At 45.5% G+C, this 144,179-nt stretch overlaps 5 protein-coding genes and 1 long non-coding RNA gene across 10 annotated transcripts in view; 4 read left to right on the top strand and 2 right to left on the bottom strand.

The window, feature by feature from the left end:
- The window catches only part of LOC115208594 (WD repeat domain phosphoinositide-interacting protein 1), a 27,719-nt gene extending 8,317 nt beyond the window's left edge, over window positions 1-19,402 (top strand). Inside the window, exons 3-14 of the mRNA XM_029776779.1 lie at window positions 1,127-1,293; window positions 4,730-4,826; window positions 4,949-5,046; window positions 5,964-6,056; window positions 7,447-7,517; window positions 11,281-11,388; window positions 12,782-12,860; window positions 13,052-13,137; window positions 13,488-13,595; window positions 14,103-14,242; window positions 14,448-14,548; window positions 19,212-19,402. Coding sequence (XP_029632639.1) covers window positions 1,127-1,293; window positions 4,730-4,826; window positions 4,949-5,046; window positions 5,964-6,056; window positions 7,447-7,517; window positions 11,281-11,388; window positions 12,782-12,860; window positions 13,052-13,137; window positions 13,488-13,595; window positions 14,103-14,242; window positions 14,448-14,548; window positions 19,212-19,262 — 1,199 coding nt within the window. The 3' untranslated portion in view covers window positions 19,263-19,402. The remainder of the gene's footprint in view (window positions 1-1,126; window positions 1,294-4,729; window positions 4,827-4,948; window positions 5,047-5,963; window positions 6,057-7,446; window positions 7,518-11,280; window positions 11,389-12,781; window positions 12,861-13,051; window positions 13,138-13,487; window positions 13,596-14,102; window positions 14,243-14,447; window positions 14,549-19,211) is intronic.
- A 540-nt stretch (window positions 19,403-19,942) lies between these two features.
- On the top strand, window positions 19,943-21,209 carry LOC115208602 (uncharacterized). The gene is made up of 2 exons (XR_003881204.1): window positions 19,943-20,709; window positions 20,784-21,209. It is a non-coding gene; the product is annotated as an uncharacterized LOC115208602 (long non-coding RNA).
- A 1,309-nt stretch (window positions 21,210-22,518) lies between these two features.
- LOC115208573 (monocarboxylate transporter 7) lies at window positions 22,519-51,710 on the top strand. Of its 4 annotated transcripts, none has more exons than XM_029776747.1 (7): window positions 22,519-22,556; window positions 43,801-44,054; window positions 47,013-47,156; window positions 48,126-48,254; window positions 48,605-49,534; window positions 50,709-51,030; window positions 51,077-51,710. In XM_029776747.1, exons 1-6 carry the CDS (start codon window positions 22,534-22,536, stop codon window positions 50,990-50,992), a joined length of 1,764 nt encoding a protein of 587 aa, XP_029632607.1. In that variant the 5' UTR covers window positions 22,519-22,533; the 3' UTR covers window positions 50,993-51,030; window positions 51,077-51,710. The 4 variants fall into 4 exon arrangements, with proteins under 4 accessions (XP_029632607.1, XP_029632617.1, XP_029632598.1 ...); XM_029776757.1 differs by having other exon boundaries at window positions 50,709-51,041; XM_029776738.1 differs by having other exon boundaries at window positions 50,709-51,710.
- A 23,882-nt stretch (window positions 51,711-75,592) lies between these two features.
- On the bottom strand, window positions 75,593-114,667 carry LOC115208564 (guanine nucleotide-binding protein subunit alpha-13-like). The gene is made up of 5 exons (XM_029776727.1): window positions 114,320-114,667; window positions 98,582-98,808; window positions 80,609-80,659; window positions 77,430-77,630; window positions 75,593-77,195 (listed from the first exon to the last, which is right to left on the bottom strand). The coding sequence occupies exons 1-5, from the start codon at window positions 114,600-114,602 to the stop codon at window positions 76,824-76,826; spliced, it is 1,134 nt and encodes a 377-aa protein (XP_029632587.1). The 5' UTR covers window positions 114,603-114,667; the 3' UTR covers window positions 75,593-76,823.
- A 1,489-nt stretch (window positions 114,668-116,156) lies between these two features.
- Window positions 116,157-139,942, top strand: LOC115208553 (regulator of G-protein signaling 9). Of its 2 annotated transcripts, none has more exons than XM_029776714.1 (17): window positions 116,157-116,409; window positions 117,331-117,427; window positions 118,440-118,490; window positions 118,704-118,810; window positions 120,870-120,921; window positions 124,821-124,879; window positions 125,225-125,301; window positions 125,762-125,843; window positions 128,528-128,590; window positions 134,174-134,203; window positions 134,537-134,598; window positions 134,961-135,074; window positions 135,238-135,353; window positions 135,914-136,001; window positions 136,127-136,265; window positions 138,416-138,498; window positions 139,528-139,942. In XM_029776714.1, exons 1-17 carry the CDS (start codon window positions 116,344-116,346, stop codon window positions 139,685-139,687), a joined length of 1,446 nt encoding a protein of 481 aa, XP_029632574.1. In that variant the 5' UTR covers window positions 116,157-116,343; the 3' UTR covers window positions 139,688-139,942. The 2 variants fall into 2 exon arrangements, with proteins under 2 accessions (XP_029632574.1, XP_029632565.1); XM_029776705.1 differs by having other exon boundaries at window positions 116,157-116,424.
- Window positions 139,943-142,365: 2,423 nt separating this feature from the next.
- The window catches only part of LOC115199939 (conserved oligomeric Golgi complex subunit 1-like), a 23,920-nt gene continuing 22,106 nt past the window's right edge, over window positions 142,366-144,179 (bottom strand). Inside the window, exon 16 of the mRNA XM_029762544.1 lies at window positions 142,366-142,725. Within this exon, the coding sequence (XP_029618404.1) occupies window positions 142,585-142,725 (141 nt within the window). The 3' untranslated portion in view covers window positions 142,366-142,584. The remainder of the gene's footprint in view (window positions 142,726-144,179) is intronic.

Here is a 144,179-nt window from a genome sequence, read left to right as displayed (position 1 = left end):
ACTAATACCAGGCTACCCCAGCCCCCCAAGACACTAATAACAGGCTACCTTAGCCCCACCAGGACACTAATATCAGGCTACCCCAGCCCCCCAGGACACTAATACCAGGCTACCTCAGCCCCCCAGGAGAATAATACCAGGCTACATCAGCCCCCCAGGAGACTAATACCAGGCTACCTCAGCCCCCAGGAGACTAATACCAGGCTACCCCAGCCCCCCAGGACACTAATACCAGGCTACCCCAGCCCCCCAAGACACTAATACCAGGCTACCTCAGCCCCCCTGGACACTAATAACAGGCTACCTTAGACCCCCAGGACACTAATACCAGGCTACCCCAGCCCCCCAAGACACTAATACCAGGCTACCTCAGCCCCCCAGGACACTAATACCAGGCTACCTCAGCCCCCCAGGACACTAATACCAGGCTACCTCAGCCCCCACCAGGACACTAATACCAGGCTACCTCAGACCCCCAGGACACTAATACCAGGCTACCTCAGCCCCCACCAGGACACTAATACCAGGCGACCTCAGCCCCCCAGGACACTAATACCAGGCTACCTCAGACCCCCAGGACACTAATACCAGGCTACCTCAGACCCCACCAGGACACTAATACCAGGCTACCCCAGCCCCCCAAGACACTAATACCAGGCTACCCCAGCCCCCACCAGGACACTAATACCAGGCTACCTCAGCCCCCACCAGGACACTAATACCAGGCTACCTCAGCCCCCAAGACACTAATACCAGACTACCTCAGACCCCCAGGACACTAATACCAGGCTACCTCAGACCCCCAGGACACTAATACCAGGCTACCTCAGACCCCCAGGACACTAATACCAGGCTACCTCAGCCCCCACCAGGACACTAATACCAGGCTACCTCAGCCCCCACCAGGACACTAATACCAGGCTACCTCAGCCCCCACCAGGACACTAATACCAGGCTACCTCAGCCCCCACCAGGACACTAATACCAGGCTACCTCAGCCCCCCAGGACACTAATACCAGGCTACCTCAGCCCCCACCAGGACACTAATACCAGGCTACCCCAGCCCCCAGGACACTCATGCCCATACCATGCTTACCCCTGTGTTCCCCTGCTCTCCCCCATCAGAGACCCCAGATGTGTACATCGTTGAGCGGTTGTTCTCCAGCAGTCTGGTGGTGGTGGTCAGTCTCTCCATACCCAGACGGATGAACGTCTACCACTTCAAGAAGGGAACAGAGATCTGCAACTACAGCTACAGTAACAACATCCTCTCTGTCAGACTCAACAGACAGGTAACAGAACTACAGTAACGTCCTCTCTGTCAGACTCAACAGACAGGTAACAGAACTACAGTAACGTCCTCTCTGTCAGACTCAACAGACAGGTAACAGAACTACAGTAACATCCTCTCTGTCAGACTCAACAGACAGGTACCAGAACTACAGTAACGTCCTCTCTGTCAGACTCAACAGACAGGTACCAGAACTACAGTAACGTCCTCTCTGTCAGACTCAACAGACAGGTAACAGAACTACAGTAACATCCTCTCTGTCAGACTCAACAGACAGGTAACAGAACTACAGTAACATCCTCTCTGTCAGACTCAACAGACAGGTAACAGAACTACAGTAACATCCTCTCTGTCAGACTCAACAGACAGGTAACAGAACTACAGTAACATCCTCTCTGTCAGACTCAACAGACAGGTACCAGAACTACAGTAACATCCTCTCTGTCAGACTCAACAGACAGGTAACAGAACTACAGTAACATCCTCTCTGTCAGACTCAACAGACAGGTAACAGAACTACAGTAACATCCTCTCTGTCAGACTCAACAGACAGGTAACAGAACTACAGTAACATCCTCTCTGTCAGACTCAACAGACAGGTAACAGAACTACAGTAACATCCTCTCTGTCAGACTCAACAGACAGGTAACAGAACTACAGTAACATCCTCTCTGTCAGACTCAACAGACAGGTAACAGAACTACAGTAACATCCTCTCTGTCAGGCTCAACAGACAGGTAACAGAACTACAGTAACATCCTCTCTGTCAGACTCAACAGACAGGTACCAGAACTACAGTAACATCCTCTCTGTCAGACTCAACAGACAGGTAACAGAACTACAGTAACATCCTCTCTGTCAGACTCAACAGACAGGTAACAGAACTACAGTAACATCCTCTCTGTCAGGCTCAACAGACAGGTAACAGAACTACAGTAACATCCTCTCTGTCAGACTCAACAGACAGGTACCAGAACTACAGTAACATCCTCTCTGTCAGACTCAACAGACAGGTAACAGAACTACAGTAACATCCTCTCTGTCAGACTCAACAGACAGGTACCAGAACTACAGTAACATCCTCTCTGTCAGACTCAACAGACAGGTAACAGAACTACAGTAACATCCTCTCTGTCAGACTCAACAGACAGGTAACAGAACTACAGTAACATCCTCTCTGTCAGACTCAACAGACAGGTAACAGAACTACAGTAACATCCTCTCTGTCAGACTCAACAGACAGGTAACAGAACTACAGTAACATCCTCTCTGTCAGACTCAACAGACAGGTAACAGAACTACAGTAACATCCTCTCTGTCAGACTCAACAGACAGGTAACAGAACTACAGTAACATCCTCTCTGTCAGACTCAACAGACAGGTACCAGAACTACAGTAACATCCTCTCTGTCAGACTCAACAGACAGGTAACAGAACTACAGTAACATCCTCTCTGTCAGACTCAACAGACAGGTAACAGAACTACAGTAACATCCTCTCTGTCAGACTCAACAGACAGGTAACAGAACTACAGTAACATCCTCTCTGTCAGACTCAACAGACAGGTACCAGAACTACAGTAACATCCTCTCTGTCAGACTCAACAGACAGGTACCAGAACTACAGTAACATCCTCTCTGTCAGACTCAACAGACAGGTAACAGAACTACAGTAACATCCTCTCTGTCAGACTCAACAGACAGGTAACAGAACTACAGTAACATCCTCTCTGTCAGACTCAACAGACAGGTACCAGAACTACAGTAACATCCTCTCTGTCAGACTCAACAGACAGGTAACAGAACTACAGTAACATCCTCTCTGTCAGACTCAACAGACAGGTACCAGAACTACAGTAACATCCTCTCTGTCAGACTCAACAGACAGGTAACAGAACTACAGTAACATCCTCTCTGTCAGACTCAACAGACAGGTAACAGAACTACAGTAACGTCCTCTCTGTCAGACTCAACAGACAGGTAACAGAACTACAGTAACGTCCTCTCTGTCAGACTCAACAGACAGCTACAGTACACACAGGGGATGGATATAGATTGGACACATGCATACATACATACATACATACATACATACATACATACATACATACATACATACATACATACATACATACATACATACATACATGGACAGTTGAACACACACTCTCAGCCACAGTCAGGCAGGCAGGCAGTCGGGCAGGCAGGCAGGCAGGCAGGCAGGCAGGCAGGCAGGCAGGCAGACAGACAGGCAGGCAGACAGACAGACAGGTGTATTTGGAACAGTGAAGGTGTTTTACACTTCCCAGAGATGTAATATAATATCCATTGAACCAACTGTCAACTCAAGTTCCTGTTGAAACGTTGTTGTTCAGTAAGAGACATACATATAGAGACCATGTAGAGATGTTGTTGTTCAGTAAGAGACATACATATAGAGACGTTGTTGTTCAGTAAGAGACATACACATAGAGACCATGTAGAGATGTTGTTGTTCAGTAAGAGACATACATATAGAGACCATGTAGAGATGTTGTTGTTCAGTAAGAGACATACATATAGAGACCATGTAGAGATGTTGTTGTTCAGTAAGAGACATACATATAGAGACCATGTAGAGATGTTGTTGTTCAGTAAGAGACATACATATAGAGACCATGTAGAGATGTTGTTCAGTAAGAGACATACACATAGAGACCATGTAGAGATGTTGTTGTTCAGTAAGAGACATACATATAGAGACGTTGTTGTTCAGTAAGAGACATACATATAGAGACCATGTAGAGATGTTGTTGTTCAGTAAGAGACATACATATAGAGACCATGTAGAGATGTTGTTGTTCAGTAAGAGACATACACATAGAGACCATGTAGAGATGTTGTTGTTCAGTAAGAGACATACATATAGAGACCATGTAGAGATGTTGTTGTTCAGTAAGAGACATACATATAGAGACCATGTAGAGATGTTGTTGTTCAGTAAGAGACATACATATAGAGACCATGTAGAGATGTTGTTGTTCAGTAAGAGACATACATATAGAGACGTTGTTGTTAGCAGCTATTGATTTTGAACACTTTATTAGGACATGGTGACAGGATAACCTGCCAGGAAATGATCAGCGCAATTCACATACTAACAGTCACCTCTCTCTCCCTCTCTTCCTCTCCCTCTCGTCCTCTTCCTCTCCCTCGCTCTCCCTCTCCCCCTCTCCCCCTCTCCCTCTCTTCCTCTCTTCCTCTTCCTCTCCCTCTCTTCCTCTCCCTCTCTTCCCCTCCCTCCCTCCCTCCCTCTCTCTCCCCCTCCCTCTCTCTCCCCCCCTCCCCCTCCCTCTCTCTCTCCCTCCCTCCCCTCTCTCTCTCTCCCCTCTCTCTCTCTCTCTCTCTCTCTCTCTCTCATCTCTCTCTCTCTCTCTCTCTCTCCCTCTCTCCCTGTAGAGGTTGGTGGTGTGTTTGGAGGAGTCAGTGTACATCCACAACATCAAAGACATGAAGCTGCTGAAGACCCTTCTCAACACGCCCTCCAACCCCTCAGGTAAACACAGTGTACAGAACAGTGTTTCCCAAACCAGTGGGTCTGCTGCTCTATGGGTTTCTGATGGGAAAAGCAGCAGCTGTCTTTCTGTGGACTGAAAGGAACATGGTTGTTCTGTTCAGGTCTGTGTGCTCTGTCCATCAACCATTCCAACTCGTACCTGGCCTACCCAGGCAGCTCCACCATCGGAGAGATCATAGTTTATGATGCCAACAACCTGGTAAGGCCTACTGCTAATATACTACTACTGTACTACTACTGTACTACTACTATACTACTGCTACTATACTACTATACTGCTACTGTACTACCACTATACTACTGCTACTATACTACTACTGTACTACTACTATACTACTGTACTACTACTATACTACTGCTACTACACTACTGTACTGCTACTGTACTACTACTATACTACTACTACTATACTACTATACTACTACTACTATACTACTGTACTACTGCTATACTACTACTACTATACTACTGTACTACTACTATACTACTACTACTATACTACTGTACTACTGCTATACTACTACTACTACTATACTACTGTACTACTACTATACTACTACTACTACTATACTACTGTACTACTACTATACTACTGCTACTATACTACTGTACTACAACTATACTACTGCTACTATACTACTGTACTACTACTGTACTACTGTACTGCTACTGTACTACTACTATACTACTGTACTGCTTCTATACTACTGCACTGCTACAAAACTACTATACTATTGTACTGCTACTGTACTACTACTATAATACTGCACTGCTGCTATACTACTACTGTATTACTGTACTACTATACTACTACTGTACTACTATACTACTTTACTGCTACTGTACTACTACTGTACTGCTACTGTACTGTGCTCTATAGCTTGGTTGTCAGTACTACTGTAGCTGCTACATTGAAGTGATGTTCAGACATTGCAGTCAAGTCGTTATATATGGCAGTAGTACCATGTTTCTGTTTTATGACTCAGTGGTATAATTGTGTTGCAGTCCCATGTAAAGCAGTCAATCATTCTCTCTCTCTCTCTCTCTCTCTCTCTCTCTCTCTCTCTCTCTCTCTCTCTCTCTCTCTCTCTCTCTCTCTCTCTCTCTCTCTCTCAGAGCACTGTGACAATGATCCCGGCCCATGACAGTCCCCTGGCTGCTCTCACCTTCAACTCGTCAGGCACCAAGCTGGCCAGCGCCTCGGAGAGGGTAAGCACTACCAGGACAGCTGCCCCTAGTGACGGGAGGCCAGAGCTGCTTTTTGACAACTTACCTGGATATTGCAGTTAGGCCCTGGCTATGTCCACAACATTCAGTACTATTGCAGTTAGGCCCTGGCTATGTCCACAACATTCAGTACTATTGCAGTTAGGCCCTGGCTATGTCCACAACATTCAGTACTTGACTAGTAATAGATGTATTCTGCTACAGCACATAGTGTATTATAAGCCCATGTGGGCGGGGCATCCTGAAGAGACACTATAATAATAAAATAAAGATTACTTTATTTAGCTAGACAGCCCTCTATGTAGACAGCCCTCTATGTAGACAGCCCTCTATGTAGACAGCCCTCTATGTAGACAGCCCTCTATGTAGACAGCCCTCTATGTAGACAGCCCTCTATGTAGACAGCCCTCTATGTAGACAGCCCTCTATGTAGACAGCCCTCTATGTAGACAGCCCTCTATGTAGACAGCCCTCTATGTAGACAGCCCTCTATGTAGACAGCCCTCTATTTAGACAGCCCTCTATGTAGACAGCCCTCTATGTAGACAGCCCTCTATTTAGACAGCCCTCTATGTAGACAGCCCTCTATGTAGACAGCCCTCTATTTAGACAGCCCTCTATTTAGACAGCCCTCTATTTAGACAGCCCTCTATGTAGACAGCCCTCTATGTAGACAGCCCTCTATGTAGACAGCCCTCTATTTAGACAGCCCTCTATGTAGACAGCCCTCTATTTAGACAGCCCTCTATTTAGACAGCCCTCTATGTAGACAGCCCTCTATTTAGACAGCCCTCTATGTAGACAGCCCTCTATGTAGACAGCCCTCTATGTAGACAGCCCTCTATTTAGACAGCCATGACTGTGAGGGACTGACTCTCTGTCTCCCTCTATTTAGACAGTCCTGACTGTGAGGGACTGGCTCTCTGTCTCCCTCTATTTAGACAGCCCTGACTGTGAGGGACTGACTCTCTGTCTCCCTCTATTTAGACAGTCCTGACTGTGAGGGACTGACTCTCTGTCTCCCTCTATTTAGACAGCCCTGACTGTGAGGGACTGACTCTCTGTCTCCCTCTATTTAGACAGTCCTGACTGTGAGGGACTGACTCTCTGTCTCCCTCTATTTAGACAGTCCTGACTGTGAGGGACTGACTCTCTGTCTCCCTCTATTTAGACAGTCCTGACTGTGAGGGACTGACTCTCTTTCTCCCTCCCTCTATTTAGACAGTCCTGACTGTGAGGGACTGACTCTCTGTCTCCCTCCCTCTATTTAGACAGTCCTGACTGTGAGGGACTGACTCTCTTTCTTTCTCCCTCCCTTCTTCATATCTCTCTCCCTCCCTCCCTCCCTCCCTCCCTCCCGCTGTCTCTCCAGGGTACTGTAATCCGTGTGTTCTCCATCCCAGAGGGACAGCGTCTGTTTGAGTTCCGCAGAGGGATGAAGAGGTCAGAGTTCACACAATACAACATAAACTGTATAAACACACTTTACTACACAACATAGTCCTGTTCTTTACAGCAGATGTAGACTAACAGAACACATAAAACACACCTAATGAACAGGACTAACAGAACACATAAAACACACCTAATGAACAGGACTAACAGAACACATAAAACACACCTAATGAACAGGACTAACAGAACACATAAAACACGCTTCATGAACAGGACTAACAGAACACATAAAACACGCTTCATGAACAGGACTAACAGAACACATAAAACACACCTAATGAACAGGACTAACAGAACACATAAAACACACCTAATGAACAGGACTAACAGAACACATAAAGCACACCTTTAAAACACACCTTATGAACAGGACTAACAGAACACATAAAACACACCTAATGAACAGGACTAACAGAACACATAAAACACACTTCATGAACAGGACTAACAGAACACATAAAACACACCTTATGAACAGGACTAACAGAACACATAAAACACACCTAATGAACAGGACTAACAGAACACATAAAACACGCTTCATGAACAGGACTAACAGAACACATAAAACACACCTAATGAACAGGACTAACAGAACACATAAAACACACTTCATGAACAGGACTAACAGAACACATAAAACACACCTTATGAACAGGACTAACAGAACACATAAAACACACCTAATGAACAGGACTAACAGAACACATAAAACACACCTTTAAAACACACCTAATGAACAGGACTAACAGAACACATAAAACACACCTTATGAACAGGACTAACAGAACACATAAAACACACCTTATGAACAGGACTAACAGAACACATAAAACACACCTAATGAACAGGACTAACAGAACACAAACACACCTAATGAACAGGACTAACAGAACAAATAAAACACACCGAATGAACAGGACTAACAGAACACATAAAACACACCTAATGAACAGGACTAACAGAACACATAAAACACACCTAATGAACAGGACTAACAGAACACATAAAGCACACCTAATGAACAGGACTAACAGAATACATAAAGCACACCTTTAAAACACACCTTATGAACAGGACTAACAGAATACATAAAACACACCTAATGAACAGGACTAACAGAACACATAAAGCACACCTAATGAACAGGACTAACAGAATACATAAAGCACACCTTTAAAACACACCTTATGAACAGGACTAACAGAACACATAAAACACACTTCATGAACAGGACTAACAGAACGCATAAAACACACCTAATGAACAGGATTAACAGAACACATAAAACACACCTAATGAACAGGACTAACAGAACGCATAAAACACACCTAATGAACAGGACTAACAGAACACATAAAACACACCTTATGAACAGGACTAACAGAACACATAAAACACACCTTATGAACAGGACTAACAGAACACATAAAACACACCTTATGAACAGGACTAACAGAACACATAAAACACACCTAATGAACAGGACTAACAGAACACATAAAACACACCTAATGAACAGGACTAACAGAACACATAAAACACACCTGATGAACAAGCAACGTAAAACCCACTAGAATAATCCAGTGATTTAGCTGATCTCATGCTGGTACCAGACGGCAGCACATTTCCTCGTCAAGGTTCTCTGTTCCCGCCCCAATGAAATAACCTGGTTCGAATCCAGGCTCACAGCCGGCCGTGATTGGGAGTCCCATAGGGCGACGCACAATTGGCCCAGCGTCGTCCGGGTTAAAGAAAATGTTTTGTGGGAAACCATAAGGCTGATGAATGTAAAATACTAGTAGAAGCAGTCTGTGTATACAGTATAACAATACAGTGGTAGTAGGCATTCGAACTTTAAATAATGTCCCATTTGAAAAAGCTTTACTAGATTACCTTTTCATATCATTCAAATGTGAGATTATTTAATCTAATCACGATTGGCTTGGTTTAGTTACACATTCCAAATATGGACAGGGGAGGAATATTTCACCCCCAAATATGGACAGGGGAGGGATATTTCACCCCCAAATATGGACAGGGGAGGGATATTTCACCCCCAAATATGGACAGGGGAGGAATATTTCACCCCCAAATATGGACAGGGGAGGGATATTTCACCCCCAAATATGGACAGGGGAGGGATATTTTACCCCCAAATATGGACAGGGGAGGAATATTTCACCCCCAAATATGGACAGGGGAGGGATATTTCACCCCCAAATATGGACAGGGGAGGGATATTTCACCCCCAAATATGGACAGGGGAGGAATATTTCACCCCCAAATATGGACAGGGGAGGGATATTTCACCCCCAAATATGGACAGGGGAGGGATATTTCACCCCCAAATATGGACAGGGGAGGGATATTTCACCCCCAAATATGGACAGGGGAGGGATATTTCACCCCCAAATATGGACAGGGGAGGGATATTTCACCCCCCAAATATGGACAGGGGAGGGATATTTCACCCCCAAATATGGACAGGGGAGGGATATTTCACCCCCAAATATGGGCAGGGCAGGGATATTTCACCCCCAAATATGGACAGGGGAGGGATATTTCACCCCCAAATATGGACAGGGGAGGGATATTTCACCCCCAAATATGGACAGGGGAGGGATATTTCACCCCCAAATATGGGCAGGGCAGGGATATTTCACCCCCAAATATGGACAGGGGAGGGATATTTCACCCCCAAATATGGACAGGGGAGGGATATTTCACCCCCAAATATGGACAGGGGAGGGATATTTCACCCCCAAATATGGACAGGGGAGGGATATTTCACCCCCAAATATGGACAGGGGAGGGATATTTCACCCCCAAATATGGACAGGGGAGGGATATTTTACCCCCAAATATGGACAGGGGAGGGATATTTCACCCCCAAATATGGACAGGGGAGGGATATTTCACCCCCAAATATGGACAGGGGAGGGATATTTCACCCCCAAATATGGACAGGGGAGGGATATTTCACCCCCAAATATGGACAGGGGAGGGATATTTTACCCCCAAATATGGACAGGGGAGGGATATTTCACCCCCAAATATGGACAGGGGAGGGATATTTCACCCCCAAATATGGTCAGGATAGGGATATTTCACCCCCAAATATGGACAGGGGAGGAATATTTCAACCCCAATCTTGATAAGAAATGACCATACTTTTTAAGACAAGTTGTAATTAATGTTTTACATAAATTGGAAATGAAAACTGTGTTAGAGCAAGCTACATCAACATGAGTTTTCCATTTATAAAATATGTAGATTACCACCTAGTGGTAAACAAGGAAATACTTTCTTCAGTGATACGGATTGATTGTCAAATAGTTAAATCTACTCTTGATCAGCTGTAAAAGCAGGTTTCATTTACACCGATGATAACACCAACCTGAGAATGTTGACCTCAAACAGCACTATAATTAACACTGACAACACTGTACCCATAGATGTCATGTCCAGGTTGGGGAGACAAGCATATATCTGGAATGTAGCGTAGTAGACTCACATTATGACAACATTAGAACAGACTGAAGACAGGTTTATAATGACACATCTCTCATTATGACAATGTGTGATAGAACAGGCAAAGGAAAGGCCCGCTGAGATGTTTCAAACGCTTCTTTCATAGCTAGATAACCTAATTTGTGTAATTAAGTTGTGTAATTAAGTTCTTACTAACAGTATGAGTGTAGAAGAGACTTATAATAACTTGTGTGTGTGTGTGTGTGTGTGTCTGCAGGTACGTCAGTATCAGTTCCCTGTCCTTCAGTCCTGACGCCCAGTTCCTCTGTGCCTCCAGCAACACTGAGACCGTACACATCTTCAAACTGGAACAGCACGGACCCAGGTACACACACACACCACACACACACACACCACACACACATAGGAGTCACCCCCAACCCGGCAAGCCTACATACATCTCTCTCTACCCCCCTATCTCTCTCTATCCCCCTATCTCTCTCTCTCTCTATCCCCCCTATCTCTCTCTATCCCCCCTATCTCTCTCTATCCCCCCTATCTCTCTCTATCCCCCCTATCTCTCTCTACCCCCCTTATCTCTCTCTACCCCCCTTATCTCTCTCTACCCCCCCTCTCTCTCTAACCCCCCTCTCTCTATCCCCCCTATCTCTCTCTCTCTATCCCCCTCTCTCTCTCTCTATCCCCCTCTCTCTCTCTATCCCCCTATCTCTCTCTCTCTCTACCCCCCCCTCTCTCTCTAACCCCCCTCTCTCTATCCCCCCTATCTCTCTCTCTATCCCCCTCTCTCTCTCTATCCCCCCCTCTCTCTCTCTATCCCCCCTATCTCTCTCTCTCTCTCTCTCTCTATCCCCCCTATCTCTCTCTCTATCCCCCTATCTCTCTCTCTATCCCCCCTCTCTCTCTCTATCCCCCCTCTCTCTCTCTATCCCCCTCTCTATCCCCCTATCTCTCTCTCTCTATCCCCCCTCTCTCTCTCTCTCTCTCTCTATCCCCCTCTCTCTATCCCCCTCTCTCTCTATCCCCCCTCTCTCTCTCTATCCCCCTCTCTCTCTCTATCCCCCTCTCTCTCTCTCTCTCTCTCTCTCTCTCTATCCCCCTATCTCTCTCTCTCTCTACCCCCCTCTCTCTATCCCCCCTCTCTCTCTCTATCCCCCCTCTCTCTCTCTACCCCCCCCTCTCTCTCTCTATCCCCCCTCTCTCACACACTCTTTCTCTCTCCCTGTCTCTCTCTGTGTATCTCCCTGTCTCTCTAACCCTGTATCTCCCTGTCTGTCTCTGTGTATCTCCCTGTCTCTCTCTCTGTATCTCCCTGTCTCTCTAACCCTGTCTCTCTAACCCTGTCTCTCTAACCCTGTATCTCCCTGTCTCTCTAACCCTGTATCTCCCTGTCTGTCTCTGTGCATCTCCCTGTCTCTCTCTATGTATCTCCCTGTCTCTCTAACCCTGTCTCTCTCTGTGCATCTCCCTGTCTCTCTCTATGTATCTCCCTGTCTCTCTAACCCTGTCTCTCTCTCTGTGCATCTCCCTGTCTCTCTAACCCTGTCTCTCTAACCCTGTCTCTCTCTGTGCATCTCCCTGTCTCTCTCTCTGTATCTCCCTGTCTCTCTAACCCTGTCTCTCTCTGTGTATCTCTCTAACCCTGTATCTCTCTCTATGTATCTCCCTGTCTCTCTAACCCTGTCTCTCTCTCTGTGCATCTCCCTGTCTCTCTAACCCTGTCTCTCTCTCTGTGCATCTCCCTGTCTCTCTCTGTGTAGTGGAGAGGAGGAGTGTCCTACCTGGGGATCCTACGTAGGGAAGATGTTCTCTGCAGCCAGCAGCTACCTCCCAGCCCAGGTGTCTGTCTTATTGGCCTTTTCTTTCTTGTTCCCTGCATGTTTATATATTATGGTTCTTCTAATTCAATACTATTTCAAATATTTGTTTACTTGCTGTACTGAGAGGAGATCTTGTAAGTAGCATGACATTGTACTGTATACACTAGGCTGTATCCTGTCATATGACAATACACTTTGATTGCATTTGAGGTGTCTGGAGTGATGAGTCAGGAAAGAGCCTTTGCCACTGTACGCCTCCTAGTGGCCGGGCAGAGGAACGTCTGTACCCTCGCCACGTGAGTCTCCCTGTGTGTGTGTGTTTTTGTGTTTAGGGATTACGGGTGTATGATGTGTGTGTACTGTATAGGGAGTTGGTGTGGGTTTTTTGTCTCATTAGGTTTTGGTCTTCTATTTGTTATACACAGTACTACACAGTAGTAGACAGTAATACACAGTAGTACACAGTAGTAGACAGTAGTACACAGTAGTAGACAGTAGTAGACTGAATTACACAGTTTAAAATACTATATCGTAGATCATCCTGACCTGATCCTAGAGTAATGGCCATAAATGATAGTGTTGTATGTTCTATTCCACTGGGTGTGAGGGTGTCATGGCTGGCTGTGTCCCTGTGTCTGTCTGTCAGGATCCAGAAGCTTCCTCGTCTGCTGGTGGCCTCCTCCGACGGACAGCTGTTCATCTATAACGTCGACCCTCAGGATGGAGGAGAGTGTGTCCTGGCTCAGAAACACAGGTGAGAGGTCATCTCAGGTCAGAGGTCAATCGAGGTCAGAAGCCCTTAAAGCTGCTTTGCTAATCAAACAAACTGCTGAAAGTGACATCTGGAAAACCATCATCTGCAACCTATTCAATACCAGACCTAGTATTTCTGTTGTCATCTGCAACTTATTAAATACCAGACCAGTATTTATGCTTTATTGGCATGGGAAACATACATTTACATTGCCAAAGCAAGTGAAATAGATAATAAACAAAAATGAAATAAACAAGAAAAAATGTACAGTAAACATTACACTCACAAGTTTCAAAGGAATAAATACATTTCAAATGTCATATTATGTCTATATACAGTGTTGTAATGATGTTCAAATAGTTAAAGTACAAAAGGGAAAATAAATAAACATAAATATGGGTTGTATTTACAATGGTGTTTGTTCTTCACTGGTTGCCCTTTTCTTGTGGCAACTGGTCACACATCTTGCTGCTCTCTCTTGCTGATTTTCTCTCCCCCCCCCCTCAGATTGTTTGGTGAGGATGAGGACAAGGAGGAGGGGGTGGAGTCAGAAGGGTCAGAGGTCACGGTGCCCGTCCAGGCATGTCCATCATACGCCGCCACTGTTGCCATACCAACCACTGGTCCAGTCACTACCACGCTTACAGGTGTGTGTGTGTGTGTGTGTGTGTGTGTGTGTGTGTGTGTGTGTGTGTGTGTGTGTGTGTGTGTGTGTGTGTGTGTGTGTGTGTGTGTGTGTGTGTGTGTGTGTGTGTGTGTGTGTGTGTGTGTGAGAGAGAGAGAGATTTGTGTTGTATCTGAAAGGGTGTGTGTGTATAACTTTACCTGTAACCTCTCTCCTCTCCACCCCAGGTTACTCTGAGGATGGTGGGGCTAAGAAGGGCGAGGTGATCCCAGAACATGAGTTTGCCGCTGGTCCCGTCTGTCTGGATGATGAGAACGAGTTTCCTCCAGTGAGCAACCAGCAACTCTCCTAGCCTGGTCCTATACAGAAACAGTAGTCATGCTAACTCTCCTAGCCTGGTCCTATACAGAAACAGTAGTCATGCTAACTCTCCTAGCCTGGTCCTATACAGAAACAGTAGTCATGCTAACTCTCCTAGCCTGGTCCTATACAGAAACAGTAGTCATGCTAACTCTCCTAGCCTGGTCCTATACAGAAACAGTAGTCATGCTAACTCTCCTAGCCTGGTCCTATACAGAAACAGTAGTCATGCTAACTCTCCTAGCCTGGTCCTATACAGAAACAGTAGTCATGCTAACTCTCCTAGCCTGGTCCTATACAGAAACAGTAGTCATGCTAACTCTCCTAGCCTGGTCCTATACAGAAACAGTAGTCATGCTAACTCTCCTAGCCTGGTCCTATACAGAAACAGTAGTCATGCTAACTCTCCTAGCCTGGTCCTATACAGAAACAGTAGTCATGCTAACTCTCCTAGCCTGGTCCTATACAGAAACAGTAGCCTGGCTAGCTAGCCAGAGACTGAGAGAAGCAGAGTTTGGCCAAAGTGAGATATTTCAACCTGGAATAGCATTAGACAAAAGCAAAGGGTGCAACTCTACCCTGCTGCCTTCAGAAACTAAAGGACATCCTCTCATTTGTGGTGAGCAGCAGTAGTGCTTCTGGGATACTGAGTCTGGAAGGGCATAAGTAGGATCAGAGGAGCACATGTACAGAGTTGACCCTACTGTCTTTATATTCCACTCAGGTGCTAACCGGGTTCCATTTAGAAACATAGGAACTATAGTACTAGCCTAGTCCCCTTCCTTATCCCCTACCCTCCTACAAACTAGTCCCCTTCCTTATCCCCTACCCTCCTACAAACTAGTCCCCTTCCTTAACCCCTACCCTCCTACAAACTAGTCCCCTTCCTTATCCCCTACCCTCCTACAAACTAGTCCCCTTCCTTATCCCCTACCCTCCTACAAACTAGTCCCCTTCCTTAACCCCTACCCTCCTACAAACTAGTCCCCTTCCTTATCCCCTACCCTCCTACAAACTAGTCCCCTTCCTTAACCCCTACCCTCCTACAAACTAGTCCCCTTCCTTAACCCCTACCCTCCTACAAACTAGTCCCCTTCCTTATCCCCTACCCTCCTACAAACTAGTCCCCTTCCTTAACCCCTACCCTCCTACAAACTAGTCCCCTTCCTTAACCCCTACCCTCCTACAAACTAGTCCCCTTCCTTAACCCCTACCCTCCTACAAACTAGTCCCCTTCCTTAACCCCTACTCTCCTACAGACTAGTCCCCTTCCTTAACCCCTACCCTCCTACAAACTAGTCCCCTTCCTTAACCCCTACCCTCCTACAAACTAGTCCCCTTCCTTATCCCCTACCCTCCTACAAACTAGTCCCCTTCCTTAATCCCTACCCTCCTACAAACTAGTCCCCTTCCTTAACCCCTACTCTCCTACAGACTAGTCCCCTTCCTTAACCCCTACCCTCCTACAAACTAGTCCCCTTCCTTAACCCCTACTCTCCTACAGACTAGTCCCCTTCCTTAACCCCTACCCTCCTACAAACTAGTCCCCTTCCTTAACCCCTACCCTCTCACAAACTAGTCACCTTCCTTAACCCCTACCCTCCCACAAACTAGTCCCATTCCCCTCCTATAAACTAGTCCCCTTCCCTACCCCTTATAACATCGGCCCAGTTAGCAAGGCCTCCACACTAACTCCTACAAAACAATGGGTTTAAATCCTACAGTATACACTGAGTGAACAAAACATTAGGAACACCTTCCTAATATTGAGTTTAACCCGTCTCCTCTCCTTCATCTACACTGATTGAAGAGGATTCAACAAGTGACATCAATAAGGGATCATAGCTTTCACCCCCGATTCACCAGGTCAGTCTGCGTCATGGAAAGAGCAGGTGTTCTTAATGTTTTGTGCAGTCAGTATATATACAGTAGGTTTTATAAGAAGGTTTGTTTTAATGCTGAGGGTTGCAATGGGTTTCACTCTGTGAACACCGGTATTACTTTAATACATCATTTCTCTGGAATAGCTATTTTGGCTTATATGTGATTTTATAAGTGTTACCTTCTTAATTTGACGTGTATAATGAATCAAATGGGGGTTTGAAAGAACCGTTCAGATGTATAGGCCGGGATTAAATTAGATCCTGGGTGATGGGCAGGAAATGTTCCCGCGTTCGCGGGGATTCCATTTACGGTAAACGCTGCATATGTCGACTCAATCGGATATTGCCTTTTAAAAGTCGCAATGCCGATAACCCGAGATCAGATTGAATCCTTGTTGCATGTGACCAGTTCTGTTGGTGTAATTGTTATATTAATCCACAAGGGGGTGCTGTTGTCCCCGTGTGCGTTCCCATTGCTCAGTGCAACCTGTAAGCAAGTAGAAGTCGCTCCTAAGCACTGATCTAGGATCAGCATACTCCTGGCCAGTCCTGACCTTTACTATATGAAGGTTAAGCGCAGTACTGGTCCTAGATCAGTGCATAAAGAGAAGATTATATGTTGCTTTATTGGCCACTATTGGGTATAGAGAGAGCCCATGATTCTCTGTGTCAGCCTTTTTCAAATCTCTCCTCAGGGACGTTTCACAATGTTGTTGTAGCCCTGAACTGGCGCCTGATTATAGTAGTCAAGTGCTCGTTGACCGGTTGTAGCGTCAGGTGTGCTAGTTCTGGAACAGTTCAAATACATGGACAGGCTGGGGGTTGCCGAGGAGAGGTTGGAATAATACATGGACAGGCTGGGGAGGAGAGGTTGTAATAGTACATGGACAGGCTGGGGAGGAGAGGTTGTAATAGTACATGGACAGGCTGGGGAGGAGAGGTTGTAATAGTACATGGACAGGCTGGGGGTTGCCGAGGAGAGGTTGGAATAATACATGGACAGGCTGGGGAGGAGAGGTTGTAATAGTACATGGACAGGCTGGGGAGGAGAGGTTGTAATAGTACATGGACAGGCTGGGGAGGAGAGGTTGGAATAATACATGGACAGGCTGGGGAGGAGAGGTTGGAATAATACATGGACAGGCTGGGGAGGAGAGGTTGGAATAATACATGGACAGGCTGGGGAGGAGAGGTTGGAATAATACATGGACAGGCTGGGGAGGAGAGGTTGGAATAGTACATGGACAGGTTGGGGAGGAGAGGTTGTAATAATACATGGACAGGCTGGGGAGGAGAGGTTGTAATAGTACATGGACAGGCTGGGGAGGAGAGGTTGTAATAGTACATGGACAGGCTGGGGAGGAGAGGTTGTAATAGTATATGGACAGGCTGGGGGGGAGAGGTTGTAATAGTACATGGACAGGTTGGGGAGGAGAGGTTGTAATAGTACATGGACAGGCTGGGGAGGAGAGGTTGTAATAGTACATGGACAGGCTGGGGAGGAGAGGTTGTAATAGTACATGGACAGGCTGGGGAGGAGAGGTTGTAATAGTACATGGACAGGCTGGGGAGGAGAGGTTGTAATAGTACATGGACAGGTTGGGGAGGAGAGGTTGTAATAGTACATGGACAGGCTGGGGAGGAGAGGTTGTAATAGTACATGGACAGGCTGGGGAGGAGAGGTTGTAATAGTACATGGACAGGCTGGGGAGGAGAGGTTGTAATAGTACATGGACAGGCTGGGGAGGAGAGGTTGTAATAGTACATGGACAGGCTGGGGAGGAGAGGTTGGAATAATACATGGACAGGTTGGGGAGGAGAGGTTGGAATAATACATGGACAGGCTGGGGAGGAGAGGTTGGAATAATACATGGACAGGCTGGGGAGGAGAGGTTGTAATAGTACATGGACAGGCTGGGGAGGAGAGGTTGGAATAATACATGGACAGGCTGGGGAGGAGAGGTTGGAATAATACATGGACAGGCTGGGGAGGAGAGGTTGGAATAATACATGGACAGGCTGGGGGTTGCCGAGGAGAGGTTGTAATAGTACATGGACAGGCTGGGGAGGAGAGGTTGGGGAAAGGCTGCCTATGTAATGCCCTACTAGGTTATATGTCCTATTGAAATGAAGGTTACCCTGTAGTTCTGTCACATTCTCTGAGAAGGGAAGCCGTGATACATGTCCACCTGACCAAACTACAATAATGATGTTGTTTTTAAACTTCTTGGCATGACTGTGTGTTTTACAACGAATAACGAAGTCTGTTTGTACACCTCTGTCTAGTCTGTCCCATGTGTCTGGTCCTAGAAAAACCTTATCTAATCACAGGATTTATCTTAGTTAGTGGAGTGTTTTCTAAAACATTTTTTTCCCCCTTGATGTTGATATTGGTAAAGGTGGACGTGTTATCTTTAGTCTGTCTCTCAGGGTCGGGGTCAATTCCATTTCAATTCAGTCAGTTCAGGAATTACATTTGAATTGACTGAGGTTCGCGTCCCAAATGTCACCCTATTCCCTATATAGTGCACTACTTTTGACCCTGGTCGTTCACCATATAGGAAATAGGGCTCTGGTTTAAAAGTAGTGCACTACAGGGAATAGGATACCATTTGGGACGTAGCCTGAAATGACATGGAAGGAACCTTAACCCTGTTGTCTCTATTATAACAAGACTATGACCAAAACCATTCAACCTGACCCCTGACCCCTGACCCCTGACCCCGGTCTGTTTTGGTGTTTTGGTAGATAAATTGGTGCCGCGACGGAACTCGAGGTGGCCAGGGGCGTCGTCTGTGAGGGTAGAACGAAGGAAGGAAGGACGGACAGACAGACAGACAGGTGTCTGTTGTACACGTTAGAACACACTAACACCTGGTCTGGAACCACAGGACTTCCAGGAGAGCCGTTACATGACCCAGGACAAAATAAACGAGAGGGAAAAAAGACTCTCATTTTAGGGTGCTAAGTTATTTTTTGAATTAAGTGATTTAAAAAAATATATAATTATGATTTCTAATTGGGAGGGGGAGGCCAGGACTGGGTGTTTGTGACCCGGTGTGTTGGGGTGTGTTACAGTCCTGGGTCAAATATATAATGTCAAACACCGCTATATCCTAAAAGGTACCCTATTCCCTAAATAGTGCACTACTTTTGACCGGGACCATAGGGCTCTGATCCCTATTTAGTGCACTACTTTTGACCGGGACCATAGGGCTCTGATCCCTATTTAGTGCACTACTTTTGACCGGGACCATAGGGCTCTGATCCCTATTTAGTGCACTACTTTTGACCGGGACCATAGGGCTCTGATCAAATGTAATGCACTATATAGGCAATATAGTGCAATTTGGTACACAGTCCAGGGCTGTGCTTAGTTTAGTTCAGTGGTTCCCAAACCCAGGGGTACTAGGAGGGGGTACTAGAGGGGGTACTAGAGGGGGTACTAGAGGGGGTACTAGGAGGGGGTACTAGAGGGGGTACTAGAGGGGGTACTAGAGAAGACTCATGAGACCATAGGCCTACTGGTCAAAATGCACATGAGGGGGTACTTCAGGGGTACTCTGGGCAGAGCCAAATTTAGTTGGTGGTACACTAACCCGGAAAACAAAAGGTCGGGAACCAGCGGTTTCCTGTATAATGGAACCAATGAAACCGATTTGAGTATTCCCAAGAGGACAAACTCCAAACTAAATCAAGGTCACAAAGGCTCCGTCCCAGAAGGCACCTTGGAAGAGAAGTGGAAGTACCAGAGACCATGTGTGTGATCTGTCTCTGGTGTGTTAAGACTCTACTGTACCAGGTGGAAGTGTAGTGGAAGTACCAGAGACCATGTGTGTGATCTGTCTCTGGTGTGTTAAGACTCTACTGTACCAGGTGGAAGTGTAGTGGAAGTACCAGAGACCATGTGTGTGATCTGTCTCTGGTGTGTTAAGACTCTACTGTACCAGGTGGAAGTGTAGTGGAAGTACCAGAGACCATGTGTGTGATCTGTCTCTGGTGTGTTAAGACTCTACTGTACCAGGTGGAAGTGTAGTGGAAGTACCAGAGACCATGTGTGTGATCTGTCTCTGGTGTGTTAAGACTCTACTGTACCAGGTGGAAGTGTAGTGGAAGTACCAGAGACCATGTGTGTGATCTGTCTCTGGTGTGTTAAGACTCTACTGTACCAGGTGGAAGTGTAGTGGAAGTGCCAGAGACCATGTGTGTGATCTGTCTCTGGTGTGTTAAGACTCTACTGTACCAGGTGGAAGTGTAGTGGAAGTGCCAGAGACCATGTGTGTGATCTGTCTCTGGTGTGTTAAGACTCTACTGTACCAGGTGCATGACTGACATGTCGCAAATATAACCACGGTTTTTATAGCTACATACATTACTTGACAAAAAATATTTTATAGTAGAATAATTAAATTGTTTAATTATAGCGTCGTCATAACTTTGTATTATGTTTGTTATTATTTTTTATTATTATTAACATTATGGTATTTAATCATAAAGGAGATTAACAGTTTTTATTATGATGTTTATTTTGTTTTAATTCTGTGTATTTGGATGTATTGATACTTGTTAAATGTTTACATGTACCCGTATTGGACACGATCCAGCAGGTCGTTTTGTATGTGCGGCCCGATGATATCATTTGTAAAAGTGCGAAGTTTTGCGGATTGCACAAGACCAAAAAATAAAATACACAGAAACAAACAAATAAAGAAGTAGACTGAAGTAGGAATGGAATTATGCAAATCACCTGACTTGTTGAGTGGTTATTTATCTTTAATAAGGGAGGGAGGGAGGGAGGGGAGGGGAGGGGGAGGGAGGGAGGGAGGGGAGGGAGGGGGAGGGGAGGGAGGGGAGGGGGGGGGAGGGGAGGGGGAGGGGAGGGAGGGGAGGGGGGGGGAGGGGGAGGGGGGAGGGGAGGGGGGGGGGAGGGGGAGGGGGGGAGGGAGGGGGGGGGAAGGGGGAGGGAGGGGAGGGGAGGGGAGGGAGGGGAGAGGGGAGGGGGAGGGAGGGAGGGGAGGGGGAGGGGAGGGAGGGAGGGAGGGGAGGGGAGGGGAGAGGGAGAGGGGAGGGGAGGGGAGGGGAGGGAGGGAGGGAGGGAGAGGGAGGGAGGGGAGGGAGGGAGGGAGGGGGAGGGAGGGGAGGGGGAGGGAGGGGGGGAGGGAGTGGAAAGGGAGGGGAGGGGAGAGAGAGAGAGAGGGGGGGGGGGAGGGAGGAAAGGGAGGGGAGGGGAGAGAGAGAGAGAGAGAGAGAGAGAGGGGGGGGGGGGGAGGAAAGGGAGGGGAGGGGAGGGGAGAGAGAGAGAGAGAGAGGGAGGGAGGGAGGGAGGGAGGGAGGGGAGGAAGGAAGGAAGGAACGTTTTGGACAGATGTTATATTATTAGGCCACTGAGTCCACACACAGCCTTGGATGTAGTATCCAATCTATCCTTGTATAGAATTTGCCACAGAACTAAGATCAGCTTACCCAAACCTTAACCATTAGAGGGACAAACATTACCTTAAATCAGCATCTATGGTCATCTAAGGCTGTGTTTACACAGGCAGCCAAATTCAGATTTTTTTTAAACTAATTGGTATTTTGATCAATCACATCAGATCTTTTCAGAACAGATATTTTCAGAGCTTATCTGATTGGTCAAAAGACCAATTAGTGACAGAAAAATATCAGAATTAAGCTATGTAGAAAAGGCCTTCATATTTAGTCTTTCTGTAACTCCCAATCACGGCCAGTTGTGATACAGCCTGGAATCGAACCAGGATCTGTAGTGACGCCTCTAGCACTGAGATGCAGTGCCTTAGACCGCTGCGCCACTCGGGAGCAGCAGTGTGTGGTTGATGGTGGTGAGGTGACAGGCCAATTAAGACAGCATCCATACTGCTCTAGCCGGCAGCCTTGTTGTGATTTCAAATCCTTAAGAGTCAGTTGATGCATCTATCTCAGTAACATAATTAAAAAATCCCCATCCCAATCCGTCAGTTTAAACTTCAGATATCAGTTGTTGTTTTTTGCAGGGGCTGCGTCTCAATCCATCACATCAGCCAATGACGACCTTCCGCATCTGCAGTGGAAGATGGCTGAGCTACAACGGTGTCGGTAAGACCATGAGACATCCCCAAAATCGGTCATCTCACAAAAACATCTGTAGCTTCCAAACTAATATGACCCCACTATGGAAAGGGGAGACTCTCCCAAACATGATGGTGTTCTCCGTTTGACTCTACGACCCCCCACAAGTGTCACGGGACTTGTCTGAAGGTAAACCCATACAAACACATAGAAGAAAGGAGGAAGTTTGGTGCCAACAAAAAATAAGGGGTTAAATATGTGTAAAAAAAAACACAAAAAATATTATGAGGGATTATGGACAAAATCCTGGAATCCTCCAACCAGGATTTCTAGAAAACCATGTGAATTTGGGTCAAATTACTGGAATTTTGCAACCCGATAAGGATAGGCCTTAGGTTAATAATGACCTGACTGTTGACTCATCAGTGTTGCACTGCACATGCCACTGAGTCTGTTGAGAGAGAGAAGAGCGAGAGAGAGAAAGAGAGGAACAGAGAGAGAGTAAGAGAGTGAGAGAGACTGTTGACTCATTAGTGTTATACGTGCCTCACACGAGCCACTGCCTCTTCCTTCTAAATAGTCCAGAGAGAGAGAGAGAGAGACTGTAGACTACTTTATCACTGACCTCAACACAGAGACTCACAGAGCGTTCACAGTCAGCCCACTGACACCCCTATCAGACCACAGCAAAATCACAGTCTACTTGAACAGAGCAATACTTAATCATGAGGCATCAAAGCCAAAGGAACTGAGTAACATTAAGAAGTTCTATAGATGGAAGGAATGTAGTGTGGAAACCTACCAAAAAACAATTAGGCAACAACACATTCAATCCCTTTTAGACAACTTCCTGGACAAAACGTTTCACTGTAATAGTGAAGGTGTAAACTTGGCAGTAGAAAACCTAAACAGTATATTTGACCTCTCAGCTTCCCTATCAAATATAAACATTTCAAACAGACAACCTAAGAAAATGAACAACAATGACAAATGGTTTGATAAAGAATGCAAAAACCTAAGAAAGAAATGGAGAAACCTGTCCAACCAAAAACATAGAGACCCAGAAAACCTGAGCCTTCACTATGGTGAATCACTAAAACAATACAGAAATACACTACGGAGAAAGAAGGAACAGCACGTCAGAAATCAGCTCAATGTAACTGAAGAATTCATAGAATCCAAACGCTTCTGGGAAAATGGGAAAACACTAAACAACCAACACAAAGAATTATAGAGTTATCTATCCAAAATGGAGATGTATAAACCACTTCTCCAATCTTTTTGGCTCTATAACAAAGAACAAACAGCAAAAACATATACAGTTGAAGTCGGAAGTTTACATACACTTTAGCCAAATATATTTAAACTCAGTTTTTCACAATTCCTGACATTTAATTCCATAAAGAATTCCCTATTTTAGGTCAGTTAGGATCACCACTTTATTTTAAGAATGTGAAATGTCAGAATAATAGTAGAGAGAATTATTTATTTCAGCTTTTATTTCATTCATCACATTCCCAGTGGGTCAGAAGTTTACATACACTCAATTAGTATTTGGTAGCGTTGCCTTTAAATTGTTTAACTTGGGTCAAACGTTTCAGGTAGCCTTCCACAAGCTTCCCAGAATAAGTTGGGTGAATATTGGCCCATTCCTCCTGACAGAGCTGGTGTAACTGAGTCAGGTTTGTAGGCCTCTCTGCTCGCACACGCTTTTTCAGTTCTGCCCACAAATTTTCTATGGGATTGAGGTCAGGGCTTTGTGATGGCCTCTCCAATACCTTGACTTTGTTGTCCTTAAGCTATTTTGCTACAACTTTGGAAGTATGCTTGGGGTCATTGTCCATTTGGAAGACCCATTTGCGACCAAGCTTTAACTTCCTGACTAATGTTTTGAGATTTTGCTTCAATATATCCACATAATTGTCCTGCCTCATGTTGCCATCTATTTTGTGAAGTGCACCAGTCCCTCCTGCAGCAAAGCACCCCCACAACATGATGCTGCAACCCCCATGCTTCCCGGTTGGGATGGTGTTCTTCGGCTTGCAAGCCTCCCCCTTTTTCCTCCAAACATAACGATGGTCATTATGGCCAAACAGTTCTATTTTTGTTTCATCAGACCAGAGGACTTTTCTCCAAAAAGTACGATCTTTGTCCCCATGTGCAGTTGCAAACCGTAGTCTTGCTTTTTAATGGCGGTTTTGGAGCAGTGGCTTCTTCCTTGCTGAGCGGCCTTTCAGGTTATGTCGATATAGGACTCGTTTTACTGTGGATATAGATACTTTTGTACCTGTTTCCTCCAGCATCTTCATAAGGTCCTTTGCTGTTGTTCTGGGATTGATTTGCACTTTTCACACCAAAGTACGTTCATCTCTAGGAGACAGAACGTGTCTCCTTCCTGAGTGGTATGACGGCTGCGTGGTCCCATGGTGTTTATACTTGCGTACTATTGTTTGTACAGATGAACATGGTACCTTCAGACGTTTGGAAATTGCTCCCAAGGATGAACCAGACTTGTGGAGGTCTACAATTTTTTTCTGAGGTCTTGTCTGATTTCTTTTGATTTTCCCATGATGTCAAGCAAAGAGGCACTGAGTTTGAAGGTAGGCCTTGAAATACATCCACAGTTACACCTCCAATTGACTCAAATGATGTCAATTAGCCTACCAGAAGCTTCTAAAGCCATGACATCATTTTCTGGAATTTTCCAAGCTGTTTAAAGGCACAGTCAACTTAGTGTATGTAAACTTCTGACCCACTGAAATTGTGATACAGTGAATTATAAGTGAAATAATCTGTCTGTAAACAATCGTTGGAAAAATTACTTGTAGATGTCCTAACCGACTTGCCAAAACTATAGTGTGTTAACAAGAAACCAAAACAAGAAACCAAAACAAAGGCAAAGTCTTCTCATGCTTTGTTGATTTAAAAAAAAGCTTTTGACCCAATTTGGCATGAGGGTCTGCTATACGGTACAGAGTTCATGTGTGGGGGCACTGGTGTAGAGGTAATTGAGGTAATATGTACATGTAGGTAGAGTTATTAAAGTGACTATACATAGATAATAACAGAGAGTAGCAGCAGCGTAGAAGGGGAAGCAATGCAAATAGTCTGAGTAGCCATTTGATTAGACGTTCAGGAGTCTTATGGCTTTGGAGTAGAAGCTGTTAAGAAGTCTCTTGGACCTAGACTTGGCGCTCCGATAGCGCTTGCCGTGCAGTAGCAGAGAGAACAGTCTATGACTAAGGTTGCTGGAGTCTTTGACAATTTTTAGGGCCTTCCTCGGACACCGCCTGGTATAGAGGTCCTGGATGGCAGGAAGCTTGGCCCCGGTGATGCACTGGGCTGTACGCACTACCCTCTGCAGTACTTGCGGTTGGAGGCTGAGCAGTTGCCATACCAGGCAGTGATGCAAACCGTCAGGATGCTCTCGATGGTGCAGCTGTAAAACCTTTTGAGGATCTAAGGACCCATGCCAAATCATTTCAGTCTCCTGAGGGGAATAGGTTTTGTCGTGCTCTCTTCACAACTGTCGTGGTGTGCTTGGACCATATTAGTTTGTTGGTGATGTGGACACCAAGGAACTTGAAGCTCTCAACCTGCTCCACTACAGCCCAGTCGATGAGAATGGGGGCGTGCTCGGTCTTCCTTTTCCTGTTGTCCACAATCATCTCCTTTGTATTGATCACGTTGAGGGAGAGGTTGTTGTCCTGGCACCACACGGTCAGGTCTCTGACCTCCTCCCCACCTGGGGGCGGCCTGTCAGGAAGTCCAGGATCCAGTTCCAGAGGGAGGTGTTTAGTTCCAGGGTCCTTAGCTTAGTGATGAACACACGTAACTCCCTGGACCAGAGCTAGAGCTTTCAATATGAACACACGTAACTCCATGGACCAGAACTAAGGCTTTCAATATGAACAAACGTAGCTCCATGGACCAGAGCTAGAGCTTTCAATATGAACACACGTAACTCCCTGGACCAGAGCTAGAGCTTTCAATATGAACACGCGTAGCTCCCTGGACCAGAGCTAGGGCTTTCAATATGAACAAACGTAGCTCCATGGACCAGAGCTAGGGCTTTCAATATGAACACACGTAACTCCCTGGACCAGAGCTAGAGCTTTCAATATGAACACGCGTAGCTCCCTGGACCAGAGCTAGAGCTTTCAATATGAACACTCGTAGCTCCCTGGACCAGAGCTAGGGCTTTCAATATGAACACACGTAGCTCCCTGGACCAGAGCTAGAGCTTTCAATATGAACACACGTAACTCCCTGGACCAGAGCTAGAGCTTTCAATATGAACACACGTAACTCCATGGACCAGAGCTAGGGCTTTCAATATGAACAAACGTAACTCCATGGACCAGAGCTAGGGCTTTCAATATGAACACGCGTAGCTCCATGGACCAGAGCTAGGGCTTTCAATATGAACACACGTAACTCCCTGGACCAGAGCTAGAGCTTTCAATATGAACACACGTAACTCCATTGACCAGAGCTAGGGCTTTCAATATGAACAAACGTAGCTCCATGGACCAGAGCTAGAGCTTTCAATATGAACACACGTAACTCCCTGGACCAGAGCTAGAGCTTTCAATATGAACACACGTAGCTCCCTGGACCAGAGCTAGGGCTTTCAATATGAACACACGTAACTCCCTGGACCAGAGCTAGAGCTTTCAATATGAACACACGTAACTCCATTGACCAGAGCTAGGGCTTTCAATATGAACAAACGTAGCTCCATGGACCAGAGCTAGAGCTTTCAATATGAACACACGTAACTCCCTGGACCAGAGCTAGAGCTTTCAATATGAACACACGTAGCTCCCTGGACCAGAGCTAAGGCTTTCAATATGAACACACGTAACTCCCTGGACCAGAGCTAGGGCTTTCAATATGAACACACGTAACTCCATGGACCAGAGCTATGGCTTTCAATTTGAACACAGATTTATAGAACAAAAGTTACTGGGTCATGATCAATAAAAAAAAATCTAAAAAATAGCGGAATTGTTTAAATATTGCAACGATCTCAAATTTCAGCAGCTTGAATGAGATGATCACTTGGCTGCATGAGAGATAGGGCTCCAGGAGAAGAGCTTGAGTTACATCTGTATCACCATGGCCGCTCCCCATTGATTATCTCAGGCTGATAGATGATTGCCAAGAGAACACAGTCCATTACCAGATGATATCTCTGAAGGTTGCTGTTCTGCTCATTCTACCACCATCTCTACCGTCCCCTCTCAGAGTAAACACAGACTCAACCATGGCAAAACCAACACAGAAATCAACGTCTGTATCAAGCGTAGGAGTCATAGAGCTGGTCTAGGATCAGGTCCCCCCTGTCCATGTAATCTAAAAGGACCAGTATTCAGTCATAGAGCTGGTCTAGGATCAGGTCCCCTCTGTCCATGTAATCTAAAAGGACCAGTATTCAGTCATAGAGCTGGTCTAGGATCAGGTCCCTCCTGTCCATGTAATCTAAAAGGACCAGTATTCAGTCATAGAGCTGGTCTAGGATCAGGTCCCTCCTGTCCATGTAATCTAAAAGGACCAGTATTCAGTCATAGAGCTGATCTAGGATCAGGTCCCACCTGTCCATGTAATCTAAAAGGACCAGTATTCAGTCATAGAGCTGGTCTAGGATCAGGTCCCACCTGTCCATGTAATCTAAAAGGACCAGTATTCAGTCATAGAGCTGGTCTAGGATCAGGTCCCACCTGTCCATGTAATCTAAAAGGACCAGTATTCAGTCATAGAGCTGGTCTAGGATCAGGTCCTCCTGTCCATGTAATCTAAAAGGACCAGTATTCAGTCATAGAGCTGGTCTAGGATCAGGTCCCACCTGTCCATGTAATGTAAAAGGAGCAGTATTCAGTCATAGAGCTGGTCTAGGATCAGGTCCCACCTGTCCATGTAATCTAAAAGGACCAGTATTCAGTCATAGAGCTGGTCTAGGATCAGGTCCCACCTGTCCATGTAATCTCATGCATTATGATCTCAAAACTGATCTTAGATCAACACTCCTTCTCTGAGATGCCTGATACACACGGCCCAGATATTCACTAATAAATGACGTAGTAAAATGTTAATTAGTTACACAGTAATAAGCTATGAATCATGTGTTAGTTTCTATGGGATTCATTAAAACAAGCATCACTAGGGATGATTTGATACAGTGCAGTGCAGTGTGGCTGGTTAGTTTCTTTGGGATTCATTAAAACAAGCATCACTAGGGATGATTTGATACAGTGCAGTGCAGTGCAGTGTGGTTGGTTAGTGTCTTTGGGATTCATTAAAACAAGCATCACTAGGGATGATTTGATACAGTGCAGTGCAGTGTGGCTGGTTAATTTCTTTGGGATTCATTAAAACAAGCATCACTAGGGATGATTTGATACAGTGCAGTGCAGTGCAGTGTGGTTGGTTAGTGTCTTTGGGATTCATTAAAACAAGCATCACTAGGGATGATTTGATACAGTGCAGTGCAGTGTGGCTGGTTAATTTCTTTGGGATTCATTAAAACAAGCATCACTAGGGATGATTTGATACAGTGCAGTGCAGTGCAGTGTGGCTGGTTAGTTTCTTTGGGATTCATTAAAACAAGCATCACTAGGGATGATTTGATACAGTGCAGTGCAGTGTGGTTGGTTAGTGTCTTTGGGATTCATTAAAACAAGCATCACTAGGGATGATTTGATACAGTGCAGTGCAGTGCAGTGTGGCTGGTTAGTGTCTTTGGGATTCATTAAAACAAGCATCACTAGGGATGATTTGATACAGTGCAGTGCAGTGCAGTGTGGCTGGTTAGTGTCTTTGGGATTCATGTCTTGAAGTCATTCTTTGAAGTAAGTTGCTACCACATTCCTGTAATACCGGAAGAGGAAACAGTATAAAACTGCTTAAACAAGGGGTAAAGAACATGACGTGGCATAATGATCCAGACAAACATCATGATCTGTCCAAACGTCCACTCTGTCTGCTTTACAGGCTGGGGTCAGGCTCAGACCATGTCAACAAAATAACCACTTCTAAACACAGGACATGCACCATGTTACATACATGGTATGACTCTCTCTCTGTGTGTGTGTGTGTGTGTGTGTGTGTGTGTGTGTGTGTGTGTGTGTGTGTGTGTGTGTGTGTGTGTGTGTGTGTGTGTGTGTGTGTGTGTGTGTGTGTGTGTGGTTAAAGGTCAGGAGTAAGTTTCACATTTATATTTTCCTAATTTAGCAGGTGTATGTACCACAGAGACTTGACCCTGGATTATCCCAAATGGCACCCTATTCCCTATAGTACACTACTTTTGCCTAGAGCCATATGGACCCTGGTCAAAAGTAGTGCACTACATAGGCAATAGGGTGCGATTTGGGACAAAACCTTGGCCTTAAATTCTTGTCCTTAATAAGTAAAGACTTATCCGATATGCAAATGATTTGCCAGCCAGGCCTGACCATCCCACAAGATGTCTCTCTGGACTGCTGCCATGTCATCATCAAGGCAGTTATCATGGATGGACAGGTAAAGATATAGACTTAGAATTGCAGGGTTAGGGATACTCTCACATTTCCACTGGGGATTTACCCCGGTGCTTGACTTAGAAGCCTCAGACTTTTGTGTTTTCACCTCCACGGCCTGGCTTCACAGACTCACTGGGCCATGGTCTCTGTGGACCTGCTTTGACCTGGGGACAACGGGTGGGGGTGGGGGGACAACGGGACTTCGCTAGTTTACTCCTTCCTGCTCGCTCCACATCCTTAGTGTCAACCTCGGTAATAGAAACACACTGCTCAAAAAAAGAACACTAGAGCTAACATAATCACTGGAGTGACTCTAATGCTGCTATGGAAGAAAAAAGCTATTGGATGCCCAGGTACAGGGTTAAAAGTAGCCTTGGGTGCCCAGGCTTTTTCTACCGAAGGTGGGGGGAAGGCCTGGGACAGTGGCTAGGTTAAAGGTAGAGCCAGCAATATGACGTACACTGTTAAAAGGACGGGTTTTGTAACACCAAAACACCAGCTTGAAGGAGACCAAACCTTAACTTTGCTGGAGTATTGAAACACATCATACTGAGATGTTCTGAAACATGACACAGTGTGTTGTAACACCAACATCAAGTGTTGCGTAACACCTTCCCACTGAGAGGGAGGACTACTGGAAACGGTTGAAAACACTATTATGGTGTTTCAAGATCTGTTTAGTGCAGAATTAGATCCCCGAAAACACAGCATGGTAGCAACACAACATGACAACATCACAACACAACATGGTGGCAGAACAAAACACGATACAAACATTGGGCACAGACAACACCACAAAGGGCAAGAAGGTAGAGACAACAATACATCACACAAAGCAGCCCCAACTGTCAGTAAGTGTCCATGACTGAGTCTTTGAATTAAGATGTTTGAGTGGTTTTTGCAGCTCATTCCAGTCGCTAGCTCTCTAAAAAGCGTCTAAACACTTTGATGGTGTTTCCTGTCTAGTGTTAGATACCTTCTTCTGGGGGATTTTAGTTGATTAGTGTATCTGATTATTTGCCAGTTTAAATCCCTTTTGACAGGCATTGTTGAGCACAGAGCTCAATCCACCAACAGTAACTGGAGGTTTCACAGCGTCGCAGGATAGTGTATTTACATGTACCATTAACCGTTGGAAATGTGGGAAAGGGTGATCTCATCATCAAACTTCATTCTGCCTGAAGGTTGTGATGTCCCTTCCTCATGATCAGTAACACCTCATGATACAAGCTGCTTCATACTCATATATTTTTATTTATTCAAACATGCAAACAAAGTCTAAACATTTGGAATTACCCACAATCCTCTAAAAACAGAACCACATGGCAAGATAGGAAGTGCAAGGAGTTTAAAACCTTACTTCTAAATAGTGTAAGGCCCAACGCTGGAGATGAGAAGCAGGTACAGGGAGTGAACCATTTAATACAGACGGACATGCAACGGAACAGGGCCAGTGTCTTGACATAAACGCGACACGTCAAACAATTCTACTACAGGGATCAACACAGAGGAGCAGACATATATGCAGGGACAATCAACAAAGTGAGGGATTCCAGGTGAGTCCACTGAGCGCAGCTGCGCGTAATGATGGTAACAGGTGCGTATGATGACAGGTAGCCCGGGAGCGCCAGGGAGGGGGAGCAGGGGTGACAATTAGTTCAATCACAAAATGTTCTCCATTTTTGGTTATCCTCATATAAAATATACTTCCATTTTGAGAAACATATATTAACTTGGATTTATTCTAAAAACGAATGTTGGTCAAATGAAATTAAATCATTGAAATGACTTGCATTCATTTTTATAAAGTACATGTTGGTTATTTATTGAGTCAATTTCAATTCACCACAGAAACGTTTTTTAAAAGTGTGGCTGTGTGGTTGATTGTGTAAAATTCCGAGGAAATTTCAATGAAATGTACCATCTTACTGCCCCAGAAGTGGTGGGTCCAATTTCCGCTTCTGCCTGTCCCACTTTCACTCCTTTTCCGTCTCCTGTTTCTAGTCGGTCTAAATAAAGCAATGAAAAAATGTGGAATTCCATAAACAATATTGTCCATAGGCCCTTATCAACAATCAATATTTAGGATATAATCCATTTGGATTTGTTAACCATGTGATCGTATAAGAGACACAGGTGTTTTGATGCTGCCTTTTACATACACGGAAAACCCCTAAACGTCTTTTCACAACACTCTCTTAAAAACACCAATATTCAGATGAAATAACCACTTTGGGTGTTTAAGACAAGTCAGAGCACGTAAATTCTGTTTGACAACAGTTTCAGTGTATCATAACACTTACATTGGGTTTGCATTCAAACACCCTCCAAACAACAGGGCCCGTACGCACAAAGCGTCACAGAGTAAAACAAATGGTCGTAAGTGCTGAGAATAGAGACATTTTACTCTTATGGTTAAAAATAAAAGCTATGCATGAAGCCTCTTTAATCATGACTCCACTAAAGTCAGCAGATATTTAGGACACCTCATGAGCTGTCCTAACTAGTTAAGAGGAACCAGCAGGTATCTGGATAATAGAAACATGAGCTGTCCTAACTAGTTAAGAGGAACCAGCAGGTATCTGGATAATAACCTCATGAGCTGTCCTAACCAGTTAAGAGGAACCAGCAGGTATCTGGATAATAGAAACATGAGCTGTCCTAACCAGTTAAGAGGAACCAGCAGGTATCTGGATAATAACCTCATGAGCTGTCCTAACCAGTTAAGAGGTACCAGCAGGTATCTGGATAATAACCTCATGAGCTGTCCTAACCAGTTAAGAGGTACCAGCAGGTATCTGGATAATAGAAACATGAGCTGTCCTAACCAGTTAAGAGTTACCAGCAGGTATCTGGATAATAACCTCATGAGCTGTCCTAACCAGTTAAGAGGTACCAGCAGGTATCTGGATAATAACCTCATGAGCTGTCCTAACCAGTTAAGAGGTACCAGCAGGTATCTGGATAATAACCTCATGAGCTGTCCTAACCAGTTAAGAGGCACCAGCAGGTATCTGGATAATAGAAACATGAGCTGTCCTAACTAGTTAAGAGGAACCAGCAGGTATCTGGATAATAGAAACATGAGCTGTCCTAACCAGTTAAGAGGTACCAGCAGGTATCTGGATAATAGAAACATGAGCTGTCCTAACTAGTTAAGAGGAACCAGCAGGTATCTGGATAATAACCTCATGAGCTGTCCTAACCAGTTAAGAGGAACCAGCAGGTATCTGGATAATAGAAACATGAGCTGTCCTAACCAGTTAAGAGGAACCAGCAGGTATCTGGATAATAACCTCATGAGCTGTCCTAACCAGTTAAGAGGTACCAGCAGGTATCTGGATAATAACCTCATGAGCTGTCCTAACCAGTTAAGAGGTACCAGCAGGTATCTGGATAATAGAAACATGAGCTGTCCTAACCAGTTAAGAGTTACCAGCAGGTATCTGGATAATAACCTCATGAGCTGTCCTAACCAGTTAAGAGGTACCAGCAGGTATCTGGATAATAACCTCATGAGCTGTCCTAACCAGTTAAGAGGTACCAGCAGGTATCTGGATAATAACCTCATGAGCTGTCCTAACCAGTTAAGAGGCACCAGCAGGTATCTGGATAATAGAAACATGAGCTGTCCTAACTAGTTAAGAGGAACCAGCAGGTATCTGGATAATAGAAACATGAGCTGTCCTAACCAGTTAAGAGGTACCAGCAGGTATCTGGATAATAGAAACATGAGCTGTCCTAACCAGTTAAGAGGAACCAGCAGGTATCTGGATAATAGAAACATGAGCTGTCCTAACCAGTTAAGAGGTACCAGCAGGTATCTGGATAATAGAAACATGAGCTGTCCTAACCAGTTAAGAGGTACCAGCAGGTATCTGGATAATAACCTCATGAGCTGTCCTAACCAGTTAAGAGGAACCAGCAGGTATCTGGATAATAGAAACATGAGCTGTCCTAACCAGTTAAGAGGTACCAGCAGGTATCTGGATAATAACCTCATGAGCTGTCCTAACCAGTTAAGAGGAACCAGCAGGTATCTGGATAATAACCTCATGAGCTGTCCTAACCAGTTAAGAGGTACCAGCAGGTATCTGGATAATAACCTCATGAGCTGTCCTAACCAGTTAAGAGGTACCAGCAGGTATCTGGATAATAACCTCATGAGCTGTCCTAACCAGTTAAGAGGTACCAGCAGGTATCTGGATAATAGAAACATGAGCTGTCCTAACCAGTTAAGAGGTACCAGCAGGTATCTGGATAATAACCTCATGAGCTGTCCTAACCAGTTAAGAGGTACCAGCAGGTATCTGGATAATAACCTCATGAGCTGTCCTAACCAGTTAAGAGGTACCAGCAGGTATCTGGATAATAGCCTCATGAGCTGTCCTAACCAGTTAAGAGGTACCAGCAGGTATCTGGATAATAGCCTCATGAGCTGTCCTAACCAGTTAAGAGGAACCAGCAGGTATCTGGATAATAACCTCATGAGCTGTCCTAACCAGTTAAGAGGAACCAGCAGGTATCTGGATAATAGAAACATGAGCTGTCCTAACCAGTTAAGAGTTACCAGCAGGTATCTGGATAATAACCTCATGAGCTGTCCTAACCAGTTAAGAGGAACCAGCAGGTATCTGGATAATAACCTCATGAGCTGTCCTAACCAGTTAAGAGGAACCAGCAGGTATCTGGATAATAGAAACATGAGCTGTCCTAACCAGTTAAGAGTTACCAGCAGGTATCTGGATAATAACCTCATGAGCTGTCCTAACCAGTTAAGAGGAACCAGCAGGTATCTGGATAATAACCTCATGAGCTGTCCTAACCAGTTAAGAGGTACCAGCAGGTATCTGGATAATAGCCTCATGAGCTGTCCTAACCAGTTAAGAGGAACCAGCAGGTATCTGGATAATAACCTCATGAGCTGTCCTAACCAGTTAAGAGGTACCAGCAGGTATCTGGATAATAACCTCATGAGCTGTCCTAACTAGTTAAGAGGTACCAGCAGGTATCTGGATAATAGCCTCATGAGCTGTCCTAACCAGTTAAGAGGTACCAGCAGGTATCTGGATAATAACCTCATGAGCTGTCCTAACTAGTTAAGAGGTACCAGCAGGTATCTGGATAATAACCTCATGAGCTGTCCTAACCAGTTAAGAGGTACCAGCAGGTATCTGGATAATAACCTCATGAGCTGTCCTAACCAGTTAAGAGGTACCAGCAGGTATCTGGATAATAGAAACATGAGCTGTCCTAACCAGTTAAGAGGTACCAGCAGGTATCTGGATAATAACCTCATGAGCTGTCCTAACCAGTTAAGAGGTACCAGCAGGTATCTGGATAATAGCCCCATGAGCTGTCCTAACCAGTTAAGAGGTACCAGCAGGTATCTGGATAATAACCTCATGAGCTGTCCTAACCAGTTAAGAGGTACCAGCAGGTATCTGGATAATAACCCCATGAGCTGTCCTAACCAGTTAAGAGGTACCAGCAGGTATCTGGATAATAACCTCATGAGCTGTCCTAACCAGTTAAGAGGTACCAGCAGGTATCTGGATAATAGAAACATGAGCTGTCCTAACCAGTTAAGAGGTACCAGCAGGTATCTGGATAATAACCCCATGAGCTGTCCTAACCAGTTAAGAGGAACCAGCAGGTATCTGGATAATAACCTCATGAGCTGTCCTAACCAGTTAAGAGGTACCAGCAGGTATCTGGATAATAACCTCATGAGCTGTCCTAACCAGTTAAGAGGTACCAGCAGGTATCTGGATAATAGAAACATGAGCTGTCCTAACCAGTTAAGAGTTACCAGCAGGTATCTGGATAATAGAAACATGAGCTGTCCTAACCAGTTAAGAGGTACCAGCAGGTATCTGGATAATAACCTCATGAGCTGTCCTAACCAGTTAAGAGGTACCAGCAGGTATCTGGATAATAACCTCATGAGCTGTCCTAACCAGTTAAGAGGTACCAGCAGGTATCTGGATAATAGCCCCATGAGCTGTCCTAACCAGTTAAGAGGAACCAGCAGGTATCTGGATAATAGCCTCATGAGCTGTCCTAACCAGTTAAGAGGTACCAGCAGGTATCTGGATAATAACCTCATGAGCTGTCCTAACCAGTTAAGAGTTACCAGCAGGTATCTGGATAATAGCCTCATGAGCTGTCCTAACCAGTTAAGAGTTACCAGCAGGTATCTGGATAATAACCTCATGAGCTGTCCTAACTAGTTAAGAGGTACCAGCAGGTATCTGGATAATAACCTCATGAGCTGTCCTAACCAGTTAAGAGGAACCAGCAGGTATCTGGATAATAGCCCCATGAGCTGTCCTAACCAGTTAAGAGGTACCAGCAGGTATCTGGATAATAACCTCATGAGCTGTCCTAACCAGTTAAGAGGTACCAGCAGGTACCTGGATAATAACCTCATGAGCTGTCCTAACCAGTTAAGAGGAACCAGCAGGTATCTGGATAATAGAAACATGAGCTGTCCTAACCAGTTAAGAGGTACCAGCAGGTATCTGGATAATAACCTCATGAGCTGTCCTAACCAGTTAAGAGGTACCAGCAGGTATCTGGATAATAACCTCATGAGCTGTCCTAACCAGTTAAGAGTTACCAGCAGGTATCTGGATAATAGAAACATGAGCTGTCCTAACCAGTTAAGAGGAACCAGCAGGTATCTGGATAATAGAAACATGAGCTGTCCTAACCAGTTAAGAGTTACCAGCAGGTATCTGGATAATAGAAACATGAGCTGTCCTAACCAGTTAAGAGGTACCAGCAGGTATCTGGATAATAACCTCATGAGCTGTCCTAACCAGTTAAGAGGAACCAGCAGGTATCTGGATAATAGAAACATGAGCTGTCCTAACCAGTTAAGAGGTACCAGCAGGTATCTGGATAATAGAAACATGAGCTGTCCTAACCAGTTAAGAGGAACCAGCAGGTATCTGGATAATAGAAAACAATGCAGCGAGTCAGTGGTCCCTGCGCCCCATTGCAATTGCTTTGGAGTGGTTAAAAACACTGTTTTGATATTTCTGTTGTAATATTGTCAGGCGTGTGCGTACTGGTGGTGAAGTCAGGTGCAGGAGAGCAGAGAATTGTGAACAGGCACACACTTTATTACGGCAGGAGAGATATACAGAAGGACGCAGCTGCGTCCAAAACCTCCTCCAGCCAACAAGGCAAAGTGTATAGCGCGCACATGTCACGCAACATAAATGTACAGCAATAAGCTCCGTGAAAACACACGGAAAATAACAAACGCTTAGCCCAGTGCGTAAAACACAAATCATTTCACACAAAGACATGAGGGGGGAACAGAGGAATAAATACAATTAGTGTGATTGGGGAATGCAAACCAGGTGTGAATGGAACAAGACAAAACCAATGGAGAATTGAATAATGGAGCGGCGATGGTTAGAAAGCCGGGGACGTCGGCCGCCGCCCGAACAAGGAGAGGAGCCGACTTCGGCGGAAGTCGTGACAAATATGATCAATCCATAAATCATCAAGACCTACCTAGGCTTTATCTTTTGCGCTTTTGACAATTATTTCACATGAGGCCTATTTCACACGACATGCCTAAATATATACTCACAACCACGAGGCTAATAAAGAAACACGTTTTTATTTCGTTTATTTAATGACCTACATCATGTTATTTCAATGTATCCCTTTGGAGCGCAACATCACGTTGTTAAAAAAAAATATGTCTAAATTGAAGACATCTTATGTACCATTTGATTGTGTTCGATTTAAATTATAGGCCTTTCAAACGTTGTATGCAACATTATCGGTAAGTGACTTAATTGATCCCTACTGTATCAAAAGCGATTTAGAGTTGTTAAACAGGTGAGAGACGAGTGTGTTGACATAACGGTATAATCAAAAAACAATCAGAATTGTTAAAAATTTTTAAAAAAAAGGTTATGCATCCCAACATATTAGGCAATAAATAAGAGTAGGCAAAGCGATCTTGTCAGGCGAAAATGATATCACAGTTTTACCATTACAACATTTGATGTACATTCACTGTCCTTGTCTGAAGCGCGCTGTAGTTAACAGCTGGCGATGCCTCATTACCATCGGTTATTCCCCATCATTTGCAACAATGTCAACGAGCGTCTTCACTATCTTTCCTTTGCGGTACCTCAAACTGTCGTGATTACCAGCGGAGATCAACTTTTATAAATTGATTTTGTCTCCGAGTTCGTCGAGGCAGTGTCTTAACGTCATCCTTAATTAAACCTACTATGAGCTGGGAGTTTGTTGTTGTTGTCGTAAAACAGGTTTAACGAGATTCCTAGGACGTTGAGATTCTTTGTAGATCGGGTACCAGACCTTAGGTTAGATGCACTATTTTTCATGGTTTCATTACCCAATCATTGTGTTTAGAGTATTTCTATTGTAGATGTACAAAGTGAAAGCATAGTGGTTGAATTTCCGCAACAACTAAGAGCGTTGAAGCGCGAGGGTTAACTTCTCCGCTGTTTGGGTCGCATAGCCACCACGCTATGGGGGATGAAGCCAACCCTTCTCAGCTGTTTGGGTCGCATAGCCACCACGCTATGGGGGATGAAGCCAACCCTTCTCCGCTGTTTGGGTCGCATAGCCACCACGCTATGGGGGATGAAGCCAACCCTTCTCAGCTGTTTGGGTCGCATAGCCACCACGCTATGGGGGATGAAGCCAACCCTTCTCCGCTGTTTGGGTCGCATAGCCACCACGCTATGGGGGATGAAGCCAACCCTTCTCAGCTGTTTGGGTCGCATAGCCACCACGCTATGGGGGATGAAGCCAACCCTTCTCCGCTGTTTGGGTCGCATAGCCACCACGCTATGGGGGATGAAGCCAACCCTTCTCCGCTGTTTGGGTCGCATAGCCACCACGCTATGGGGGATGAAGCCAACCCTTCTCCGCTGTTTGGGTCGCATAGCCACCACGCTATGGGGGATGAAGCCAACCCTTCTCAGCTGTTTGGGTCGCATAGCCACCACGCTATGGGGGATGAAGCCAACCCTTCTCCGCTGTTTGGGTCGCATAGCCACCACGCTATGGGGGATGAAGCCAACCCGTGCAGTTTGCTGTGTGTAACCGTGTGATTGTGAAGTCTTGCATGTTGTTCATCGCAATATCAGCGGTGTTGCTGGTGCAACGTCTTTTCCCCTGACTACTTGTAGGGCGAGGGAGGTAATGGTTAGGTCAGCGGAGACAAGTGCATTGATCACTGTCACATTTTTCCTGAGGATGTATTTTAAAACGTATACATTCTATAAACATTTAACAAGACTGGGTCAACAAAAGAGGACATAGACACAGAATGTCCATGTCCTCCCTGGTATATGATGCCATTGCTAATACTGACTCAAATCACACAATCACTAGTCTATTTTACAGTACATCGGAATTTGAGGATTCCCACATTAAATACAGTATGTTTGGAATGAACCTAGCCTAGAGAACTAGGCTATAGACTACACAGTGGACTTTTAGCGATAGTCTATAATCTATCCTGGTTGTGGCTCACTGCAACGTCATCTGAGGACAAGACAAAGGTCGTCACTAGTTACCACAACCACAGAGTCATAAACCCCGCCTATTCCTACAATGTATCTTCTTAAAAACCTAACCCTAATCTTAACCCAAACATTAACCACACAGCTAACGTTATGCCCAACCTAATCCTAAATGAAGACCAAAAATGGCTGTGGTGACTAGTGACAAGCTAAGAATGGGGTCTCTAACCTATAATACTGGGGTGGGGCCTATGAAGACCCACTACCTACATTCACACAGGACGGAACATCTATACACGTGTCTTGTTGGAGAATTACCCTCATCCCTAGCTATTTCATATCGATTTCTGTTAGCAAAACACCGGTTAGATAAGGTTGTTATTGCGATGTTAAATGTTGTATAAGTGAGTGTTGTTGGCTCAGAACTGGAATAAACCTGTTCCACCCAGACAGGGGGTCTCTGGCCACATGTGCGCTCCTGGAAAGGCTATTTCATCAGTCCTCCGAAGAGCGCGCTCTCGACAAAAACCCCAGAGTAGGCTACGTCACTGGAGTGAAGGCGCTACCAAAACAGGCATAGACTACCAGTAAAAATACATACAACCGCTATTCATTCATTTGCCTAAAATGTAAAGGGAATGTATGCGTGTTACTCTGTTTTTTTATTCATACAATAATAAGAGAGATATGGATACAATTTATTTGTCTTCAATTTCAATTTAAGGGGTTTTATTGACATTGGAAACATATGTTGACATTGCCAAAGCAAGTGAAATAGATACTAGTATTATAATATACATCCAGTAGGCTACTTTTGTCCACGTAGGCGTAGGACCTACAGACTACTTCACAGATCTAATGGTATTGAAGTGTGATGACGCTCAGTGTCATGGAAGCATAACGCAGGGCTGCGCGCTCTTGAGAAAAAGGCTACAGCAGTATTTGCGCGCCCCCGCTTGAAGACCGGCTCGAGCCGGTAGGCTATAAAGAGCTGACAGACCGGTAAGGAAATAAGGAAACGGTTGATTTACTTAACAGAAGACACAGATGTGTTTTAGGCCTTGAAGAAAGAGAGGACAGATACAGTAACCAGGGAAACATAATCATCTATGATTCTCCTTGTGGATCGGACAAGAGGACATTTTTACATCAGGCTTAAAAAGATGTTGCTTTAGTCCTGAACATCTATTCGTCTGGTCGGAAGCGGAAGAGACAGATCTGGTAGACTAACGTTATAGGGAGAACATAGAAATAACATACCGATAAACTAGCTGCTCATTTTGCCATTAAAACCTGTTCATTATATTCGACAGTCGACTATTTTGTGTCGATCACTCTTCCGATTAGACTGATCGTCGCTCTGTTGGTAAGTATTTTATATTTCAACGTGAACTCTATGTGAACAACTCACTCACCCTATGTGAACAACTCACCCTATGTGAACAACTCACTCACCCTATGTGAACAACTCACTCACCCTATGTGAACAACTCACTCACCCTATGTGAACAACTCACCCTATGTGAACAACTCACTCACCCTATGTGAACAACTCACTTACCCTATGTGAACAACTCACTCACCCTGTGTGAACAACTCACTCACCCTATGTGAACAACTCACTCACCCTATGTGAACAACTCACTCACCCTATGTGAACAACTCACTCACCCTATGTGAACAACTCACTCACCCTATGTGAACAACTCACTCACCCTATGTGAACAACTCACCCTATGTGAACAACTCACTCACCCTATGTGAACAACTCACTCACCCTATGTGAACAACTCACTCACCCTATGTGAACAACTCACTCACCCTATGTGAACAACTCACTCACCCTATGTGAACAACTCACTCAGCTGCCAAGCAAGCTGTGATGCTCACTGCTTAGTGTAGCTCCGAGGCCAGGGCGTTGCTTAGTGATGACTTACCAGTAGTAGCCTAGGGGTTTTCAAACTGGGGTCCGTGACCCCCTATGGGTCTGCGGAGGTACTGCAGGGCTTCCGGTTGTTTTTTTTTAATAAATATTTTTGGGGATTTTTTTGTGTGAAAAATAATTACTTTATGAATATCGCTAGCTGCAACAGAATACCATAGTGGATACCATTTGTATGTCTTTGCGTCCAGTATGAAGGAAGTTATAGGTGGTTGTATGAGCCAATGCTAACTGAGCCAATGCTAACTAGCGTTAGCACAATCCTGGAAGACTACAGGAACATTTAGAGTGCTAGCTGTTACTGTTCATCTGACTCTGGGGAGGTAGTTAAAGGGCTTCATTGTCAAAATCTCGAACTATCCCTTTAATATGGAGGAAATTACACGAATTGGAGCTAATTACAGGGTTTTTTCTGTATAGAAAAGTCTTAGGTGGGCCATCCAAATGGTAATTTTCGGGATGAAAAAAAAGTTTGTGTCAACTTAAACGACTTAAACCAGATAGAAAACACGCAGAAAATATATTGTCCTATCTATCTATCTATCTATCTATCTATCTATCTATCTATCTATCTATCTATCTATCTATCTATCTATCTATCTATCTATCTATCTATCTATCTATCTATCTATATATATATATATATATATATATATATATATATATATATAAGAACAGAGAGAGATTGAATCAGAGTTCTCTCTATAGATTTCTAACTTAAACAAACAAAAGATGTATGAGAACACCCTAAGTCTCACCAGCCCACTATATGCTCGTGTGTCTTTCTTCTGGCTGTGTTCCTTTATACGTGCCAGGTCTGGAGGCTAGGGTTATTGTGTGTGTGTGTGTGTGTGTGTACACCTGTATTTGCCCTGCATGCCAGTGTCTCTCTCTCTCTCTCTCTCTACCCCTCTCTCCCTTTCCCTCTAAGTGCATACATACATACATACATACATACATACATACATACATACATACATACATACATACATACATACATACATACATACATACATACATACATACGCTGAGTCTACAAAACATTAAGAACACCTTCCTAATATTGAGTTTAACCTGTCTCCTCCCCTTCATCTACACTGATTGAAGTGGATTTAACAGGTGACATCAATAAGGGATCAAATCTTTCACCTGGATTCACCTGGTCAGTCTATGTCATGGAAAGAGCAGGTGTTCTTAATGTTTTTTACACTCAATATACACACACACACTATTTTCTACATTGTAGAATAATAGTGAAGACATAAAATCTATGAAATAACACATATGGAATCATGTAGTAACCAAAAAAGTGTTAAATCATCATAGATTTAGATTCTTCAAAGTAGCCACCCTTTGCCTTGATGACAGCGTTGCACACTCTTTGCATTCTCTTAACCAGCTTCATGAAGTAGTTACCTTGAAGGCTTTTCCAACAGTCTTGAAGGAGTTCCCACATATGCTGAGCACTTGTTGGCAGCTTTTCTTTCACTCTGCGGTCCAACTCATCCCAAACCATCTCAATTGGGTTGAGGTCGGGTGATTGTGGAGGCCAGGTCATCTGATGCAGCACTCCATCACTCTCCTTTTTGGTCAAATAGCCCTTACACAGCCTGGAGATGTGTTGGGTCATTGTCCTGTTGAAAAACAAATGATAATCCTGTTAAGTGCAAACCAGATGGGATGGCGTATCGCTGCAGAATGCTGTGGTAGCCATGCTGGTTAAGTGTGCCTTGAATTCTAATTAAATCACAGACCGTGTCACCAGCACCCTCACACCATCACACCTCCTCCTCCATGCTTCACGGTGGGAACCACACATGCAGAGATCATCCGTTCACTTGCTCTGCGTCTCACAAAGACGAGGCGGTTGGAACCAAAAATCAAACATTTGGACTCATCAGACCAAAGGACAGATTCCACCAGTCTAATGTCCATTGCTTGTGTTTATTGGCCCAAGAAAGTCTCTTCTTCTTATTGGTGTCCTTTAGTAGTGGTTTCTTTGCAGCAATTCGACCATGAAGGACTGATTCACGCAGTCTCCTCTGAACAGTTGATGTTGAGATGTGTCTGTTTTCTGAGGTGAAGTTAATTGCCGATTTCTGAGGCTGGTAACTCTAATGAACTTATCCTCTGCAGCAGAGGTAACTCTGGGTCTTCCTTTCCTGTGGCGGTCCTCATGAGAGCCAGTTTCATCATAGCGCTTGACTACACTTGAAGAAACTTTAAAAGTTCTTGAAAAACGTTAAAAGTTCCCTGATTGACACTCTGTCCCTCTCTCCCAGGTGCTCAGACCCAGCCATGCGGGGGTTAAAGTCAGCGGTGCGGGGGTGCGGGGGTCCATGTGTGTACGAGGCGGTGCCAGACGGAGGCTGGGGCTGGGCGGTGGCCGTGGCCTTCTTCTTCGTTGAGGTGTTTACTTACGGGACCATCAAGTCTCTGGGGGTGTTCCTCGAGGACCTCATGACAGAGTTTGGGGAGAGCAACAGCAGAGTATCCTGGGTCATCGCAATCTGCGTCTTCATCCTCACATTCACAGGTGGGTCAGAGAGAGCATCTTCATCTTCACAGGTGGGTCAGAGAGAGCATCTTCAGCTTCACAGGTGGGTCAGAGAGCCTCTTAATCATCCTCACCTTCACAGGTGGTTCAGAGAGAGCCTCTTAATCATCCTCAGCTTCACAGGTGGTTCAGAGAGACCCTCTTAATCATCCTCACCTTCACAGGTGGTTCAGAGAGAGCCTCTTAATCATCCTCACCTTCACAGGTGGTTCAGAGAGAGCTTCTTAATCATCCTCACCTTCACAGGTGGTTCATAGAGAGCCTCTTAGTCATCCTCACCTTCACAGGTGTTTCAGAGAGAGCCTCTTAATCATCCTCACCTTCACAGGTGGTTCAGAGAGAGCTTCTTAATCATCCTCACCTTCACAGGTGGTTCATAGAGAGCCTCTTAGTCATCCTCACCTTCACAGGTGTTTCAGAGAGAGCCTCTTAATTATCCTCACCTTCACAGGTGGTTCAGAGAGAGCCTCTTAATCATCCTCACCTTCACAGGTGGTTCAGAGAGAGCTTCTTAATCATCCTCACCTTCACAGGTGGTTCAGAGAGAGCCTCTTAGTCATCCTCACCTTCACAGGTGTTTCAGAGAGAGCCACTTAATTATCCTCACCTTCACAGGTGGTTCAGAGAGAGCCTCTTAATCATCCTCACCTTCACAGGTGGTTCAGAGAGAGCCTCTTAGTCATCCTTACCTTCACAGGTGTTTCAGAGAGAGCCTCTTAATTATCCTCACCTTCACAGGTGGTTCAGAGAGAGCCTCTTAATCATCCTCACCTTCACAGGTGGTTCAGAGAGAGCTTCTTAATCATCCTCACCTTCACAGGTGGTTCAGAGAGAGCCTCTTAATCATCCTCACCTTCACAGGTGGTTCAGAAAGAGCCTCAATCATCCTCACCTTCACAGGTGGTGCAGAGAGAGCCTCTTAATCATCCTCACCTTCACAGGTGGTTCAGAGAGAGCCTCTTAGTCATCCTCACCTTCACAGGTGGTTCAGAGAGAGCCTCTTAATCATCCTCACCTTCACAGGTGGTTCAGAGAGAGCCTCTTAATCATCATCACCTTCACAGGTGGTTCAGAGAGAGCCTCTTAATTATCCTCATCATCACCTTCACAGGTGGTTCAGAGAGAGCCTCTTAATCATCCTCATCCTCACCTTCACAGGTGGTTCAGAAAGGGCCTCTTAATTATCATCTTCACAGGTCTAGGATCAGAGTAGCAGTGCTAATCTGGGAATAGTTTTGTCTTTTAGATCATAATGGATCAGATTTTTATGGACAGGGGTCCTGATCCTAGATCAGCGCTCGTATAAGAGGCTTTATGAATATGGGCCAGTAAAGTTGTGTGAACAGTATTTAGACACAGAATCTGTCCTACTCACTGAACTGTGTCAATCAACTACTTCATTAAATAGTGTATAAGGTAAATGAAAAACATGTCTGTAGTAAAACTAACAGTCCTCTCTAACCCCTCTCTCCCTTTCTCCCCCTCTCTCTCCTCTTCCCCCTCTCTCCCTTTCTCCCCCTCTCTCCCTTTCTCCCCCTCTCTCTCCTCTTCCCCCTCTCTCCCTTTCTCCCCCTCTCTCCCTTTCTCCCCCTCTCTCCTCTTCCCCCTGCCTCCCTCTCTCCTTTCTCCCCCTCTCTCCTCTCTCCCCCTCTCTCCTCTCCCCCCTCTCTCCCTTTCTCCCTCTCTCTCCTCTTCCCTCTCTCTCCTCTCCCCCTCTCTCCTCTTCCCCCCTCCCTCTCTCTCCTCTTCCCCCTCTCTCCCTTTCTCCCCCTCTCTCCTCTTCCCCCTGCCTCCCTCTCTCCTTTCTCCCCTCTCTCCTCTCTCCCCCTCTCTCCTCTCTCCCCCTCTCTCCTCTCTCCCCCTCTCTCCTCTTCCCCCGCTCTCCCTCTCTCTCCTCTTCCCCCGCTCTCCCTCTCTCTCCTCTTCCCCCGCTCTCCCTCTCTCTCCTCTTCCCCCTCTCTCCTTTCTCCCTCTCTCCTCTCCCCCTCTCTCCTCTTCCCCCTCTCTCCTCTCCCCCTCTCTCCTCTTTCCCCTCTCTCCTCTCCCCCTCTCTCCTCTCCCCCCTCTCTCCTCTTTCCCCTCTCTCCTCTTTCCCCTCTCTCCTCTCCCCCTCTCTCCTCTCCCCCTCTCTCCTTTCTCCCCCTCTCTCCTTTCTCCCCCTCTCTCCTCTCTCCCCCTCTCTCCTCTCCCCCCTCTCTCCCTTTCTCCCTCTCTCTCCTCTTCCCTCTCTCTCCTCTCCCCCTCTCTCCTCTTCCCCCCTCCCTCTCTCTCCTCTTCCCCCTCTCTCCCTTTCTCCCCCTCTCTCCTCTTCCCCCTGCCTCCCTCTCTCCTTTCTCCCCCTCTCTCCTCTCTCCCCCTCTCTCCTCTCTCCCCCTCTCTCCTCTTCCCCCGCTCTCCCTCTCTCTCCTCTTCCCCCGCTCTCCCTCTCTCTCCTCTTCCCCCGCTCTCCCCCTCTCTCCTCTTTCCCCTCTCTCCTCTCCCCCCTCTCTCCTCTCCCCCTCTCTCCTCTTTCCCCTCTCTCCTCTCCCCCTCTCTCCTCTTCCCCTCTCTCCTCTTCCCCTCTCTCCTCTCCCCTCTCTCCTCTCTCCCCCTCTCTCCTCTCTCCTCTCCCTCTCTCTCCTCTTCTCTCTCCTCTTCTCCCTCTCTCTCCTCTTCTCCCTCTCTCTCCTCTCCCCCTCTCTCTCCTCTCCCCCCTCTCTCTCCTCTTCTCCCTCTCTCCTCTCCCCCTCTCTCCTCTTCCCCTCTCTCCTCTCCCCCTCTCTCCTCTTCCCCTCTCTCCTCTCCCTCTCTCTCCTCTTCTCCCTCTCTCTCCTCTCCCCCTCTCTCCTCTCCCCCTCTCTCCTCTCCCTCTCTCTCCTCTTCTCCCTCTCTCTCCTCTTCCCCCTCTCTCTCCTCTTCCCCCTCTCTCCTCTTCCCTCTCTCTCTCTCTCCCTCCAGCCCCTCTGTCCACGGTGCTCAGTAACCGGTTCGGGTACCGTCCCGTAGTGATGTTGGGGGGTTTTCTGATCAGTCTGGGTACCATCAGCTCTGCTTTCGTCTCCTCCATCAACGAGATGTACGTCACCATCGGCATCGTCTCAGGTAACGATCTAACTACTTTATACACACACACACACTCACACACACACACACCACTACTTCATGCTTCCTGCAATGGTCTATCTTGTGATACATATGTGAAATTCATTAGAAACACCTTGAACATGTTAGGAGAATAATGATCTATGTTTAGCTGTTACATTCATGCTTAGAATTCCAGCTGAAAAAGATCTGAATGAAACAAGGGACTCCTAGCAGTGCATGAGGCTGACTGATTGATGTCTGTCTCTTCCAGACCTGGCCTGTGTTTGTGGGGTAAAAACTCCCAACCCCACTGTCAAAGCTGGATTCAATTCAGATCGAAAGATATGAATGAAACGTGTGGTATCAATGTGGCCTAAACTCCCCCATCTTGAGTCTGTAGGACAGATTTGCACAACAGAAAAATCACAATTCCCAAAATTGTCCAAAATAAACCAATATTTCCTTTCAGATCCGATCTAAATAACTTTTCTTTTACAGAACGAAGCACTGCTAGCTGTCCCACTAAATAACTCTTCACCTTCCTTTAAAACAGACAGCAGCTAACTTAACAACCTCTGTCTTCTCTCTTCTTCTTTTTGTTTTTAACTGCGTCCTCTTTCAGCAGTCACCACGACAACAAGCCTGAGTGACCTATCAACCCTGACCTCTGACATCAGAGTGACCTGTCAGCCCTGACCTCTGACCTCTGACCCCTGACCTTGCTGCAGTGCCAGTGGCTGTCACACCCCTCTGTGTGTCCTGTGCTGGACCAATGATGTGTATATATCTAAGACATGGACTGAAACGTGAAACCGTCAACAGCATTTTGCACAGTGACTGTATTCACTTTGTAAACGTTATTTGACATGATCTTGATGACAAGGTACTCCTGTAATCGTGTTTTCATGTTGTTTGGTTTTATGTTAATCATGTGATTTCCAGATTGCGTGAACAATAACATGTGTTGTCATTGTCTAATGTGTCCAGGTCTGGGGTACTGCCTGACCTTCCTGCCCACCGTCACCATCCTGTCTCAGTACTTCAACAGAAGGAGGTCCCTGGTCACCGCCTTGGCCTCCTCAGGGGAGTCCTTTGCCATGTTTGCCTTCGCACCAGGTACGTTGCGGTTTCATGTGTGTTCGAAATGGCACCCTATTCCCTATATAGTGCACTACTTTTGACCAGGGCCCAATGACACCCTATTCCCTATATAGTGCACTACTTTTGACTAGGGCCCATAGGGTGTAGGGTGCTATATAGGGAATAGGGTGCCATTTCAGACACAGACTAATGAATCTCAAAGGCAGATATAGTTTTATTTTTAATTTAAAACACTTATTTTTTTGTGTGAGTGATACTGTTCTATAAATAATACCTGAAGCATTGTGGAGGAGCGTTAAAAAACAGGACTTTTAAATGTGTCCACCAGTCATTTAAAAGCACACATCTCCTCTTCTCCTCTGCAGCCTTCATGGCCTTGAAGGAGATCGTCGGCTGGCGCCACTGCCTCATTGTCATCGGTCTCATGCAGGCCTCCGTGATTGGCTGCGGCGCTCTGCTTCGACCAATCATCATCAGGCCTGACCAGGAAGTGTCAGGGGAGGTGTCCAATAAGGAGAAGCTGTCCGTTAAGCTACAGACGGTCTATGAGCTGGAGAATGAGGACACTCAGACCAACGTTAGCTCCGGGGAGTCTGAGGAGTCAGGGGATTCCGGGGTCACCTCTCTGTCTGCCTCCAGTGCTGACCTCCGGGTCACCACAGCCACGCAGGACCCCTCTGAGACCCGGGCCCTCATGGAGGACCAGGGGGAGAAGAACCAGGGGGGACAGGCAACCCTTGGAACCCCACTGAATCAGCTGGAGGCTGGGGAGAAAGAGCAGGGTGAGGCGGGTCCCCTTGTCCAACCCTCCAGACCTAAACTCCTAGACTTTTCGGTGTTAAAAGATGGAGCGTTCATCTGCTACTCTCTGTTTGGCCTCTTCGCCACGCTGGGGTTCTTCGCCCCGTCACTTTACATCATAGAACTCAGTAAGAGTCGCGGCGTCCACCCAGAAAAGTCGGCCTACATGCTCTCTGTAATGGCGGTGTCCGAGGTCTGCGGGCGCCTGTCCATCGGGGTCATTTTAAACAAGGTGCGGATGCGTAAGACCCAGGTGCTTCTGGGATGTGTAGTTCTGCTGTGTCTGGTGCTGCTTGCCTTCACCCTGGTGACTGAGTTCTGGGGCCTGGCAGCCTGCTGCTGTCTCTATGGCTTCCTGATGGGCACTGTGGGTTCTACACACATCCCCATGCTGGCAGAGGACGACGTGGTGGGCATAGAGAGGATGCCCTCGTCCGTGGGGGTCTATGTGTGTATCCAGAGCTTTGCTGGGCTGGCCGGACCACCGCTGGGGGGTAAGAGACCCTAGATGGTTGACTCTGTCTGGATCATAGTCTTCTCTCCATCTCTCTGTCTCTCCCTCTCAATATCTCTCCCTCTCTTCCCCTCTCCATCTCTCCCTCTCTCTCTCTCTCCCTCTCTCCCTCTCTCCCTCTCTCCCTCTCTCCCTCTCTCCCTTTCTCCCTCTCTATATCTCTCCCTCTCTCCTCTCTTTCCTCGCTCCCTCTCTTCCTAATCCTCTCTCTCTCTCCGTCCGTCTCCCATCTGCATCGCGTCTCTCCCTCTCTCGCCTCTCGCTCCTCTCTCCGACTCTCTGCCGTCTCTCCTCTCTCCCTCTCTCACCTCTCTATATCTCTCCCTCTCTCCTCCCTCTCTCCCTTTCTCCCTCTCTATATCTCTCCCTCTCTCCCTCTCTCTCCGTCTCTCCCTCTCTCCCTCTCTCTCCCCTTCTCCCTCTCTCCCTTTCTCCCCTCTCTATATCTCTCCCTCTCTCCCTCTCTCCTCTCTCCCTCTCTCCCTCTCTCCCTCTCTCCCTCTCTCCCTTTCTCCCTCTCTCCCCTCTCTATATCTCTCCCTCTCTCCATCTCTCCATCTCTATATCTCTCCCTCTCTCCCTCTCTCCCTCTCTCCCTCTCTCCCTCTCTCCCTCTCTCTGTCTCTCCCTCTCTCTGTCTCTCCCTCTCTATATCTCTCCATCTCTCTCCCTCTCTCCCTCTCTCCCTCTCTCCGTCTATCCCTCTCTCCCTCTCTCCGTCTCTCCCTCTCTCCGTCTCTCCCTCTCTCCGTCTCTCCCTCTCTCCGTCTCTCCCTCTCCCTCTCTATATCTCTCCCTCTCTCCCTCTCTATATCTCTCCCTCTCTCCCTCTCTCCCTCTCTATATCTCTCCCTCTCTCCCTCTCTCCCTCTCTCCCTCTCTCCCTCTCTCCCTCTCTCCCTCTCTCCGTCTATCCCTCTCTCCCTCTCTCCGTCTCTCCCTCTCTCCCTCTCTCCCTCTCTCCCCTCTCTCCCTCTCTATATCTCTCCCTCTCCATCTCTCTCCCTCTCTCCCTCTCTCCCTTTCTCCCTCTCTCCCTCTCTCCTGAACTCATCTAGAAGGTTTTGATTGCTGCTGCGCCAACCGGATGATCTTGGAGGGTCTTGGCAGATCTTTAGGCGTCTCTGACGTTGCCTCCTGTGTTTTCTCCCCAGGCCTGTTGGTGGACAAGACCCAGAACTATGGCTCAGCCTTCTACTCCTGTGCTGTGGGAATGGGCCTGGGCGCCATCTTCCTCGCCATGGTGGGGCCTGCCAAGTCCGGCCTCTGCCACCGCGGGAAGACGAGAAAACAGGAGGAGGAAGGAGAGGAGGAAGGAGGAGAGGAGGAGGAGAAGGTTTCTCAGGACAGTGGATCAGCAGATTATCTAGATGTTGATCTGGCTGTGGAGACCAGTCCCGCTAAATGGTCCCCAAAACAGGAGACCAACGTGGTCTGAACGCGGTCTGAACGCGGTCTGAACGCGGTCTGAACGCGGTCTGAACGCGGTCTGAACGTGGTTGAATAACTAAGACAGAACCAGGTCTCCTTTGGAAAAACAAGTCTTCTGAACTCAATGGGACGACCTGGTTAAATAAAGGTTCAATTAAAAAATACATGATAGCGTTTAGCCGACCGCTGCCTAACTGACCGACCAAGGAGAACCTCGACCGCTGCCTAACTGACCGACCAAGGAGAACCTCGACCGCTGCCTAACTGACCGACAAAGGAGAACCTCGACCGCTGCCTAACTGACCGACCAAGGAGATCCTCGACCGCTGCCTAACTGACCGACCAAGGAGATCCTCGACCGCTGCCTAACTGACCGACAAAGGAGAACCTCGACCGCTGCCTAACTGACCGACCAAGGAGATCCTCGACCGCTGCCTAACTGACCGACAAAGGAGAACCTCGACCGCTGCCTAACTGACCGACCAAGGAGATCCTCGACCGCTGCCTAACTGACCGACCAAGGAGAACCTCGACCGCTGCCTAACTGACCGACCAAGGAGAACCTCGACCGCTGCCTAACTGACCGACCAAGGAGAACCTCGACCGCTGCCTAACTGACCGACCAAGGAGAACCTCGACCGCTGCCTAACTGACCGACCAAGGAGAACCTCGACCGCTGCCTAACTGACCGACAAAGGAGAAGAAACACCCAACCATCTAGCAAATAAGAAAACACACACACTGTCAACATGCTACTGAGAGACTGAGTGCTGGACAAACATCTCTGTGGTACAGAATGTATACACACACACACACACACACACACACACACACACACACACACACACACACACACACACACACACACACACACACACACACACACACACACACACTGTCAACATGCTACTGAGAGACTGAGTGCTGGACAAACACCTCTGTGGTACAGAATGTATACACACACACACACACACACACACACACACACACAGCTTTGACCTGTTTACCCTCTCAGATGTCATTCACACACTTGCATTGCAGCGAACAACTATCTAAGGTGCATTCCTATTGACCAAGTCTCTCTCCTCAGAGTCAACCAAACTCCATGCATGGCTGAGACACAGGCTTTTAACATGATTACTGCTCTGTCAGTAGTTGATATAACCATGATATGACCTTTCTGTTCATAGTTATAACCATGATATGACCACTCGGTTCATAGCTATAACCATGATATGACCTCTCGGTTCATAGTTATAACCATGATATGTCCTCACTGTTCATAGTTATAACCATGATATGACCTCTCTGTTCATAGTTATAACCATGATATGACCTCACTGTTCATAGTTATAACCATGATATGACCTCTCGGTTCATAGTTATAACCATGATATGACCTCACTGTTCATAGTTATAACCATGATATGTCCTCACTGTTCATAGTTATAACCATGATACGACCTCTCTGTTCATAGTTATAACCATGATATGACCTCACTGTTCATAGTTATAACCATGACATGACCTCACTGTTCATAGTTATAACCATGACATGACCTCACTGTTCATAGTTATAACCATGATATGACCTCACTGTTCATAGTTATAACCATGATATGTCCTCACTGTTCATAGTTATAACCATGATACGTCCTCACTGTTCATAGTTATAACCATGACATGACCTCACTGTTCATAGTTATAACCATGATATGACCTCACTGTTCATAATTATAACCATGATATGACCTCACTGTTCATAGTTATAACCATGACAAGACCTCGCTGTTAATAGTTCTAACCATGATATGACCTCACTGTTCATAATTATAACCATGATATGACCTCACTGTTCAGTTCTAACCATGACATGACCTCACTGTTCAGTTCTAACCATGACATGACCTCACTGTTCATAGTTATAACCATGACATGACCTCACTGTTCAGTTATAACCATGACATGACCTCACTGTTCAGTTATAACCATGACATGACCTCACTGTTCATAGTTATAACCATGACATGACCTCACTGTTCATAGTTATAACCATGACATGACCTCACTGTTCAGTTCTAACCATGACATGACCTCACTGTTCAGTTCTAACCATGACATGACCTCCCTGTTCAGTTCTAACCATGACATGACCTCGCTGTTCATAGTTATAACCATGACATGACCTCGCTGTTCAGTTCTAACCATGACATGACCTCACTGTTCAGTTCTAACCATGACATGACCTCACTGTTCAGTTCTAACCATGACATGACCTCGCTGTTCATAGTTATAACCATGACATGACCTCACTGTTCAGTTCTAACCATGACATGACCTCACTGTTCAGTTCTAACCATGACATGACCTCACTGTTCAGTTCTAACCATGACATGACCTCACTGTTCAGTTCTAACCATGACATGACCTCACTGTTCATAGTTCTAACCATGACATGACCTCACTGTTCAGTTCTAACCATGACATGACCTCACTGTTCAGTTCTAACCATGACATGACCTCACTGTTCAGTTCTAACCATGACATGACCTCACTGTTCAGTTCTAACCATGACATGACCTCACTGTTCAGTTCTAACCATGACATGACCTCACTGTTCAGTTCTAACCATGACATGACCTCACTGTTCATAGTTCTAACCATGACATGACCTCACTGTTCAGTTCTAACCATGACATGACCTCACTGTTCATAGTTCTAACCATGACATGACCTCACTGTTCATAGTTCTAACCATGACATGACCTCACTGTTCAGTTCTAACCATGACATGACCTCACTGTTCAGTTATAACCATGACATGACCTCACTGTTCAGTTCTAACCATGATGACTGTTTCTCTGTCTCAACCCCTCAGTTGATGCCAAAGGCCTGGTAGTAACAGGCCAAGTCCTGTCTTCATATTGATTACTATTATTATGGTTGAATCTGAATGACTACTGTTATCCAAACATAATACCACCACAGTATTCTACACAGCCTGTACACAATGTTTATCTCAACAGTCTACTTCATGTACCTATGTAATGTATAAATTTGATATAAAAGTGCCAAATAAGGTTATAGGTGAAACTAAGACGTATGGATTACAGTGTGAATGACTAGCTGTTTCAATTCTGTGGATCACTATTTTACCTGTCAGTCAATCAAACAAACAATCAAAGCTTTTATTTATATTGTGTTTATTTAAAAAAAAAGATATAAATGCATTTGAAGTGCTTGCAGCAAGCCAAAGGCCACAGTGACAAGACACAACTTCCTAGGTAGGTAGTGGTGGAGATTTGACTACAAAAGAGTTGATTCCTCGATCGTCGACTCCAAAACATCCTGGAGTCTTTCACCACTATATAGGTAGGTAAAGACCTGGAGACAAGGAGAGGGGCCGATCTTCCTCAGACTGGCCTAAATGCCCTACCCAAAGACTCTCAGTCACTCAGACCTCTTGCACTGAGATGCAGGGTCTTAGACCACAGGGCCACTGGGGAGTTCTATCATCTCTGCTGTAACACTCACTGCTGATCAGCTTTTTTAATTGATTAAATTGATTTGTTTATAACAAACGAACATTTGAACACGTGTCCATGTATTCATTCTATTGAGGGAGGCATATATACAATGCATTCAGAAAGTATTCAGATCCCTTCCCCCACATTTTGTTACATTACAGCCTGATTCTAAAACGGATTAAAAAAATAATAATTACACACAATACCCTATAATGACAAAGCGAAAACAGGTTTTTAGAAATTTTTGCAAATATATTAAGAATAAAAAAGAAATACCTGTAAACACATTTACATAAGTATTCAGACCTTTTGCTATGATACTTGAAATTGAGCTCAGGTGCATCCTGTTTCCATTGATCATCCTTGAGATGTTTCTTGGAGTCCAACTGTGGTAAATTCAATTGATTGGATATGATTTGGAAAGGCACACACCTGTGTATATAAGGTCCTGCCAAGATTGAACTCTTGGCCCGAATGCCAAGCGTCATGTCTGGAGGAAACCTGGCACCATACCTACGGTGAAGCATGGTGGTGGCAGCATCATGATGTGGGGATGTTATTCAGCGGCATGAACTGGGAGACTAGTCAGGATCGAGGGAAAGCTGAACGGAGCAAAGTACAGAGATCCTTGATGAAAATCTGCTCCAGAGTGCTCAGGACATCAGACTGGGGCGAAGGTTCACCTTCCAACAGGACAACGACCCTAAGCACACAGACAAGAAATGCAGGAGTGGCTTCGAGACCAAATTTCAAGTATCAGAGCAAAGGGTCTGAATACTTATGTAAATAAGGTATTTATGTTTTTTATTCTTATAACATTTGCAAACATTTCTAAAAACCTGTTTTTGCTTTGTCATTATGGGGTTTTGTGTGTAGATTTTGTGTTAAACACAAATATTTAATCAATTTTAGAATAAGGCTGTAACGTAACAAAATGTGGAAAAAGTCAAGGGGTCTGAATACTATCTGAATGAACCGTACTTACTGGACGAGAGAAAGACATCGAGAGAGAAAGAGAGAGAGTCTGTCAGTGTTGAAGCTGAAGGTTAATGTGTGTGTGTGTGTGTATCTCAGTGTTGATGTTGATGATTTATGGCACACACACACACACACACACACACACACACACACACACACACACACACACACACACACACACACACACACACACACACACACACACACACACACACACACACACACACACACACACACACACACACACACACACACACACACACACACACACACACACACACACACACACACACACACACACACACACAATTCAAATGTAAGTGCTTTATTGGCATGGGAAACATATGTTAACATTGGTCTTTATTGGCATGGGAAACATATGTTAACATTGGTCTTTATTGGCATGGGAAGCATATGTTAACATTGGTCTTTATTGGCATGGGAAACATATGTTAACATTGGTCTTTATTGGCATGGGAAGCATATGTTAACATTGGTCTTTATTGGCATGGGAAGCATATGTTAACATTGGTCTTTATTGGCATGGGAAGCATATGTTAACATTGGTCTTTATTGGCATGGGAAGCATATGTTAACATTGGTCTTTATTGGCATGGGAAGCATATGTTAACATTGGTCTTTATTGGCATGGGAAGCATATGTTAACATTGGTCTTTATTGGCATGGGAAGCATATGTTAACATTGGTCTTTATTGGCATGGGAAACATATGTTAACATTGGTCTTTATTGGCATGGGAAGCATATGTTAACATTGGTCTTTATTGGCATGGGAAGCATATGTTAACATTGGTCTTTATTGGCATGGGAAACATATGTTAACATTGCCAAAGCAAGTGAAATAGATAGTAAACAAAAGTGAAATAAACAATAAAACATTTACAGTAAACATTACACTCACAAAAGTTCCACAGGAATAAAGACATTTCAAATGTCATATTATGTATATGTTAGTTAAAGTACAAAAGGGAAAATAAATGAACATAAATATGGGGTGTATTTGTTGCCCTTGTCTTGTGGCAACAGGTCACAAATCTTGCTGCTGTGACCCTCTCTCTCCTACAGTGGTCTACTGCACCGTGATAACTCCTGAGTTAGGCTGCCAGTTAGCGTTTCTCCTACAGTGGTCTACTGCACCGTGATAACTCCTGAGTTAGGCTGCCAGTTAGCGTTTCTCCTACAGTGGTCTACTGCACCGTGATAACTCCTGAGTTAGGCTGCCAGTTAGCGTTTCTCCTACAGTGGTCTACTGCACCGTGATAACTCCTGAGTTAGGCTGCCACCTAGCGTCTCCTCAGTAACATTACATCCTGATGTTGACCTATATTACATGAGGCTCTGTTGCCTTGGTAACATTAGTACAGTCCCCATGACAGTGCTAAGCAAAGCAGCCCTTCCTGTCCCACATCGATGACATGTTGGTGAGTACTATAGGAGTGCAGATCTGGAATCTGCATCCCCTCTGAACGCTGCTGCTGCTCTGTTATTATCTATGCATACAGTGAGGGAAAAAAGTATTTGATCCCCTGCTGATTTTGTACGTTTTCCCACTGACAAAGAAATGATCAGTCTATAATTTTAATGATAGGTTTATTTGAACAGTGAGAGACAGAATAACAACAAAAAAATCCAGAAAAACGCATGTCAAAATTGTTATAAATTGATTTGCATTTTAATGAGGGAAATAAGTATTTGACCCCCTCTCAATCAGAAAGATTTCTGGCTCCCAGGTGTCTTTTATACAGGTAACAAACTGAGATTAGGAGCACAATCTTAAAGGGAGTGCTCCTAATCTCAGTTTGTTACCTGTATAAAAGACACCTGTCCACAGAAGCAATCAATCAATCAGATTCCAAACTCTCCACCATGGCCAAGACCAAAGAGCTCTCCAAGGATGTCAGGGACAAGATTGTAGACCTACACAAGGCTGGAATGGGCTACAAGACCATCGCCAAGCAGCTTGTGTGATTATTCACAAATGGAAGAAACACAAAAGAACTGTCAATATCCCTCGGCCTGGGGCTCCATGCAAGATCTCACCTCGTGGAGTTGCAATGATCATGAGAACGGCGAGGAATCAGCCCAGAACTACACGGGAGGATCTTGTCAATGATCTCAAGGCAGCTGGGACCATAGTCACCAAGAAAACAATTGGTAACACACTACGCCGTGAAGGACTGAAATCCTGCAGCGCCCGCAGGGGATCAAATACTTTTTCTCCTCACTGTAGTCACTTTGATAACTCTACCTATATGTACATATTACCTCAATTACCTCGACACCGGTGCCCTCGCACATTGACATTGACTCTGTACCGTAATACCCTCTGTATATAGCCTCCACATTGACTCTGTACCGGTACCCCCTGTTTATAGCCTCCACATTGACTCTGTACCGTAATACCCTGTATATAGCCTCCACATTGACTCTGTACCGGTACCTCCTGTATATAGCCTCCACATTGACTCTGTACCGGTACCCCCTGTATATAGCCTCCACATTGACTCTGTACCGGTACCCCCTGTATATAGCCTCCACATTGACTCTGTACCGTAATACCCTGTATATAGCCTCCACATTGGCTCTGTACCGGTACCCCCTGTATATAGCCTCCACATTGACTCTGTACCGGTACCCCTTGTATATAGCCTCCACATTGACTCTGTACCGGTACCCCCTGTATAGCCTCCACATTGACTCTGTACCGGTACCCCCTGTATATAGCCTCCACATTGACTCTGTACCGTAACACCCTGTATATAGCCTCCACATTGACTCTGTACCGGTACCCCCTGTATATAGCCTCCACATTGACTCTGTACCGTAATACCCTGTATATAGCCTCCACATTGACTCTGTACCGGTACCCCCTGTATATAACCTTCACATTGACTCTGTACCGGTACCCCTGTATATAACCTCCACATTGACTCTGTACCGGTACCTCTGTATATAGCCTCCACATTGACTCTGTACCGGTACCCCCTGTATATAGCCTCCACATTGACTCTGTACCGGTACCCCCTGTATATAGCCTCCACATTGACTCTGTACCGTAATACCCTGTATATAGCCTCCACATTGACTCTGTACCGGTACCCCTGTATATAACCTCCACATTGACTCTGTACCGGTACCTCTGTATATAGCCTCCACATTGACTCTGTACCGGTACCCCCTGTATATAGCCTCCACATTGACTCTGTACCGTAATACCCTGTATATAGCCTCCACATTGACTCTGTACCGATACCCCCTGTATATAGCCTCCACATCGACTCTGTACCGATACCCCCTGTATATAGCCTCGCTATTGTTATTTACTGCTGCTCTTTAACTATTTGTTATTCTTATCTCTTACTTTTTTTGGGGGGGGGGCATTTTCTTAAAACTGCGTTGTTGGTTAAGGGCTTGTCAGTAAGCATTTCACGGTAAGGTCAACACCTGTTGTATTCAGCATTTCACGGGAAGGTCAACACCTGTTGTATTCAGCATTTCACGGTAAGGTCAACACCTGTTGTATTCAGCATTTCACTGTAAGGTCTACACCTGTTGTATTCAGCATTTCACGGTAAGGTCAACACCTGTTGTATTCAGCATTTCACGGTAAGGTCAACACCTGTTGTATTCAGCATTTCACTGTAAGGTCTACACCTGTTGTATTCAGCATTTCACGGTAAGGTCTACACCTGTTGTATTCAGCATTTCACGGTAAGGTCAACACCTGTTGTATTCAGCATTTCACTGTAAGGTCTACACCTGTTGTATTCAGCATTTCACGGTAAGGTCAACACCTGTTGTATTCAGCATTTCACTGTAAGGTCTACACCTGTTGTATTCAGCATTTCACGGTAAGGTCTACACCTGTTGTATTCAGCATTTCACTGTAAGGTCAACACCTGTTGTATTCAGCATTTCACGGTAAGGTCAACACCTGTTGTATTCAGCATTTCACGGTAAGGTCAACACCTGTTGTATTCAGCATTTCACGGTAAGGTCAACACCTGTTGTATTCAGCATTTCACGGTAAGGTCTACACCTGTTGTATTCAGCATTTCACGGTAAGGTCTACACCTGTTGTATTCAGCATTTCACGGTAAGGTCAACACCTGTTGTATTCAGCATTTCACTGTAAGGTCTACACCTGTTGTATTCAGCATTTCACTGTAAGGTCAACACCTGTTGTATTCAGCATTTCACGGTAAGGTCAACACCTGTTGTATTCAGCATTTCACGGTAAGGTCAACACCTGTTGTATTCAGCATTTCACGGTAAGGTCAACACCTGTTGTATTCAGCATTTCACGGTAAGGTCAACACCTGTTGTATTCAGCATTTCACGGTAAGGTCAACACCTGTTGTATTCAGCATTTCACTGTAAGGTCTACACCTGTTGTATTCAGCATTTCACTGTAAGGTCTACACCTGTTGTATTCAGCATTTCACTGTAAGGTCTACACCTGTTGTATTCAGCATTTCACGGTAAGGTCAACACCTGTTGTATTCAGCATTTCACTGTAAGGTCTACACCTGTTGTATTCAGCATTTCACTGTAAGGTCTACACCTGTTGTATTCAGCATTTCACTGTGAGGTCTACTACACCTGTTGTATTCAGCATTTCACTGTGAGGTCTACTACACCTGTTGTATTCAGCATTTCACTGTGAGGTCTACTACACCTGTTGTATTCAGCATTTCACTGTAAGGTCTACTACACCTGTTGTATTCAGCATTTCACGGTAAGGTCAACACCTGTTGTATTCAGCATTTCACTGTAAGGTCAACACCTGTTGTATTTGGCACATGTGACAAATACAATTTGATTTGATATAAAAGGCTAAACTGATCCTAGATCAGCACTCCGAGACACTTGATACAAATGACCACAGGATGTCTATTCTATGGGACCAGACGTGTGATAAGCTTATATGTGTCAGTCTCCTAGCAGTACAAATACAATACATAGCTTTGTGTGGAAGATGTACAAGAACTACAAAACCCACAACCATCATATCCTATTTGTATGAGCTTTCCACAACCGCTGCAAAATGCAGGGATGTGATTGGCCACATAGAAAATCAGGTGCAACAGTCAAGAGGCTAAATGCCAAGACATGGACAGTATTATAACATTTACATTTTTTTTTACATTGTAGTCATTTAGCAGACGCTCTTATCCAGAGCGACTTACAGTAGTGAATGCATACATTTCATACATTGTTTTTTTTTCTGTGCTGGCCCCCCGTGGGAATCGAACCCACAACCCTGGTGTTGCAAACACCATGCTCTACCAACTGAGCTACAGGGAATATTAAATTACATTCCTGATCTTCCAGGAAGTAGGTCTGAAAACCAAGAATTCCTGATTCCTGATGTCTGGTTGACTGTAGGTGTCTGAAATGTCACCCTAATCCCTCTATCCAGTGGATTCAGAAAGTATTCAAACCCCTTGACTTTTTCCATATCTTTACTTTTTCTACATTTTAAATACTTATGTAAATAAGATATTTCCTGTTTTTTAATCTTAATAAAAATGTTGGGACACTTTTCTACCTAAGTCTCGAACAAACTTGTGTTGACAAGGCCGGCTTCACCCACACAAACAAGTAGTATGGATAGAGCCAACACAGTCAACCACCAACGACCTCATGCTGTCGTCTTCCCTCTCTTATACCCCCCAAGGGTTTGTTTATTTACAACATGACCTTGCTTATCATGTAAAACAGTTGGTTCTTCAGGGCTTTGGTCTGGCCCTTCGTCTTTTTCAAGTCTTTGGTCTCGACTCACATCTGCTTCTGCCTCTTGTTTCAGGCTGTGTCTGGCTCCATCATCTCCTGTGGGCTGAACACCTTCTGGCAGTGGGACAGGTGGTGCCAGCCGGACCTGTCCTGAACTCTGACCGCTGTTGGTGTTGCCATGGTTACCTTGAATGGCCCCATCCATCTTGACTGGTTCCATTTTCTCTTGTGTACCCGGATTTTGACCCAGTCTCCAACCTCCACAGGCAGGTCGTCGGGTTCCTCACACCTCCTCCTGAGCTTTCCTAGTGTGAGAGTGGAGAGATCTGACAACAGTAGTTAGCTCTTTCATGTACTCCAAGTGTTCTACTTCAGCTAGAGTGAGGTCTATTTGTCTGTCAGTCATGGGTCTGTGTGTGGGAACATTCATGGGTCTTCCTGTCAACATTTCATGTGGTGTAACACCCCAGGCCTTTATTAACACTACTGAGCATTTTCATTAACACCAGAGGTAAACAATCCACCCAAGATTTCTTGGTGGAGTGGCATGCCTTAGCTAACCCGTGTTTAATAGATTGGTTAGCTCTCTCGGTAACCCCATTACGCTGAGGGTGGTAGATGGACACAAACTTCTGGTCCCCTCCCATTATTACGGTGACCTGCTTCACTACATCACCAGTGAAGTGGGTACCATTGTCTGCAGATAAAACCTCAGGAACACCAAATCTAGGTATTATCTCCCTCACAGGTAGCTTTGCTACTGTCTCAGCATCACAGTGTGTGGTGGGAAATGCCTCCACCCACCTGGTGAACCTGTCAACAAGAACTAAACACTACCTTTTCCTTTCTTATCTTTCTGCAAGATCTATAAAATCCATGGAAACCAAGATCTATAAAATCCATGGAAACCAATCCAAAGAAATGACCTCTATCATATCCCCCCTTGACAAATGGGCCACACCATGGGCCACACCATGGGCCACTTGGCAGAAGGAGGTGATAAGACAAGCTGGTAGACACGGTGTGCCAGACTGAGTCTGTCTCCAAATTTTAGAAACGGGGTCAAGCTTACAACCCCGCTGTTGCCATATCAAATGAGAACCAACATCCAAAGCCTGTTTAGATGCCAAATCATCAGTGTCTTTCCCAACAGTAGCAGAGAAGAATACGGAGTGTCTATGACACTTTGAAGCAGCCAATCTAGCAGCCTGATCTGCCATAGTGTTACCTGTACTCACAAAGTCTTTCCCCCCAGTGTGAGCAGCAACCTTCACAATAGCCAAAGCAGAGGGCAGTATCATAGACTCCAAGAGATCTAAAACCATAGTTCTATTACGAATAGGACATTCCACAAGCATTGTGAAAACCCCTACTCCTCCAGACACCACACCAGGAGAGACAAACCCCAATGGCATAAACAGAATCAGAGAAAATTGTAACCGTTTTCCCTTCTCCTATTTTACAGGCAGTGGTTAATGCCAAAAGTTCAGCCTGTTGAGGTGAGAAAGTATCTGGTAGTGGTTGTTGTATGTGAGTGGGTCTATCAATTGTTACAATACCAAACCCTGCATGTTTCTTCCCTGTAGTTTGATCTATATATGCAGAACCGTCAACGAAAAGCTCCAAGTCAGCATCAGTCAGGGTAGTGACAGAGAGGTCAGGCCCAGCCTTCAGTGGTGAGGGACCCACTGTCTCCGCACTGCCCTGTTGAATCTGTCATGGTGCCCCGTGGGTTTGTTTTAATCAGGTTCTATGTAATGTGGACTGAGTGACTTATCTCTATGGTAGTGTAGAAAAACCCAGTTCTATCCCCGAATACGGGTAGTAGAACCTAACATAGGATGATATACCCAACGCAGTTCTATCCCTGAATACGGGTAGTAGAACCTAACATAGGATGATAAACCCAACGCAGTTCTATTGTCTCTGACCCCTCCTCTTCTTTAGTTTACCTTCACTAACTTCACACTACTGTAAATGGTTCCACATACGTGTGGTAAATAACCACAATTGGTGTCAATTGTATTTTAACTTCAGTACGGGGGGTCTCCCTGTCTCCTCTCTCGTGGATGTAATGGAAGAGGAAACTGACAACATGTCTTTCCCAAGACGCAATTCACAAATGTATCCCTTCTGGTACTAGTCTTAAAGACTTGTTGTCTGTACCAGTCTAGATTTATTTCAGTACATAGAAATTATTGATATTGACTAGCATCTATCCATTCACTGTTATCAAATACACTCAACTCATACAACAATTGTCCCACACCAAATCTATAATCCCAACAATTATACATATATCAAAACAAAACCAGTGTCTTCCCTCAGGTAAGGTCACCGTACATAAAACCAGTGTCTTCCCTCAGGTAAGAACACCGTACATAAAACCAGTGTCTTCTCTCAGGTAAGGTCACAGTACATAAAACCAGTGTCTTCCCTCAGGTAAGGTCACAGTACATAAAACCAGTGTCTTCCCTCAGGTAAGAACACCGTACATAAAACCAGTATCTTCTCTCAGGTAAGGTCACCGTACATAAAACCAGTATCTTCCCTCAGGTAAGGTCACCGTACATAAAACCAGTGTCTTCTCTCAGGTAAGAACACCGTACATAAAACCAGTGTCTTCTCTCAGGTAAGGTCACCGTACATAAAACCAGTGTCTTCTCTCAGGTAAGAACACCGTACATAAAACCAGTGTCTTCCCTCAGGTAAGGTCACCGTACATAAAACCAGTGTCTTCTCTCAGGTAAGAACACCGTACATAAAACCAGTGTCTTCTCTCAGGTAAGGTCACCGTACATAAAACCAGTGTCTTCTCTCAGGTAAGAACACCGTACATAAAACCAGTGTCTTCCCTCAGGTAAGAACACCGTACATAAAACCAGTATCTTCTCTCAGGTAAGGTCACCGTACATAAAACCAGTATCTTCCCTCAGGTAAGGTCACCGTACATAAAACCAGTGTCTTCTCTCAGGTAAGAACACCGTACATAAAACCAGTGTCTTCTCTCAGGTAAGGTCACCGTACATAAAACCAGTGTCTTCCCTCAGGTAAGGTCACCGTACATAAAACCAGTGTCTTCTCTCAGGTAAGAACACCGTACATAAAACACATTCAATCACGTGTCACCCAGTACCTCAGTACTGACTTGGTTCATCCTCATCTATAACCAAGTTCCTCACACAAGGTTCCATTAGACCCTCAGGATTGTCTGTCTATTACACTTGTGGATTCTGGGTAATTTATCACATATACATCCTATAACAGGCGTGTACATACATTTAGCTATCGACTGTTCCTGTAATTATTAACCCCATGAGTGAGGTGCCACTTACACACCGGAATGAGTCATCAACCACACAGCTTCTTCTAATATCAGACTTTTGGTTTAACGGGCGTCTGCTTACCTTATAGTTTGATGAGCTGCACAGTCTGCTTACCTTATAGTTTGATGAGCTGCACAGTCTGCTTACCTTATAGTTTGATGAGCTGCACAGTCTGCTTACCTTATAGTTTGATGAGCTGCACAGTCTGCTTACCTTATAGTTTGATGAGCTGCACAGTCTGCTTACCTTATAGTTTGATGAGCTGCACAGTCTGCTTACCTTATAGTTTGATGAGCTGCACAGTCTGCTTACCTTATAGTTTGATGAGCTGCACAGTGGGACGCAGAGCACCCAGACGCGGTGGTCTCTCCTGACAAGCTCGCCAAATGTTGGGGGGTCCTTTACATGGGGTGATGTAAGTTTCCTTCAACAATCAGTCTTCCACATACATGACACAGACACAGGAACCTCGGTATAAAACTCTTTAGTAATAAAATGCAATTGCAGACAGATTCACATACAGAATTACCTCAGTAGTCTATAGTAAAGATCTGTGTGGTGAAACAGGAGAAAATGCTCTTTATACAACCTACCACTAATCATACCTTGACACTGTTGCACTGGATTAGATACAGAGTATCTAAGACGAGGAAAAACATGTCTAGACTGTGGTTCCTCACTCTACTATCTCGGCCTTGAGGCTGGGTGACTATCAGCAGGTGCAGACAATTCTCAGCCTGAGAACTAAAGCAGTACATCTCTATTTACCCAGTACTTTTCCATCATTGCAATCATACAAAGGTTATCACATATATACAGTAATCATGACACTGGTGAAGCCCCACACCCAACCCCCAGGGTAACCCCCAACTCCCAGGGTAACCCCCAGGGTAACCCCCAACTCCCAGGGTAACCCCCAGGGTAACCCCCAGGGTAACCCCCAACTCCCAGGGTAACCCACAACTCCCAGGGTAACCCCCAGGGTAACCCCCAACTCCCAGGGTAACCCCCAGGGTAACCCCCAACTCCCAGGGTAACCCCCAACTCCCAGGGTAACCCCCAGGGTAACCCCCAACTCCCAGGGTAACCCCCAGGGTAACCCCCAACTCCCAGGGTAACCCCCAACTCCCAGGGTAACCCCCAGGGTAACCCCCAACTCCCAGGGTAACCCACAATCCCAGGGTAACCCCCAGGGTAACCCCCAACCCCCAGGGTAACCCCCAGGGTAACCCCCAACTCCCAGGGTAACCCACAACTCCCAGGGTAACCCCCAGGGTAACCCCCAACTCCCAGGGTAACCCCCAGGGTAACCCCCAACTCCCAGGGTAACCCCCAACTCCCAGGGTAACCCCCAGGGTAACCCCCAACTCCCAGGGTAACCCCCAACCCCCAGGGTAACCCCCAATTCCCAGGGTAACCCCCAGGGTAACCCCCAACTCCCAGGGTAACTCCCAGGGTAACCCCCAACTCCCAGGGTAACCCACAATCCCAGGGTAACCCCCAGGGTAACCCCCCAACTCCCAGGGTAACCCCCAACTCCCAGGGTAACCCACAACTCCCAGGGTAACCCACAACTCCCAGGGTAACCCCAAGGATAACCCCCAACTCCCAGGGTAACCCCCAGGGTAACCCCCAACTCCCAGGGTAACCCCCAACTCCCAGGGTAACCCCCAGGGTAACCCACAACTCCCAGGGTAACCCCCAGGGTAACCCCCAACTCCCAGGGTAACCCACAACGCCCAGGGTAACCCCCAGGGTAACCCACAACGCCCAAGGTAACCCCCAGGGTAACCCCCAACTCCCAGGGTAACCCCCAACTCCCAGGGTAACCCACAACTCCCAGGGTAACCCCCAGGATAACCCCCAACTCCCAGGGTAAACCCCAGGGTAACCCCCAACTCCCAGGGTAACCCCCAGGGTAACCCCCAACTCCCAGGGTAACCCACAACGCCCAGGGTAACCCCCAGGGTAACCCCCAACTCCCAGGGTAACCCCCAGGGTAACCCCCAACTCCCAGGGTAACCCCCAACTCCCAGGGTAACCCCCAGGGTAACCCCCAACTCTCAGGGTAACCCACAACTCCCAGGGTAACCCCAGGGTAACCCCCAACTCCCAGGGTAACCCCCAGGGTGACCCCCAACTCCCAGGGTAACCCCCAGGGTAACCCCCAACTCCCAGGGTAACCCCCAGGGTGACCCCCAACTCCCAGGGTAACCCCCAGGGTAACCCCCAACTCCCAGGGTAACCCCCAACTCCCAGGGTAACCCACAACGCCCAGGGTAACCCCCAGGGTAACCCCCAACTCCCAGGGTAACCCCCAGGGTAACCCCCAACTCCCAGGGTAACCCCCAGGGTAACCCCCAACTCCCAGGGTAACCCCCAACTCCCAGGGTAACCCCCAGGGTAACCCACAACTCCCAGGGTAACCCACAACTCCCAGGGTAACCCCCAGGGTAACCCCCAACTCCCAGGGTAACCCCCAGGGTAACCCCCAACTCCCAGGGTAACCCCCAACTCCCAGGGTAACCCACAACTCCCAGGGTAACCCCCAACTCCCAGGGTAACCCCCAGGGTAACCCCCAACTCCCAGGGTAACCCCCAGGGTAACCCCCAGGGTAACCCCCAACTCCCAGGGTAACCCCCAGGGTAACCCCCAACTCCCAGGGTAACCCCCAACTCCCAGGGTAACCCCCAACTCCCAGGGTAACCCCCAGGGTAACCCCCAGGGTAACTCCCAGGGTAACCCCCAACTCCCAGGGTAACCCCCAACTCCCAGGGTAACCCCCAGGGTAACCCCCAGGGTAACTCCCAGGGTAACCCCCAGGGTAACTCCCAGGGTAACTCCCAGGGTAACCCCCAACTCCCAGGGTAACCCCCAACTCCCAGGGTAACCCCCAGGGTAACCCCCAGGGTAACCCCCAACAAGCGTCATACCCAAGAAGACTTGAGGATGTAATTGCTGCCAAAGGTGCTTCAACACAGTAGTGAGTAAAAGGTTTGGATATGTATGTAAATGTGATTTCATTTTTTTTGTTTTGCTAAATTGTCTATAAACCTGTTTTTGCTTTGTCATTATGGGGTATTGTGATGTCATTATGGGGTATTGTGATGTCATTATGGGGTATTGTGATGTCATTATGGGGTATTGTGATGTCATTATGGGGTATTGTGATGTCATTATGGGGTATTGTGTGTAGATTGATGAGGGAATAAAAAAATAATAATTTTAGAATAAGGTTGTAACGTAACAAAAAGTCAAAAGGGTTTGAATACTTCCCGAATATACATTTTTTGACTAGAGTCTTATGGGACCTGGTCTAAAGTAGTGCACTATATAGAGATTAGGGTGCCATTTGGGATGTAGATTATTTAAAGTGTGGGAAAATAATCCACCAACAACATAACACCCCTCAGCTGACTAGAACTCCCCTCTCCAATCTCCCTTCCGGCCCTGTTCATTAGACACCAAACAGAGTAAAAAAACACTTCAATAGGGACCTGAACTTGTCCAATAAGAAACACCTGTGTTCTTGTTCGGCTGCAAAACGTTTTGCCACGATGCGCACTAATGAACAAGACCCTGCTGATGGTCTGGCTTTATCCTATTTAAATACTTGGACCAAACTATCCACAGCGGTGAGGTACAAATGATACAATTCCCTGATTAGTAATGTACTGAAGGACTAACTGGACTATGGAGTGTTAGATACTGTAGGGGTTTGGATGGAAAGGAGTGGACATGAAGTTCACTACTGCATCCTTCAATTCTATAATCCTCCAGATGGTAAGCAAAGCAGGCAGTACTGTGGTTTATAAGTAGAGGAAGCAGGCAGTACCGTGGTTCAGAAGTAGAGGAGGCAGGCAGTACTGTGGTTTATAAGTAGAGGAAGCAGGCAGTACTGTGATTTAGAAGTAGAGGAAGCAGGCAGTACCGTAGGTTAGAAGTAGAGGAAGCAGGCTGTACCGTGGTTCAGAAGTAGAGGAAGCAGGCAGTACTGTGGTTTAGAAGTAGAGGAAGCAGGCAGTACCGTGGTTTATAAGTAGAGGGAGGCGGCAGTACTGTGATTTAGAAGTAGAGGAAGCAGGCAGTACTGTGATTTAGAAGTAGAGGAAGCAGGCAGTACCGTGGTTTATAAGTAGAGGAAGCAGGCAATACTGTGGTTTAGAAGTAGAGGAAGCAGGCAGTACTGTGGTTTAGAAGTAGAGGAAGCAGGCAGTACCGTGGTTTATAAGTAGAGGAAGCAGGCAGTACCGTGGTTTATAAGTAGAGGAAGCAGGCAATACTGTGGTTTAGAAGTAGAGGAAGCAGGCAATACTGTGGTTTAGAAGTAGAGGAAGCAGGCAGTACTGTGGTTTAGAAGTAGAGGAAGCAGGCAGTACCGTGGTTTATAAGTAGAGGAAGCAGGCAATACTGTGGTTTAGAAGTAGAGGAAGCAGGCGGTACTGTGGTTTAGAAGTAGAGGAAGCAGGCGGTACCGTGGTTTATAAGTAGAGGAAGCAGGCAATACTGTGGTTTAGAAGTAGAGGAAGCAGGCAGTACTGTGGTTTAGAAGTAGAGGAAGCAGGCAGTACCGTGGTTCAGAAGTAGAGGAAGCAGGCAGTACCGTGGTTTATAAGTTGAGGAAGCAGGCAGTACCGTGGTTTAGAAGTAGAGGAAGCAGGCAGTACCGTGGTTTAGAAGTAGAGGAAGCAGGCAGTACCGTGGTTTAGAAGTAGAGGAAGCAGGCAGTACTGTGGTTTAGAAGTAGAGGAAGCAGGCAGTACCGTGGTTTATAAGTAGAGGAAGCAGGCAGTACCGTGGTTTAGAAGTAGAGGAAGCAGGCAGTACCATGGTTTAGAAGTAGAGGAAGCAGGCAGTACCGTGGTTTAGAAGTAGAGGAAGCAGGCAGTACCATGGTTTAGAAGTAGAGGAAGCAGGCAGTACCATGGTTTAGAAGTAGAGGAAGCAGGCAGTACCGTGGTTTATAAGTAGAGGAAGCAGGCGGTACCATGGTTTAGAAGTAGAGGAAGCAGGCAGTACCGTGGTTTAGAAGTAGAGGAAGCAGGCAGTACCGTGGTTTAGAAGTAGAGGAAGCAGGCAGTACCGTGGTTTATAAGTAGAGGAAGCAGGCAGTACTGTCTGACCGGTTGACATTTCCTTCAGGTCACTAAAGGGGACTGGTCCTTCCTTGGTTTAGTGCTCTTATCATGGTTGAAAGACTAAGGTCAAATGCAGTCATTGAATTCATTTTTTTCAATATCAAATCATTTTTGGGTAAGAATTAAGTACCTTACTGTGATTGTTGTCAATTAAAATGGTCAAAAATAGCTTCTTAATAAAAGTCACTCATTTCAGGAAGTAATTTGAGTAAAAAATGTCAGAAATGGAAAACATTTGAATAGCTTCTCCATTTTCAGCTTATTGAGACGTCATTGAAAATAGATGCCATTTTTAAAAATGATTGAATGGCTTCATTTGAAAATGACCCCAACCCTGGGTCTTATAGATGTTTAATACATTAACTTTTCAAAGATAGGATCTATAAAATATATTCAGCTTAAGTGATGTCAAGTGACTATGAAAAACATTGACATGACATTTAAACATCACGTGAGATTGGAAAATGACAAACAGTCCAACACACACAGCTGTGACAAATGGCTGTCGAACATCACGCCAATGAAGTGACTTCAAAACACACGTCACAGTTTGTAAAATGGTTTGTGGTTTTATTGGGAGAATAGTAAGGTAAGACAGTATAAGTTAGACTGTACAATGAAAACATTTTCTCAACAAACAAAAAAAACATCTGAACTGTATAAGCAAGAGAAACAGTTTGTAACCATTGTTGGACTCGTATGTGAATTATCTTCTTGGATACTGTCCCAAAAGACACCCTTGTCCCTATTTACTTATACTACTTTAGACCAGAGCCAATAGGTCATTATGTAGGGAATAGGGTGCCATTTGGAACGTAGCCATCTTGAAATGAGGACATAAAAACACCGCTAAGGCAAACACTGCAAGTATAAAAACTTGATTGGGGGAAAAAAGGCGAAGTCAGGTAACAGGAGGCACAATAATATCAGTCATATTTTGGCAGATCATTTGCATATTTTCCTCTTTACTAATAAAGAACTGACCTGATTACATGGGGCAGCAGTAACATATCATCGTGATCATTCTCATAACATACAGAAGTGGTTGATTGAAGTATGTTTGCTGTGTGGACTGGAGCACAGTGCTGTTGCATAGCTTTAAAACACCATCACCTCACACAACTCAGGTCCTTTCCAGTCCAGGTCCAATACGTCAGATTGCACATTCACAACGCCACCTTGATATAATGGACCTGGCCCCAAACCTTCCTTCACATTCCATTACAATCAATAGAACTAGAATGACGTTTCATTGTAGTTGTGTGTGGGAATCCTCAGTGATGTCATGATGAGAGAGAGAGCAGGAAGGAGTCGTAGTAGAGGAACGGACAGTTCTCAGGGCAGGGCGGGGGTCTGACATCACAGTTAACAGTTTGAAACCTCTACAACTCTTTTTGACACAATGAATTACAACTCAGACTGGGTTAAAACCAGTTGTGGAGGCTGACCAGGCCACTGAAGGCAGGTTTCTGTCTGTAGCAGAAACTTAATGAAACAGGCTTGGGCTTTGTGACATCATCAAAGTGGGCCTGGGCATTTGAAATGACCCTGTGTTCTGACTGACTCTTGGGCTGCATTCCAACATCCACACTAACATGACACTTAGAAGCAGTGCATTCTAACTAGTGTGCTAGCGTTGATATTGGAACGGAGCCGTTGGCACACATTTAAAACCACAGCAGCAGCAGAGGGAGAGACGGCCTAAAGGAGCAGACACACTGACTGAATACTGACCACTGTGTTACTACTGGCAGACTGTCTACCCTTTTCTCTTACTGGAGCAGACAAAGGCCTGCGTCTGTCTGGGCTTTGTCCCAAATGACAGCCTATTCCCTACATAGTGCACTACTATAGACCCTATGGGACCTGTTCAAAATTTGTGCACTATATAGGGAATAGGGTGCCATTTGGGACTCCTATTTGAGCTCTCCCTCACTAAATAAGACCAGTAAGGGACATAGGTCTGTCCGTCTGCCTGTCTACTAGGTATTGAGTCACTCTGGAGGCCATTTGGCAAAAAGCACCGACTGACTACACCCATAGAAATAGAATGGCTAGAAACAGTTCTGGAATGGACACAGTTCTAGAATGCACATGATTCTAGAATGATCCCTTTGGGACATGTTGGGTCCAGTGGAATACTGTTGATCAGGCCACTTCAGACCAGACAACACTCTTAAAATGACCTAGCTACTCTAAACAGCAGGGCTCCTAAGGTGGGCAAGCACAGTGATGGTTACATCTATTTAACCCAGGTCAGAGGTCACCCATAAGGCTAAATGCTTTAACTATGGTGGCCCATAAGGCTGTTTTGGGTTTCTGTTGCATCTTAGTTGGACCTCCGTAGCAATCTGTGTGGACATGTACATCCCCTGGGAGAAAGTGGTCTGCTTCTGTAGGAGTGTGTGTGTTGTTCAAAAACCTGTTTGTTCAGCATTGACAAAGGCAAATCACAGACCCTAGTCTGGTCTGACTTACTGGTGTGTGTGTGGCGCGGGAGGAGGAGACACTGGTCCCAGTCACACCAGTCCATCCGCCTGGTATAGAGGATGGAATGGTGGCCTTTCTTTCCAGAGCCTCGGGCCTTCAGCCAAGGGGCCCTGACACACAGTCTCAGCCCAGACAAAGAGCTCTGTGCTGGGGATGACTCGGAGCTATGGAAGGGGTGGCCTGGAGCTATCAGTCAGAAGCCCTAACAGGGCTGGCAGTGTTTGTGAGAGACTTGAGCTACACATGCAGCATGTTTGGCCAACGGGACTCAGACTGCATCCAAAACTATATAGGGAATAGCGCTCACTTGGGAGACAACGAGAGAGAGAGAGACAACGAGAGAGAGAGAGAGAGAGAGAGAGAGAGAGAGAGAGAGACAACGAGAGAGAGAGAGAGACAACGAGAGAGAGAGAGAGAGAGAGACAACGAGAGAGAGAGACAACGAGAGAGAGATAGAGAGAGAGAGAGAGACAACGAGAGAGAGAGAGAGAGAGAGAGAGAGAGAGAGACAACGAGAGAGAGAGAGAGAGAGAGACAACGAGAGAGACAACGAGAGAGAGAAAGAGACAACGAGAGAGAGAAAGAGACAACGAGAGAGAGACAACGAGAGAGAGACAACGAGAGAGAGACAACGAGAGAGAGAGAGACAACGAGAGAGAGAGAGACAACGAGAGAGAGAGAGACAACGAGAGAGAGAGAGACAACGAGAGAGAGAGAGACAACGAGAGAGAGAGAGACAACGAGAGAGAGAGAGACAACGAGAGAGAGAGAGAGACAACGAGAGAGAGAGAGAGACAACGAGAGAGAGACAACGAGAGAGAGAGAGACAACGAGAGAGAGAGAGACAACGAGAGAGACAACGAGAGAGAGAGAGAGAGACAACGAGAGAGAGAGAGACACCAAACGAGATAGAAGATGATACAACTAGAGAGAGAGAGAGAGATAAGACCAACGAGAGAGAGAGAAGAGAGAGAGACAAGAAACGATAGAGAGAGAGAGAGAGGAAACGAGAGAGAGAGAGAGAGAGACAACGAGAGAGAGAGAGAGAGACACAAAGAGAGAGAGAGAACAACGAGAGAGAGAGAGAGAGAGACAACGAGAGAGAGAGAGAGAGAGACAACGAGAGAGAGAGAGAGAGAAACAACGAGAGAGAGAGAGAGACAAACGAGAGAGAGAGAGAGAGAAACAACGAGAGAGAGAGAGAGAGACAACGAGAGAGAGAGAGAGAGAGACAACGAGAGAGAGAGAGAGACAACGAGAGAGAAGAGAGAGACAACGAGAGAGAGAGAGAGAGAGACAACGAGAGAGAGAGAGAGAGACAACGAGAGAGAGAGAGAGAGACAACGAGAGAGAGAGAGAGAGACAACGAGAGAGAGAGAGAGACAACGAGAGAGAGAGAGAGACAACGAGAGAGAGAGAGAGACAACGAGAGAGAGAGAGACAACGAGAGAGAGAGAGACAACGAGAGAGAGAGAGACAACGAGAGAGAGAGAGAGAGAGAGACAAAGAGAGATTTTGGGGGTCTCCGTGCAAAACCGCACCATACTACCTTGTTATTATTAATAATATAGTGCACTACTTTTGACCAGAGCACTAAGTAGTGCCCTACCAAAGACACATAAGGACGAAAGCAGTGCACTAGATAGGGAGTAGACACCCCCTGGATAACTGGTACAACAATGTGAAAGGTATCATTCTCCTGGTTTCCCTTCCGTTGGTAGAAACCCAACGTCTCAGTTATTTAAAGGCCTGTTATGGGGGTTGCTGGGAATAAAGACACTTTGGTCGGTGAGGAGTTAAGGAGAAAGATTCATAATAAAATTATTTCACACTGTTTCCCCATCACTTTTCCCTGACTGAGCCTCCACAGGGTTTACAAGGCTGATCACCGTCTCTTCCCTCTAGGATGAGCCTCCACAGGGTTTACAAGGCTGATCACCGTCTCTTCCCTCTAGGATGAGCCTCCACAGGGTTTACAAGGCTGATCACCGTCTCTTCCCTCTAGGATGAGCCTCCACAGGGTTTACAAGGCTGATCACCGTCTCTTCCCTCTAGGATGAGCCTCCACAGGGTTTACAAGGCTGATCACCGTCTCTTCCCTCTAGGAGGAGCCTCCACAGGGTTTACAAGGCTGATCACCGTCTCTTCCCTCTAGGATGAGCCTCCACAGGGTTTACAAGGCTGATCACCGTCTCTTCCCTCTAGGATGAGCCTCCACAGGGTTTACAAGGCTGATCACCGTCTCTTCCCTCTAGGAGGAGCCTCCACAGGGTTTACAAGGCTGATCACCGTCTCTTCCCTCTAGGAGGAGCCTCCACAGGGTTTACAAGGCTGATCACTGTCTCTTCCCACTAGGATGAGCTTCCACAGGGTTTACAAGGCTGATCACCGTCTCTTCCCTCTAGGAGGAGCCTCCACAGGGTTTACAAGGCTGATCACCGTCTCTTCCCTCTAGGATGAGCCTCCACAGGGTTTACAAGGCTGATCACCGTCTCTTCCCTCTAGGATGAGCCTCCACAGGGTTTACAAGGCTGATCACTGTCTCTTCCCTCTAGGAGGAGCCTCCACAGGGTTTACAAGGCTGATCACTGTCTCTTCCCTCTAGGAGGAGCCTCCACAGGGTTTACAAGGCTGATCACTGTCTCTTCCCTCTAGGATGAGCCTCCACAGGGTTTACAAGGCTGATCACCGTCTCTTCCCTCTAGGAGGAGCCTCCACAGGGTTTACAAGGCTGATCACCGTCTCTTCCCTCTAGGAGGAGCCTCCACAGGGTTTACAAGGCTGATCACCGTCTCTTCCCTCTAGGAGGAGCCTCCGCAGGGTTTACAAGGCTGATCACTTGCTTACACTAACACAGAGAGAGGGGAGAGAGAGGGGGGAGAGAGGGGGGAGAGAGGGGGGAGAGAGAGGGGGGGAGAGAGGGGGGAGAGAGGGGGGGAGAGAGAGGGGAGAGGAGTGAGAAGAGAGGAGGACTGGAAGAGGGGATGTAGCTTGCCGACTTGTTTAGACTACCAGCCTCTGATGGACAGCCGCCTGTGTGTGTGGTTTAGGACTTAGGCAAATGAATATCATTGCCCTAAATACACAAATAAGTGGTCCACAATGTATCCTGAGAATTAGCTCAGTAGTTTATCAACTGGTCTGTCTGAGCGTCTGTCGTCTGTCTGAGCGTCTGTCTGAGCGTCTGTCTGAGCGTCTGTCTGAGCGTCTGTCTGAGCGTCTGTCTGAGCGTCTGTCTGAGCGTCTGTCTGAGCGTCTGTCTGAGCGTCTGTCTGAGCGTCTGTCTGAGCGTCTGTCTGAGTGTTCACACAGTCTCTTCCATAGCCTTTAACACCGTCCATCAGCAGGTGTAAATCAAACTTGTGTAAAACCTTTCAAATATAACTTAAGACAATGTTTAGATACATATATTCATAATAAATCTGTGAAAAAAAGTTACAAATTTAACTGATTAAAAACTAAAGTTCCAAACAGTAAGGCCAGGACTAAGACAGGGATCAGGTCAGAAGAGTCTCTATGGGCAGGTTGTGTGTGTGTGTGTGTGTGTGTGTGTGTGTGTGTGTGTGTGTGTGTGTGAGAATAGCTCTGCTTGATATGTAATCATCAGACAGTGGTAAAAGGCTTATTTGTGGAATAATTATGGATTAGTTTTAGTACAGTGCTGTGAAGTCCCCCACTCTTTAACTTCCCCCCCCAGCGACAACAAGCTCTCCACTGCAGTTGGTTTTTCAGTTCCACATCCAGATAGCGACACTGATTTGCTGTCAGAATGGTGGGGGGCCACGGTGATGTCATAGTCAGGCTCTGAGGCAAAAGGAAGTGTAGAATCAAGCCAGTTCAGGGCAGGTGGGAGTGGAGGTGCATAGCGACAGGCTGAGGCCAGTAAAACACAGTTATCATCATTTTGTTCTACAGCGTTACCACCCCCTCTTCCCTGGTTGCCGTGGGTGACGACCTTTGACCCCCCCCCACCCTTGACTGCTAACCTCCAGCAGTGGTCTGAGCTTCTCAGACAGGTTACAATGTGACAGAGTGAGACAGGAGAGTGAGACAGGAGAGTGAGACAGGAGAGTTAAGAGTGAACCAACAGAGTGAATATAGTAATATAGAACACAGATTTAGGACCAGCTTCCCCTCCCCATATCCTGTCATTAACCATTAGTGGGGAAAATGAAAAACTGACCCGGGATCAGCATGAGGGCAACTTCATCCTACAGAACACATCAACATATCTACAGACTCTGGAATAGTCCATTACAGAGAGGAGAGGGGCGCGTGAGGGGAGGGATTGGGAGAGCTCATTTACAGTGGTTTAAGGGGGGTAGAACTGCCAGGTACAAGGCCATTAGAAGTGGTAACAGGGTTCAGTGGTCAAGGGTCATAGGTGACAGCCTGCACCAGAGGTGACTGGAGATCAGGGGTCAAGGTGAGGGCTCACAGGGGTTAAAGGTCAAGGGCCAAAAGGTGACTTAAGAGGCAGTGACAGTGTAGCACAATACAACTCTTTTGCTCTCTGTTCAGCACCCTGCAATCACTGCAAGTCAGTGGGTCACGGTGAGGGGTCACGGGGGGGGGGGGTTAAAGGCCAAAAGGTGACTTCAAAAGGTCATAACCCCCCTGCGATCACTGCAGCATCAGCTGCTTTAGGTTGTCGTGGAGGATGGTGTCCTTGACGTCTCGGAACACCAGGCGAATGTTCTCCGTGTTGATGGCTGTGGTGAAGTGGTGGTACAGGGGCTTCTGGGTTACGTCCCTCCTCTTCCCCCGGAAACAGTCCACTAGGAACCTCTGTACGTCGACCAGGCTGTGTGGCTCCCCGGGGTACTCTGGGAAATAGTCCTTGATGCTGACGGAGCGCACCTTGTCCTCCAGAAGGTCTGTCTTGTTGAGGAACAGGATGATGGAGACGTTGGAGAAAACCCGATTGTTGACGATCGTCTCAAAGATGTTGAGGGATTCGCTGAGACGGTTGGTCTGACGGTCCTCCATCAAGACCTGAGGGGGGGGGGGGGGGGTCAGAAAGAGTGTGTGTTCAAGTGAGTGTGCACACATACAAATGATATTGAATTGTATTTAAGGTCCAAAGACAGGTGTGTGTGTGTGTGACAGCGTGTGTGCTGGTTTAAGTGAGTGAGTGTGCATGCATCCAAATTCTTGGTCATTTCATTCACAAGGACAGAAACGTGTGTGTGTGTGTGCGTGCGTGCGTGCGTGCGTGTGTAAACCCACCTGGTCATACTCTGAAGAGGAGACAAGGAAGAGGATGGAGGTGACAGAGTCAAAACACTCAAACCATCTCCGTCTCTCCGACCTTTGACCCCCAACGTCCACCATCTTAAACGGAACGTTCTTGATCTCAAAGTCGTACTCATGGATACCTTTAGTGGGCTTACGGGCCAGGAGAATATCCTGCTGAGTTGGTAGGTAGTCCTGGAGGAGAGAACGAGTGAATTAGAGAGAGAGAGAGTGATGGATGGAGGAGGTTGGTACTAACGGATGCCTTTAGTAGGCTTACAAGCGAGCAGGATATCTTGCTGAGTCGGAGGGAGAGAGCGAATGAGAGAGATTTGGATCTATCTGCTAGCTAACAAGGTAGAACAGATTGTGATGAACACACCCTTCTGTACATCTCCAGCTGTTTGAACAGCATGTTAGCCTGTCCACTTTGTTCACATGTTGGAATCAAGTGGGCTACCTGATTTATCAGAATGACAACAAGTTGAAAATTACTTATATAAACTGTGTTTTATGCTTATTGCACATTTATGAAACACAGACCAGACAGCCAGTATAACAGTCTGGTTCAGATGCTGCTAGTGGTATTATATAACACAGACCAGACAGCTAGTATAACAGTCTGGTTCAGATGCTGCTAGTGGTATTATATAACACAGACCAGACAGCCAGTATAACAGTCTGGTTCAGATGCTGCTAGTGGTATTATATAACACAGACCAGACAGCCAGTATAACAGTCTGGTTCAGATGCTGCTAGTGGTATTATATAACACAGACCAGACAGCCAGTATAACAGTCTGGTTCAGATGCTGCTAGTGGTATTATATAACACAGACCAGACAGCCAGTATAACAGTCTGGTTCAGATGCTGCTAGTGGTATTATATAACACAGACCAGACAGCCAGTATAACAGTCTGGTTCAGATGCTGCTAGTGGTATTATATAACACAGACCAGACGGCCAGTATAACAGTCTGGTTCAGATGCTGCTAGTGGTATTATATAACACAGACCAGACAGCCAGTATAACAGTCTGGTTCAGATGCTGCTAGTGGTATTATATAACACAGACCAGACAGCTAGTATAACAGTCTGGTTCAGATGCTGCTAGTGGTATTATATAACACAGACCAGACGGCCAGTATAACAGTCTGGTTCAGATGCTGCTAGTGGTATTATATAACACAGACCAGACAGCTAGTATAACAGTCTGGTTCAGATGCTGCTAGTGGTATTATATAACACAGACCAGACGGCCAGTATAACAGTCTGGTTCAGATGCTGCTAGTGGTATTATATAACACAGACCAGACAGCCAGTATAACAGTCTGGTTCAGATGCTGCTAGTGGTATTATATAACACAGACCAGACAGCCAGTATAACAGTCTGGTTCAGATGCTGCTAGTGGTATTATATAACACAGACCAGACGGCCAGTATAACAGTCTGGTTCAGATGCTGCTAGTGGTATTATATAACACAGACCAGACAGCCAGTATAACAGTCTGGTTCAGATGCTGCTAGTGGTATTATATAACACAGACCAGACAGCCAGTATAACAGTCTGGTTCAGATGCTGCTAGTGGTATTATATAACACAGACCAGACAGCCAGTATAACAGTCTGGTTCAGATGCTGCTAGTGGTATTATATAACACAGACCAGACAGCCAGTATAACAGTCTGGTTCAGATGCTGCTAGTGGTATTATATAACACAGACCAGACAGCCAGTATAACAGTCTGGTTCAAATGCTGCTAGTGGTATTATATAACACAGACCAGACGGCCAGTATAACAGTCTGGTTCAGATGCTGCTAGCGGTATTATATAACACAGACCAGACAGCCAGTATAACAGTCTGGTTCAGATGCTGCTAGTGGTATTATATAACACAGACCAGACAGCCAGTATAACAGTCTGGTTCAGATGCTGCTAGTGGTATTATATAACACAGACCAGACAGCCAGTGTAACAGTCTGGTTCAGATGCTGCTAGTGGTACCCGAATGCAGTGTGCGACAAACTGAGAATTAATTTTCCAGAATCAATGTTCATTGATACTCCTGTTTCAGTAGTTACTGCTCTGCTCTCAATCTGAGGAGTTGAGACATAAACAGGGTTTCATTAGAAAGGATATCTTCTCTATTACAGTAAAATAACGTCTCCATGTGTTGTGGTGTCCATATGACCCATTCTGTTGGACCAAACCTAAAATGAAAATAGGGAGGTGAAACTGCTTGTCAGAGAGGAAGAAGTGATCGCTCATCTTTGTTGTTGTGAGTGGTGTGTGTGTGTGGGGGGGGGGGGGGGGGGCTTGGTGAGTGTGTAAATGGGAAGGTGCATACAGCACAGAAGGAGCGAATGAGACAAGACCAAAAAGACAACATGATCTTTACAAACTGAAGGAAGGAAGGAAAGAGATCTTTAAACTGAAGGAATGAAGGAGATCTTTAAACTGAAGGAGATCTTTAAACTGAAGGAGATCTTTAAACTGAAGGAGATCTTTAAACTGAAGGAGATCTTTAAACTGAAGGAGATCTTTAAACTGAAGGAAGGAAGGAGATCTTTAAACTGAAGGAAGGAAATTGCCACCTAGAGTGACATCTGATCAGTGAATCTGAAAGATAAATGGAACACTATATCAGTACATCTTTACAGAACTAGTTGTTGAATCTGTCAGAAAAATCCCCGTTAAAAAAACATTCTCAAAGTGAAGTGTGCAAAGCAGAATTCGTCTCGCGCCCTCTCCGTGTGTGTGTGTGTGTGTGTGTGTGTGTGTGTGTGTGTGTGTGTGTGTGTGTGTGGTATGCCAGAGGAGAATCCCTGACATTCTAGATGCTGTGACATCAAAAGGTCAGGCTGCACTGGAAAAGCCATCAGTGAAGTCACCATCAGGATACCAGCCAGAGATACAGAGTTACACACTCATTCCTCTGCACTGCCAGTAAAGAACAGAGAGAGAAAAGAGAGAGAGGTCAGTTTCCCTCTCTTTAGTCAGAAGGAGATCAGGCCTTCGCTGGTAACACACCCTGACATCTCAGAGAGAGAGAGAGATGGAGAGATGGAGCGATGTGAGGAGAGAAGAGGGATGGCTTCACTTCTCTTTTCATTCTGACTGTTTCTTCATCAGCAGTAGTGTATAAAAGTGTAAGAGAGATGGGTGGGACTTACCGGCTGTCCCAGCTTTTCCAAATGATCCAGGAAATATTTCACAGACTCCCCCTGAGAGAGGAGAGAACATTCATGTCAGATTGGTTCAGTTATTTAGAGTTCAAGCACACTTACTACAGAGGTCATATCATTCATTTTAAAAGTTATTCAGAAGTACTGCTGTGTGGGTGGATGTGAAATGCCAAGGCCTCCTTTTAAAACACTCTGTTAAAACAGGAAGACAAGAAGTGTGTTGACCTCTGACTCTCACACGCAGCGCTGCGCGAAAATCAAGGCAATGTGGCGAAACTCGCTTCCTGCGACCGCCGGACTGGGCAGGAAATGCAGAGATCTCAGAACACACACACACACACACACACACACAGCACCAATAAATGAAACCCTGAGTAACAAGCTGTCCAGGAAGCAGCAGAGACAGAACAGAACAAACAGAAGGAGTTTTGTGTGTGTCTGTTTAGGTTAAATGTGCGTGTATATACGCAAGAAAGGAGAGCGAGAAAGACAGAAACCGTGCTGTGGCCTTGAGAATACCACACTCACACAGAACAGCTGTGAAACCACAGAGGCCTTAACCCCCAGGAGGAGGCTGAAACCACAGAGGTAACACGGTACGATGCCTTAACCCCCAGGAGGAGGCTGAAACCACAGAGGTAACACGGTACGATGCCTTAACCCCCAGGAGGAGGCTGAAACCACAGAGGTAACACGGTACGATGCCTTAACCCCCAGGAGGAGGCTGAAACCACAGAGGTAACACGGTACGATGCCTTAACCCCCAGGAGGAGGCTGAAACCACAGAGGTAACACGGTACGATGCCTTAACCCCCAGGAGGAGGCTGAAACCACAGAGGTAACACGGTACGATGCCTTAACCCCCAGGAGGAGGCTGAAACCACAGAGGTAACACTACCACGATGCCTTAACCCCCAGGAGGAGGCTGAAACCACAGAGGTAACACGGTACGATGCCTTAACCCCCAGGAGGAGGCTGAAACCACAGAGGTAACACTACCACGATGCCTTAACCCCCAGGAGGAGGCTGAAACCACAGAGGTAACACGGTACGATGCCTTAACCCCCAGGAGGAGGCTGAAACCACAGAAGTAACACGGTACGATGCCTTAACCCCCAGGAGGAGGCTGAAACCACAGAGGTAACACTAGTACGATGCCTTAACCCCCAGGAGGAGGCTGAAACCACAGAGGTAACACGGTACGATGCCTTAACCCCCAGGAGGAGGCTGAAACCAGAGGTAACACGGTACGATGCCTTAACCCCCAGGAGGAGGCTGAAACCACAGAGGTAACACTACCACGATGCCTTAACCCCCAGGAGGAGGCTGAAACCACAGAGGTAACACGGTATGATGCCTTAACCCCCAGGAGGAGGCTGAAACCACAGAGGTAACACTAGCACGATGCCTTAACCCCCAGGAGGAGGCTGAAACCACAGAGGTAACACTACCACGATGCCTTAACCCCCAGGAGGAGGCTGAAACCACAGAGGTAACACGGTATGATGCCTTAACCCCCAGGAGGAGGCTGAAACTACAGAGGTACCACTAGCAGCAGGATACAAGGCGAGGGGAGGAGTAGACAGACGACGCCCCCTATAGAGCCATAGATCACAACACATTCTATGGGGAAACCCCCTCACACACACACACACACACACACACACAACTATGTCTGTGGGACTTTCTATTTTGGGCTAACATGGGGGCATGTGAGGAGCTGTGAAACCAGAAGGAATAGGTAGTGTTAGACCATGGCTTTAGATTAGCATCCAGGGGCAAGTTGGCAACCACATCCAAGTCGCAAATCACTCAGTCCCAATGTTAATCATCCCACTCGGGGTTCCACTCTGTCACCTGAAACTGTTAAAGTATCTTGTGTGACTCATACACAACATGGGGAAAAAGACCCTCAAGACTTCTGCTGTGGTTAAAACCTCGAGACTTTAGTCATGGAAATGATCTATTGACATACAGAAATAGTTTCCAGAAGAAGAAGTGACTGATACTTTCTAAGAGCTAAAACAGTAGGTGTTTTACAGGCCTATTTCTGCTTCCTAAATGGTTAATAAAGTCATTATCACCATCAGATAATTATCAGACCACAGTCTTCCTCCTTTCCTGAGAACCACAGTCTTCCTCCTTTCCTGAGAACCACAGTCTTCCTCCTTTCCTGAGAACCACAGTCTTCCTCCTTTCCTGAGAACCACAGTCTTCCTCCTTTCCTGAGAACCACAGTCTTCCTCCTTTCCTGAGAACCACAGTCTTCCTCCTTTCCTGAGAACCACAGTCTTCCTCCTTTCCTGAGAACCACAGTCTTATTTGAATGCAACTGCCATCAACTGTCACGCCGCAGGTTTGTTTACAACCTGACAATCAAATAAAGCTTTGAGAATTTGAATGTGAGACAGACGCTGCCTGTCTGTCTTGTGAATTTCTACTAACAGCAATAAAATAATAAAGAGTGAGAGAGAAAGATTGAACGATGGAGAGAGCATGAGAGAGATAGGAACAGAACTTCAGAGAGGGAGAGAGATAGGAACAGAACTTCAGAGAGGGAGAGAGATAGGAACAGAACTTCAGAGGGAGAGAGAGATAGGAACAGAACTTCAGAGGGAGAGAGAGATAGGAACAGAACTTCAGAGGGAGAGAGAGATAGGAACAGAACTTCAGAGGGAGAGAGAGATAGGAACAGAACTTCAGAGGGAGAGAGAGATAGGAACAGAACTTCAGAGGGAGAGAGAGATAGGAACAGAACTTCAGAGGGAGAGAGAGCGTGTGTAAGAATGAGAGAGGGAGAGAGAGAGAGAGTGAGAGCATGTAAGAATGAGGGAGGGAGAGAGTATCAAAACCCATAGACGGTGTTTAAAGCAGTGCAAAACCCATAGACGGTGTTTAAAGCAGTGCAAAACCCATAGACGGTGTTTAAAGCGGTGCAAAACCAGTGTAGACAGTCCTAATGGAAGTATTTCCACAAAATCATTTAAGCGTCCAGTCAGACCAACACCACCAGCACTGAGCAGAGCGGCGAGACAGTGGCACCAAAATCACATGGACCGAACCAATACCGAAGGGGAAGAAAACTGATTAGGTAGAATCCATTGAGAAGTGGTTATTAATTAGAATGGACTAGACCAGCATGACAGAATGTTCTAGGGTGGACTAAACCAGCATGACAGAATGTTCTAGGGTGGACTAGACCAGCATGACAGAATGTTCTAGGGTGGACTAGACCAGCATGACAATGTTCTAGGGTGGACTAGACCAGCATGATAGAATGTTCTAGGGTGGACTAGACCAGCATGACAGAATGTTCTAGGGTGGACTAGACCAGCATGACAGAATGTTCTAGGGTGGACTAGACCAGCATGACAGAATGTTCTAGGGTGGACTAGACCAGCATGACAGAATGTTCTAGGGTGGACTAGACCAGGATGACAGAATGTTCTAGGGTGGACTAGACCAGCATGACAGAATGTTCTAGGGTGGACTAGACCAGGATGACAGAATGTTCTAGGGTGGACTAGACCAGCATGATAGAATGTTCTAGGGTGGACAGGACCAGCATGACAGAATGTTCTAGGGTGGACTAAACCAGCATGACAGAATGTTCTAGGGTGGACTAAACCAGCATGATAGAATGTTCTAGGGTGGACTAGACCAGCATGACAGAATGTTCTAGGGTGGACTAAACCAGCATGACAGAATGTTCTAGGGTGGACTAGACCAGCATGACAGAATGTTCTAGGGTGGACTAGACCAGCATGATAGAATGTTCTAGGGTGGACTAAACCAGCATGACAGAATGTTCTAGGGTGGACTAAACCAGCATGATAGAATGTTCTAGGGTGGACTAAACCAGCATGACAGAATGTTCTAGGGTGGACTAAACCAGCATGACAGAATGTCCTAGGGTGGATTAGACCAGCATGACAGAATGTTCTAGGGTGGATTAGACCAGCATGATAGAATGTTCTAGGGTGGACTAGACCAGCATGACAGAATGTCCTAGGGTGGACTAGACCAGCATGACAGAATGTTCTAGGGTGGACTAAACCAGCATGACAGAATGTTCTAGGGTGGACTAAACCAGCATGATAGAATGTTCTAGGGTGGATTAGACCAGCATGACAGAATGTTCTAGGGTGGACAGGACCAGCATGATAGAATGTTCTAGGGTGGACAGGACCAGCATGATAGAATGTTCTAGGGTGGACTAGACCAGCATGACAGAATGTTCTAGGGTGGACTAAACCAGCATGACAGAATGTTCTAGGGTGGACTAGACCAGCATGACAGAATTTTATTTATTTTATTTTATTTCACCTTTATTTAACCAGGTAGGCAAGTTGAGAACAAGTTCTCATTTACAATTGCGACCTGGCCAAGATAAAGCAAAGCAGTTCGACAACATACAAAAACACAGAGTTACACATGGAGTAAAACAACATACAATCAATGATGCAGTAGAAAAAAATAAGACTATATACAATGTGAGCAAATGATGTGAGATAATGGAGGTAAAGGCAAAAAAATGCCATGGTGGCAAAGTAAATAAAGTATGGCAAGAAAAAACACTGGAATGGTAGATTTGTAGTTTGAAGAAAGTTAAAAGTTAAAATATAAATAATATGGTGCAAAGGAGCAAAATAAATAAAATAAATACATACAGTAGGGGAAAAGGTAGTAGTTTGGGCTCAATTATAGATGGGCAATGTACAGGTGCAGAGATCTGTGAGCTGCTCTGACAGCTGGTGCTTAAAGCTAGTGAGGGAGATAAGTGTTTCCAGTTTTAGAGATTTTTGTAGTTCGTTCCAATCATTGGCAGCTGAGAACTGGAAGGAGAGACGACCAAAGGAGGAGTTGGCTTTAGGGGTGACCAGAGAGATATACCTGCTGGAGCGCGTGCTACAGGTGGGTGCTGCTATGGTGACCAGTGAGCGGAGATAAGGGGGGACTTTACCTAGCAGGGTCTTGTAGATGACCTGGAGCCAATGTGTTTGGCGACGATGATGAAGTGAAGGCCAGCCAACGAGAGCATACAGGTCGCAGTGGTGGGTTGTATATGGGGCTTTGGTGACAAAACGGATGGCACTGTGATAGACTGCATCCAGCTTGTTGAGTAGGGTATTGGAGGCTATTTTGTAAATGACATCGCCGAAGTCGAGGATTGGTAGGATGGTCAGTTTTACGAGGGTATGTTTGGCAGCATGAGTGAAGGATGCTTTGTTGCGAAATAGGAAGCCAATTCTAGATTTCACTTTGGATTGGAGATGATTGATGTGAGTCTGGAAGGAGAGTTTACAGTCTAACCAGACACCTAGGTATTTGTAGTTGTCCACAAATTCTAAGTTAGAACCGTCCAGAGAAGTTATGCTGGATGGGCGGGCAGGTGCAGGCAGCGATCGGTTGAAGAGCATGCATTTAGTTTTACTTGTGTTTAGGAGCAGTTGGAGACCACGGAAGGAGAGTTGAATGGCATTGAAGCTCGTCTGGAGGGTTGTTAACACAGTGTCCAAAGAAGGGCCAGAAGTATACAGAATGGTGTCGTCTGCGTAGAGGTGGATCAGAGATTCACCAGCAGCAAGAGCGACATCATTTATGTATACAGAGAAAAGAGTTGGCCCAAGAATTGAACCCTGTGGTACCCCCATAGAGACTGCCAGAGGTCCAGACAGTAGGCCCTCCGATTTGACACACTGAACTCTGTCAGAGAAGTAGTTGGTGAACCAGGCGACGCAATCGTTTGAGAAACCAAGGCTACTAAGTCTGCCGATGAGGATGTGGTGATTAACAGAGTCAAAAGCTTTGGCCAGGTCAATGAATACGGCAGCACAGTAATGTTTCTTATCGATGGCGGTTACGATGTCGTTTAGGACCTTGAGCGTGGCTGAGGTGCACCCATGACCAGCTCTGAAACCAGATTGCATAGCGGAGAGGGTGCGGTGGGATTCAAAATAGTCGGTAATCTGTTTGTTGACTTGGCTTTCGAAGACCTTAGAAAGGCAGGGTAGGATGGATATAGGTCTGTAGCAACTTGGGTCAAGAGTGTCACCTCCTTTGAAGAGGGGGATGACAGCAGCTGCTTTCCAATCTATGGGAATCTCAGACGACACGAAAGAGAGGTTGAACAGGCTAGTAATAGGGGTTGCAATAATTTCGGCAGATAATTTTAGAAAGAAAGGGTCCAGATTGTCAAGCCCAGCTGATTTGTAGGGGTCCAGATTTTGCAGCTCTTTCAGAACATCAGCTGAATGGATTTGGGAGAAGGAGAAATGGGGGAGGCTTGGGCGAGTAGCTGTGGGGGGTGCAGTGCTGTTGAATGCAGTAGGGGTAGTTAGGTGGAAAGCATGGCCAGCCGTAGAAAAATGCTTATTGAAATTCTCAATTATAGTGGGCTTATCGGTGGTGACAGAGTTTCCTATCCTCAGTGCAGTGGGCAGTTGGGAGGAGGTGTTCTTATTCTCCATGGACTTTACAATGTCCCAGAACTTTTTAGAGTTGGAGTTGCACGAAGCAAATTTCTGTTTGAAAAAGCTAGCCTTGGCGTTTCTAACTGCCTGTGTGTATTGGTTTCTAACTTCCCTAAAAAGTTGCATATCGCGGGGGCAGTTTGATGCTAATGCAGAACGCCACAGGATATTTTTGTGTTGGTTAAGGGCAGTCAGGTCTGGGGAGAACCAAGGGCTATATCTGTTCCTGGTTCTAAATTTCTTGAAAGGGGCATGCTTATTTAAGATGGAGAGGAAGGCATTTTAAAAAAATAACCAGGCATCCTCTACTGACGGGATGAGGTCAATATCCTTCCAGGATACCAGGGCCAGGTCGATTAGAAAGGCTTGCTCGTTGAAATGTTTCAGGGAGCGTTTGACAGTGATGAGTGGAGGTCGTTTGACCGCTGACCCATTACGGGTGCAGGCAATGAGGCAGTGATCGCTGAGATCTTGGTTGAAAACAGCAGAGGTGTAATTAGAGGGCACATTGGTTAGGATGATATCTATGAGGGTGCCAGTGTTTGCGGCTTTGGGGTTGTACCTGGTGGGTTCATTAATAATTTGTGTGAGATTGAGGGCATCAAGCTTGGATTGTAGAATGGCTGGGGTGTTAAGCATGTCCCAGTTTAGGTCGCCTAGTAGCACGAGCTCTGAAGATAGATGGGGGGCAATCAGTTCACATATGGTGTCCAGAGCACAGCTAGGGGCCGAGGGGGGTCTATAGCAGGCGGCAACGGTGAGAGACTTGTTTTTGGAGAGGTGGATTTTTAAAAGTAGAAGTTCAAATTGTTTGGGTACAGACCTGGATAGCAGGACAGAACTCTGCAAGCTATCTCTGCAGTAGATTGCAACACCGCCCCCTTTGGTCGTTCTATCTTGTCTGAAAACGTTGTAGTTAGGGATGAAGATTTCACAGTTTTTAGTGGACTTCCTAAGCCAAGATTCAGACACAGCTAGGACATCCGGGTTGGCAGAGTGTGCTAAAGCAGTGAATAAAACAAACTTAGGGAGGAGGCTTCTAATGTTAACATGCATGAAACCAAGGCTATTACGGTTACAGAAGTCATCAAAAGAGAGCGCCTGGGGAGTAGGTGTGGAGCCAGGCACTGAAGGGCCTGGATTCACCTCTACATCCCCAGCGGAGCAGAGAAGGATAAGTATGAGGGTACGGCTAAAAGCTATAAGAATTGGTCGTCTGTGACGTCCAGAATAGAGAGAAAAAGGAGCAGGTATCTGGGGGCGATAAAATAGCTTCAAGGTATAATGTACAGACAAAGGTATGGTGGGATGTGAGTACAGATGAGGTAAACCTAGGCATTTAGTGATTATGAGAGAGATATTGTCTCTAGAAATATCATTGAAACCAGAAGATGTCATAGCATGTGTGGGTGGAGGAACTGAGAGGTTGGATAAGGTATAATGAGCAGGGCTAGAGACTCTACAGTGAAATAAGCCAATAAACACTAACCAGAACAGCAATGGACAAGGCATATTGACATTAAGGAGAGGCATGCTTAGCCGAGTGATCAGAGGGTCCAGTGAGAATCAGACAGCTAGCCGGGCCATAGGTAGCAAGCTGGTGGAAGATGGGAGGGAGGTCTGTTTTTAGCCGCCTCGTGCGTTTCCGTCTGTGGGTTAGTGGGGTTCCGTGTGGAAGGGGGGACCTGTCCAAGTTGGCAAAATAGTTAGTTATAGTGGCCCAAGAAAAGTGTCCGACAGACCTATTCAGATCGCAGCCGAAAAGACAGCTAACGATTAGCTGGCCGCAGATGGGCGATCAGGTTACGTCGCGACGGAGGGGCCAGTTGGACAACTCCCTCGGGCAGATAACGTCGGTGATCCAGTCGTGAAGACCCAATGGGGCTCCGCATCGGCAGTAAAACGGGTCAGGATAGGTGAGTTGTAGCCCAGGAGACACTTCAGCTGGCTAGCTCAGGAGTATGTTCTAGGGTGGACTAGACCAGCATGACAGAATGTTCTAGGGTGGACTAGACCAGCATGACAGAATAATATATTGTCCTCTTGTCCCAACTGAACCAGCTGAAGTAACATGACATTCTCTAGTCTAACATAACCCATCTGACCTGGTATACTGCTGACCACATAGACGTGTGTGTGAGTGAGTTCGTCAGTGCTTTCGCTTCCCCTGCGTTCCCCTACTCAGTAAAGCAACGGTGTGACGCATGCCGAACACAGACACGCGTCAGGAAACCACATCCCCCCTCAGCCCCACCTCTACTCTGCCGTCATCCTGCTATCTACTACTAGGCTCTGGTGAGGCAGGTGGAAGATCAACTGTCACCAACCGTCACAATATCTCTAGAATGAGGAGGGTCAAAGGACATGGTAACCACGATGGGTTACTGTGGTTACGGTCTCTGAGGTAACTGGAACCTGAAGAGAAGCCTGTAGTCAGTGTGTTCTGCTACTAACACAGTACATGTAGTTAGAGCAGTGTCCATATAGGGTTTTTGGGTTCGATACAGATTCACATTTTTTGGTCTGTTGATATACTGTTAAACAGGGGGAAATTAAAAACATTTTCCCACAAAGCGTTCTCATAAATTGCCACCCAAAAGAGCAATTGTCCAAGAAATGCTTAAAATGTTGATTTGCGTACATTGTGACAATGACATCAGAATGACCAGTGTTCAGATCAGTATGAGACTCAGATCAGACTTTTCCATCCTTATTGAATATCAGGTATTCATGAAATTAACAGACATCAATAGGATATACTGTAAAAATAAAACAGTATCGGGAGATAATATCGGTGAAACGATATCTGCTACTACCACAGAGCTAATATATTCTCTGCAGTGTTGACTGCTGCTACCACAGAGCTAATATACTCTCTGTAGTGTTGACTGCTACTACCACCACAGAGCTAATACATTCTCTGTAGTGTTGACTGCTGCTACCACAGAGCTAATATATTCTCTGTAGTGTTGACTGCTGCTACCACAGGGCTAATATATTCTCTGTAGTGTTGACTGCTGCTACCACAGGGCTAATATATTAGTGTTGACTGCTACTACCACAGAGCTAATATATTCTCTGTAGTGTTGACTGCTACTACCACCACAGAGCTAATACATTCTCTGTAGTCTTGACTGCTGCTACCACAGAGCTAATATATTCTCTGTAGTGTTGACTGCTGCTACCACAGGGCTAATATATTCTCTGTAGTGTTGACTGCTGCTACCACAGGGCTAATATATTAGTGTTGACTGCTACTACCACAGGGCTAATATATTCTCTGTAGGGTTGACTGCTACTACCACCACAGAGCTAATACATTCTCTGTAGTGTTGACTGCTACCACCAGAGCTAATATATTAGTGTTGACTGCTGCTACCACAGAGCTAATATATTAGTGTTGACTGCTACCACCACAGAGCTAATATATTCTCTGTAGTGTTGACTGCTACTACCACCACAGAGCTAATACATTCTCTGTAGTGTTGACTGCTGCTACCACAGGGCTAATATATTCTCTGTAGTGTTGACTGCTACTACCACCACAGAGCTAATACATTCTCTGTAGTGTTGACTGCTGCTACCACAGGGCTAATATATTATCTGTAGTGTTGACTGCTACTACCACCACAGAGCTAATACATTCTCTGTAGTGTTGACTGCTGCTACCACAGGGCTAATATATTCTCTGTAGTGTTGACTGCTACTACCACCACAGAGCTAATACATTCTCTGTAGTGTTGACTGCTGCTACCACAGAGCTAATATATTCTCTGTAGTGTTGACTGCTGCTACCACAGAGCTAATATATTCTCTGTAGTGTTGACTGCTGCTACCAGAGCTAATATATTAGTGTTGACTGCTGCTACCACAGAGCTAATATATTAGTGTTGACTGCTACCACCACAGAGCTAATATATTCTCTGTAGTGTTGACTGCTGCTACCACAGGGCTAATATATTCTCTGTAGTGTTGACTGCTACTACCACCACAGAGCTAATATATTCTCTGTAGTGTTGACTGCTACTACCACCACAGAGCTAATACATTCTCTGTAGTGTTGACTGCTGCTACCACAGGGCTAATATATTCTCTGTAGTGTTGACTGCTACTACCACCACAGAGCTAATATATTCTCTGTAGTGTTGACTGCTACTACCACCACAGAGCTAATACATTCTCTGTAGTGTTGACTGCTGCTACCACAGGGCTAATATATTCTCTGTAGTGTTGACTGCTGCTACCACCACAGAGCTAATACATTCTCTGTAGTGTTGGGCAGGTGTTGCACAGAGACCAAGGTCTAATAACAGCTCAACATTCCTTTATGGATCAATCCCCCCGTTCCTCCTCTCCTCAATTCCTTCATCCCCTTTATACATCTCCATACCTCTTTCACTACGTCCCCACACGGTCTCTCTTTTACAGGTCCTACCCTCCATCTTTCCCTTCTTCCTGGTAGTCTAACTCAGACGAGGGGAAAGGGCCATTTCAGGCCTCAGTTGAAACACTCTGGAGAGACCGCATCTACTGGCCATTAAACTAGACAGTTCCTCTACTAATGGCTTCTGGGATTGCTGCAGCACACACACACACACACACACACACACACACACACACACACACACACACACACACGGGGAGTATGCTGGTCCCAGACATGACAGTGAGCAGCAGCCTTCCCAGAGAGATGGGGGAGAGAGAGAGAGAGAGATGCGGGAGAAGATAGCATGCTTGAACTCCACTTATCCCTCGTACCACCACCACCACTAGAGAGCAGGAGGGTGAAGGAGAGAAAGAACGAGGGAGAGAGAAACTAAACAAAACCCCTTTGTGTGCTGCAATCCAGGGAGCACGTGTCCCGAGTGCCAAACATGTCAGGCTTCCTGCTTTCACAACCTCCCTAACACACACACACACACACACACACACACACACACACACACACACGTATTAAGCCTCTCGCTGCAGACATGCTGGCTGCAGAACAAGACTTGATCTTGATGCTTTAAGTAAACATTCCCCAGCCCAGTCCTTACTCCCTATCACCCCCCCCCCCCCACCCCATCCTAGGTGTTGCATAATCCTAATCCACAGCCTTAAACCTGTTCCTCTCCTCCCCACTGAAGGCTTTATAGTGTAGTGTTCTGTTACAAGCCACACCCTCATTGACATGGGGTCTGTTGAGGGTCCAATCAACGCAGGGAAACAGAGTTAGAAGGAGTGTGTAGAACAGATATGAATGTGTCGTTGTTGTGAGAATGTATACTACATATGAACATTAAAAACTTTGGTGTGGTCCCAGACCACTCTCTCATGCACCCTCCCTTCCTTTTCTGCAACAGTTGATTCCTTTCCTCTCTGCTCCACATCGGAGACTAAGGAGAGGGAGGGAGGGAGGGAGGGCAAGAAAGGGCATTGTTTTCATTTTCTATGGCTGACTTGATTTGTGTGTGAGTTAGCATTTTCTCCACACACAAACACTGATAGTATGTGTGTGAGCAGCGAGCTCAGAAGCCATTATCAGTGGTTTAAGAGCAGTAGATGCAGTCTGTTTTCAAAACAAATTTTAAGCGCCGAATACAACAGATGTAAACTTTACCGTGAAATGCTTACTTACGAGCAATTTTCCCGCCAACGCGAAGTTAAGACATTTAAAAACAAAATTGGTCATTAGCCTGTAAAATGTCTGCTATCCCCTCCAGCCACCATTAAACTCTGTTTTAAATAAATGTTTCCACTTTAGGATTAAAACGGTAAAAATAAGGTATAATATTTTATATTACCATATACAATATAAATGTGATGTATTTATTTGATAAAAAGACCACAAAACAGCCCCAAGCATCAAACGCGACAGAAATTGGAGTCAACATTGAGCCTCTAAAAAGTTAACCCTCCTCTTAATGGTGAACTGAGTGTCCATTCTGGGTCAGCTTTTGGGAAGTGAGAGTGTGTATTAGCAGAACTGGGAGGGAGTATGGCGTGCAGCAGTTCTGTCACACCCCGGTCTCAGATGACAGCCTCCTGGGATGAGAGTTGGGCAGAGGACAGCTGACAGACAGACTAGCAGAAACATCACCAGGGAATCAGTTGTGGGTTTAGCAGGAATCAGAAAGTCTAGTTCACACAAACGCTTTCAATGGCTCAGTTGAATATCAGTAAACAGAATGTCTTATTTCCTGACTTCTTGGTATAGGTGTTCCTTCATAAGAGATTTTACAGCAGAAAATCTCCCAGAGACAAACGGTGACAAAGTAGCTTCAGTGAGTCAGCTGGTTGGAGCCTGTTCATTTGTACGCACCATCAGAGTAGTGGGGTTGGTTCCTACACTGGCCACTTGGAGTGAATATATACAGTTGAAGTCAGAAGTTTACATACACCTTAGCCAAATACATTTAAACTCAGTTTTTCACAATTCCTGACAATTAATCCTAGTGAAAATGTCCTGTCTTAGGTCTGTTAGGATCACCACTTTATTTTAAGAATGTGAAATGTCAGAATAATACAGGAGAGAATGATTTATTTCAGCTTTTATTTCTTTCATCACATTCCCAGTGGGTCAGAAGTTTACATACACTCAATTAGTATTTGGTAGCATTGCCTTTAAATTGTTTAACTTGGGTCAAACGTTTCGGGTAGCCTTCCACAAGCTTCCCACAATAAGTTGGGTGAATTTTGGCCCATTCCTCTTGACACACTTTTTCAGTTCTGCCCACAGATTTTCTATAGGATTGAGGTCAGGGCTTTGTGATGGCCACTCCAATACCTTGACTTTGTTGTCTTTAAGCCGTTTTGCCACAACTTTGGAAGTATGCTTGGGGTCATTGTACATTTGGAAGACCCATTTGCGACCAAGCTTTAACTTCCTGACTGATGTCTTGAGATATTGCTTCAATATATCCACATAATTTTCCTTCTCATGATGATGCCATCTATTTTGAAGTGCACCAGTCCCTCCTGTAGCAAAGCACCCCCACAACATGATGCTGCAACCCCCGTGCTTCACGGTTGGGATGGTGTTCTTCGGCTTGCAAGCCCCCCCCTTTTCCTCCAAACATAATGATGGTCATTATGGCCAAACAGTTCTACTTTTGTTTCATCAGACCAGAGGACATTTCTCCAAAAAGTACGATCTTTGTCCCCATGTGCAGTTGCAAACCGTAGTCTGGCTTTTTTATGGCGGTTTTGGAGCAGTGGCTTCTTCTTTGCTGAGCGGCCTTTCAGGTTATGTTGATATAGGACTCATTTTACTGTGGATATAGATACTTTTGTACCTGTTTCCTCCAGCATCTTCACACTGTCCTTTGCTGTTGTTCTGGGATTGATTTGCACTTTTTGCACCAAAGTACGTTCATCTCTAGGAGACAGAACACGTTTCCTCCTTGAGTAGTATGTCGGCTGCGTGGTCCCATGGTGTTTATACTTGCGTACTATTGTTTGTACAGATGAACATGGTACCTTCAGGCATTTGGAAATTACTCCCAAGGATGAACCAGACTTGTGGAGGTCTACATTTTTTTTTTCTGGAGTCTTGGCTGATTTCTTTTGAGTTTCTCATGATGTCAAGCAAAAAGGCACTGAGTTTGAAGGTAGGCCTTGAAATATACTGCTCAAAAAAATAAAGGGAACACTTAAACAACACAATGTAACTCCAAGTCAATCACACTTCTGTGAAATCAAACTGTCCACTTAGGAAGCAACACTGATTGACAATAAATGTCACATGCTGTTGTGCAAATGGAATAGACAACAGGTGGAAATTATAGGCAATTAGGAAGACACCCCCAATAAAGGAGTGGTTCTGCAGGTGGTGACCACAGACCACTTCTCAGTTCCTATGCTTCCTGGCTGATGTTTTGGTCACTTTTGAATGCTGGCGGTGCTTTCACTCTAGTGGTAGCATGACACGGAGTCTACAACCCACACAAGTGGCTCAGGTAGTGCAGCTCATCCAGGATGGCACATCAATGTGAGCTGTGGCAAGAAGGTTTGCTGTGTCTGTCAGCGTAGTGTCCAGAGCATGGAGGCTCTACCAGGAGACAGGCCAGTACATCAGGAGACGTGGAGGAGGCCGTAGGAGGGCAACAACCCAGCAGCAGGACCGCTACCTCCGCCTTTGTGCAAGGAGGAGCAGGAGGAGCACTGCCAGAGCCCTGCAAAATGACCTCCAGCAGGCCACAAATGTGCATGTGTCTGCTCAAACGGTCAGAAACAGACTCCATGAGGGTGGTATGAGGGCCCGACGTCCACAGGTGGGGGTTGTGCTTACAGCCCAACATCGTGCAGGATGTTTGGCATTTGCCAGAGAACACCAAGATTGGCAAATTCGCCACTGGCGCCCTGTGCTCTTCACAGATGAAAGCAGGTTCACACTGAGCACATGTGACAGACGTGACAGAGTCTGGAGACGCCGTGGAGAACGTTCTGCTGCCTGCATCATCCTCCAGCATGACCGGTTTGGCGGTGGGTCAGTCATGGTGTGGGGTGGCATTTCTTTGGGGGGCCGCACCGCCCTCCATGTGCTCGCCAGAGGTAGCCTGACTGCCATTAGGTACCGAGATGAGATTCTCAGACCCCTTGTGAGACCATATGCTGGTGCGGTTGGCCCTGGGTTCCTCCTAATGCAAGACAATGCTAGACCTCATGTGGCTGGAGTGTGTCAGCAGTTCCTGCAAGAGGAAGGCATTGATGCTATGGACTGGCCCGCCCGTTCCCCAGACCTGAATCCAATTGAGGATATCATGTCTCGCTCCATCCACCAACGCCACGTTGCACCACAGACTGTCCAGGAGTTGGCGGATGCTTTAGTCCAGGTCTGGGAGGAGATCCCTCAGGAGACCATCCGCCACCTCATCAGGAGCATGCCCAGGCGTTATAGGGAGGTCATACAGGCACGTGGAGGCCACACACACTACTGAGCCTCATTTTGACTTGTTTTAAGGACATTACATCAAAGTTGGATCAGCCTGTAGTGTGGTTTTCCACTTTAAATTTTGAGTGTGACTCCAAATCCAGACCTCCAAGGGTTGATAAATTGGATTTCCATTGATTATTTTTGTGTGATTTTGTTGTCAGCACATTCAACTATGTAAAGAAAAAAGTATTTAATAAGATTATTTCATTCATTCAGATCTAGGATGTGTTGTTTAAGTGTTCCCTTTATTTTTTTGAGCAGTGTACATCCACAGGTACACCTCCAATTGACTTAAATGATGTCAATTAGCCTATCAGAAGCCAAGACATAGTTTTCTGGAATTTTCCAAGCTATTTAAAAACGCAGTCAACTTAGTGTATGTAAACTTCTGACCCACTGGAATTGTGATACAGTGAATTATAAGTGAAATAATCTGTCTGTAAACGACTGTTGGAAAAATTACTTGTGTCATGCACAAAGTAGATGTCCTAACCGACTTGCCAAACCAATACTTTGTTAACAAGAAATTTGTGGAGTGGTTGAAAAACGAGTTTTAATGACTCCGACCTAAGTGTATGTTAACTTCCAACTTCAACTGTATATAACAGATTACCACACTGGCCACTTGTAGTGAATATATGACAATCAAACTACAGATAGGATGACTCAACATATGTCTGGTAAACACAGCTGAACAGAAAACATTTTAGAGACTACCACCCCTTGTAGTGTAGCGCCTGAGGGTGGCAGAGACTACCACCCCTTGTAGTGTAGCGTCTGAGGGTGGCAGAGACTACCACCCCTTGTAGTGTAGCGTCTGAGGGTGGCAGAGACTACCACCCGTTGTAGTGTAGCGCCTGAGGGTGGCAGAGACTACCACCCGTTGTAGTGTAGCGCCTGAGGGTGGCAGAGACTACCACCCGTTGTAGTGTAGCGCCTGAGGGTGGCAGAGACTACCACCCCTTGTAGTGTAGCGCCTGAGGGTGGCAGAGACTACCACCCGTTGTAGTGTAGCGTCTGAGGGTGGCAGAGACTACCACCCCTTGTAGTGTAGCGCCTGAGGGTGGCAGAGACTACCACCCGTTGTAGTGTAGCGTCTGAGGGTGGCAGAGACTACCACCCGTTGTAGTGTAGCGCCTGAGGGTGGCAGAGACTACCACCCGTTGTAGTGTAGCGTCTGAGGGTGGCAGAGACTACCACCCCTTGTAGTGTAGCGTCTGAGGGTGGCAGAGACTACCACCCGTTGTAGTGTAGCGTCTGAGGGTGGCAGAGACTACCACCCCTTGTAGTGTAGCGTCTGAGGGTGGCAGAGACTACCACCCGTTGTAGTGTAGCGTCTGAGGGTGGCAGAGACTACCACCCCTTGTAGTGTAGCGTCTGAGGGTGGCAGAGACTACCACCCGTTGTAGTGTAGCGCCTGAGGGTGGCAGAGACTACCACCCCTTGTAGTGTAGCGTCTGAGGGTGGCAGAGACTACCACCCCTTGTAGTGTAGCGCCTGAGGGTGGCAGAGACTACCACCCCTTGTAGTGTAGCGCCTGAGGGTGGCAGAGACTACCACCCGTTGTAGTGTAGCGCCTGAGGGTGGCAGAGACTACCACCCCTTGTAGTGTAGCGTCTGAGGGTGGCAGAGACTACCACCCGTTGTAGTGTAGCGCCTGAGGGTGGCAGAGACTACCACCCCTTGTAGTGTAGCGTCTGAGGGTGGCAGAGACTACCACCCCTTGTAGTGTAGCGCCTGAGGGTGGCAGAGACTACCACCCCTTGTAGTGTAGCGCCTGAGGGTGGCAGAGACTACCACCCGTTGTAGTGTAGCGCCTGAGGGTCAAACACTAGGGCTAGTCCTAGACTAAAAAAATTCTCCATTGAAAAGTGATTCTTAGTCCAAAATCATTGGATTCATCTGTGGTTTGATCTGGCCCCTAAATACCATAACAGTGAACAAAGGCAGCTGAAATGTCACCATGCATCTAGGAAAGCCACTTCTGATGTAGGACAGACTGACAGACACTGCTGTATTGGGGGGGGGGGACTAGTCCTTTAACAGCGTGTGTGTGGTCTCTCTGTCTGCTCTATGTTTTATCATGATAAGAGAGGGGGGTGAGGGATTGGAGCTGGAGGAGGCTTGGTGACTGTGCCTAAACTGAATGAGTGATGGTAGTTTACAGAGTAAAAAGAGCATGAGTTCCAGTTTGGAGAATCCCCTGCACAGTCCTCAGTACAGCTATAGATCATCAACAAGAGAACGACACACTGCTTTACAAGACAACACTAAGACCACCGAGAGAGAGAGAGAGGGGGAGAGGGCAACAGAAAGACAGCGAGAGACAGAGTCCAACACTCAATTACTCTGTGCTCATCATTCCAGCTGCAAGCCCTTTTGTTGGTTGTATATGTTGGGCCTCTGTGTGTGTGTGTGTGTGTGTGTGTGTGTGTGTGTATGTGTGTGTCTCTAGGTGTGTGTGTGTGTGTGTGTGTCTCTAGGTGTGTGTGTGTGTAGTGTGTGTGTGTCTCTAGGTGTGTGTGTGTAGTGTGTATGTGTCTCTAGGTGTGTGTGTGTGTGTGTCCTCACCAGTTGGAACTCCCTGCGTCGGTCGTAGGCGTCCTGGATGCCCGTGTCGGCCCACAGGGCCCGGATGGAGGGCAGGTACTGCTGGAAGACCCTGGTCTCCACCATGCCGTGGGCCATCCTGGCCGACCTCGTGTCAAACCCCATCATGGTCTCTCCGTGCCTCTGGTTGGACGCCTCTCCCCACGGGATGTGGAGCTTTTCTCTGGCATCCACCAACACACGCACCCCTGGGAGGGAGAGAGTTGAGTGACTGTTAGCCAACTGAGCTAATGACTAGGCATGAAGTAGATTAAGTAGAAGGTCATGCTTCCACCAACACCCCTGGAGACAGAGACCGAGGGGGGGGGCCAAGGGAGCGAGAGCGAAGGACAGAGCGAGGTATACAGTCATACATACAAACCCGTTTCTTCTGTAGTGCAAGAACACACTCAAATAGTTTTAGGCACATGCACTCACAGTACATGTTTTACTATCCTTGTGGGGACACAACATTCTTTCCCATTCCAACTCCTAACCCTAACATAGCCTTTATCATTGTGGGGACATGGGAAACACACACACACACGTGAGTGAGAACGTTCCTTGTTTTACTATCCTTGTGGGGACTTCAGAGGAATTCTGGTACCCTTGAGGACAGTAATACAAACACCACAGTAGTCCTCCAGACAGAGCTAAGACGTGTTTATATAAAACACACAGAGAGCAGGGCTGTGTCCCAAACAGTACCCTATTCCCTAGATACAGCACTACTTTTGACCAGAAACCGATGGAAATTCACTTAATAGGGAATAGGGTGCCATTTGGGAGTGACTTTAGGGGTGTAATGGGTTCCACTGTTTCTCTGGTATATAAAACAGGGCTGTTGGTCCTCCTGAAACACACAGCCAGCTCACCCCTACACTGGTGACGTTATGGCTTAACCCGGGGCGGCAGGTAGCCTCGTGGTCAGAGGGGCGGCAGGTAGCCTCGTGGTCAGAGGGGCGGCAGGTAGCCTCGTGGTCAGAGGGGCGGCAGGTAGCCTCGTGGTCAGAGGGGCGGCAGGTAGCCTCGTGGTCAGAGGGGCGGCAGGTAGCCTCGTGGTCAGAGGGGCGGCAGGTAGCCTCGTGGTCAGAGGGGTGGCAGGTAGCCTAGTGGTCAGAGGGGTGGCAGGTAGCCTCGTGGTCAGAGGGGCGGCAGGTAGCCTCGTGGTCAGAGGGGTGGCAGGTAGCCTAGTGGTCAGAGGGGTGGCAGGTAGCCTCGTGGTCAGAGGGGCGGCAGGTAGCCTAGTGGTCAGAGGGGAGGCAGGTAGCCTAGTGGTCAGAGGGCGGCAGGTAGCCTAGTGGTCAGAGGGGCGGCAGGTAGCCTAGTGGTCAGAGGGGCGGCAGGTAGCCTAGTGGTCAGAGGGGCGGCAGGTAGCCTAGTGGTCAGAGGGGAGGCAGGTAGCCTAGTGGTCAGAGGGGCGGCAGGTAGCCTCATGGTCAGAGGGGCGGCAGGTAGCCTCGTGGTCAGAGGGGCGGCAGGTAGCCTCGTGGTCAGAGGGGCGGCAGGTAGCCTCGTGGTCAGAGGGGCGGCAGGTAGCCTCGTGGTCAGAGGGGCGGCAGGTAGCCTCGTGGTCAGAGGGGTGGCAGGTAGCCTAGTGGTCAGAGGGGTGGCAGGTAGCCTCGTGGTCAGAGGGGCGGCAGGTAGCCTAGTGGTCAGAGGGGAGGCAGGTAGCCTAGTGGTCAGAGGGCGGCAGGTAGCCTAGTGGTCAGAGGGGCGGCAGGTAGCCTAGTGGTCAGAGGGGCGGCAGGTAGCCTAGTGGTCAGAGGGGCGGCAGGTAGCCTAGTGGTCAGAGGGGAGGCAGGTAGCCTAGTGGTCAGAGGGGCGGCAGGTAGCCTCATGGTCAGAGGGGCGGCAGGTAGCCTCGTGGTCAGAGGGGCGGCAGGTAGCCTAGTGGTCAGAGGGGCGGCAGGTAGCCTAGTGGTCAGAGGGGAGGCAGGTAGCCTAGTGGTCAGAGGGGTGGCAGGTAGCCTAGTGGTCAGAGGGGCGGCAGGTAGCCTAGTGGTCAGAGGGGTGGCAGGTAGCCTCGTGGTCAGAGGGGTGGCAGATAGCCTAGTGGTCAGAGGGGTGGCAGGTAGCCTAGTGGTCAGAGGGGCGGCAGGTAGCCTAGTGGTCAGAGCAGCAGGTAGCCTAGTGGTCAGAGGAGCAGCAGGTAGCCTAGTGGTCAGAGCAGCAGGTAGCCTAGTGGTCAGAGGGGTGGCAGGTAGCCTAGTGGTCAGAGCAGCAGGTAGCCTCGTGGTTAGAGGCAGGTAGCCTAGTGGTCAGAGCGTTGGGCCAGTAACCAAAAGGTTGATGGATTGAATCCCCGAGCTGACAAGGTAAAGATCTGTCGTTCTGCCCCTGAACAAGGTAGTTAATCCACTGTTCCCTGGTAGGCCGTCATTGTAAATAAGAAATTGTTCTTAACTTGCCTAGTTATATAAAAGGTTAAAAGGTAAATTTAAAACCAGCTACTGTACTGTTGTTGACATGGGTTGGTCCACGTGAAGTCTGCAGGGATGTTTCAGTGTCTGGTGACCAGAGTGTGTGCGTGACACCAACTGCTGGTGATGGAGGTGGTGTGTGTGACTGAGTGTCTGTGTGGTTCCTGTGGTGAGAGGTGGGGCCCTCCTCCCCTTCCTTTCTCCTCTCTGTCAAACACACACATCCTGAGACAGACAGCTCTGACAGTCTATCCTTAGCTGAGCCCAGGGACCGAGGTCGACTACCCTCCTTGGATAGCCTTGGCCTCAGCCCCTCCCTCTGGTTATACCACTCTCCAGTAAGGAGTCATATATACACAGGGTCCTGGTCTAAAGTAGTGCACTATACAGGGAATAGGGTGTCATTGGGCCCTGGTCCAAAGTAGTGCACTATAAAGAGAATAGGGTGTCATTTGGGATGAACGACAAGCACAGTACAGGGACACTACTACTACAGCCATAGAGGTTTTAATATTGTGTTAACTTCTTCGGGCTAGGGGGCAGTATTCGGAAGTTTGGATGAATGAGGTGCCCAAAGTAAACTGCCTGTTTCTCAGGCCCAGAAGCTAGGATATGCATATAATTTGTAGTATTGGATAGAAAACACTAAAGTTTCCAAATCTGTTAAAATAATGTCTGTGAGTATAACAGAACTGATATGGCAGGCGAAAACCCAAGGACAATCCATCCAGAATATTTTTTTTTTCTTCCCTCCAGCTCACCTCTGATTACAATGGCTGTCTATGGGAATATAAAAGGAAGTCCTCCCAGATTGCAGTTCCTAGGGCTTCCACTAGATGTCAACAGTCTTTAGAATGAGTTTCAGGCTTGTTTTTTGAGAAATGAGCAAGAATTTGTAGTTTTTCTAAGTGGCTCCCATTTTGGCTGTAGTGTTTGTAGCGCGTTCCGGTGAGTGCGTGTACTTCGTTATTTATCTCCGTAATGGTCTCCGGTATTCTCCGTCTTAAAATGTATCATTTATTTACATAATAGGGTACCGGAGGATTGATTAGGAACGTTGTTTGACTTGTTTAGAAGAAGTTTATTGGTAACTTACGGGATTCATTTTGTATGCATTTTGAACGAGGGAAACCGGTGGATTACTGAGTCAAGCGCGCCATTGAAACTTACTTTTTGGGGATATAAAGAAGGACTTTATCGAACAAAAGGAACATTTGTTATGTAGCTGGGACCCTTGTGCTTGCAACCAGATGAAGATCTTCAAAGGTAAGCGATTTATTTTAACACTATTTATGACTTTCGTGACGCATCTGCTTGGTTGGAAAATGTATGTAATGCTTTTGTGCGCGGGGCGCTGTCCTCAGATAATTGCATGGTGTGCTTTCGCCGTAAAGCCTTTTTGAAATCTGACAACGCAGCTGGATTAACAAGAAGTTAAGCTTTTAAATGTACGACACTTGTATTTTCATAAATGTTTAATATTAAGATTTGTCATTTGAATTTGGCGCTCTGCAATTTCACCGGATGTTGGCCAGGTGGGACGGTAGCGTCCCAATGATCCGTAGTATAATTAGACTGGCTGCCCAGCTACAGACCACCGATAAGGAGAAGTATAATTAGACTGGCTGCCCAGCTACAGACCACTGATAAGGAGTAGTATAATTAGACTGGCTGCCAGCTACAGACCAGTGATAAGGAGTAGTATAATTAGACTGGCTGCCAGCTACAGACCACTGATAAGGAGTAGTATAATTAGACTGGCTGCCAGCTACAGACCACTGATAAGGAGTAGTATAATTAGACTGGCTACCAGCTACAGACCACTGATAAGGAGTAGTATAATTAGACTGGCTGCCAGCTACAGACCAGTATTTCCATACCATGACATAACAGACCAACAAATAGTTATAAGCAGAAGCAGCATATTTGCAGGAGGAAATGCTTTTGGCTGGCTCATTCATTTGTAAAGTGAGGATGGGGCGGCAGGTAGCCTAGTGGTTAGAGCATTGTCCCAGTAATCAAGAGGGTTGCTGGATCGAATCCCCGAGCTGACAAGGTAAAAATCTGTCATTCAGCCACCGGACAAGGCAGTTAACCCACTGTTCCCCGGTAGGCCGTCATTGTAAATAGAATTTATTCCTAACCGACTTGCCTAGTTAAATAAAAAGGTTTAAACATTTTCTTTTTTAAATAAAACAATTATGACTTTTTGCCACAACCTAATAAACCCCCCCCCAGATATTGACTACCAGGTAGAATGTATAGTACTGCATGAGGACACTATGGAGATTTAGACTCGCGCTATACCTCTCTCTCACTAAACAGGGCTGTTTTCCTGGTGCTCTCCCTCTCTCTCTCCCACTAAACAGGGCTGTTTCCAGGTGCTCTCTCTCTCTCTCTCTCTCTCTCTCAACAGGGCTGTTTTCCTGGTGCTCTCGCTCTCTCTCTCACTAAACAGGGCTGTTTTCCAGGTGCTCTCTCTCCCTCTCTCACTAAACAGGGCTGTTTTCCAGGTGCTCTCTCTCCCTCTCTCACTAAACAGGGCTGTTTTCCAGGTGCTCTCTCTCTCAACAGGGCTGTTTTCCAGGTGCTCTCTCTCTCAACAGGGCTGTTTTCCTGGTGCTCTCTCTCAACAGGGCTGTTTTCCTGGTGCTCTCTCTCAACAGGGCTGTTTTCCTGGTGCTCTCTCTCAACAGGGCTGTTTTCCTGGTGCTCTCTCTCAACAGGGCTGTTTTCCTGGTGCTCTCTCTCAACAGGGCTGTTTTCCTGGTGCTCTCTCTCTCTCCCACTAAACAGGGCTGTTTTCCAGGTGCTCCCTCTCTCAACAGGGCTGTTTTCCTGGTGCTCCCTCTCTCAACAGGGCTGTTTTCCTGGTGCTCTCTCTCTCCCCCACTAAACAGGGCTGTTTTCCAGGTGGTCTCTCTCTCTCTCTCTCAACAGGGCTGTTTTCCTGGTGCTCTCGCTCTCTCTCTCACTAAACAGGGCTGTTTCCAGGTGCTCTCTCTCCCGCTCTCTCACTAAACAGGGCTGTTTTCCAGGTGCTCTCTCTCTCCCTCTCCCACTAAACAGGGCTGTTTTCCTGGTGCTCTCTCTCACTAAACAGGGCTGTTTTCCAGGTGCTCTCTCTCTCAACAGGGCTGTTTTCCAGGTGCTCTCTCTCTCAACAGGGCTGTTTTCCTGGTGCTCTCTCTCTCAACAGGGCTGTTTTCCTGGTGCTCTCTCTCAACAGGGCTGTTATCCTGGTGCTCTCTCTCAACAGGGCTGTTTTCCTGGTGCTCTCTCTCAACAGGGCTGTTTTCCTGGTGCTCTCTCTCAACAGGGCTGTTTTCCTGGTGCTCTCTCTCAACAGGGCTGTTTTCCTGGTGCTCTCTCTCAACAGGGCTGTTTTCCTGGTGCTCTCTCTCAACAGGGCTGTTTTCCTGGTGCTCTCTCTCAACAGGGCTGTTTTCCTGGTGCTCTCTCTCTCTCTCACTAAACAGGGCTGTTTTCCTGGTGCTCTCTCTCTCTCCCACTAAACAGGGCTGTTTTCCAGGTGCTCTCTCTCTCTCAACAGGGCTGTTTTCCTGGTGCTCTCTCTCCCTCTCTCACTAAACAGGGCTGTTGTCCTGGTGCTCTCTCTCCCACTAAACAGAGCTGTTTTCCTGGTGCTCTCTCTCTCCCACTAAACAGGGCTGTTTTCCTGGTGCTCTCTCTCTCCCTCTCCCACTAAACAGGGCTGTTTTCCTGGTGCTCTCCCTCTCCCACTAAACAGGGCTGTTTTCCTGGTGCTCTCTCTCTCTCTCTCTCTCTCTCTCTCACTCACTAAACAGGGCTGTTTTCCTGGTGAGCTCTCTCTCCCACTAAACAGGGCTGTTTTCCTGGTGCTCTCTCTCTCCCTCCCACTAAACAGGGCTGTTTTCCTGGTGCTCTCTCTCTCTCAACAGGGCTGTTTTCCTGGTGCTCTCTCTCTCCCTCCCACTAAACAGGGCTGTTTTCCTGGTGCTCTCTCTCTCTCTCGCTCTCTCTTTCTCTCTCTCAACAGGGCTGTTTTCCTGGTGCTCTCTCTCTCCCTCCCACTAAACAGGGCTGTTTTCCAGGTGCTCTCTCTCTCCCTCCCACTAAACAGGGCTGTTTTCCAGGTGCTCTCTCTCTCTCTCTCACTAAACAGGGCTGTTTTCCAGGTGCTCTCTCTCTTTCTTCCACTAAACAGGGCTGTTTTCCTGGTGCTCTCTCTCCCTCTCAACAGGGCTGTTTTCCAGGTGCTCTCTCTCGCTCTCACTAAACAGGGCTGTTTTCCTGGTGCTCTCTCTCTCCCACTAAACAGGGCTGTTTTCCTGGTGCTCTCTCTCTCCCACTAAACAGGGCTGTTTTCCTGGTGCTCTCTCTCTCTCGCTCTCACTAAACAGGGCTGTTTTCCTGGTGCTCTCTCTCTCCCCCACTAAACAGGGCTGTTTTCCTGGTGCTCTCTCTCTCTCCCCCCCCCACTAAACAGGGCTGTTTTCCAGGTGCTCTCTCTCGCTCTCACTAAACAGGGCTGTTTTCCTGGTGCTCTCTCTCTCCCCCACTAAACAGGGCTGTTTTCCTGGTGCTCTCTCTCACTAAACAGGGCTGTTTTCCTGGTGCTCTCTCTCTCTCTTTCTCCCCCACTAAACAGGGCTGTTTTCCAGGTGCTCTCTCTCACTAAACAGGGCTGTTTTCCTGGTGCTCCCTCTCCCTCTCCCACTAAACAGGGCTGTTTTCCTGGTGCTCTCCCTCTCCCACTAAACAGGGCTGTTTTCCTGGTGCTCTCCCTCTCTCACTAAACAGGGCTGTTTCCCTGGTGCTCTCTCTCCCTCTCCCACTAAACAGGGCTGTTTTCCTGGTGCTCTCTCTCTCCCTCTCCCACTAAACAGGGCTGTTTTCCTGGTGCTCTCTCTCTCCCTCTCCCACTAACAGGGCTGTTTTCCTGGTGCTCTCTCTCTCCCTCTCCCACTAAACAGGGCTGTTTTCCTGGTGCTCTCTCTCTCCCTCTCCCACTAAACAGGGCTGTTTTCCTGGTGCTCTCTCTCTCCCTCTCCCACTAAACAGGGCTGTTTTCCTGGTGCTCTCTCTCTCCCTCTCCCACTAAACAGGGCTGTTTTCCTGGTGCTCTCTCTCTCCCTCTCCCACTAAACAGGGCTGTTTTCCTGGTGCTCTCTCTCTCCCTCTCCCACTAAACAGGGCTGTTTTCCTGGTGCTCTCTCTCTCCCTCTCCCACTAAACAGGGCTGTTTTCCTGGTGCTCTCTCTCTCCCTCTCCCACTAAACAGGGCTGTTTTCCAGGTGCGCTCTCTCTCTCTCACTAAACAGGGCTGTTTTCCTGGTGCTCTCTCTCTCTCCCACTAAACAGAGCTGTTTTCCTGGTGCTCTCTCACACACGGCCTGGGCTGTTGATGTAACAATGTAGGATAGGATCAATAGATCAATGGCAAAACATCCATCGCACGCATTAGGCCCCGATGCTAACAATCAATAGCCTACGTCCATAGAAACACATTAGCCACGATGCTAACGATCAATAGCCTACATCCATAGAAAAACAGCCACGATGCTAACGATCAATAGCCTACGTCCATAGAAACACATTAGCCACGATGCTAATGAGCCATCAAACATTAATGCATAAAAACACAGCTAAGGGTTTCGGAGGCCAGAACAGAGAGCCTCTCTGGGAGGAAGAGCACAGGGCTCACGGGTAATAACAGCTTCCTCCTTCCACAGTCTCATCACTGTTTACTTCCTTTCTCTGCAGAGATTCAACTGTCCTGTCTTTGAGAGCGAGCGCACACACACGCGCGCGCACACACACACACACACACACACACACACACACACACACACACACACACACACACACACACAAAGAGAGAGCGATAAAAGACAGGAGGAGCTACAGAGACAGAATGACGGGGACATTCGAGTTCCTTGATGACTAATTATTAAAGGGGATTATAAATGCACCAATCAAATAACTCTCTGGTGATCAATCAGTAAATGAAGGTCTGAAGAGACTTCCAATTGGTAAAAGATGAGCAGGTCTTTCAGACAACGTCAAACATTCAAAAGGCTTGTGTGTTGTTGATGATGGGAAGCCAGACAGGCTGGGGATTGACAGGATATTTATTACCAAGAAACATATTGTATCGGCGCCATAGTATCGCGATTCTATACGCATCACGACTCACCATGATACGATATGTACTGAGATTCTATACGCATCACGACTCACCATGATACGATATGTACTGAGATTCTATACGCATCACGACTCACCATGATACGATATGTACTGAGATTCTATACGCATCACGACTCACCATGATACGATATGTACTGAGATTCTATACGCATCACGACTCACCATGATACGATATGTACTGAGATTCTATACGCATCACGACTCACCATGATACGATATGTACTGAGATTCTATACGCATCACGACTCACCATAATACGGTATGTACTGAGATTCTATACGCATCACGACTCACCATAATACGATATGTACTGAGATTCTATACGCATCACGACTCACCATAATACGATATGTACTGAGATTCTATACGCATCACGACTCACCATAATACGATATGTACTGAGATTCTATACGCATCACGACTCACCATAATACGATATGTACTGAGATTCTATACGCATCACGACTCACCATAATACGATATGTACTGAGATTCTATACGCATCACGACTCACCATAATACGATATGTACTGAGATTCTATACGCATCACGACTCACCATAATACGATATGTACTGAGATTCTATACGCATCACGACTCACCATAATACGATATGTACTGAGATTCTATACGCATCACGACTCACCATAATACGATATGTACTGAGATTCTATACGCATCACGACTCACCATAATACGATATGTACTGAGATTCTATACGCATCACGACTCACCATAATACGATATGTACTGAGATTCTATACGCATCACGACTCACCATAATACGATATGTACTGAGATTCTATACGCATCACGACTCACCATAATACGATATGTACTGAGATTCTATACGCATCACGACTCACCATAATACGATATGTACTGAGATTCTATACGCATCACGACTCACCATAATACGATATGTACTGAGATTCTATACGCATCACGACTCACCATAATACGATATGTACTGAGATTCTATACGCATCACGACTCACCATGATACGATATGTACTGAGATTCTATACGCATCACGACTCACCATGATACGATATGTACTGAGATTCTATACGCATCACGACTCACCATAATACGATATGTACTGAGATTCTATACGCATCACGACTCACCATAATACGATATGTACTGAGATTCTATACGCATCACGACTCACCATAATACGATATGTACTGAGATTCTATACGCATCACGACTCACCATAATACGATATGTACTGAGATTCTATACGCATCACGACTCACCATAATACGATATGTACTGAGATTCTATACGCATCACGACTCACCATAATACGATATGTACTGAGATTCTATACGCATCACGACTCACCATAATACGATATGTATTGAGATTCTATACGCATCACGACTCACCATAATACGATATGTACTGAGATTCTATACGCATCACGACTCACCATAATACGATATGTACTGAGATTCTATACGCCGGTTTTAATGCATTTTTCGATGATCCGAACATACTGCTCACTAAATGTCTGCTGCAGAAGGATGAGAGAGAGATAATAAAAACGAGTTTGATCAGTCATGGAAATAAAAGTGCTGGAAACACATTGGATCACTATTTAAAAACAGAAGACGGAGGCCAAGCTATAGGAGAACTAATACTGAAGACAAGCGCTACCTAGTAGCTAACATTAGCTACCTAGCAACTAAAAGCATTTGAATCGATATATTGTCAAAAATAATAAAATTGGATACTCTAATGTATCCATTTTTCTCCCATCCCTGGAAGTCAGACAGTGTTCTCCCCAGATTCTGCTAGGTGGGGTACCTGAAACAGACACTACAGCTGACAACATGAAAACACTGAATAGACACTTAAGTTTAGGGTCTGAGGTTTCTTGGTAGACTGTGCCTAATGATTGAAGTAATGATGTTATTACACACAAAATATACCACACACACACACACACACACACACACACACACACACACGAAGTGATCACCTGAGCGGTTGACACTAAGGACAGGAGGTGTGGTGTACTGTTTCACATCAGTGGAATTCTGAGTATTTCCGTCGATGCAATCTCCAGTCATTGTTTTCAAATGACCTTTGACCTCTAGACAGCAGCTAACAAACACCACCGAGGCTCTTTCGTCACCGCCACATCCATACCAGAACAAGCCCTGACCCAGCAGAAACACTTGGCTGCAGGGGAAGTAATGGAGCATTGGCTCTGTGAGGTACACAGAGGGTTTCTCCTGGCTGGCACACAGCACAGTTATTCAATGTTGTGTAGAATGCCAACTGACATTGTTCTCTCTCTACACGACACAGAATGATGTACCAGTATGCTGTAAAGAAACAATCCCTTCCCAATGTTCCATAAAAGTCAGAATCACATTTCCTTTCTGGAGTCCCTTAGAGCCGAACAGGCACAGCTTCACACACACACACACACACACACACACACAGTCTCCTAGCGCAGTAGTCATTAAGAGGCTGCGGGAGGATAAACAGGATACAAACAACATGCATGGCTGAGACGAGGCAGCAGCCTCTGTGGATCAGAGGACAGTAGATCTCAGGAAAAGGGTTGGACTGAAAACCTACAGGACAGTAGATCTCCAGGAAGAGGGTTGGACTGAAAACCTACAGGACAGTAGATCTCCAGGAAGAGGGTTGGACTGAAAACCTACAGGACGGTAGATCTCCAGGAAAAACCCTCTGAAAACCTACAGGACAGTAGATCTCCAGGAAGAGGGTTGGACTGAAAACCTACAGGACAGTAGATCTCCAGGAAGAGGGTTGGGCAGCCCTGTCCTAGACTGAACAGGTGTTCATAGCACATATTCACAAAGCATCTCAGAGTAGGAGACAATACTGGTCTAGGATCAGTTCTGCCTATTAGATCAATGAATAACACAGGGGGTATCTGATCGTAGATCAGCACTGAGACTCAGAGGCTTTAAAATAAAGTTGTTCTAACATCTCTGTTTAATAACTGAAAGTGATGACTCACTGCTGGGAGAGTTCAGCCTAGATCTAACACCACCCTTCCATCCATCTATGACATCACAAGAGGAAGTGCAACACTCGAGGCCCCTGCTAGCTCCTCACGAGTCGGCTGGACCAAAATCTGCCAACGTCATTAATGCTACACAACACGTTGGCCCACATGGCACCCTATTCCCCATATAGTGCACTACTTCTGACCAGACCCCCTATGGGCCCAGGTCAAAAAGTAGTACACCATCTAGGGAACAGGGTGCCATGTCTAGACTTAGGCTATAGTATCCCGACATGCACTAGGCTGTTCTTCCAGAGAGACAAAGGGAGGGGAGATAGTATCACTTCTTAGGGATAAAATACAGTCCAGAAAAACAGGCCTGGCCTGTAGAATGTAAATAAGTAGAACAAGATTTAGGAGACAGGGACAGATCATTTATTTAGCTAAAACAAACACACACACACACACACCCCCCCTCAGGTCAGAACTGAAGACTTAAATGAGGGAGATTTAGAGATGGATTAAAGAATTTCAATCATAACATGATGAGCCATGGCCCTTTGTTTACAAATAGAAGACAGATGAGATAACGTCCTAAAAACAGGCCTTTCACCACCAGGTCTATAGGCTATATCTATATTTCCTGTCTGAGGGACGCTGACGATGAGAATAGAGCAGCGTCATCAGGGGCTTCGTCCCCAAATGGTGCACTACTTTGTACCAGGGTCCATAGGGCGCTGGTTAAAACGTTAGTACAGTGTATAGGGAGCCATTTGGGACGAACCTCAGGACTCACATCATTCATCTGTCATAGAAGACAATACACAGCGTTCCTCATGGGGATCCTGCCTGGGCTCAGCCAATCACCCACAGGTAGGACCTAACCTCCTGTCTGTCTGTTATATATCCCCCTCCTTCATGCATTTCACAGTAAGGATATGACATCATGGTGTGAGGCTGGGAACCCCCTGCACCCACCCACACAGACAGAGCTACTGGGGACATCCTCCATGTCTGATGAACAAATAACAGTAAAGTACCCATCTAAAAATAACAATGATTCAACATGGTCCTTTAATAGGAGTTGTAACAAACGGTGTGTGCACCTGTCAAGAAGACATTCATGGAACAGTTTAGTCTATGTATGACAGATCTAAGATAAATAGCTTCATTGTGATCAATGACTCACAAAGGAAAAGTTGTCAAAAAAAACAACACAATGACTATAATTGTATAGTTGACAATTAATTGATTTCCTCAGGACTGCTACACTAACAAACCAGTGTGTACCAGGAAACCTAAAGTAGTCTGCGTAATGAACAAAGTAGCCAACTAGGGGGGAAACCACCCAGAGTGCTTTCCCCCCCATAAAATATGTTTGTTTACATAACAGGAGTTATCTGACTGTAGTATTGCTGTACATCTCTGGTAATATCGTTGACTAGTGTGTGCAGGGCTGGGTTGTCACGACTACCAGACCTGGTATGACTATGCAAGTTGGAAGCAGAAACACCCCTCTCATGTTCTCTCTCTCTCTCTTCAGATTTTATACAGCTAGGCCTAATGCCTCAGTCTACCAAAACATGACTGAAATCCACCGGTGTTGAACTTTCAACTAAACACTCAACATTCGGGGGGCTTTGACAAGTAAAGTTTATTTACAGTAAAATAAGAAATAGCTAGCTAGTTAAGAAACAAAGTAGCCAATTGATCTAGCTAGCAAGTTTGACAGACTGTCTGGGTGAATACAAACAATTGGAATATGAGTGATCACATCTTATCGCTGCCTCAAAACAACATGGTTTCAAGTTGCCCTATAAAGGACGCAGTGCTTCCGCGCATGGGCGTCGTAGGTGGTTAAAATGCTGAAGCCCAAAAAAATAACTGCCACATTTTTAAGGGGACGTACTTTTAACGAAAATCCTGTTACTGAAGGTATATCAATAATACGTGATTCCTTGTCTGTCGGTCCCGATTGTATAATATGTGGATATCTGTATGGAAACTGTCTGAACCTAAGTTTTCTCCAAACCGGTGCCTATAATAACTCTGCTGTGATTGACAGTGGTAGGCTACGCAGAAACGCGTCTTGCATGTTGTCTACCACAGACGGGCCGTGGCAACCGACAAAGGTCTCATAGACTTCAATAACAGTAGGGCGGCGTGTGCCAAGACGGAAGTGGCAAGGTCCGTGGTGCTCGCTCACAGCTGGCTCAGCACCAGAAGATGAAATTAAACAAGTCTTGAGCGGCCGTAGCACATGGTTGACCAATGCACAGAGTTCATCTTGTCAACCAAACAAACAATGTTTTAATGACAATATTCAAGCTGACAACAACCGGGACCGCTCGTCTCTACACGGCTGCCAGATTTTCTCAAGGTTCAACTGCCATTTAGTGCTGCTCATGTGTAAACACCTTTATAGTGCAGGTTTGAAGAAACGTTCGGTTCCGAGGAGGCTTCTATCAGAGGAGGCTCATGGGAGGAGCTATAGGAGGACGGGCTCATTGCAATGGCTGGAATGGAATAAATGGAACGGTATCAAACATATGGAAACCACAGATTTGACTCAGTTCCATTCCAATGAGCCTGTCCTCCTATAGCTTCTCCCACCAGCCACTTCTGGTTTCTATAGCTACATATATTCACACATTATACACTGAACAGAAATATACATGCAACATGTAAAGTGCTGGTCCCATGTTTCATGAGCTGAAATAAAAGATCCCAGAAATGTTCCATACGCACAAAAAGCTTTTTTCTCTCAAATGTTGTGCAAAAATTTGTTTACACCCCTGTTAGTGAGCATTTCTTCTTTGCCAAGAATTGAATGTTAATTTCTCTACCATAAGCCGCCTCCGTAATTTAATTTTTTTGGGCAGTATGTCCAACCGGCCTCACAACCGCAGACCACATGCATGGCGTCGTGTGGGCGAGCGGTTTGCTGATGTCAGCGTTTTGAACAGAATGCCCCATGGTGGTGGGGCTATGGTATGGGCAGGCATAAGCTACCGGACAACGAACACAATTGCATTTTACAGGTGGCCATTTGAATGCACAGAGATACCGTGAGGTGTTCCTGAGGCCCATTTTTTTTAAGGTATCTGTGACCAACAGATGAATCTGTATTCCAGTCGTGAAATCCATAGATTAGGGCCTAATGAATTTATTTCAATTGACTGATGTTCTTCTATGAACTAACTCAGTAAAATATTGAATTGTTGCGTTTATATTTGTGTTCAGTATACACTCCGCACCAACGAACAAGGAGTTACTAATTACATATTTGCCTTCAGTAACCACCCTAAACATTTTGAACAGTTTATTATCCGTCTCCACATTTTAATCCCCTAGGATGCCCATCCTCGTATACGGCTAGGTTTCCATAACATGAAAAGTCAGATATATGGCATGACGTTTTCTAAAATATGTGCAATGATGGTTATGATATACTTTATCTAGTTATATCCGCTGTGATTAAAACAATTTTTAAGCTTTCTGATTTCCAAACTAGCTACCAAGTTATTTCACTATGACTTTTTAAAAACATTAATCTTGAACACACTCAAATAAGTTTATAAATAAGTTAACTACAGCAACAAAGCTAGCTAGCGCATTAGCTAGCCAAAGCTTACTGCTAGCTGGTAAACTGGCTGATAAAAACAGCTGATAAACTGCAATACTATTTTCCACCCCCTGAATAATACTGACATGGGACAAACAATACGCGTGATATCCGGAGATATACTTAGACAACTGAATCATGTTCAATGGGAAACCCCGCTCTGTCTGTGTGGCCTCATCTCTTCAAATCCCACTGTGCACAAACACTTTCAAATAACATGGGCGTTTCTTCTAGCTTTGTGTGTGTTAGCTAGCTAACTAGGCTAGCGAAGAAACAGATGTGAGTACGCCCGTCCTCTCAACATAGCTAGCTAGCAAGCATACCAAGCACAAGTTACGGCTACTGTTAGCATGCTAGCTAGCTGGCTGGCTACTTCCCACTCAGACACGAACTCTTGAACAGAGCAAATAAGTCAACAAAGGCCCCGAAAAACTCACCAGTGGCGTTGTATAAAGTACAACGAACAACCTAAAGTGCCTTACCTTTAATTACATTACTAAAAATCGTGGCCTTGAACTCTTCTTTGGCCCTTTGATCGAAGTCCTGACCATGGATGATGCGCATCTGCTTCAGGAAAGTGGACTTGCCGCTTTCTCCCGCTCCGAGTAGCAGAATCTTCACCAGCCGCTTCACGTACGTCTTATCCCGCGAAATACTTTTGTCTATTTCTTTAGATTTCCTTAATTGTTCTGCCTCGTTACTCGTGAGGAGACAGTTTGGAAAACATACAGATAAAACGGACCGGGACGGCAGGAAATCCGCCATCTTTGAAACAACTTCATCGATACAGTAGAGAGAGTTGGTTTGAGGCGAGCGACTAGTCTACTCGCGGACGGGGCGGGGCGCGATTACGATAACGTGTGTGTGTGTGTGAGCGCGCACAGGGCTAGCACAATGAGGGGGTTCGTTTATCTGGCCTGGTTACCGCGGTGTGTGGAGTTTAAACCGGGTGAAAAGTGATTGCATTCGTTTTGGAATCGGGCTGCCTCCCGGGCTTGGGCCAGGTAACCTGCTTTGGCCGACGACGGCGAAGTCGGCTGAAAACAAAAGTGAGGTATTCAAGCACGTGGAGTGATGAGTATGGTTCTGTAGTTTTACATGCACAAGTGATTGCTTTTGATAAAAAAACGATTTATCTGCCTTCCCAATGAAAACTAGTATGAATGAAAATTCTTACATTTATTTTATGCAAAAGAGATGTATGTTTTTGGACGATGCACCTAGCTGCCTTGTTGATAACTTGACCGAGCGGCGCAGATTGCTGTTTGATTTGAGAAGGCTGCTCCTCCCTCGCAGTTTTCCCGGTTCAACCCGGGCCAGTCTAATATAACTTTCTGTGTGAATAAACGTTTGGGCGGATGACAAAAGGTCTAAATTGCCCATATCCTCTGATTTTGTTTCACATTGAAGCCCACTCATTGCAATTTCTAGAGTAACTGAAATTCATTGTTTTAGGCCAGCCTATACGTTATTTATGGCTAGGGGTATTTCAATATAGAAATTTGTTCAAAAGGTAATTGCGAATAATAATTGATAACCCAACTGAAAAATCATACCTTTAATACAGTAACAAACCATAGCCTACACACATTGTGCCTCACTTAGAAAGATGAGTCGCCATCTTTGACAAACAGCAACAAAATAAACAGTCCGTGGTTGTATTTGATTAACGTGTTATTAAAAAGCATTAATTTCAACAAAGAAAGAAAGGCACGCAACAACAAGATTCACTCCGAACACTCTCGTCTACACTCAACCTCGCGGATGTGGTATCGTGGAGGTGAGATATATATTGGTTACAACATGACAACACATCAGAAGGGTGCACTGCATGCAGGTCGTCATAATTGAATATCATGCATTTATCAGCAGTACCACCTGGGCGCGGTAGAGGGCAGTGTATACCCGGGGAGTCATGTCGGTCCGACACCACCTGGGGTGTCGTTTTTGGCACCATCTGTTGTTGAGGTAGGCTAGCCCTAGTTTACCTGTGAAATTCATAGGCCTAAATGAGAGATCAAATTAAAGTATATCTGTGATAAATTATTATTATTTTATCATCCAGTGAAGTGATCGCAAAAAAAAAGTTGATTGTTTTTATCCTTTCTCTTTCACCACATTCTGGGGCAACAAATATTTTACGTGGATTTTTTAAAATATTTCTATATTTCAATAGGCGATAATCCAAATACTGTTACATTTAAATTCAAGGTTTTACTGCCGTAATGCCACCAAATTGATAGCTGCTTGATGGTGTGACGTATGTTGGTGTCACTGTCACAAGTAACAGGTTGTTAAACTAGAGTTTAGCCGAGCTGTCATTGGTTGATAAATCCGTCCTCGCTCATTCTGGCCCCTCTCACGCAATCTCTGACGCGCGGTCAACGGAATAGGCTCCGGTCCCAGCCCCGGGTATACCATTATACCTGTGTGATCACTTTTTATTTCATCAACATTTCATACCTGGATTTTCTTCTTTAGGTCCGCGTATCGACTGACGGAAAACATGACCATTAGGACACTAAGAGATTATGGTCAGCACTACCGACCACGGATGGCCTGCCTAAAAAATGTAGGTTACCTACCAGTACGTTTACCTCATTTATCAGTACTTTTAAATGTTTTGAGAAAAAGGTAATAGACTTTAGATAAACTAAAAGTTCACATCATGTTAATTGATTTTAGGTGTGCTGGTGATAGCCTACTTTGTTGATAGATTATTATAGTTTACAGTAAATTCATGAGGAGCACCAAGATTGTTGTTTAAATTTCCCCTTTCATGTCTTAAAAAAAACCGAATCAATTGTTTTGTAAAAGTTCATTTTAAAATGTTATTTTTCGCAAGAGGTTCTAATTTGGTATATTTGGCTGCTCATAATCCTGTTCCCATCCAATTACAAATGGAACAGCTGTGAAGTCATCACGACTTTCAATGTGGTAATCTACATAGCTTCATCTAAAGATGCTACTAGACTCACACTATTGTTTCATGACCTGTAGGCTACTGTATATTTATTTTGTTTACAGCGAAGAGATTGTAGACCTCTCAGAGATCCAATCTCAATCTAACCTCTAAACAAGGCTTTCTTATACTGTGGGTCGGGACCCAAAGTTGGCCCTGGGTAATGTGAGAGGTGGGTCGTGAGTTATGAGAATACATCTATAATCACCCACTATTTCTTCTTGATTTGGGTCGTTGGTGGACCATTTGTGTTACAGGAGGACGGTCAATTTCTCATTTGGGTCTCGAGCTAAAAAAGTTTAAGAACCCCTGCTCTAAACCAATTAGCTGCTTGGACAGCCGGGGTAAATGGCTCTGAGCCAATCAGGTCCTCCACATCTCAGAGGTCAGGGGTCAGAGGTATCATACAGAACACATCACTATGACCTTTGACCTGGTAGGACTGTTTTCTTCCATTTCGTTGAAACAAACCAAAGTGTATTTTGAGTGTGGGTGTCTGTCCTCTCTCCCACCACCTTGCTCCACCTGCAGGTGGAGGTGTTTGTGGTTGAGATGCAGGATCCTAAGAGTGGGGTGAAGGGTGCCGACCAGAAACTCAACATAACCATCATCCCACACGTCATCAACGGTGAGTCCAGAGACTCACAGCACCAGATGGTCGCCCCACTGAGAGACATATCTCCTCAGACAATATCCCCTCCCATCTCTATTATACTATTACAATGTTTTGCCCTAGATCCTTTTCCTGGTGGAGTGAAATATGTAGCCATGTAGCAGGGCTGAAACAACCCAAACATTCAACTGAAGCCAATAGAAAGCTAGTTAGCGGTGCTGCCCAGTAGGGGAAACAGTAGGGAAACACCTTCCATCAATGCTACATTGTTGTTATTTAAAAAAACATAGTTCTGGGAAGTTGTGGACTAGCTAAGATTCTAGAGCTGCGGCAGACTGTCTTATAGACTGGCTGCTAGGCTTGCTACTGAAGGTTATATAAGACAGCAGTCAATTGGATCAGATCTGTGTGGGTGCTTTGTGCTCCCAAGCTGCCCTCTAATCCTGGGATAAGACCAGGGCCAGGGGGGAAAGATCAGACTTGCATCCCAAACGGCATAGTGCACTGCATAGACTTATGGCCGTGGTCAAAACTAGAGCACTATATAGGGAATAATATAGCAAATGGTCCTTCATTCCTTTCATCTCCAGCCCTCCTGTTCATCCCAAATAGCACCCTATTCCCTACATAGTGCACTACGTAGCCTTATGGGCCCTGGTCAAAACTATATAGGAAATAGGGTGCCATTTGGGACGAGGGCTGGAGACGAAGGGAAGGAAGGACCTTGTGACAGACAGGAAATTGTCATCACAGTCATGGTACTTCCTGCTTCAGTGCTGGTTGTTATTGTAATTTGTAGTTTTTCATGACAAACAGACTGATCAATCAAATATACTGATCAATCTAATCACAAGTTAAGCTATACGGCATAAACTCCCACACATTGTTATTAAGTGATGGATTCTGCACTGTGTCTGAGCCAGGTAGTACCTTCAACAGATAGTCTGTGTGTAGACCAGGCCTGTGAGAGCCAGCTCACTGTTGTCATGCTGTGAATATCAATATTCACTTGTCATCCATCACACAGGGCAGGACATTTTAGCATGGATTGTCACCAAAATGAAGGTTACCACAGAAGGTAAGCAACTGGATTCTATGAATGGATTTGGCTGGGTACTTATATCAATTACTCCAACACAATAAAGGTATTTTTTTAATGTAATTACTACTTCATTACCATGTTATTATGCAAGCAAGTCACTACTAGTTAAATGCTGTAAACTAAAGTATAACCAAGAGCTTTGATAATATATGACCCTCCCCCCCCCCCCCCCCCCCCCCCCCTCACCAGAGGCCCAGGCGTTTGGGACCATGCTGGTGGCCTACGGGTACATCTACCCCCTCCAGAACCACAGGAAGTTGGTCCTGGTCCCCGACAGCACCCTCTACCGCTTCCAGGTACCTGCCTGTAACTACCTGTAACTATCTGTGTCTATCTACCTGTAACTATCTGTGTCTATCTACCTGTATCTCCCTGTAACTACCTGTGTCTATCTACCTGTATCTCCCTGTAACTACCTGTGTCTATCTACCTGTATCTCCCTGTAACTACCTGTGTCTATCTACCTGTATCTCCCTGTAACTACCTGTGTCTATCTACCTGTATCTCCCTGTAACTACCTGTGTCTACCTACCTGTATCTCCCTGTAACTACCTGTGTCTATCTACCTGTATCTCCCTGTAACTACCTGTGTCTATCTACCTGTATCTCCCTGTAACTACCTGTGTCTATCTCCCTGTAACTACCTGTGTCTATCTACCTCTATCTCCCTGTAACTACCTGTGTCTATCTCCCTGTAACTACCTGTGTCTCCCTGTAACTACCTGTGTCTATCTACCTGTATCTCCCTGTAACTACCTGTGTCTATCTACCTGTATCTCCCTGTAACTACCTGTATCTCCCTGTATCTCCCTGTAACTATCTGTGTCTATCTACCTGTATCTCCCTGTAACTACCTGTGTCTATCTACCTGTATCTCCCTGTAACTATCTGTGTCTATCTCCCTGTAACTACCTGTGTCTATCTCCCTGTAACTACCTGTGTCTACCTGTGTCTATCTACCTGTAACTATCTGTGTCTATCTACCTGTATCTCCCTGTAACTACCTGTGTCTATCTACCTGTATCTCCCTGTAACTACCTGTGTCTATCTACCTGTATCTCCCTGTAACTACCTGTGTCTATCTACCTGTATCTCCCTGTAACTACCTGTGTCTATCTACCTGTATCTCCCTGTAACTACCTGTGTCTATCTACCTGTATCTCCCTGTAACTACCTGTGTCTATCTACCTGTATCTCCCTGTAACTACCTGTGTCTATCTACCTGTAACTACCTGTGTCTATCTACCTGTATCTCCCTGTAACTACCTGTGTCTATCTACCTGTAACTACCTGTAACTATCTGTGTCTATCTACCTGTATCTACCTGTAACTACCTGTGTCTATCTACCTGTATCTCCCTGTAACTACCTGTGTCTATCTACCTGTATCTCCCTGTAACTACCTGTGTCTATCTACCTGTAACTATCTGTGTCTATCTACCTGTATCTCCCTGTAACTACCTGTGTCTATCTCCCTGTAACTACCTGTGTCTATCTACCTGTATCTCCCTATAACTACCTGTATCTCCCTGTAACTATCTGTGTCTATCTACCTGTATCTCCCTGTAACTACCTGTGTCAATCTACCTGTATCTCCCTGTAACTACCTGTGTCTATCTACCTGTATCTCCCTGTAACTACCTGTGTTTATCTACCTGTATCTCCCTGTAACTACCTGTGTCTATCTACCTGTAACTATCTGTGTAAATCTACCTGTATCTCCCTGTGTCTATCTACCTATATCTCCCTGTAACTACCTGTGTCTATCTACCTGTAACTATCTGTGTCCATCTCCCTGTAACTACCTGTGTCTATCTACCTGTAACTACCTGTGTCTATCTCCCTGTAACTACCTGTAACTATCTGTGTCTATCTACCGGTATTTCCCGTTAACTACCTGTGTCCAGCTACCTGTAACTACCTACCTGTATTTCCCTTTAACTACCTGTGTCTATCTCCCTGTAACTACCTGTAACTACCTGTGTCTATCTACCTGTATCTCCCTGTAACTACCTGTGTCTATCTCCCTGTAACTACCTGTGTCTATCTACCTGTATCTCCCTGTAACTACCTGTGTCTATCTACCTGTATCTCCCTGTAACTACCTGTGTATATCTACCTGTATCTCCCTGTAATTACCTGTGTCTATCTACCTGTATCTCCCTGTCACTACCTGTATCTCCCTGTAACTACCTGTGTCTATCTACCTGTATCTCCCTGTAATTACCTGTGTCTATCTACCTGTATCTCCCTGTAACTACCTGTGTCTATCTACCTGTATCTCCCTGTAACTACTTGTCAGAGGCAGAGCTAATGACTAATCTTCATGTCACTGTCTGTCCCAACCTTTCCTCAGACCCCTTATTTCTGGCCTGTGCAGAAGTTCCCCGCTGAGGACATAGACTATGGTGGGTTTATCTTCTGTAGTGGCCCGTCTGAGGACATAGACTATGGTGGGTTTATCTTCTGTAGTGGCCCGTCTGAGGACATAGACTATGGTGGGTTTATCTTCTGTAGTGAAAGGAGAGTGAATGTCCAGTCACTGTCAGATACTTATTTTTATGTATTTAAACAAATAATAAATTAGTGGGTAGATCAGCTTTAATACTGCAGATAGATTGTGGCTTCTATCAATGTAATTGGCTGCATCATTTCCAATCTCCCATATATTTATTTTGTAAATATATATATTTATTTTGTAAATATATATATTTACTCAGCAAAAAAGAAACGTCCTCTCACTGTCAACTGTGTTTATTTTCAGCACACTTAACGTGTAAATATTTGTATGAACATAACAAGATTCAACAACTGAGACATAAACTGAACAAGTTCCACAGACATGTGACTAACAGAAATGGAATCATGTGTCCCTGAACAAAGGGGGGGGGGGGGGGGGGTCAAAATCAAAAGTAACAGTCAGTATCTGGTGTGGCCACCAGCTGCATTAAGTACTGAAGTACATCTCCTCCTCATGGACTACACCAGATTTGCCAGTTGTTGCTGTGAGATGTTACCCCACTCTTCCACCAAGGCACCTGCAAGTTCCCAGACATTTCTGGGGGGAATGGCCCTAGCCCTCACCCTCCGATCCAACAGGTCCCAGATGTGCTCAATGTGACTGAGATCCGGGCTCTTCGCTGGCCATGGCAGAACACTGACATTCCTGTCTTGCAGGAAATCACACACAGAACGAGCAGTATGGCTGGTGGCATTGTCATGCTGGAGGGTCATGTCAGGATGAGCCTGCAGGAAGGGTACCACATGAGGGAGGAGGATGTCTTCCCTGTAACGCACAGCGTTGAGATTGCCTGCAATGACAACAAAGTCAGTCCGATGATGCTGTGACACACCGCCCCAGACCATGACGGACCCTCCACCTCCAAAGCGATCCCGCTCCAGAGTACTGGCCTCGGTGTAAAGCTCATTCATTCAATGATAAACGCGAATCTGACCATCACCCCTGGTGAGACAAAACCGCGACTCGTCAGAGAAGAGCACTTTTTGCCAGTCCTGTCTGGTCCAGCGACTGTGGGTTTGTGCCCATAGGCGACGTTGTTGCCGGTGATGTCTGGTGAGGACCTGCCTTACAACAGGCCTACAAGCCCTCAGTCCAGCCTCTCTCAGCCTATTGCTGACAGTCTGAGCACTGATGGAGGGATTGTGATTTCCTGGTGTAACTCGGGCAGTTGTTGTTGCCATCCTGTACCTTTCCCGCAGGTGTGATGTTCGGATGTACCGATCCCGTGCAGGTGTTGTTACACGTGGTCTGCCACTGCGAGGACGATCAGCTGTCCATCCTGTCTCCCTGTAGCGCTGTCTTAAGCGTCTCACAGTACGGACATAGCAATTTATTGCCCTGGCCACATCTGCAGTCCTCATGCCTCCTTGCAACATGCCTAAGGCACATTCACGCAGATGAGCAGGGACCCTGGGCATCTTTCTTTTGGTGTTTTTCAGAGTCAGTAGAAAGCCCTCTTTAGTGTCATAAGTTGTCATAACTGTGACCTTAACTGCCTACCGTCTGTAAGCTGTTAGTGTCTTAACGACCGTTCCACAGGTGCATGTTCATTAATTGTTTATGGTTCATTGAACAAGCAGTGTTTAAACCTTTTACAATGAAGATCTGTGAAGTTATTGGATTTTTATGAATTATCTTTGAAAGACAGGGTCCTGGAAAAGGGACATTTCTTTTTTTGCCGAGTTTATATATATACACACACTACCGGTCAAAGGTTTTAGGACACCTACACCTTCAAGGGTTTTTCTTTATTTTCACTATTTTCTACATTGTAGAATAATAGTGAAGACATCAAAACTATGAAATAACATATATGGTATCATATAGTAACCAAAATAGTGTTAAACAAATCAGAATATATTTGAGATTCTTCAAATAGCCACCCTTTGCCTTGATGACAGCTTTGCACACTCTCTATATTTTAAAAAAAGATATATTTTCCTTCATTATATTCCCCTAACCATACCACCCCTCCCCTAATTGGAGTGAACTAATGGACAGCAACACTTAGGCTTCTACTTCCATCTTATACATATTATATATATTTTACAATAGTTATCTTTTGTTTGTTTTTAGTCCCCATCCTTCAGCTACACTCAACACCTCCAATCTGTCTCTGAACACCATCCAGATTTGATTTCTATTTGCCATATATTTTTACACTGTGATGTTTCACAAAAGTTCTGAATCTTTCTATGAGTTTTAAAAGCCCAGCAGTGCTATCTGATGAGTTAGCTCCAGGTAAATGTTGCAATTCTTCAGCCATTCCTGAACCTGCTACCAAAAACAAGCTACATATGGACAGCACCATAACAGACAATCTAATGATTCTGTCTCTTCGCAGTAAAATCTGCAGGACTGGGATGGTTGTATTTCCCATATATAAAACGTTCTATTGTTTGCAAGAATTTTTATATAAAAATGGAAAATGGAAAACTCTTAAGTTTTGAATCCAGCATTGTTTTGTGTATCACTTCACTGTGACATGGAGTCAGTGGATTGAAAATCTCTTCCCAATTATTTTACGGTCTCTATGGCACAGCTGTCAATGTTTTGGTCCTTAAATTGAAACTGGTACACTTTTTTTATTTATCACAATTTTCTTTAACCAATTTTGGTCTTTAATGCCGACAGATAACTTCCTTACTTTCTCTCCCTTCTACTTGCCTTCCCATTTTTGCGTTAATGCTGCAATTAGTTGGTTGTAATTTGGGGTAGAGCAGACATTTCCATATATTTATGTTAGCTGTGTCCTATTTATGATATCATTTACAAAGATTATACTTTTTTTTTATTCTCAAAAAATAATGTTTTTAAAAAAAAAAATCAATTAGTATATTTGAGTTTAACCATAATATTTGTGGTATTATTTGTTCTGTCTTTTCTGCTGGATTAAACTGAAATTGCAACCAACTTTCTATAGCTTGTTTTAAAAATAGCAATATCCCCCAAGTGGGATATGACTAAGGAGTTAATCAGGGTTAACTGGGATATGACTAAAGAGTTAATCAGGGTTAACTGGGATATGACTAAAGAGTTAATCAGGGTAAACTGGGATATGACTAAAGAGTTAATCAGGGTAAACTGGGATATGACTAAAGAGTTAATCAGGGTAAACTGGGATATGACTAAAGAGTTAATCAGGGTAAACTGGGATATGACTAAAGAGTTAATCAGGGTAAACTGGGATATGACTAAGAGTTAATCAGGGTAAACTGGGATATGACTAAAGAGTTAATCAGGGTAAACTGGGATATGACTAAAGAGTTAATCAGGGTAAACTGGGATATGACTAAAGAGTTAATCAAGGCAGCAACATCTTATCTATTTTTGCTAACATTCTATTCAAATGTATTGGAGTGAGAATTTCTTTCTTTCGGGATATGAATACCGATTATGCCAACTTCACCGTCAGACCATTTTATTGATAAACTACACGGTAATGTAAAATAATAATTTTTTTGTGATCCAATACGTAACACTGATCATAATGTGGTTGTAATCCAGAGAGGTTAGGAAAAGTATCTAGATCCTCTGAGGCTGTGTAGGGATTCAGACTGTGGATTGAAAAGCAAACATGAATCGTCAGCGTTTCAGTGACAGCTGTTTTTAAGCCCTGCCAGCTACTTGTTAATGTGGCTGTTTGTTCCAGCTAGTTAAAGATAGTGACACAATAACATTCTGAGTCACATGTTCTCACGTAGACAAGCTGATCATATATTAACCCAGTTTTCTGCACCTGGCTGAGGTAAAGATGTGGTAAATAACCTCTCTCTCTCCCTAAAGCCATCTACCTGGCCAGGAGGAACATCCGGAAGAAGGGGATGCTGGAGCCCTATGAGCAGGTACTACGGGTGGGAAAAAAAAGACTGGGGGGAAAAAATGCCCATCTTAAATAAATCCCACTTACTACGCCAGTGATATGTGGTTGTCTCACCTAGCTATCTGTGGATAAGAGCGTCTGCTTAATGACTGTTAATGTCAGGTACAGTAGCTGTCTCACCCATAGGGCTATAGTGGTGGGTTAAGGGCTGGTGTTGGTTATATTCTGTTGTCTGGCGGTTCCAAAGCAGGATTGAGGAACAAGATATTTCTTTATACATGTATCTGTTCTTTTATCTTCGGGGGATTTGTCATCTTATCTATTTGACTTTTAGTTATTTTAGTTAAACATCTGTTGTTTTCAACAGCAACACTACGACAATCTCCACAAATGGATGAACCCCAAGTGGGATTTCATCGTGATGCAGGCTACAGAACAGTACAAGTATGTAACCTTCTGTTGTCTGAAGACTGGATTAGACTACTGTTTATGTGTTGGTAGGGACCCACACACTGTGCGGGCTTTTGATCCAGCCCAGCATTAACATGCCTGATTCACCTAATCAAGAGCTGTGTGATTATTTGAATCAGATGTGTTAGTGCTTGGATGAATAAAAGCCTGCACACTTTGTGGGTCCCCAAGACCAGGTGTAATTCAATAGTGACCTGTCTTTCTTTGTTTCCTGTATCTACCTCCTACCTCTCCGATATGTGTTCTGACTGTGTCTGTCTGTCTGTCTGTCTGTCTGTCTGTCTGTCTGTCTGTCTGTCTGTCTGCCTGCCTGTCTGTCTGCCTGCCTGCCTGTCTGTCTGTCTGCCTGCCTGTCTGTCTGTCTGCCTGCCTGCCTGTCTGTCTGCCTGCCTGCCTGTCTGTCTGCCTGTCTGCCTGTCTGTCTGTCTGTCAGGGCTAGTAAAGAGAGGAAGAAGCCAGACAGAGTGGTGTTGGACTGTCAGGAGAGAGCCTACTGGATAGTACACAGACCACCGGTGAGCACAGACCCACCAAAGTGGTTGTGTGTGTGTGTGTCCACAAGGACAGGATATTGTTGCTGTCAGCCTATGAGGTCCATAGCGTCTAGTCCTGCTCCCTCTCCATTCACTGTGACTCTGTTTCGTGATGGAATTTACTCTGACCCCGCCGTAAAGTTTGATGTGGTAGTAAACAGCTCGGAGGCAAGTGTATCCTTTTAGGTTATTTAATGTGGAACTCACTTGACTAGTGACTACAATGGGGCGTCTCTGCTAAACGGCTACATGATTAACGACAAGTTCACAGTCATATCCCTACGCAGAATACTCCAGTTGTAGTTGTATCACCCAGTAGTGTTAATACGCATCACATAGGAACTATATCAGCTCACATCTTCCCTCCTCTTAGTCTGTAGACCTGAATGAGACCTCTATGAGACCTCTATGAGACCTGAATGAGACCTGAATGAGACCTGAATGAGACCTCTGAGACCTCTGAGACCTCTATGAGACCTGAATGAGACCTGAATGAGACCTCTATGAGACCTCTATGAGACCTGAATGAGACCTGAATGAGACCTCTGTGACCTCTGTGAGACCTCTATGAGACCTCTGTGAGACTTCTGTGAGACCTCTGTGAGACCTCTATGAGACCTCTATGAGACCTGAATGAGACCTCTGTGACCTCTATGAGACCTCTATGAGACCTGAATGAGACCTGAATGAGACCTCTATGTGACCTCTGAGACCTCTATGAGACCTCTATGAGACCTGAATGAGACCTGAATGAGACCTCTGTGACCTCTATGTGACCTCTGAGACCTCTATGTGACCTCTATGAGACCTCTATGAGACCTCTATGAGACCTCTATGAGACCTGAATGAGACCTCTATGAGACCTCTATGAGACCTCTATGAGACCTGAATGAGACCTGAATGAGACCTGAATGAGACCTCTGAGACCTGAATGAGACGTCTATGAGACCTCTATGAGACCTGAATGAGACCTCTATGAGACCTCTATGAGACCTCTATGAGACCTCTATGAGACCTGAATGAGACCTGAATGAGACCTGAATGAGACCTGAATGAGACCTGAATGAGACCTGAATGAGACCTCTGAGACGTCTATGAGACCTCTGAGACCTGAATGAGACCTGAATGAGACCTCTATGAGACCTCTGAGACCTCTATGAGACCTGAATGAGACCTGAATGAGACCTGAATGAGACCTGAATGAGACCTCTGAGACCTGAATGAGACCTGAATGAGACCTGAATGAGACCTGAATGAGCCCTGTATGAGACCTCTATGAGACCTCTATGAGACCTCTATGAGACCTCTATGAGACCTGTAGGGTTATTACATGACCAATAATAATACGTTTCTCTAGTCTGTTAATGACACAATACTACGCCTCGTTTCAATAACAAACAAAGTCATTTTATCCCCAACAACGGTTTCTGTTCTTTTTTTTTTTCTCAACAAAACTTTTCTTTCAACATAACAGTCTCATTCTTTTCAGTCTTTCAACTTAACTTTGAACTAAAGGCTGCTGGGTGGACTACCAGTTTCCTGCATAGAGATGTTGAGTGTTATTGTGTCTCACTGTAGCCATGAGGCCGTGGTCCAGACAGACAGAACAGCAGCAGAGCTACAGCAGCAGAGCTACAGCAGCAGAGCTACTGCAGCAGAGCTACAGCAGCAGAGCTACTGCTGCTACAGCAGCAGAGCTACAGCAGCTAGCAGAGCTACAGCAGCTAGCAGAGCTACAGCAGCTAGCAGAGCTACAGCAGCTAGCAGAGCTACAGCAGCTAGCAGAGCTACAGCAGCTAGCAGAGCTACAGCAGCTAGCAGAGCTACAGCAGGCCTCATTCAGAACTAGAGGTCTACTGGGCTCCATCCAGTCTGTATCACACACAGTCAACCACTACAGGAGAACTAACAGGGGTCATCAGTTGAAACATTGGGGGGGGAGAACATCTCCAAGGACTGTGTGTGATGTAATAGAACACAGATAAAAAGATACCAGGTGTTTTTAGGACATGGGGAAAATCAAACCTGTTACTCAGTTCAGGTAGGCCTCCACGCTGCAGGAAACTAGGAGGGGTGATTGACAACGCTGAGGAAAATCCAACAAAAGAGTTTACCAGGAAAAACTTCCAAAAGGACTAATTAGAGGCAGAAAGGAGTTGGAGCATGTTCAAGTAGCTTCCTATTGGTTCATTCATCCCCCCTCCTCTCCCCTGTAACTATTCCCCAGGATGTTGCTCTAATTGAGAATGTGTTCTCAGTCAACTTAAGGGTTAAATAAAAACAATTAAATACAAGTAATATAATGTTCTCATTCAAAATGAACAATGCTTGAGGATGTTGGTACCAGATCTGTTAGGAAAACATCGGTATGCTCGTTGGAGACCATTAACAATGCAGCATGATCATATGTCAGCTGATGTTTCTGAGTTTCCCCACTTCCTTACCCAGGGGTCTGTGCTCCACTTCCTTACCCAGGGGTCTGTGCTCCACTTCCTTACCCAGGGGTCTGTGCTCCACTTCCTTACCCAGGGGTCTGTGCTCCACTTCCTTACCCAGGGGTCTGTGCTCCACTTCCTTACCCAGGGGTCTGTGCTCCAGACTCTGGAGATAATATGTTGAGCTACAGCACATCAGACTGACTAAACAGGTGCTTGGTGTGTCCACAGCGTCGGACATACAGTGCCATGGACTATGGGCTGGACCGTCTCATTGACCCAAATGCAGAGGAGGTAACAGGTGAGTACTGTGCTGTCTGAGACATTTCCCTTGAAAAACAGAGTGGGTCCCAAATGCACCCTGTACACATATATATATGAGAGAGAGAGAGAGAATAATGAGAGAGAGAGAGAGAGAGAATAATGAGAGAGAGAGAGAGAGAGAGAATAATGAGAGAGAGAGAGAGAATAGAGAGAGAGAGAGAGAGAGAATAATGAGAGAGAGAGAGAGAGAATAATGAGAGAGAGAGAATAATGAGAGAGAGAGATAATGAGAGAGAGAGAGAGAGAGAGGATAATGAGAGAGAGAGAGAGAGGATAATGAGAGAGAGAGAGAGAGAGGATAATGAGAGAGAATAACGAGAGAATAATGAGAGAGAGAGAATAATGAGAGAGAGAGAGAGAGAATAATGAGAGAGAGAGAGAGGATAATGAGAGAGAGAGAGGATAATAATGAGCGAGAGAGAGGATAATGAGAGAGAGAGAGAGAGAATAATGAGAGAGAGAGAGAGAATATTGAGAGAGAGAGAGAGGATAATGAGAGAGAGAGAGAGGATAATGAGAGAGAGAGGATAATGAGAGAGAGAGAGGATAATGAGAGAGAGAGAGAATGAAGATAATGAGAGAGAGAAAGAAGATAATGAGAGAGAGAGAGAGAGAGAATGAAGATAATGAGAGAGAGAGAGAGGATAATGAGAGAGAGAGAGAGAGGATAATGAGAGAGAGAGAGAGAGAGAATGAAGATAATGAGAGAGAGAGAGAATGAAGATAATGAGAGAGAGAGAATGAAGATAATGAGAGAGAGAGAGAGAGAATGAAGATAATGAGAGAGAGAGGAGAGAATGAAGATAATGAGAGAGAGAGAGAGAATGAAGATAATAAGAGAGAGAGAGAGAGAGAATGAAGATAATGAGAGAGAGAGAGAGAATGAAGATAATGAGAGAGAGAGGATAATGAGAATGAAGATAATGAGAGAGAGAGAGAGAAGGAAGATAATGAGAGAGAGAGAGAAGGAAGATAATGAGAGAGAGAGAGAGAGAATGAAGATAATGAGAGAGAGAGGAGAGAATGAAGATAATGAGAGAGAGAGAGAATGAAGATAGAGAGAGAGAGAGAGAGAATGAAGATAATGAGAGAGAGAGAGAGAATGAAGATAATGAGAGAGAGAGAGGAGAAAGATAATGAGAGAGAGAGAGAATGAAGATAATGAGAGAGAGAGAGAGAGGATAATCAGAGAGAGAGAGAGAGGAGAGAATGAAGATAATGAGAGAGAGAGAGAGAGAGAGAATGAAGATAATGAGAGAGAGAGAGGAGAATGAAGATAATGAGAGAGAGAGAGAGAATGAAGATAATCAGAGAGAGAATGAAGATAATCAGAGAGAGAGAGAGAATGAAGATAATCAGAGAGAGAGAGAGGATAATCAGAGAGAGAATGAAGATAATCAGAGCGAGAGAGACAGAGAGAGAGAATGAAGATAGAGAGAGAGAGAATGAAGATAATGAGAGAGAGAGAGAATGAAGATAATCAGAGAGAGAGAGAATGAAGATAATGAGAGAGAGAGAGAGAATGAAGATAATGAGAGAGAGAATGAAGATAATGAGAGAGAGAATGAAGATAATGAGAGAGAGAGAGAGAATGAAGATAATGAGAGAGAGAGAGAGAGAAGATAATGAGAGAGAGAGAGAGAGGATAATGAGAGAGAGAGAGAGATGAAGATAATGAGAGAGAGAGAGAATGAAGAGAATGAGAGAGAGAGAATGAAGATAATGAGAGAGAGAGAATGAAGATAATGAGAGGAGAGGAGAGAATGAAGATAATGAGAGAGAGAGAGAATGAAGATAAGAGAGAGAGAGAGAGAATGAAGATAATAAGAGAGAGAGAGAGAATGAAGATAATGAGAGAGAGAGGATAATGAGAATGAAGATAATGAGAGAGAGATAGAAGGAAGATAATGAGAGAGAGAGAGAGAGAGAGAGAGAGAGAGAGAGAGAGAGAATGAAGATAATGAGAGAGAGAGGAGAGAATGAAGATGAGAGAGAGAGAGAATGAAGATAATGAGAGAGAGAGAGAGAGAGAGAGAGAGAGAATGAAGATAATGAGAGAGAGAGAGAGAATGAAGATAATGAGAGAGAGAGAGGAGAAAGATAATGAGAGAGAGAGAATGAAGATAATGAGAGAGAGAGAGAGAGGATAATCAGAGAGAGAGAGAGAGAGAGGAGAGAATGAAGATAATGAGAGAGAGAGAGAGAATGAAGATAATGAGAGAGAGAGGAGAGAATGAAGATAATGAGAGAGAGAGAGAGAATGAAGATAATAAGAGAGAGAGAGAGAGAATGAAGATAATGAGAGAGAGAGAGAGAATGAAGATAATGAGAGAGAGAGGATAATGAGAATGAAGATAATGAGAGAGAGAGAGAGAAGGAAGATAATGAGAGAGAGAGAGAAGGAAGATAATGAGAGAGAGAGAGAGAAATAATGAGAGAGAGAGGAGAGAATGAAGATAATGAGAGAGAGAGAGAATGAAGATAGAGAGAGAGAGAGAGAGAGAGAGAATGAATATGAGAGAGAGAGAGAGAATGAAGATAATGAGAGAGAGAGAGAAAAGATAATGAGAGAGAGAGAGAATGAAGATAATGAGAGAGAGGATAATCAGAGAGAGAGAGAGAAATAGATAATGAGAGAGAGAGAGAGAGAGAATGAAGATAATGAAGAGAGAAGAGATGAATAATAGAGAGAGAGAGAATGAAGATAATCAGAGAGAGAATGAAGATAATCAGAGAGAGAGAGAGAATGAAGATAATCAGAGAGAGAGAGAGGATAATCAGAGAGAGAATGAAGATAATCAGAGCGAGAGAGACAGAGAGAGAGAATGAAGATAGAGAGAGAGAGAATGAAGATAATGAGAGAGAGAGAGAATGAAGATAATCAGAGAGAGAGAGAATGAAGATAATGAGAGAGAGAGAGAGAATGAGAGAGAGAGAGAATGAAGATAATGAGAGAGAGAATGAAGATAATGAGAGAGAGAGAGAGAAATAGATAATGAGAGAGAGAGAGAGAGAAATAGATAATGAGAGAGAGAGAGAGAGGATAATGAGAGAGAGAGAGAGAGAATGAAGATAATGAGAGAGAGAGAGAATGAAGATAATGAGAGAGAGAGAATGAAGATAATGAGAGAGAGAGAATGAAGATAATGAGAGAGAGAGGAGAGAATGAAGATAATGAGAGAGAGAGAGAATGAAGATAAGAGAGAGAGAGAGAGAATGAAGATAATAAGAGAGAGAGAGAGAATGAAGATAATGAGAGAGAGAGGATAATGAGAATGAAGATAATGAGAGAGAGATAGAAGGAAGATAATGAGAGAGAGAGAGAGAGAGAGAGAGAGAGAGAGAGAGAGAATGAAGATAATGAGAGAGAGAGAGAGAATGAAGATGAGAGAGAGAGAGAATGAAGATAATGAGAGAGAGAGAGAGAGAGAGAGAGAGAGAATGAAGATAATGAGATAGAGAGAGAGAATGAAGATAATGAGAGAGAGAGAGAAAGATATGAGAGAGAGAGAATGAAGATAATGAGAGAGAGAGAGAGAGGATAATCAGAGAGAGAGAGAGAGAGAGGAGAGAATGAAGATAATGAGAGAGAGAGAGAGAATGAAGATAATGAGAGAGAGAGAGGAGAATGAAGATAATGAGAGAGAGAGAGAGAATGAAGATAATCAGAGAGAGAGAATGAAGATAATCAGAGAGAGAGAGAGAGAGAGAGAATGAAGATAATCAGAGAGAGAGAGAGGATAATGAGAGAGAGGAGAGAATGAAGATAATGAGAGAGAGAGAGAGAGAGAGAGAATTAAGATATAATGAGAGAGAGGAAGGAGAGAATGAAGATAATGAGGAGAGAGAGGAGAGAATGAGAGTAATGAGAGAGATGGAGAAGAATGAAGATAAGGTAGAAGAGAGAGGAGAGAGAAAGAAGATAATGAGAGAGAGAGAGAGAGAGAGAATGAAGATAATGAGAGAGAGAGAGAGAGAGAATGAAGATAATGAGAGAGAGAGAGAGAATGAAGATAATGAGAGAGAGAGAATGAAGATAATGAGAGAGAATGAGAGAGAATGAAGATAATGAGAGAGAATGAGAGAGAATGAAGATAATCAGAGACAGAGAGTAGCTGTGCTAGAACCACCTGCTTCTCAGAGCTCTAAGAACATTACTGAGGATTAGCAGGGAGGCTACTAGAGTACAGTTCTGTCTCTCTCAACATCTCTCCCTCTGTACTTCTCTCAACCTCTCTCTCTCTCTCTCTCTCTCTCTCTCTCTCTCTCTCTCTCTCTCTCTCTCTCTCTCTCTCTCTCTCTCTCTCTCTCTCTCTCTCTCTCTACCTCTACCTCTACCTCTACCTCTACCTCTACCTCTACCTCTACCTCTACCTCTACCTCTACCTCTACCTCTCTCTCTCTACCTCTCTCTCTCCCTTTCTCAACCTCTCTCTACCCCTCTCTCTCTACCTCTGTGATGGCACACTGTGGTATTTCACCCAACAGATATGAAAGTGTTGTGTTTGTTTTCGAATTCTTTGTGGATCTGTGTAATCTGAGGGAAATATGTGTCTCTAATATGGTCATACATTGGGCAGGAGGTTAGGAAGTGCAGCTCAGTGTCCACCTCATTTTGTGGGCAGTTTGCTCATAGCCTGCCAGGTCTGCCATTGGCGACCTTTCTCAATAGCAAGGCTATACTCACTGAGTCTATACATAGTCAAAGATTTCAACGCCACAGGCTTTTTTGGGTTGGAGGGTTTGTATTTTCTCTCTCTCTCTGCTTTTCATTTGACAGTTTGTTTTGTTGTCTCTTCCTTCAGATTCTTTTCCATCTCATCCTTCACCTGTTGTCGAGAGGAGGGTTTATACACACACACACACACACACACACACACACACACACACACACACACACACACACACACACACACACACACACACACACCACACACACCCCTTCACTCTTTCTGCCCAAATATGCCTGTTACCATGCAGATTTATCTTCTTGTGGTGCAGTCTGTGACTGGGGTGTAGGTTTGTGACTGGGGTGTAGTCTGTGACTGTGGTGTAGCCTGTGACTGTGGTGTAGTCTGTGACTGGGGTGAAGCCTGTGACTGGGGTGAAGCCTGTGACTGGGGTGTAGCCTGTGACTGGGGTGTAGCCTGTGACTGGGGTGTAGTCTGTGACTGGGGTGTAGCCTGTGACTGTGGTGTAGCCTGTGACTGGGGTGAAGCCTGTGACTGGGGTGAAGCCTGTGACTGGGGTGTAGCCTGTGACTGGGGTGTAGCCTGTGACTGGGGTGTAGTCTGTGACTGGGGTGTAGTCTGTGACTGGGGTGTAGTCTGTGACTGGGGGTGTAGCCTGTGACTGGGGTGTAGTCTGTGACTGTGGTGTAGTCTGTGACTGTGGTGTAGCCTGTGACTGTGGTGTAGCCTGTGACTGTGGTGTAGCCTGCTTTCGAGAGGAATTGTGTGTGTGTGTGAGTGTGTTAGCTGTGACTTTAGATATCAGTGGAACAGAAGAGCTCTGCCTGTAATAACAAGCTGTTCTTCTCTCATTGGTTTTCAGGTGTTAACCTTCGACATGGTCAGGAGAACTGTAAGACATCAGACATACTTCTGCACTGGAATACCTGAATAACCCAATGCACTCAGTTTATGTGTTTGTGTAGAAAATAGATTAAGTACAGAAATTACAGACATATCATGTATCTCCTCTCCTCTCCCCTTCCTCTCCCCTTCCTCTCTCCTCTCCTCTCCTCTCCTCATTTATCCCCCTCTATCCTCTCCTCTCCTCTCCTCTCCTCTCCTCTCCTCATTTATCCCCCTCTATCCTCTCCTCTCCTCTCCTCAATTATCCCCCTCTATCCTCTCCTCTCCTCTCCTCAATTATCCCCCTCTATCCTCTCCTCTCCTCTCCTCTCCTCTCCAGAACATCTTCCTTACACAAGCCTTAATGAGGTCAGCTGTCAAATCGTCTGTGTCCCTCACAGCGTAAGTCCTTCTCAATACACTTCACCCATTCATTCATTGATTGGTTGTTTGTGTGTGGTCATTTGATTAATTAATTGATTGGCTGACTGACTGACTGATTGTTTGAGTGTGGTCATTTGATTAATTAATTGGCTGAATGACTGACTGACTGACTGATTGTTTGAGTGTGGTCATTTGATTAATTAATTGATTGGCTGACTGACTGACTGAGACCAGTAACATTAATATTGTGTTCAGAAATGGAAGACCCGTCCAAAATCAAATAATCCCCAACGTTACAGTATAATGAGTTAGAAGTTATTTTATTGTTTATATGATTATTGTTGGGATGAGAACGTTGATGTCCCCTCTGTTCTCCTTAGCTTTGTGAAGTACGTGACAACCCACCACAATCACGACCCGTTCCTGACCACCCCTGTCCCCAGCAACCCCTGGATAACGGACAGTGATGAGTTCTGGCAACTCAACTCAAGAAGGTACGTTCTGGCAACTCAACACAGGTGCACAGTTTTGCTCCGGCCCAGTAGAAATACACTTGATTCTACTGATCAAAGTCTTGATTGAAGATCATGATGATTTCATTACTATCTCTCTCTCTCACTCTCTCACTCACTCACTCACTCACTCACTCACTCTCAGTGTGGACATCCCCACTAAGTTGAGTGTGGAGCGTTGGGTCTTGAGCTTCTGGGAGCTGATCAGTGACCCACGAGGCAGAGTCGACTTCAAGCTCTTCCTCAAGAAGGAGCACAGTGGTCAGTACACACACACACACACACAGTTTCCTTACACAAGCCCTAATGAGGTCAGAGGTCAAATCGCTCCCGAGTGGCACAGCATCTCAGTGCTAAAGGCGGTGCTACAGACCCTGGTTCGATCCTGGGCTGTATCACAACCGGCCGTGATCGGGAGTCGGGCGGCGCACAATTGGTCCAGCGTCGTCCTGGGTTTGGCCGGGGTAGGCCGTCATTATGAAATAAGAATTTGTTCTTAACTGACTTGTTAAATAAAGGTACAATAAAAACACACACATTGTTCTCAATTCCTTGTGTCCTCTTTCCTTGTGTCCTCTTTCCTTGCCTCCTCAAAGCATACTGGGTGGAAAGATGAATAGTTCCTCCAACAGAGGGCGCAAGGGAGGAAAGATTCATCCCAAATGGAACCCTATGTAGTGCACTACGTAGGGAATATGGAGCCATTTCATTTAGGATGCACCCTACGGTTTACCTTGCATGCTGTAGTTTGCAGCTCAGCTAACCTAGCATTTCAACTAACCACACGTGTGTGTGTGTGTTTTGTGTGTGTGTGTGTGCAGCGGAGAACATGGCGTTCTACGAGGCAGCTGAGGAGATGAGGTGGGGAGCAGCGTCTGCCATTCCAGAGAAATCCCAGTTCATCTTCAAGTGAGTTACACTGGAGAACGTGTGTGACAGAGAGAGTTGCATCTTGGTTTTTAACCTGTGTGTGTGTGTGTGTGTGTGTGTGTGTGTGTGTGTGTGTGTGTGTGTGTGTGTGTGCGTGTGCGTAGCACCTTTCTGAAACCGGGAGCTCCTCGATGGATCAACATTGATGGTCGTACCATGGGGCTGACAGTGAAGGGCCTGGTTGTTCCTCACCGCTACGTCCTCGACGCCGCCCAGACACACATCTTCCTGCTCATGAAGAAGGTGTGGTATTATTCCCTCCAAACAGAGAGCTCAGGCTTATTCACCCACCAGCATAGTTCACTGAACTACCTCGTTAACACAACTAACGCACATTAAACTGTTAGCAGGATACTAACGCACATTAAACTAAGGTTAGCAGGATACTAACGCACATTAAACTGTTAGCAGGATACTAACGCACATTAAACTAAGGTTAGCAGGATACTAACGCACATTAAACTGTTAGCAGGATGCTAACGCACATTAAACTGTTAGCAGGATACTAACGCACATTAAACTAAGATTAGCAGGATACTAACGCACATTAAACTAAGGTTAGCAGGATACTAACGCACATTAAACTAAGGTTAGCAGGATGCTAACGCACATTAAACTGTTAGCAGGATGCTAACGCACATTAAACTGTTAACAGGATACTAACGCACATTAAACTGTTAGCAGGATGCTAACGCACATTAAACTGTTAGCAGGATGCTAACGCACATTAAACTGTTAGCAGGATGCTAACGCAGATTAAACTGTTAACAGGATACTAACGCACATTAAACTGTTAGCAGGATACTAACGCACATTAAACTGTTAGCAGGATACTAACGCACATTAAACTGTTAGCAGGATGCTAACGCACATTAAACTGTTAGCATGATACTAACGCACATTAAACTAAGGTTAGCAGGATACTAACGCACATTAAACTGTTAGCAGGATACTAACGCACATTAAACTGTTAGCAGGATACTAACGCACATTAAACTGTTAGCAGGATGCTAACGCACATTAAACTAAGGTTAGCAGGATGCTAACGCACATTAAACTGTTAGCAGGATACTAACGCACATTAAACTAAGGTTAGCAGGATACTAACGCACATTAAACTAAGGTTAGCAGGATGCTAACGCACATTAAACTGTTAGCAGGATGCTAACGCACATTAAACTAAGGTTAGCAGGATGCTAACGCACATTAAACTGTTAGCAGGATACGAACGCACATTAAACTAAGGTTAGCAGGATGCTAACGCACATTAAACTGTTAGCAGGATGCTAACGCACATTAAACTAAGGTTAGCAGGATAATATAAAGCCATTTGTCATAAGGCACGGCCGGAACGCCAGATTGTGTGTCCGTTTCATAACGTCAGAATGAAGAATTGGTTCAACTCAGAAGTTCGTAGTAACTCAGAAGTTCGTAGTAACTCAGAAGTTCGTAGTAACTCAGAAGTATTCGGGTTCCAGAGGAAAACCCTTCACTCACTATTATTTTACTTTGTGTCTTTTTTTTTTAGCAGCAGAGGTGCTGCAAATAAAATACATTAAAACTTCAAGGTTTTATAATGTCCCCTCCTCTGTCTCTGTCCCAGGATACCTTCTACCGTTACCTCAAGTCTCCGGTCCACAAAGACATATTTTATAATGTCCCCTCCTCTGTCTCTGTCTCAGGATACCTTCTACCGTTACCTCAAGTCTCCAGTCCACAAAGACATATTTTATAATGTCCCCTCCTCTGTCTCTGTCCCAGGATACCTTCTACCGTTACCTCAAGTCTCCGGTCCACAAAGACATATTTTATAATGTCCCCTCCTCTGTCTCTGTCTCAGGATACCTTCTACCGTTACCTCAAGTCTCCAGTCCACAAAGACATATTTTATAATGTCCCCTCCTCTGTCTCTGTCCCAGGATACCTTCTACCGTTACCTCAAGTCTCCAGTCCACAAAGACATATTTTATAATGTCCCCTCCTCTGTCTCTGTCCCAGGATACCTTCTACCGTTACCTCAAGTCTCCGGTCCACAAAGACATATTTTATAATGTCCCCTCCTCTGTCTCTGTCCCAGGATACCTTCTACCGTTACCTCAAGTCTCCGGTCCACAAAGACATATTTTATAATGTCCCCTCCTCTGTCTCTGTCCCAGGATACCTTCTACTGTTACCTCAAGTCTCCAGTCCACAAAGACATATTTTATAACGTCCCCTCCTCTGTCTCTGTCCCAGGATACCTTCTACTGTTACCTCAAGTCTCCGGTCCACAAAGACATATTTTATAATGTCCCCTCCTCTGTCTCTGTCCCAGGATACCTTCTACCGTTACCTCAAGTCTCCAGTCCACAAAGACATATTTTATAATGTCCCCTCCTCTGTCTCTGTCTCAGGATACCTTCTACCGTTACCTCAAGTCTCCGGTCCATAAAGACATGCAGAAGAGGGCTCTGGTCCCGGCGCCTCATGTCTTCACGTAAGACGCTGCAGGATATTCTGCACCCACACAATATGATAGTTTATTGGACTGAAACATTACCCTGTCTCTACCCAGCCATCTCCAGTTGATAGAGCTAGCATCATGTGTCTCTACCCAGCCATCTCCAGTTGATAGAGCTAGCATCATGTGTCTCTACCCAGCCATCTCCAGTTTATAGAGCTAGCATCATGTGTCTCTACCCAGCCATCTCCAGTTGATAGAGCTAGCATCATGTGTCTCTACCCAGCCATCTCCAGTTGATAGAGCTAGCATCATGTGTCTCTACCCAGCCATCTCCAGTTTATAGAGCTAGCATCATGTGTCTCTACCCAGCCATCTCCAGTTTATAGAGCTAGCATCATGTGTCTCTACCCAGCCATCTCCAGTTTATAGAGCTAGCATCATGTGTCTCTACCCAGCCATCTCCAGTTTATAGAGCTAGCATCATGTGTCCTCTACCCAGCCAATCTCCAGTTTATTAGAGCTAGCATCATGTGTCTCTACCCAGCCATCTCCAGTTATAGAGCTAGCATCATGTGTCTCTACCCAGCCATCTCCAGTTTATAGAGCTAAGCATCATGTGTCTCTACCCAGCCATCTCCAGTTTATAGAGCTAGCATCATGTGTCTCTACCCAGCCATCTCCAGTTTATAGAGCTAGCATCATGTGTCTCTACCCAGCCATCTCCAGTTTATAGAGCTAGCATCATGTGTCTCTACCCAGCCAAGAGACATTCAACTGGTCTTGGAGGATCATGGATCAAGAACAGCAGTGGTCTTGATGTGCAACATGAGTCTGATCATCTACACTCACCTCCCCTTCTCCTTCCTCCTCCTCTCTCTCACCTCCTTCTCCTTCCTCCTCCTCTCTCTCACCTCCCCTTCTCCTTCTCTCTCTCCCCCCTCTGTTCTGAATCTCTCGTCTCTCTCTCCCCCCTCTGTCTCTCTCTCCCCCCTCTGTCTCTCTCTCCCCCCTCTGTCTCTCTCTCCCCCCTCTGTCTCTCTCTTCCCTCTCCCTCCTCTCCAGTGATGCCCAGTTGGAGGCCAATGTGAGGAATCGTAACCCAGGCGTCAGCCCCATCCTGCTGTGGCAGCAGGAGGAGGAGGAGAAGGCAGCAGCAGCTGTTGCTGCTAGGCCCATTGACGTCAAAGCCATGGTGGCCACCAACAAGCTGGACAGGAAGTAGAGAGCCCAGGGCATCATGGGAAATGGAGTTTAATACACACTGTTGTTCATCTAATATATATTTGGTTTCCATGGAGATGGTGTTACATAGAACTACTTAATGTCCTAAATAATGGAGATATTGGTTATTGTTTTAATGGAGATATTGGTTATTGTTTTAATGGAGATATTGGTTATTGTTTTAATGGAGATATTGGTTATTGTTTTAATGGAGATATTGGTTATTGTTTTAATGGAGATATTGGTTATTGTTTTAATGGAGATATGGTTATTGTTTTAATGGAGATATTGGTTATTGTTTTAATGGAGATATTGGTTATTGTTTTAATGGAGATATTGGTTATTGTTTTAATGGAGATATTGGTTATTGTTTTAATGGAGATATTGGTTATTGTTTTAATGGAGATATTGGTTATTGTTTTAATGGAGATATTGGTATTGTATAGAATAATTTATGTCCTCGACAACTGATGTCAAGCCAGTACGGATTGGTTGATTGAGGGAAATAAGCTATTGGCTGTTGAGTACCTGTGTAGCGTTAAGGCCAGTTACTGTACTAAGAATGAATCTGCTGACCAGATGATAAAAAGCTACTTTAGTTCAGATGGACAGGGGACGGGACTGGCTGTAGGGGCCCTCTGATACACAACATACTGCTGCACTGGAGACATATATACACCTGGAAGAGCCACACATGGAACGTGAAGATGGAAGCCAGAGATAGATTACAGTTACCAGTCTACAACTAGATAGATAACAGTTACCAGTCTACAACTAGATAGATAACAGTTACCAGTCTACAACTAGATAGATAAGTTACCAGTCTACAACTAGATAGATAAGTTACCAGTCTACAACTAGATAGATAACAGTTACCAGTCTACAACTAGATAGATAACAGTTACCAGTCTACAACTAGATAGATAACAGTTGTTACCAGTCTACAACTAGATAGATAAGTTGTTACCAGTCTACAACTAGATAGATAACAGTTACCAGTCTACAACTAGATAGATAACAGTTGTTACCAGTCTACAACTAGATAGATAAGTTGTTACCAGTCTGCAACTAGATAGATAAGTTGTTACCAGTCTACAACTAGATAGATAAGTTACCAGTCTACAACTAGATAGATAACAGTTGTTACCAGTCTACAACTAGATAGATAAGTTGTTACCAGTCTGCAACTAGATAGATAAGTTGTTACCAGTCTGCAACTAGATAGATAACAGTTGTTACCAGTCTGCAAAATGTATTTTATATTTGTAAGTCTCACATGTCCCATACCTCTGTAGGTGGTGTATTGTTCATATGTCTTTTGCATCATCTGTCTGTCTGTCTGTAGCTGTTTCTACAACACTACTATGTCAAAGCTGAACCTGTCTACACTCTCCTGTCTGTCTGTCAGTGTATAGAACATGTTGTCTGTCTGTGTATAGAACATGTTGTCTGTCTGTCTGTCAGTGTATAGAACATGTTGTCTGTCTGTCAGTGTATAGAACATGTTGTCTGTCTGTCTGTCTGTCTGTCTGTCTGTCTGTCTATAGAACATGTCTGTCTGCAGGCCGACGTTTTGTTTCCCTCTACCTCTGTTCTGATAATCCGGTCTCAATTATTATAGAATATTATTATAAATGTAATAAAACCATGAACCTGCTGCTTCTGAATATTGATAATGTGTCTGTATGTGTGTGTACTGTCTGTATGTGTGTACTGTCTGTATGTGTGTACTGTCTGTATGTGTATGTACTGTCTGTATGTGTATGTACTGTCTGTATGTGTATGTACTGTCTGTATGTGTGTACTGTCTGTATGCGTGTGTACTGTCTGTATGCGTGTGTACTGTCTGTATGCGTGTGTACTGTCTGTATGTGTATGTACTGTCTGTATGTGTGTACTGTCTGTATGTGTACTGTCTGTATGTGTATGTACTGTCTGTATGCGTGTACTGTCTGTATGCGTGTACTGTCTGTATGCGTGTACTGTCTGTATGCGTGTGTACTGTCTGTATGTGTGTGTACTGTCTGTATGTGTATGTACTGTCTGTATGTGTATGTACTGTCTGTATGTGTATGTACTGTCTGTATGTGTATGTACTGTCTGTATGTACTGTCTGTATGTGTGTGTACTGTCTGTATGTATGTGTGTGTACTGTCTGTCTGTATGTGTGTGTACTGTCTGTATGTACTGTCTGTATGTGTGTGTACTGTCTGTATGTACTGTCTGTATGCGTGTGTACTGTCTGTATGCGTGTGTACTGTCTGTATGCGTGTGTACTGTCTGTATGCGTGTGTACTGTCTGTATGCGTGTGTACTGTCTGTATGCGTGTGTACTGTCTGTATGCGTGTGTACTGTCTGTATGTACTGTCTGTATGTACTGTCTGTATGCGTGTGTACTGTCTGTATGTACTGTCTGTATGCGTGTATGCGTGTGTACTGTCTGTATGCGTGTGTACTGTCTGTATGCGTGTGTACTGTCTGTATGCGTGTGTACTGTCTGTATGCGTGTGTACTGTCTGTATGCGTGTGTACTGTCTGTATGTATGTGTACTGTCTGTGTGTGTGACTATCCTCACCTGTCTCCAGTCTTAGCAGCAGGACCCAGACGGTGGTCAGGTACATACTAAAACATTATCTAGCTCCACTATATTCATTAAATAAATCACACAACAGTCTCATTAATAATCTGTTCAAACTGTATTATTGATCTATATATTCTAACAGTCTCTGTACAGTACAAGGTGTTTAAAGAATACAACAGTAGTCACACTCCTTATTTGGGGTCAGTGTTAAATGGCACCCTATTCCCTATGTAGTGGGAATAGTTCCCATAGGTGCTGGTCAAAAGTAGTGCACTATATAGTGGGAATAGAGAGTGTCATTAGGGACATAGCCCCTTATTTTGACATGCCAGACAGCCAGCCCAGCTTGAATAGCGATGGAGGCGCCACCGGCTCCTCCTCCTGATTGGCTAGCTGTCTGAACAGGTTGCCAGGGCGGGAGGTGTCGTCATGGGAGGGTTTAGAGGTGGGGGAGGCCTATAGGAGGGGAGAGAGAAATGGAGGAGAGGATTTAAAGAACATATGGGGTGAATTACTTAACAGTCAGAACTTGGTGATGTTCATTAGGCACTATACAGAAGATAACGTTTTAAACTGAAGTGAAATAGAGAGACTACCTGAACTGAGAGAAATAGAGAGACTACCTGAACTGAGAGAAATAGAGAGAGACTACCTGAACTGAGAGAAATAGAGAGAGACTACCTGAACTGAGAGAAATAGAGAGAGACTACCTGAACTGAGAGAAATAGAGAGACTACTGAACTGAGAGGAAATAGAGAGACTACCTGAACTGAGAGAAATAGAGAGACTACCCTGAACTGAGAGAAATAGAGAGAGACTACCTGAACTGAGAGAAATAGAGAGAGACTACCTGAACTGGGAGAAATAGAGAGACTACCTGAACTGAGAGAAATAGAGAGACTACCTGAACTGAGAGAAATAGAGAGACTACCTGAACTGAGAGAAATAGAGAGACTACCTGAACTGAGAGAAATAGAGAGACTACCTGAACTGAGAGAAATAGAGAGACTACCTGAACTGAGAGAGATAGAGAGAGACTACCTGAACTGAGAGAGAAATAGAGAGACTACCTGAACTGAGAGAGAAATAGAGACTACCTGAACTGAGAGAAATAGAGAGAGACTACCTGAACTGAGAGAAATAGAGAGACTACCTGAACTGAGAGAGAAATAGAGAGACTACCTGAACTGAGAGAAATAGAGAGACTACCTGAACTGAGAGAAATAGAGAGAGACTACCTGAACTGAGAGAAATAGAGAGAGACTACCTGAACTGAGAGAGATAGAGAGACTACCTGAACTGGGAGAAATAGAGAGACTACCTGAACTGAGAGAGAAAGAGAGAGACTACCTGAACTGAGAGAAATAGAGAGACTACCTGAACTGAGAGAGATAGAGAGAGACTACCTGAACTGAGAGAAATAGAGAGACTACCTGAACTGAGAGAGATAGAGAGAGACTACCTGAACTGAGAGAAATAGAGAGACTACCTGAACTGAGAGAGATAGAGAGAGACTACCTGAACTGAGAGAAATAGAGAGACTACCTGAACTGGGAGAGATAGAGAGAGACTACCTGAACTGAGAGAAATAGAGAGACTACCTGAACTGAGAGAGATAGAGAGACTACCTGAACTGAGAGAGATAGAGAGAGACTACCTGAACTGAGAGAAATAGAGAGACTACCTGAACTGAGAGAAATAGAGAGACTACCTGAACTGAGAGAAATAGAGAGACTACCTGAACTGAGAGAAATAGAGAGAGACTACCTGAACTGGGAGAAATAGAGAGACTACCTGAACTGAGAGAGATAGAGAGAGACTACCTGAACTGGGAGAAATAGAGAGAGACTACCTGAACTGGGAGAAATAGAGAGACTACCTGAACTGAGAGAAATAGAGAGAGACTACCT

The sequence above is a fragment of the Salmo trutta genome, chromosome 1, assembly GCF_901001165.1.
Source record: "Salmo trutta chromosome 1, fSalTru1.1, whole genome shotgun sequence".
In the NCBI taxonomy this organism is placed as follows: Eukaryota; Metazoa; Chordata; class Actinopteri; order Salmoniformes; family Salmonidae; genus Salmo; species Salmo trutta.
This window is presented reverse-complemented; position numbering and strand designations above follow the sequence as displayed.

Bases quoted from the DNA above. Each gene is read 5' to 3' on its own strand.
- LOC115208573 (XM_029776747.1), top strand. From the start codon at position 22,534: ATGGCTGAGCTACAACGGTGTCG. The intron at 48,255-48,604 runs GTACGTTGCGGT...TCTCCTCTGCAG, and splicing joins CATGTTTGCCTTCGCACCAG to CCTTCATGGCCTTGAAGGAG. The intron at 49,535-50,708 runs GTAAGAGACCCT...TTTTCTCCCCAG, and splicing joins GGCCGGACCACCGCTGGGGG to GCCTGTTGGTGGACAAGACC.
- LOC115208564 (XM_029776727.1), bottom strand. From the start codon at position 114,602: ATGGCGGATTTCCTGCCGTCCCGGTCCGTTTTATCTGTATGTTTTCCA. The intron at 80,660-98,581 runs GTGAGGACACAC...CTCCTCTCTCAG, and splicing joins GACGCAGGGAGTTCCAACTG to GGGGAGTCTGTGAAATATTT. The intron at 77,196-77,429 runs GTGGGTTTACAC...CCCCCCCCTCAG, and splicing joins CCTCTTCAGAGTATGACCAG to GTCTTGATGGAGGACCGTCA.
- LOC115208553 (XM_029776705.1), top strand. From the start codon at position 116,344: ATGACCATTAGGACACTAAGAGATTATGGTCAGCACTACCGACCACGG. The intron at 135,075-135,237 runs GTACGTTCTGGC...ACTCACTCTCAG, and splicing joins TGGCAACTCAACTCAAGAAG to TGTGGACATCCCCACTAAGT. The intron at 136,002-136,126 runs GTGAGTTACACT...GCGTGTGCGTAG, and splicing joins AAATCCCAGTTCATCTTCAA to CACCTTTCTGAAACCGGGAG.